Genomic DNA, 144,179 nt, shown 5'->3' on the forward strand with positions numbered 1-144,179 from the left:
GCATCTGTAGAAATGATGAATGACTACTGCAGAGGTGGTGAATTTTACCACAGCTTTTCTGTGCCACACTGGGCTCCAGCACAGGCAAAATGCCTGTTCAACTCAGAACACTCGCAGAAAGAACAGTGATAAAATCAAGGGTGGATTTGCCACCTCCATGACTGCAAAAGTACAGGCCACCTCCACGCAGAGATCTCAGGTTCAATTCCTGACATCTCCATTAAAAAACACCTGATATGTTAGATGTTGTAGTACACAGCCTGCAAAACTATATACTCTCACTTAGAAATAAACCTGACTAAATTCAGTGGATTTATGTGAGCAAGCATGCATCTAAGTGGGCTGTTGTCTAATATAAAATAAGAAAAAAACTTCTGTAAAATATTCTCCTTTTCTATTCCACACCATATGAATGTAAAGAAGAAGAAAAAAGATTCTTTAAAGCCTTCCTGGAATATATTTTCCACCTCTCTTTGCTGAAAAGCAGTATCAATATCCTTTTGCTTGATGGTCCCTCTCCCCCATTTGAAGCTTTGAACAGTACTTTTCTTCTACTCCTCTGAATGTCCTGTAAGAGCTTGGTTACTCTGCAGTAGGTTTGCAATCACCTTGTCAGAGAACATTTTATACCCCCAAGTGGCTGCCAGTTTTTGCCCTATACTATACATCAACTCCTTGATTTTGGCTGGCAATTGCTGATGCTGCTTTGCAATTGCCAGTTATTTATTCAGCTTTAACCCTATTGTAAACAGCCTTACTATGAATGCACAGTAATTCCACTGGGGCAAGCCATTTTGCTGAAATAACCTGCAAGTGGAGGGATGTTGGCAGTAGTTAATAGAGAAAAGACTCCATGTTGCATTCAGCCCCTTCTCTTTATTATGGAAGCTTCACCTTTCATATTTGCTCATTCTTGGTTGTGCATATTTTTAGTATTTTCTTTCAGGATTTTAACATCACAGCCGTAGTTTATTATTTCCTGCCTTTGGATTCAGGACATAACTCAGACATAATGCACATATCCCCATCTACCTAGGATTTTTGGTATATAGTAAATTAAAGAACTTGCTTTAGAAAAGTTGTGCTCAGAAAAAAAAAATGTTCCAGTCTTTCACAAGTTGCTCCCTGCATTAAGTTGTATGTTTGACATAATGAGTTTCTTCACTGGATATAAATAAACCAAGTAAGTTTCATAGTGAATTAAAGAAAATACACCAGAACTACTCTGTTTTAGCTACTTGTGGAATTCAAAGTGATTGCCAGAATTGTTGTGGTTAGAGTTTTGAAATAGAAATAAGAATACAAGGATGAAAATTTCCTTTCAACCGTGAGTGTTTATTGGTCTTGGGTTAGCACACCATAGTTAACAAAGCTACTGACAGTGAGACTCTTTATACAAAGGATTTTTTTTACACTTGCCAGTCCCCACTTTTCCTCCCCATTCTCTGTCCATTGGGAAGCTGTTTAGTAGCACTGGCACTGGGGAGATGGTGGGAAGGGATGAAGCAATACAGACTTTTGGTAGCAGTTTGTGGATACACAACTGCAGGAAACAATGCAATAAACAAAACTTGAGTTGAGCAAGAGTGGGACCTATCTGTTCCTACCACAGTCATGTGTGCTTGATAACTACAGTCAAGGTAAACAGCAGCTTCAGCATGTCTTCCTGAACATGTGTAACAGCAAACCAGAGAAAAGAGAGCAGATAAACGTGTCTCACCAGCTACTTCTAACATATTAAAGAAGCAGAAGCTGCAGCTGCAGAACAGATCTGTAACTTTAGACAATAAAATGAAATAACAAGAGAAGTGGATGCTGGTGAAATAAAACAAACAAACATGTCTGGATGCATTTTGGGAGAAGCCTTCAAGTGTTCTCCACAAGCTTTAAAATATTTTTGTTTACTTATGCAAGAATTGGAGATTTATTATTTTCATTTCTTTAATTTATATCCCACCTTTCCTCCAACATAGGGCCTGAGACAACTACAAACATGTTAAAAGCATGATACAATTTAAAATATTGTTCATGCAAAATTTAAAATTCAATTAAACTTTTATTTAAAATATAAAAGTAAAAACAGTTAAAACCAGTATTAAAGCATACTTAAAAACATAATAAAATAAAAACTCCACACCCCTCATTACACTAAAACAAACAAACAAACCCTAGTTTCCTTAAATAAAAAGGCCTTTACTTGCTGGCAGAAAGACAGCAGTGAGGGACCAACCAGACCTCCTGGGGAATGGAGTTCCACAACTTTGGAGCAGCTGCTCTATCTTGTGTCCTCACCAGACATGCCTGGGATGGTAGTGATACTTAAGAGAAAGCCTTTCCCTGCAGATCTTAGAGTATGAGCATATAAGAGTTAGAGTTCATATAAAGAGATTTCGTTTTTCAAATAGTCTGGACCTAAGCTGTGTAGAGCTTTAAAGGTCATAGTCAGCATTTTGAATTCTGCCTGGAAATGGATCCGCAGTCACTGGAGTTGTTTCAGCAAGGGAGCTATATGATCCTTATAACTGCCTGTTCTGGCTATAGTCAGACATGTCTTACTTAAATCTTTCTGGATCACTGTAATTTGTAACATTCTGTACGTGGGGCTGCCTTTGAAAGTCATATCTTCAGTTGGCCTCAGAGGATTCTGACCACACTATTGAGAGTTTCCAGTTACAAGGAGCACATAACTCACTTGTTACAACTAGTCTGGCTACCAGTCCAGGCTATCTGAAGGGATGTGTTTCCCCATAGAAGTCTGCCTGAGATCTACGAGAGAGACCCTTAGGAGTATATCAGAGGGGACACAAGAAAGGGACTTCTCAGTGGCCTTTCTTGTAGGTAAATGTGAGATATACAGTATTAATGGATCTATCTGCTAGAGTAATCAAATTAGCTAGACAAGCTGAACAACAAGTAGTTGTATGCTCAACTTCACAGTGTCTATATGGTCAGTCTTCTTTGTAAACAACGTACAGCCACTTTATTAATACTTTTGCATAATCAAATACTTGCTGAAATGGAGGGAGAGGGAGAAGAAGAAACTGGCTGCAGGTTAAAATGATGCAGACAGAGAGTGAATGGGGAAAAGCGAATGAACAGGAAGTCGGCAAACATGCAGACTAGGAATTGGTATAGCCTTGCCAACTCTAACAACTCCAAGGCTGAGGATATCCCTTTTAACAGACACTAAATTGCCCTTCCCAGTGGTTCTTCTGCCAGTATGCATTGAGATGGGCTTTCGTTTCATTCAAGTGGGCTTCAGGCAAACTGACTGGCTGATGAGGAAGGACTTTTAATTAATTAATGCTATACTATTTTTTTGCTGTTTTTTAAAAATGTGGATTTTAAAATATAAATTGTTTAAATAGGTTGTGATGTAATTGCTTTTTGTCTGGTTTCAGCTGTACCTGTTTTATTCTTGCTGTAAGATGCCTTGAGTGTTAATAATAGGAGAAAGGTACAAATAAATAAGATAGGTTGGCAAGTACCTCTGTTTATACCTTACTCGCATGATTCTTTACTATTCCAGCCAGAAAAATTAAGGGGGAAGTTGAATTGTTTAAAAGCTATTTTTTTTTTTAAAAAAAGATCAATCATGGGAGCATTAGGTGACTGCAAGCTCCATCTGTTGAAATTCTCCTTCTCGAAATGTATCATTATGACAAAGCAAAGTTTTCAGAAAGTTAGTTTGTTGAGCCATGCTACTACTTGTCATGACCAATGATGTATTTTTGTTATAAGTAATCCTTCAGGGAAAGTCAAGCAAAACCGCACCGCACAGTGTGTTTTAGACTGCTTAAGATGCCATCGTGCCAGTTTTCATTATTATTGATGCTAAACACTTCAAGAATATTTCTTGCTTATACAAAGGTCTTGAAGAGCTTCAATGATTTATGAAGCAAAGAGATTTCCTGGATGTCTGTGAAACACCACTGATGGATTTGGCAAATGCAGCAGCGAGCACCCATTACAGCACCTAGAACACAGTATCTAACCTGTTTTTTTGTTCCATTAACAAGTTGTGAAAAAGTCATGATGGTGCTTTTAGCTGTAAAACACTTTAGAGTGTAATCTGTTTTTAGAAGATTAATTCAATCCAAAATACCATGGCAAATGATAAACAACTTAAAGGAGACAGAGAATCTATCAGCATTCCCCTTTAAAGGAGACTGGCAGCAAAGAGTACGTTACATCTCATAACAAGAAGATTGTCTTGCGTGTGAAGAAAAAAAATGAGAGAGAGAGAAAAGGAGGGAGACTCCCCCAGTTAAACATCAGCCTTGCCAGAATTTCTTCAGCTGTAATGTGTCTGTTTTAACCTATCTGGTCTGATTTGATGTCATTTCAGGAACTGAAGATAATCTTCTCTGGTTTTTTGTTGTTGTTATAACTGGATAATATTGAGAGCAATACATCCAACATAGACGAGAGTTGATGGACTGGAGAAATCTAGAATATAGTCCAACCCCAGCTTGGTCACTACAGCTTGAGAACACACAACCAATATTCGGGGGTGCTGAAACTGTGCTCTCTTTTCTGAAACCTTTACTATCTTGCCCTGCACAATAATTAGATCTGTATTTCTTAGATTGTGACAATAAAGGCTTCCGTGCCTAGCAAAGTTTCACCAGCTGTCAAAGGAGAGCTGAGAATCAGTATCAGTAGCAGCACTCTTCTTCTTCCTTCTTCTTTCTTGGCTTTACTTCACAAACGAAGATTCAGGAAGGATTCATCCATGCTTTCTACAAGCGCGTTGATGACGTTGGATGTATCCTTTGAGCCTGTGCAATGGATTTTTCTGTTGGAGCGCAGCGTGCACAGAACTGGCCTCACTCTTTAAGCCAGAGGTTCGACTGCTGAGGCCTTGACAAGCATGGACGGTGGCAGCGAGGTCCTCGGGTCGTAGGTTTGATTAGAGTTTCCTTCTCTTAGATGGTTGACCTTACAGGGTTAGACAAGCACCATCTGCCCAGGTTTGGGATTAGAGTTTTCCTTCTCCTAGGATGGTTGCCATAAGGCTAGAGAGCCCATCCTGCCCTTTGGCACTCTTGGTCAGACCCTTCGGTTGTGACCTGTCTGGCATGAGAGGCCATACCGGTGGCTATTATACCACTGCCAGAATAGCTCACAACTTCGCAAGCCTCTCCCCACACAGAGCATAGCTGGAGGGGAATAGGAGGCTGGAAGATGACAGTTAAGGAGGGAGGAGCCTCTTCCTTCAGTAGCAGCACTAAGACCTATGAAAACTGGGAAAAAGTTGTTCAGGCAAGATTACAGCTCAGACATATATAGTTCTTTTCCTCTTTAACAAGGCCTCTGTCCAGCCTGGATGAGCAAGGCTGCTCCAGAGTCTGAAAAAGCTTTATTTACTGTGGAACATATCTAAAGCTGCAATTCTGGTAGCTAAACATATGAGGCAGCTGTACATAGAACTGAAGGTGCATAGTTTTAGCTCCAACTGATTTCTGCTGATTAAAGATCAAACTTGCCTTTAAGAAGAATGCATATTCCCTACAAAAATTCTAATTCCATCCCATAATGGAATTTTTTCAGACATTCATGATTCAGCAATTAGATTTAGAAATTAAACCCATTTTTTTTCTTCCAGTGATCAACCATAAAACAAAACACGCTCAGTGCAAGATATGTAGGTACGGCAAGCTATGTGCAAGGACAATCAAATTTCTTTCACGAATTGGGGAGCCACCTCAGCTAAAAAAGAAAAAAAAAAAAGATAAATCTATTATCTAGTTTGATCCAAACGGCTGTTAAATGCACAAGAGTGGTGCAGACCATTGTTCCTATGGCCAGTTGACAACTTAGCAGCAAAAGTGCAGGCAGGTGGCTGGAAAAGAGCCTTTTCCCCCCTTGTGTGACAACCTGAAGATCCATATATAGAAACTAGTTTCTGACAGTAGATGTTTGTCACTACATCTCAGTCTAAATGAAATCTCTCACTTCAATCTCATCCAGTATATCCAGTTATCACAAGGTGTGCATGGATCTAACCTGCATTTTGATTCTACTTCCCAATACTCATCACTCATCTTCTGAAACAAAGAGTGCAAATGCACAAAAAGGGAGGTTGGAGGGAAAGAAAACAACAGAAGCCATATATTCCCTTAATCGTGTGAGGAAATAAGGTGACAACAACACGGCTTGAAGCTTCTTTGTTCTGTGGAAAATATTTTCAGTGATCTATGCAGGACTTAATACCTTTCATGTATATTTAATATTCCATCATGAGGCACAGTACTTCATGGATATAGCATCTTACATGATTTTCAAAGTACAGCATGCATGCATAAGTCGCCATTTTTGAATTAACACATGAAATTAAGTCACTATATAAAATCTTTTTTTCCTGAACGCCATGTTTTTGTATCTTTTTTTTTAATCACATGGGCCCTACCATGAGTATGTAAAGTAATTATGCAGTTGGCTGCTGATTGTTCAGCCTTTAAGATCACTGAGGTAAAACTGCAGAAATGCATCTTCCCCAATAGAGGAAGATACATTTCAGCAGTTTTACATCAGTGATCTTAATGGCTGAACAATCACAGCACCCAACTGCTCATGGCTTTCCGATATTTATTGGGAAGTTATGATCCAATCCCTTTGGGAGATAATTCTAGGGATACTTAACTTAAGAAATTTAGCTTTAGAATGGTGGAAAGTATTTGTTCAAGTATTAGTTACACAGATATTTGGTCATTTCTCCAGTGAGTCAATGGTGACATACATGGCTCTCCTCCTGTTTACTTTACCCACATATGTGGCAGATTAGGTATGCTAGAGTGACAGATCCAAAGTCAAATAATCAGTTTCATAGCTATGTGAGGATTTGAATACGGATATCCTAGAGAACCAGTAAAGACTGTCAAGTGTTTGATATAAGTGCAAAGCAACAGTGGAATTGTGGGGATGTCCAGATGCAAGTAAGTTAGTTTAATGTTGCAATCCCAAATCATAACATTAGTCATTAGAGGCACATGCTTGTTAAAATGACATCAAATACATTTTAAAATATGACATACAAAGCACAAAAAGAGGGTATACCACATTATAAAAATCGTATTAAAACTGGAAATGCCAACAGTAACTTGGCCAAAGATATAACAGGTACAGCTCTCTTTCTAATTTTAAGAGATAAAAAAAGAAAAAAATAGTCACTCGAATAATATCATACAGGAACAAATCTGCCAATGAGGGATAAACCTATCTCTATACCCTGAGAATCTTATAATAAGCTGGCCCAGAAATCTCTCTCTTATGGGCCCAAATGGACAGGTCAAAATAAAACTGCTTTGGGTCACGTTGGAGGTATGCTGTTGAAATGACACACACATCTTAAGAGGCCAGAAACTGCGCCAAAGCTGCACTCTAGTTCTTAGGATTGCAAGCGTGGCTTTGACACAATTTCCATCCTCTTAGGATGCATGCATCATTTAAATAGCACACCTCCAAAGTGACCCAAAGCAGCTTTATTTTGGCCTGTCTGTTTGAGCCCTTATGTTACTATGAAAGACTATAGCTCTCAAGATCCCTCAACATTGACAATGCAGGCTAGAGCTGCTGAGAGTTGCAGTTCAGCTACAACTGAAGGGACAACTGTTTCCATCATGTAAATGTTTTGTGATTAGTACACAATTAGTATCACACAAATTTGCCTTGTCTTGCTGTTGCAGCAGCTTGATATCTAAAAATAATATAATGAACATAACAATTTGAAATTGAACCCAAGAAATATGCTTGTCTATTGTTATTTATTAGCAATGTTTCTGTTTACCAAAAAGCACAGTGGTGCACAATAAGTTTAAAACAAAATTATAAAAATAAAACATCATTCACAAAACCATTAAAATCAGAAGAGAGTAAAAAAATAATGTACAGTGGAGCTTTGACATCTGACTGACCTTGATATCTGCTGTGGCTTGCTTCCTGGACCTCTGGATACACAAATCCATGGATGCTCAAGTATGATGTATATTAAAATAATGTCCCATATACAAGATGACAAAATCAAAGTTTGCTTTTGAATCTTTTTATTTTGCAGTATTTTCAAGCCATGGATGGTTCAATCTGTGGATACAGAATTTGTGGATATGAAGGGCTTACTACAAAAGGCTATGTTAAAGAGGTACAATATCTGTGAAATCAAATGAAAGAAGGACCAGTCATAATTTTGGAGGGAATGAAACCTCTAAATTAATGGGTTTAGTATGAAAACAGTAATCTTTGTGGAGGAACAATGAAAAGAAAACAAACAGGGAACTAACCAGTGCTTACTTTTGCAGGGGACAGGGGCACTGTGGTACTTCAGGCTGCCATAATTTTATTATGAAATTTTATTTAGTAAAATGTATTTGCTGTTAAAATATCTGACGTTTCAAAGCCTCTTCAATTTCTCCTTTTGCTTTCTTACCTTAAGCACATGCTTTCATGAACAGTGTGTACATGTACAAGCACACACATGGTTAACAATGAAAAAAAGCCATAATCAACACTATGCATTATCTTCTCCTATCCTACAGTTTATTATTATTTTTTTACCTTTTAGAACTAATGGTTTAGAACTAATGCTTTTTGGAAAATTACAGGAAGATTTGCAAAATGAATTCTTCAAAAACACAATGTTATGCTTCAAATGAGCCATAGATCTCAAAAATAAGTAACACGTTTACGAAAATAAGTACCAAATACATACTGAGCTTATTTCGCTAAAAGACAGACAAAAATATGTTTCAATTGGCATTATTTTTTTACATTTTAGTAAATCATTAATGTTCTCATTTTCCAGGGAGGGGCATGAAGGCAAGACACAGAAAGTATTATTATTATTATTATTATTATTAACCTTTATTTATGAAGCGCTGTAAATTTACACAGCGCTGTACATGCAATCTTTTTAGTTAGACGGTTCCCTGCCCTCAGGCTTACAAAATATTGTTCCCCCTTGAAGTTTTCCCAAATCCACATAGTTTAGAAACTGTTATTAAACCATTTTATTTGAATACAACTAAAGAGTCAGAGGGGTATTTGTGGTTGTACATTTGGCTGTAGCATGTTGGCAGCAATCCAGAAAATCCACACTGTGGGCAGGCACATAAGTTATTCCAATTACACATGACAAACAAGAAAACATTTCCATAGTTCTAACAAGAGTTTCATCTGCCAGAAGCCACAATGACACAACATTATGTATCAAAAGAGCAACAGTTTGCAGTTAAGGAGTATCTATCATCTAACTGTATGCCTCTGTACCACTATGTCCACAACTGGAGCACCACCACCAAAAATTTGTCAAAAACCATCTGAGGAAGTAGACTGAAATCTATGAAAGCTCATGCTGGCAACTTCTTTCTTTCAATTAGTCTCAAAGTTGCTACAAGATCTCTCTACATACCAAAAATGTGTGTACTCATTCAAGTTTTCTGTCGGCTTATGATGATTCCATGAATTTCATAGATGTTTATCACACTATACTCTTAAAGTGCTACAATTCCACTTTCACTGCTCTAGCTGTCTCCTGTTGCATTCTGGGATTTGCAGTTTTAAGGAGGAGTATTTAGAATTCTCAGGTATTCTAAATACCCCTTCTTAAAACTGCCAATACCAGAATGCAACAGGAGGCAGCTAGAGGAGTCAAAGTGGAATTGTAGCACTTTAAGAGTATAGTGTGATAAACATCATAGTGTTCTCTTAGGCAGGGAATACTCAGAGGTGGTTTTGCCTCTTCCTTCCTCTGAAATAAAGCCTACAGCACCTGGTATTTGTTTGCAGTCTCCCATCCAAGTAAAAATGTTCTTTGAATATTTTCCATGTGTCTCACCTCAGACAGTAGGGGCACTAGTAGCAGAGACTGAAACGAAGATCTCAAAGAATGGCTAAGTTTATAAAAGAAGTCCAAGCATTTTGGGCTACAGGAATCTGTAGCATCACTATTTTTTGTATAATGTGGTGAAAATTTTTGCACAGCTTTGTAACATCAGTAGATCTCCATGCCATCAACTATAACCACTGTACTGGCTATATGAAAATATGTAATGGAAGTGAGGAGGATTTGAGTAAACAGGATTTTATGGTTTTATAGAGACATGCTATATAACTGGGGTGGGGTATATCTAGTCCATAGTCTAGTCTGAACACACTTCTGTTCTGGCCCATAGAGTTCATGAAGACTTTTTATAACTTTCAGTATAAAAGGCATTCTGCCTCTAAATACTGGTTGCTCAGGAATAGGGGAGAGAGTGTATTACTGCATGAATGTCCTGCTTGTCAACTTTCCATAGATATCTAGTTGGCTTCTTTGTGAACTGAATTCTGGACTAGGCAGGCCTTGGGTCAGATCCAGCAAGGCTGCTTTTATGTTCTTCCCTTAGAATCAAGGGATTCTAGAAATACAGGCTGACGAGAGGGACATGAAGCTTTCTGCTCAGTTTATTTAACCTGACTTATACAATTTAATGTCTACCTGTGTAGCAAAAACAAGCTCTCAGATTGGCTCACATTAAAAACAATGAAACGACAAAATTAAAACCCTAAAAAACAATAAGAGACAATAAGTAACCTGAAAGGAGAAAAATCACCCAAACAGGTTGTGTGGGGATGATATAGGGACAGAATGAATCAATGACATCTGGTGGCAAATGCCGCAGGGCACCTGTGGTAACCCTGAGAAGTGCAACGGATCTTAGTAAATTTTTTTCCAAACTTGTCATGAAACAGTTCTCAACAAGGCTTCCTTCTGAAAAATGTCACCTATCTGGATTATTTTTGCCCAATGGTTTTCTTCCATCTGCAGCCACAACAGGAAAACAGTATTTTCTGCAAAAAAAAGTAGTTTGCACCAAAAACATATTTTGCCTGAAAGATATATTTTACAGAAAAGCATTTGGGTGTGTACAAGAAAACCTTCACTTTTGTTTTTGCAAAAAGCTCCTGAAATATAAATACGTGTGTGTGTGTGTGTGTGTGTGTGTGTGTGTGTGTGTGTGTGAAAGAGAGAGAGGCCTTGTTATATGTTCTTTCTTTTTATAACAGTGGTCATAGACAGCAATAAAGAGTGATTACTATTTTAAAGTTATACAAAATCTTTTGTAATATTGCCTAGTGGAGAGACAATGTTGAGAATGTTCACGCTCGCACATCAGAATGAAATAAATAAAGAACTACACTGCTAACAGCATCCCATCTCTTCCTTATTAATTCTCTGGCTAGTCTCCTCTACTAAAGAAAAGAGCTGTATATGCTGCACAAGCTAAACATTCCCAGTTGGATAGTATGCACTTGATCTTACTTCCATTTCTTTTATCCCAGGGAGGGATTATATAGGTTCCAGGTCTCAAAAACTAAGCTGCTGTTCCCTTACTGAAGTAAGATTCCACTGCCACATCAACCTCTGTATGTGAATTTGAAACAAAACATGACTTTGTCTTTTACTTCAGCTAGCAAACTGTCTTGTGGCAGACCTTTGTAGGGAAATCACCACTGGTTGACCTCCCCAACAATTCTTCTTGGTTAAGAGGATTAAGGAGCCATGGTGGTGCAGTGGTTAAATGCCAGTACTTCTGACAAAACATTGTGAATTCAGTCCTGCAGGGTTCCAGGTTGTCTCAGGTCAGATTCCAGGATGGGGTTCTTGCAAGTCAGTGCACAGGATTCAACTGTTAGACTAGTCTTGTGAGGATTTTATACCCACCTAGAGCCTGAACAAGACATGATCCTAAAGAGTAAAGATATACAAATGGGCACTAAAGTTAGAATCAGCCAAACTATTGTATTCCCCATCACCATGTATGGATGTGCAACTTGGACAGCGAAGAAAATGGACAAGAGGAAAATCAACTCTTTTGAGGTGTGATACTGAAGAAGAGTGCTGAGGATACTGTGGGTGGCCAAAAAGACAAGCAAATGAGTCTTTGAACAGATCAGGCCTGAAATTTTGGAAGCCAAGTTGATGAAGTTGAGGTTACTGTACTTTGGCCACATCATGACGAAGCATGACACAGTAGAAAAGACAATAATGCTAGGAAAGATAGAGGGATGTAGAAATAGAGGAAGACCACATGCCAGATGGATAGACTCAATCAGAGAGGTCACAGGTATGGATTTGCAGGAACTAAGCAGAGCAGTGGAGGATGGGTTTTTTTGGAGCTGTTTCATCCGCAGGGTCGCCATGAGTTGGAGTCAACTTGAGGGTAGTTAACAACAACAAAAGAGCCTGTTATGGAATGGAGAACAGAAGAGCTGTCACATTGTCTGAAGTGCTCTGGGCTTTCCTGGTAACTGCCCTCATCCTGTTATGTTTGTTGGCTCTTTTAGTCCCAAGAGCCACAACTACCAGAAGGATTGATACGCTCAACACCAACCTTTGCAGGTTCTCCAAGATGATACAGCCTTTCATGAAGAATATCAGAGGCTTTACAGTGTATAGTATTTATTACAGTCATAAATCAGTCAACAAAATAGAACTGACAAATAAAAACAGGATATATAGTGGTACAAAGAAAAGGCGAGGATGAAAACAATGGAAAAACATCACAGAGACTGGAGTATGAAAAATTATATAATAAATTGGTGAAATAAGAAAAAAATAATACAAAACTCTCTTTCCATAGTATATTTCAAAAAATAAATACTTTACCCAAATAAGGCTGTGAGATATGACTAGAGTATTGCAATGTAATGCCTAGAAGAAAAGAAGAACATTTTAGAACCACTTGTAAAAATAACTATGGAAAATCAGTAAAATATTGATTGCTTACCACAACAGTTGTTTTCACTTGTTTTCTATAATGAAATAACAAATCTATCACCTGGTTTTATTTGGGTGCTTTCATGCATTACAAAGTCCAACCAATAGGATTTATTTTGTGAGCTGTGCAGGCTGTTAAGAAGACACGCCTATAGTGTTGAGTAGATGCAGGACAGACAGACATTCAGTGCTTGCTCTGGAAGTGTTAGGATTAGAAGCATCCGTCAGCATATTACCAGAATACACCACTGGGACCTGATGATTGATTTTGCACATTGTAAAAATAGTCAAGGCTGTTGCTTTTGTGGTTGAATCTTAATGTGTGAGGGAAAGCCTATTATGCCTACAGTCTCATGGCAAAAACGTGAAATATGACCATCCTTTCATCTGCTGCCCAGCAGTTAGTGCCTATCGGGATTTTTGGGGGGTGGACAAGTGGGTGGTGAACAGTCTATAACTTGGAAACATAATGAAACCATGCAAACTTTGTAGAATGGCTTCTACATGGGCTATTTTAAGTAAACAGAAATAATGTAAGTGTGTGAATTTTAAAATAAATTATATTAACTTCACCAATTAATGCTGCAAAGATCAGACAGACTGTATGAGGGATCATTCTCTCTAATACAGGGAAAGTCAATCACAAAGGGTCCAGTATCCTCTCCCACTCCATTTTACACCGCTCAGATCCCCACAGTCTGTACTTGTCTGTTTTTCCAGTCACTTCTCATTTTTCAGAATTGCTATTTAGGGTGAAAATAAGGTGTGTTGGGTAGGTTGGGACAACAATTGGCCTGGAGACCAATGGCTGTATGATTCCCAATTTCTGGCTGAATTTTCTGCCTTGGCAATGTAGATGAGCTCTGAACAAGCTCCCATGTGCACCAGAATTCCCATTCTGCTGTAGCACATTAATTGTACATTATGAGGGGTTGTTAGAGCATGCCAGCTAGCCTCACTAGCCTTTGCAGTGGTGGCCCTGCACACATGCAGATAATGAGAGAGAATCTTGTTTGAACTAGAATTCCTCTTCACACAGAGACAACTGGAGACCTGTGTACATACATTTTTATGCCCCAATGTTTTTTCACACCATTACCAAATATAAGGTCTGGGAGTGGGGCAGCTCCTATGTGTGTGCTTTCAATCCATGAAGGGTATGTATGCCCCCCCCCCCGCCCCAAGCCTTACAGATCAGGTCTATGAATGCTTGACATATAGAAGGTGCCTTAACACCTTCTATAAAGAACATCAGAAGAAAAGAAATAATGGAGCACAGAAAATGAGAGGGAGCTGACCTCTAATTTTTCACAAAGTATACTGGAGTGTTAGTGTTGGAGGGATGTCTTTCCCATCTCCAGAACTGCCCATCATTATACATCTATAATATGATAAGCATGTGTGAGGCTAACAGTCATCTTCTATCTAGTACACAAGCAGGAAGCACCAACATGGGAGGGCAAGTGAGTGGAGACAGAAGTTATCATAGGTAAAAGCAGTTAGAGCTAATTTAATTGAGTCCAGGTCATTGTCCTGTTTTATCAATCAGCCAGGGTAAGGAATGCAGTGGGATCATAAAACTGCCTTACCAAAGCTTTCAGCTCAGCATTTAGCATTCTCAGAGTCAAGCCAGTCCAGGTCAGCAGGGGAAGGCCATCAATGAAGGTCTCAAATCCAAAGGTGTATTGGTAGCAAGGTCAGTCCACCAAACAGAGTTCAAAGGTTTTCGAATCATATGAGCTGAGAGTAAAGAGCAAAGAGAGTTGCAACTTCCAGAAAAGGTTAGTTGTCAGCAACAAACTTCAGGAGGTGAGGCTAGGATAGTTATGTTCTAGTAGACTCCCACAGCTGTTGCCAGATTTAGTGTACTTTCTATAAATACACTCCCTTTTTTGTCTGTGTCCAATGGTGATAGGTATTGTCTGGGTTGTATCTGTGTCTTGTGGCTGCTGGGGGTTACCCCGTTTGTCTCCTGCATGGGCATATCCTTCTGCTTTGTCATTGGGTCCTGAGAGTTAGGTCTGCCACCCTCTTGGTCTGCTTCACTGCCTGTGTCATACTTTAGAGGGGTCTGAGAAAAGTGCATTACATTCAGGCACAGGAAGTTCACAGAAGATGAAAGGGTATGTGTCCCCTCCCAGCTTTATTTTGAGGCTGCAAGTCAGATCTATGGCTGATTGAGATATAGGAGATCATCGCACTGGCTTTTATTTCCACGCTAGGTGCAAGATGTAAATGCACAGGGATGGATTCTATCACACAGCTCCTTACCCAGGCAGTACTCATCCCATACCCAATCCTGGCTCCTCCTGGACCTTTTAAAGAACGAGAAAATCCCATTCTTTAAAAGGTCTGAGAGAAGCCCAGATCGAGTATGGGATGAGCACTGATCGGGGACAAGGCTATGCAATAGAAGCTGTCCCTTTACATTTACATGCCATGCCTAGCACGGGAATAAAAGCCAGTGTGATAATCGCCATAGAAAAATGTCTTAACAGTTGAAGGAAGGAACAATAGAGGATACGAAATGAGAAAGAACCTGCTTGAATTCTTGACACCTTATCTTGTCCTGTGGGTAGGGGAGATGTACAGCCAGCAAAAGGAGGGAGGTAAGGATACTCAGGGAGCAGCCATTAAAGTTATACATGGGATGGGGAGATATGGAAATGGGAGACAGTTGCACCATCATAGGGGTAGAATGTATGAAAGGGTATTAGTCACTACCAAACTGTCTCCCATGCCAAATAATCTGGATAGCCGAGGCAGCTGTCCCCCCAGGTTGAAGATGCTGCTGCTGAATGCCAGGTCAGTGAATGGTAAAACAGCTGCCATTCAGGACTTGATCCTGGAAGAACAAGCTGACCTGGCCTGTTTTTAATTGTTTGAACTGTTTAATTGTTTTTTAAACTTGCATTTTGCATGGTTAATAGTGTTTTAACTCATACTGTTTTAGATTTGTACACTGCCTTGAGTCCCTGTGCTGGGAAGGAGATGGGATATAAATAAACATACTGCTACTACTACTACTTCTAAAAATATTAAGAGTATAGGCTTACAGGCTCATATCAAGCATAAAGCCATTTGGAAAAAAAAAGTCATAAGGGGAAAATAGATTGAGAGAAAGTAAGCAAATGGGCAGGATATAATGAGCTGAAGAAAATGTGCTACATTGGTATGAAAGGCTTACAGTATCTGATGGCTCATGCAATCTTCTAGTTGATATAGTCTAAAGGCAGGCAGCTAGAAAACATGTGGCCTCACATGTGATTTGTCACTAAAGGCCCACCTCCAAACAGATAAAGATTAGCTGACAATAGCCAAAGAACCATCAATCTGAAGAGATAGGCAAGCCATTCCTGTTTCAAGAAAAAGGCTTATCTCAGAGGTAGTCTCAGCTAGTCCATAATTCATAATATGAAGCCAGTAGTTCAAATAACCAAGGCCAAAAAGGAAAAAAAAAGAGACATAAAATATAGCCAGTCTAGAGGTCAAGAATCCGAAGAAATACATGAACACAGGAAACACTGCCAGTTGGGGAGACTGAATGAGTGTAAGAAACAAGGACTACCAGCAGCTACAATGAGATTTATACATGGCTGACTGAGGATGCCAGGTGATTGATTAATCAACATTTTCTATTCAACAGACACGGACTCCTACAAAGCTGCTCCTTCTCTCTTCTGTTGACTGTAAATGACAGGGAACTCTTCAGCATCCTTCACATTAAGCTCTTTCAGCGTCTGTTGAGGAGAGAGCCACTCAGCTGCTGCCACCACTAGGTTCTCAGACTTGGGGAAGGAGTCATTTTATCAAGCCAGAACTTGTTTGCAATCCATTTCCTCTGCATCAGATTTCTAGGATTCCAGATAGTGCGTTATTACTCAGATTCCAGATAGAGGCCAGGAGCTTTCTTCTTAGGGCAGGGCTGCAGAGTGTGTGACCCTTTAGATATTCTTGTGTTTGCAGCTCCCATAACCACTAGTCACCCTAGGTGAGAAATCATGTGAGATGTAGTGCAGCAATATCTGGAGGGTCACTGTCTTAGCGGTATGCAGACACTGAAACATTTCATAGCAGTTTCCACTTATTTAGTACTAATTCATTTTTACATTTAAATTCTTATTTCACATTTAGTATTGGAGACATTTTGTTGTTAATGTCTGTGAGTGCCACAGTAATCAAAACATTCAATTTGACCATCTCACCCCAATTTTTGCTCATATAGAAATAGAGAGTTAAGCAGTACTAGCATTTCTGACAGCTAGTGACTAATAGTCTGACCTCCTAAACTGCATTTACTGTTCACCAATGATTATGCCATTAGGGATGAATTAGATAGTCAATGAGGGGAATCTCCAAATCTAGTCTGCCACAATAAAAATCTCAATTATCTGACTGACTGGTAGGAATACTTCAGTTAAAAACAAAACAGTACTGCTTTATTGCTGCAGTTTTGGTTTGCTAACATGGATATAGTTCTAATAGTTACTGCATTTTGTTAAAAGTAATACATCTTTTCAGATTCAGGCTTACCATTAAGAGTAATATCCAGTTTCTATCTCTCTCTGTTTGTCTCGCATTTCTATCCCATAAAGGATCCCAAAGCAACATACATGTGATCAACAAACACAGGACAGTCCCTATCCAGTGGTTTGTAAGGCATGACAGAGAAGGGAAAACAGGGATAGGGTGGTTGTCTGCATGGCTCAATAAAAAGTTTGGTTAGTTTAACACTGAACCAGAGATATAACACTTCTAATTTATAATTATAATTATTATTTTTTTTAAATCACATTTTGGTCTGTATCTTCTCAGAAGATCTGGAGCCCTCTGTTGTGATACCAGGTGGCTGCTTTTAATGAGTGCCACTGTGCTGCCTGATGCTGACACATGTTGCTCACTCTTAAGTCAGAATGTGGTGCCCAACCATGTGATCAATTCTAGATGCTTTTTCTGACCTCATAGTGAGCGTCTCATACCAGGAACAACGAATCCAGGTGGCATAGCAGGATACACGTGTGAACAGCTGCCCTGCATTGCAATGAAATATCAGGTGATAGGAGACATCAGTGCAGTGCAGCTCTGGGGCCAGAATATTGTGGGCTGCTCCTGAAGTATTCTGGCCCATGCAGACCCAGCCAAGAAAGAAGAGGAAAACAAAACAAAACAAAAAAAGACACAAAAAAACTAATACAGTTAAATTGTTCTGTTTGTTATCCACGTGTGTGTGCATTCCTTGTGAACATTAACAAAAATGAATATAAAGGTTAATAAATAATAATAATAATAATAATAATAATAATAATGTATTGCATTTCCCTGAACTTTCTTATTCTCCCTCACTCATGTCTCCTGAGAGCCTTTTGTACAATGCAGAACAATTTGCAGGATGATTATTCCAAATATCGGGCACTATCCCACTAAATTTAGCTACTAGTTAGACCATCTGAAAGCATTTGAATTACTTAGTCATAATGAAAGTTAGCCCAAGGTATTTTGCTACTGAGTACAGCAAAACCACCTCTAAGTATTCCTTGCCTAACAAAACTCTCTGGAATTTTTGGGGTCACCATAAAAAAAGGGTGACTTGAAGGCATGTGTGTGCACACACACACACACACCAGACTAATTGTACATCTTCTCCTTTTGATCAAAGTACATAGTGACCAGGAGACTGTCCTCACACAGAGGAGAAAATCCCATAAGCACCTCTACCTTTCTCCTCTCTAGTACTAAAATATAATAAAAAATTAAACAATGAGCAGCTTTCTTTTCTTTCAGAATACACAACCTGATTTGCCTAAAAGTTAGGTTGACCATATGCCAGCAGTCCTTCACCTGGTTAACAACGTGTGATTTGTAGACATTTCTGAGTGAAAGGGGATTAGGTACTTCTGATTAGAAATCTGTAACAGAAACCAGCATGGCATATTGGTTTGAGTGTTGGACTACAACTGTGGAGATGAGAATTTAATTCACAGCTCGGCCATGACCCCCTGGGTCACCTTGGGCAAGTCAATGCTTTCAGCCTCAGGGGAAGGCAACAGCAAACCTCCTATGAACAAATAGTGCCGAGAAAACATCATGAGAGGTTCACCATAGGGTTGCCATAAGTTGGAAATGACTTGAGGGCACACAACAACAACAATAAGCATTGCACAGTGCACTGTAAGTCCTCATTCTATTTTTTTCAGTTAGTCATTATTAACGTTATTTGGATTATCTTTGCTAGAGCAACATGGTATTTTTGTTAACTGTAGGAACACAGGACAAAGAATGAAGATAATGTTGAGCTAGAACAGATACCAATGGTCAGAAACTTGGTATAAGCAGACAGGAGATAGAAGGAGTCATTTGTTTGATTCAATATTTTTTACATGCTCCCTTCTGCCTCTAGTGGTATGAAATTTGAGGGACCATGCTACAGGAATGCAGGCTATTTATGGTGTCTTTGTAATACTTATGTTTAAATATGCTTTATGTTAAAATATAAAACAGAACATGATGAAAGCAAGTTTAATTTTATAAAGTAACACCTTAGTACAGCTTCCCTAAGATTATCAGACAGAATTTTGTGGCGTCCCCCTCTTTCCAAATCAGTATCTTTCTTTTGAGCAACTCCAGTTGAAATACTAAACTATCCCATTGGTCAACCTGTCTGTCTCTCTTCAGGCGAAAAGTAATCCCCCATGTCCTCTTTCTGTTTTTTTTCTCCTTAACTATAACTGAGAAGGGTAGACATCAGGCTTCTGGGATCTGTTTTAAAAAACAACAACACACAAAATCTAGAACCTCAAAGATTACTGTCTGAAACAAAACAGAAAATGGTAGTTTATGGGATGGAGTCATTGATGTACTGCACACTAAGAGACAGTGGAATTATTTGTGCAAACAAATCTACATCTGAGTTATAACAGATCATATATATTCTAACAGCCTTAGGCTGCTGCCACATTGCAGAATTAATGCAGTTTGACATCACTTTAAATGTCATGATTCCAGCCTATAGAAGCCTGGGATTTGTAGTTTGTTGTGGCACCAGAGCGCTCTGACAGATAAAGTTAAATATCTCACAAAACTTCAAATCCCGGATTACACAGCCTTGAGACATGACAGTTAAAATGGTATCAAACTCAATTAATTCTGCAATGTAGATGCTGTTCCATTTAGAGTGAAAAATGACTGTTCTTAAATAATATAAAGTTGATGGTTCTGAACAAATCACTGTAAGAGTGACCAGTTGACTCTAATCCTTTTCATCAAGCCCTTCAGCTTGAGGGTGCCATATGTTCAAGTGGTGATGGCAGAAGAGCAATTTCAAAAAGCTGGAGAGCAATTTCTAATGATTGGGAGATCATTTAATGTTCACCTAATGATCAGAAGATTGTTTCCTGAAGCATTAACTGACCATCCATGGCTATTAAACCACCTTAGGTCCTTTGGTAGGAGAAAGGTGGGATTTAAATTGAATGAATGAGTGAATATATTAACAAACAACCATTTTACAGAAGGTGGTCTGTAGTAATATATTCAGCTAAAGGTTCTAAATGTTTCTACAAAACACCTAAAATCTGATTATGATAGTTCAGTATGCATCTGACAAATAGTTTGCTTGTTAGAACCTTAAAAGTTGATTCAAATGTGTTGGGGCTCATAATTTACCTTGTATAGTATTCTCACTGACATGTAAGTTTTCATTACAGAAAATAATTTTGACAGGTGGCACATTTAAACAACCAATTTGTCTCCCCACCCTAACATTATAAGGTAGTACTATTTTATGTGTGGACTGTGCTGTCTTGAATGTACAAGCCTCCTCTTCAGTAGGGCTTATTTGAAGTAATTAGGATAAAATAATACAAAGATTTCTGGGGGTTTTTTTTCAGGCCACATCTATTTTGCAGCCATTCGTGGAAGTGTTAACATAATAATGCTTTGTGTCATGCTGTAGTTATTAGGTTCATAATGACTATAATACTGTCTTTGTAATATTTGCTAATACAGTAGAAAAATACAGTATGTTAATTGAGTGTTCTTTGAAGATTAGCTATTGCAAGCTAAGCTACGATTTGGTGTTAATATGGTAAAAATCTATTAAAGCTACAACCTTTGTGCATGAAAAGGAATTATTTTAACAGATTTATACCATTAATAGTTCTTGTTTGAAAGAGCTCCTCAAAGACGATATGTATAACATACAGAGAAATGGTTTTCTCCCATGAGCACATTTGACCCTTTGGAGAAGCTTGTAGGTAACATATTGAAAGTGAGAGCCGGTGTGGTGTAGTGGTTTGGGCATTGGACCAGGGTTCAAATCCTCATTCTGCCATGGAAACCCACTAGGTGACCTTGAGCAAATCAAACTCTCTTAGCTTCAGAAAAAAGACAAAGGCAACCCACTTCTGAACAAATCTTGCCAAGAAAACCCTGTGATAGGCTTGCTTTAGTTTCACCATAAGTCGAAAATGCCCTAAAGGCACACAAAAACAACAACCTATTAAAAATGAACATCATCATTGTTACTAATTCCTTTTTTATGTAATGAGGGGCAGCAGCCCTACCTTTTAACAATAATCTCCCAATAATGTAATAGCCTTCCCAAACTAATGAGCAATGTTCAATAAGTATTATTTGTTACTCCTTAGAGTCCTTAAGTAAGATAGCGGAGTATGGTAATTAAGATATTGTTAAATGTGAAAAGATCCTCTCTGTTCCTGTAATGAGAATCATTTTAACAATAGACCAGAAAATGTGGAAGGTGTCCACACTTCCTGTAATGCAGTGGTCCACAAACTCTGCCCCTCCCCATGCATATTTCTCGATATTAGGTCTACTGTTTGACTGCAAATTCAAAACAACCAATCCTGACCACTGCTCTATTTACACTTGGCCACCTTGGGAGCAGCAACCAAGCAAGTTGGCTGAACAACAACCAAGAAGCCTCTTTCCCATGCCACCCATCCAGCAAAGGCTAGTGTGGATAAGAGGTCTCTTGATCGCTGCTCAGCCAGCTGTTTGGTTGCTGCTCCCAAGGTGACCTGTACAAAAGGGGAACCTTCTCCTTGGCAAAGAAGGACTCGCAATCCTTCTTCATGGAGGCAGAGATGGCATACTTGGTGTGTGTGGTGGGGGTTTACAGAGGCCACATGCCCTGGACTGGAGACTAGAACAAATGGGGAAACAGAGAAATTTGAACTACAGGAGACACTCCAAGATGAAAGGCTCTTTCCAAGAATCAACCCCAGATACTTCTCCCTCTCCTTTATACAGTTTCAAGTGTTCCTCTCTCTCACACAAACATTACTTCTTCTGTTATCTCTTCTTTCCTGTCAGATGAAAGAAAAAAAGGAGCAGCAGAGCAGCTCCAACCTGCCAGCCATGTCCCAATAAAGCTCACAAAGCTTAAGCAGGGTCCCAAATTTGAAAGCTCCTTTTTGCCACCACTTCTCCCCCACTGCCACTTGATCTAACTCTATGCTCCTGTCAATCAGTCTGTCTGTCCCAAAATGGTGCCACTCCAAGCCATAAAAGTGATGTCCTGCACCCAAGCCTTGCAAGTTTCCTAGCCACCACCACCAGTGAAAGATGCAGCTAAGGGAGTGAGTTCATGAGGGCAGGCAAAGAGCAGATGCTACCACAAGAAATGATCAGTGATGCTGCATTGTGGTTTTAAGGGATTCTGAAAAGAAATTCCATGCCCACCATGGTCCTAAAGGCTTCTGGTTCCCCTTCTCTTTCTTGCACACCAATACCTTGACTGAAGACTCCTCTACCACCCTATTTTGCCTCACCCCCTGCTTCCCGCTTTCCTTCTCACCACCCCCCAGGGGGGTTGTATTGCCCATTTTGGGACTCACTGCTGTAATATATGGACCATCATGATAGGATCAACAGGAAGTGTGGGAGGCTGCTTCCCATACTTTCCAGACTGTGGCAGAAACAAGGAGTCCCCATCTATTCTGAGTGGCATCAGATCTTTCTTTAGGTCTGATTGCTTTTGGTTATTCTCAGCTAAAGTAAACCACTGAACTAATTGTTGTGTGGTGAGTCACGTGCCATTGCTCCTTCGGGCGTGTGGCGCCACTTCTTCCGAATGACGTGGGTGCACTGTAATATTCCAGAGTCTGAGCTTCGATGTGTTGTCTGAACTTTGTCCTATTCAGAACAGACAAGTTTTTCAATGCAATGTTTTGCCAAATGTTGCTTATTCATCTATCTGAATGCGATTCAGATGTAACATACTTCTGAACAGTTATGTTCTACAGTCATGAACTGGAGCTGTATTCATTATGTTTTCTAAGGCTTTTCATGAACTGAGATAAGGAACAACATGTTTTGCATATAACTGCCATGGAAACCAGATAAGCCCAACATACTACATGTTGTAAAATATATCATTCTGCTCAATAACAACACATAGATTATATATTCAGGAGTAGCCATGTTGGCTGTGTAGAAAAGTACAATAACACACCAAATCCACAAAATAGTGATGCCTTTATTCGATCAACCAAAATGCACAAAATACAAAATGCAAGCTTTTGAAACTTCACTGGTTTTTTCAGCAAGTAAAAAGTTTTAAAATTCATACAAGAGAATATATATATATATATATATATATATATATATATATATATATATATATATATATATATATTAGTCACAGCCTGCATTTTGTCAAGATGTTTTTGTTGTGGTTGTGTTGTGGAGGGATATCTAGAAGTTTCTCTCTCAGAGAAAACCCAATATCCCATAGTTGTTCTTTTAAAATATATCTTATAATGGATCTAATTGATTGAAGAATATATATTGTAGTCAACTGTGGTTCAGCAATGACCACAGTCTTACAACTGTGTGGGGAAGGGAAGAATGGCAACCTTCAGGCAACCATGATCTCCAAGAAACACAGGATTTTTTAAATGTAGCAATTACACAGTGAGCAGTCCAAAACATGGGAAGGCAAGAATTTCTTCTATTTCACCCATATATGTATATAAATATGCTTTGAGTCACACTACCTCTCTACAATCCCAAATATGGTTTCTACTGATGAGAGCTTTAGGAATTTCTGTCTGGTATATTTGCAAAGGCTTTAGCTATTTGGCCATTATACAATGTTCATCTTGAGAAATCCACACATTTTCCTGGGCTAAATATTCAAACACATTCTTTTGAAAAGATTGATTCCTGCTCCGTTGCAGCATAGTTCATCATCTTCTTAGTGCAGAAATGAATGGATGGTAGTCCCTTTTTCAGCTCAACAATTGTAAGCCTGTATTTGGCTAGCAGTGGGGCTTGCTGGATGAAGCATGACTGCTTCACATTCAGTTCCTTTGTTAATGCCAGCAAACGATATAGTGATGTTAAGTAGAGTTTTTTCTTTCAATGTAGAAGAATGAACATCAGTAGCATCTGTCCAAAATATGTGTATTGTGGCCACTCTCACACAAAGAGGTGCATAATAGCTTTACACACTGGACAAAGAATGAGAACTGGCCCGTGTCAATGCTTTTATGTGTAAGACTTTTCAAAATTTATATATCTATCTTGCCTAGTGCACTGACACAACTTTATACAATTCTAATATTAATCCCTGAAGATTCTGTGCAACATTGTGAAAAAGTGCATGCCAGACTTTTTGATGTGCCATATTCTTCCTTCTTTATTGTTGCCAATTTATCATGAGAAATTTAGATTTCTTTTGTTATGTTTGAGATGGCTGGGACATGTACAAAGTACAACCCAACTAAAAAGAGGCCTATGTTAAACAGTGCTAAAAGAGTCAATATTAATGGAGACTTAGAATGACTTTGGTTTTGATATTGTCCCCATTAGCAGCTTGAAAATGTATACAGGGATGAAAACATTTTTGAAAAAGAAGTCGGGTTTCATATCTTCATGACCTCAAATAAATTAAATGCTCTTCTGAAATGTGTGCTTTAAAAAGGTCCCTTGTTTCTACAGTCAGCCCTCGGTATCTGTGGGGGATCCGTTCCAGACCCTCCCCATGAATACCAAAACCTATGGATGCTCTAGTCTGTAATGTTCCCAATGGTGGCATGTGCATGTGGCTACGCCACCATTGGGGACAATGGAATTTAATGGTGGCGTGACTGTGTGCATGTGTCACCATTGGGAACAATGTGGACTTGCCATCCATGGATGATTGGATCCGCGGATGGCAAACCCATGGATACTGAGGGCTGACTGTACTCGCAAATCAGTTTTGGTGATTTTGTAGCAGCTTCTTTTTATATGGGTGCATACAAAACAGCTGTTGGGGAGCTCCTTCCTGTGGAGGAAACCATCTTTGTTCCAGTCTTCAAATCATATAATCATTGTCAGTTTGTACACCGCAGCTGAAAAATTCTTTGTGCAGGGGGAATTCTAGCCCCAGCAGCAAATGCTGAGGTAACTGTGTGGCTATTGTTGGTATGTGCTTACCTCCTTCCACATTGGCTTTCTGCATAATACTACACTGCATCTGTCTCAGTAAGGAGTCACTTACTTCTGAAGTTCTATATGTCTGTTTTGTTTTTAGAAATAAATTGTATGGGAAACTTGAATTGATTTGGTTCTGTTTCTTAATCTGATGCTTAGCCTGACCAATATTCTCTTTTCTAGTCTGATGTTTACACCATCGGAACTGAAATTCTGAATTGTGAAGTGCTGCTCTCCAAATGTTGTGAGTAGGTATGTAAATCCCCAACACAATTGGGGGATGAATAATTACAATAGGTTTCTCCCTACTGCAGGACAAAACAAGCATTCTTCCACAGAGCTCTTCCTGTATTTGAATGTCCTGAAGTATTGCAAGGGGACTATTTTGCATAGAAGAACACGTAGTTCTTCTTCATAGTCTCTTGAAAATCACACAAATGGATCTTGTTGTCTCTACAAAAGCCCTCTCCAGAGCTTTCTATAGCTGAGCAATCTTTGGCAGGAACCCTGCACCCAGTTCCTCACGGTGCATGCCTCAACTTTTCTTCTATGTCTGCTGCCAATAGCAGATGTGAGAAAAAGGGGAGGTGGGTAGGTTGTGTGAATTCCTAGACAACTCTTCAAGAAATGTCAGTTAAAGTTAAGCAACCTGTTCTTCCTCTTTGTGGTCTGTGAGAAATTGCACAAATATGTGGCTAGCTTTTTTACCAGGATTTGGGGTCCATGTTAGCAAAAAAAAAAAAAAAAAAAAAAAAAAAAGAAAAAAAAGAAATGGCAGCCTATCTAAAATAGAGTCTGTTCAGACAGCAGTTTCTTGAGCAAAGAACCAAGTGTTTTTCTACACAAAATAATTCATCTGCTATACTTAAGATGTTCAAATACAGTGGGACTTTGTTATCCACTGGGGTTTGGTTCCAGGATCTCCCGTGGAAAACAAAATCTATGGATGCTCAAATCCCATTAAATATAATGGTAGAGCAAAATGGTGTTCCTTATATAAAATGGAAAACCAAGGTTTGCTATTTGGAATTTATACTTTTTGAGAATAATTTCAAGCCATGGATGCTTGAATTCATAGATAAGGAGAGCCGACTGTATGGGATTCTTGTTGGTCTATAATTCTTCCTGATGGGATATCCCAACTGCTAGGAGCTTCATTTTTCAATCTGGTAGTGAATAATAACGTTTATTCTCCTCTTTCTAGTTGCCAGTGCAGCTCCCATCAGCCCTACCAGGCATAGCCCACATTGAAGAATGCTGGGAATTGTGATCTAACAGTATTTGGAACACTACACCTTACCTATCCCAGCTTATCAGAATCATGCAACCTGAATGTAGATCATGCAACCTGAATGTAGATCAGTAAGCGGCATCTCTAAATAAAATGCCTCCCCCAGCATATAAAATTATGCATACCTGCATGTACAAGCTGACATAATTTTAAATACATATAAGTGGTGGTGACATTATAGATGAAGTACACAGACAAAGAGTATCTTGTGGTTTGTCCTACCTCATAGGACTGGAAGTGCAGGTATACTGGCTTTTTTCACATAAGCTTTCAACAAGATGTCTTCAGAGGACACTCACCATCATTGCTTCTTCTTTTCCTTCATTCAGACTAGTATATTTTCAAACTGTGGCTCTACAGATATTATCAGACTACAGGTCTGAGAATTCTTCATCAATGCATTTGTTGGCTAAGGCTTCTGAAAGTGTCCAACAACATCTGGGGATCCAAGGTTCAAAATCAAGTTTGGGAACCACTAATCTAGGCCAAGAACCCATTGCTACTAAGAGAGAGGGATCATATTTGTAAGGAGGTAGAAGCTTTTCCTATTGCCTTGTGACTCCATAAACTTAAACAGGGCATGTAAGCATTCAGTAATAACAATGAGAAAGCATAACAGGAGGTACTGTATATCCATATTGCAGAAATAAAGCAGTTTGATACCACTTTAACTATAATGACTGTATTTTAATAAAATCCTGGGCTTTGTAGTTTGGTGAGGCACCAGAGCTCGCTGACAGCCAGGCTGAATACCTCACCAAACTACAAATCACAAGATTCCACAGGTTGGACCCATGACAAAGTAGTGTCAAACTGCTTTATTTCTGCAGTGTGGCAGCTCTCAGGGCTAATGGGTTCTGATGGTCAGCAGTGATCTCTGAGCTGAATCGTGAGCACCTCCATGTGCCTGACAGTGCCAACCCCCAATGCTGAACCCTGCCTCAGACGGGGCTGAGTCTGCTTCTATTTCACAGGATGTAAGAAGACTGTGGCTACTACAGTATATGCATTAAAGAAAAATGAACATTTGAAATACTGTATGCACATTTGAAAACAGAAGCTCATTATCTAATATTTATTCTGAGTGGCTGGAATAACATGCCAACTGGAAAAGTCCCAGTCAGGTGTGTGTGAAATGGAAGCCCTCAAAAAGTTGAGCTTTAAAATCCGCTAGATAGCAATGTTCCTTTCCATGGAACAATAACTGTATGCTATGCATGAAGGAGTTAATATTTACCAAGGTGTAGCAGACAGAGGGAAAATAAAACATTACAGCTTGAAGTATCTAATGTGCCTGTTTCATAGACGAGTAATTTAAATATGTTTGGAATTGCCAGCGTTTCCAAGAAGACTGGAAAATTCCTTCTGTCAAGCACATGAACTTATAAGTTACTGCTGCCTTCACCTCTCTCCACATTTCCTTCCACTGCTTTTATGCAGTTGTTAAACTGGTTCCAAATTTATATTTTATTCTGAGTAAAGGAATATGCATGTATTAGAAAGGTAGAATTGAACTTTGATTATTCAGTATTGATGTGCTATAAATGGCACTCTACACAAACAATAGAAATGTCATGTATGGCTAGTGGGCATCCCCAGTTGTTGGTTGTTGGAGAGGGGGGAATAAAAGATGAGATAATATATTTTTTTGCATATTCAATTCATAAACATTTCTTTAAGTATGACAGGAAGAGTACATCTGTGTGGCTTCTACTATGGATGATTTCAGCTAAAGCATTTATCTGACTCTTAGATTCCCATATAAACTTCAGTTTGTATCCATCTAGTTTCTCCACTACCTAAGGGAATATAATGTATGTACCACTGCCTCTAAATAAAAAAAAAATCTGTGCTTGAAAGGCTCCTCATATACAGATCCCAGTAATAAACTCATTGAGACATTATGAAAATCAAATCTTGTTTATTTGCAATTCCCCAATCTTCCCCACCAACAAAACAAAGCAATACATGTGAATATTTTTTTAAAAACCCATCTTCAGTTAGTTTTATTCTCTCTATGTATTTTTTTTCCAAGAAGCAGAAAATTACATAAGTGACAATGCCAGAAAAGTCTAGATTTATTACTTTTTTTAATTTTCTGTTTATGCTGGCAATGAGTAAAAAAATAAAATTTTGTAATTTTGAGGAGAGAATAATGTACTTTTTTATTAAAACAGAAATGACACACTGCTGCATATCTAACGTGATTTAGTGTTTTTATTAGTTATAAGTGTTTTAATACCTCGCTAACTATTGTATCCTCCCTTAAGGCTTTCATTGTTCTCATACGCTAGAAACAAATTGATAATTCAGAAAAAATTAAGTATTTCTTGGTTGTTTGCTAACAGCAGAATAGCAATCAGTCACCACAGGGTTACCACAATGGGCATCATTATATCTGGAGCCTTATCAATTTCACTATATGGGTAAGTATTATTGCTGCATACCAGAACTCCTTTGGTGTTATTGCTTAATTTTAATTGTGATTGTAAAATGTGAAAAATGTGGATATTTAAACAACAATTAAACACCTGCTATACTTGTTGTGCATTGGCATTTAAAGATATATTGAGTGTTTAAAAATCTGCTGATTCAGATATGATACTGAACAAAATAAGGGGGAGGGGAATCTTTTCACACCCAGTATTTGCATAAGGTAGCGGCTGCAGGGAAGTTTAATTGAGTCAGATATCTGCCACAAGTTTTACAATAGACATTTTTAAAGGCACGTTTTTACTTCATGCTGCTCTTCGGTGCAGCTTCCAATATGGTGCCAGTTCCCTATAGTTCCCAATAATCCTTCTCTCATCTGTGTTTGTCCCACTGACATTGTGTTAATGGGAAGCCTTGCACTGGGAAACACCTGCCCAGCATTAACAAGATGTTAATGTGTGGGGAAACATTGGAAAGTCAAGTTGCTGAAAAGCAAAAAAATGTATAAAACTAAGGAGGAAGAGTAAATTTCATTTGATTCCCTGTCAAAGCTTATTTCAATTTGCAGGCCAAATCGAATGTTAAAGGCACAAGAGCATCGTAATATGTCTACCATATAATTTTATTAGTACATATTGGAGCATGGGGGTGGGGGAAGAGAGGAACAGAAGTATCAGGAGTGCTCTGACAGAAAAAGAAAACAGATTTTTTTAGTTCAGTACCTAAAGCTGTAACAGTAATGCATGGGGTACTGGTCTAGTCTGTATAATAGGAGTGTTCAGATTGTGCCCCTGCCTGTTTGGAAATTGTGCACCTGCAATTCCCTATGGGAACTCTGATGGCACCTATTCCAGATTTCACACCTATCACTATTTTTTGATGGTTACCCACAGCAACAACAGATTGATCTGTATTTGGATAATTGTGGAAGAGCATATAGAAGAATCTCTGCTCCCAGCAAGGGGGAAAAAAAAAGATTTCTAAAGTGTATGTGTCCATGTGTGCATACGGCTATGCAAGGAAGCTTGGAAAAATTACTTTTTGGAAACACACCTCCAAAATCTGCTGGTTTGCATAACCAGTTAACAAATAAAGTTTCCAAACTTTAAGGTGTGCATGTGTGCATGCATAAGTGCGCGTGTGTGCGCATGAGAGTGTGTAAGTACCTGCACATCCTACAACTGCTTATCCTACAACTCTTGGGCCAGCATCACACTCAGTCCTTGGGGCCAAAAAGATTGTGCACTAGAGTTGCCAAGTTTCAGGGTACCGACTGATGTCTCAACAAATTTCTATGCTTACCAAGGTCTCCAAGCAAGGAGACAAATCTCAGAGCAAGCAGTACAAGAGCAGGATAATTTTTTTATAGCTTTAAAACCTGAAGACCCACCTCCACCATTTCTCAGCTGGTGCCACACCCACAGTGAATAAAGGGGTTTACCTGGGGGTTGTGAGTGGGCAACACTGGTACATCATAAAACCAGAAGCAAGGCGAGAGGGTTATGGAGAAAAACCATGTATGTATTCACTTGGATGCATCATGCTGTTTGGATTAAGGTAAGACATGGGTGCCCAGCATTGTGAAATTGTTGAATAAAGGCACAAAGTAGCAGCTGTCTTCTCTATGGTCTATCAAGTGTGCCTTCCACAAGCTCCAGTAGCAGCACAAGACCTTGAAAATCTTCCCATCTATCATGTGTGATATGGATAAGGCCACACAGGATTGGTGACAACTACTGCTAATACTGCTTGAATTTTGCCATCCTATTGGCTCTGGGCTGCTCTATTACCAGGTTAGTTAGGTTTACCCAGATTCTTATCACAATCTGTTGGCCTATAGGCCTAGATAGTAGGAGTATGGGGAAAAAAACTTGCCCGATAGCACCTTGCATTGGTTCTCAGAGCTGCTAAAATCAGAAGTAAGTGGCACTAGCTGATGTTGAGTTCCTTTATTTAGACCACTATCCCAGGCAAATTGTGGAACTCTTGTCCCCAGGAGATCTGATTGTGGTCTTTCCACTGGCAGATAAATAACATTTTATTAAAGGAGGCATATGATTTCAATATGTTGTGGCGGTTAGAGCTTTTCATGAAGGGTGTAATGTTTTTCTTTTATTATAAGTTTCTTTTTAATGCTGTTTCTAAGTTAAGCTAAAACACAAATTAAATTTCTATTTCTTTGATTTTTTAAAAAAAACTGTATTGTGTTTTTAAAATCTTGTATGCCACTTTGGCTCCCATGCAGGAGAAAGGCAGGATATAAACAAACAAACAAACAAACAAACTTATACTATAAAAGCTGCTTTTAATGAAGATATGTTTTGATCCTGCTTGAGATGGGTGAGCATGCATCCCCCAAGAGAACCAGTTTTGCCCCAGTGTAGTCTGAGTGGAATTTACTTAGGGACATGGTCCACCAATTGCTGAAAGTTGATACTGGCTTGATTCAGCTAAAAGACACGTTGATACTTCTTTCTGCTATTAAAAATGTGCTATCTATTACTCACCAATAAAGTATGCAAAATGATCTTGCAGCACCTTTGAGAGTGACTGAAAGACAGAAGTTGGTAGCATGAGCTTTCGTAGACTATGCTTCTGAAGAAGTAAGGTCTAGTCTACAAAAGTTAATGCTAACAACTTCTATCTTTGAGTTAGTCTCAGAGGTTCTGCAAGAACCCTTTGCATACTGATTTCCAAATGCTATGACTTTGAATTTCACCAATAAAGTCAGTTTATACCAATGGCTGTGTTTCATATTCATCATCCAGAAATCTGTTTTGGTATGATGATCAAGCCCTCAATTTATACTAAAGTCCTTGTAGGGAATATTTGGAGAACACATTCCAGTATATAACAACAAATGGACTGCACAGAAGTCACAATTACTAGGGAGATACACCAGAAAAACTTGTGCCACTGTAGGCTGCCACGGGCACGGACCCCATTAAAGATACTTACGCTTATGCAGAATTTCCCTTACGTGGGGGGGAGGGTGTGGAACGCGTAAGGGAAGGGACCACTGTATTTATGGGGCAGTATTGTAATGTGAGGAAGATGCAGTGGATCAAGTGGTTAAGACACTGACTCTGTTTATTGGAAGGTCGGCAGGTTGGCAGTTCAAGGCCCGGGTGCCGCCTGATGGGGTGAACTCCCATCACTAATCCCAGCTTCTGCCAATCTTTCAAACTGCCAAGTTTGAAAGTATGCAAATGCAAGTAGATAAATAGGTACCACTTCAGTAAACAGTAATGCTGGCCAGATGATCACAGAGTAGTCTTTGACAACGCTGGCTCTTTGGCTTAGTAACGGAGACCCCCCCCCCCTATGGTCAGACATGACTTGACAACATTGTCAATAGGAATATCTTTACCTGTACCTTTATGGTAATGTGATAGCAGCTTTTTCAGATTTCCCCATGTGGCCGGTCGGTTGGGAGAACAGTTTATTTCTCTCTTGAGCCAAGCAGAAAGAGTCCTGGGTGATTAATTGCTGTTAAACAGAGTCACTCCCCTGCCCATGCTGGCCACCTGAAGACTAAAACGAAAGCTGAAACACTGAAGCAAACAGCCTCAGTTAGAGTCCCTCTTACCACATGCACACATACACACACTGAAGGAACCTCCAGGTTTTACCATTGATGTATCCACGAGGTCATGGCAAAATCATAATATTGGCCCCAAAACCTGCCCTCGACTTATACATGAGGTCGACTTATAATCAAATATATATGGTAGTATTAAAAAGGATTAGACTGCTTCATGAGGATGAGTACATCAATGGCTATCAACTCTGAGAGCTAAATGCAAGTTTCAGGTACAAAAGTAATAAACGTATGAACATTAGTTCCTCAGGAGGGAGGCAAACAATAAGAGAACTGTGGCCTTTATACACTGTGTATTGCAGGAGAGAGAGAGCCTACTTTATGTTGCTGTACTACAGTCCTCACTATCCCTTACAATTGGCTGTATTGGGTGGGGCTCATGAAAGTTGGAATCCAGGAATACTTAGAGTGCTTCAGATTTCTCATGCTTGGTTTATCAGATTTCTAGAAACTTCTGGCTATCCATCACGAGAAACAAGATGTGGAATTAGGTCAGACTTTGATCTGATCCTGAATGGCTCATCTTATTTTCCTGAATAATTTCAATTAAGTATATTTTATATTATTTATTTATATTATTTATTTATATATATATTATAATTTCAATTAAGTATATTCCCATCTTTTCCCCATAGAACATATGGTGGTATGCATAGGGCTCCCAAGCCACCCAGAGAGCACTAGTTAATGGTTGGCATGTGCTCTTAAATACATACATACCTACAAGTCAGGAGTTCACAGAATAGATTCAGTTGTGTTTAGCTTCTTCAGTAAGCCTATTGAATTGTTTGCTACTAGATAATGCTGTAGAATTGTAGTTTTTAAATAGTGCAACTCTATAAAGTCAAATCAAAATAGGTTCCATCACATCCTTCAATCCCCCCATCCCAACAATGGTGTCTGGCAGCATATGTACTTGCGTATAAAGTTGAGAAATTTAGGTCAAAAATTGACCCCAAAAACCTAGGTCGACATATGGTACTTCATCCCAAGCCTCTCCCCAGCTAGGCTGCCTCTGTAAGGGAAGGTGGCTGATCACTCTGCAGCCTCTCCCCAGCTAAGGTCCCTCTGTGACTTATCCATGGGTCATATAAAAATCCACAATTATTGCCCCCAAAATTGACCTTGACTTATAAACAAGGTCGACTTATAGTCAAGTATATATGGTAACTGATTCCTGATAAGTACAATACCATTAGCTTTTGGTTTTGAAGTGGGAATCTGTGCATGCCCTTCACCTCACCATGCCCACCCCATTCAGACCACAGGCCACTATAGTATATAGCTTCCATTCTCTTTTTGCAAGCTGGACTTCTGAAAGACTTCTGCATTACTCATTACATAAGGCTTTTGCATGGAATGTTGATCCTGATTAAATATGACCTACTGTCAAACCTTTAATGCATAAGGTAACTGAGTAATTTTCTTTCTCTGTCCTATGTGATTAAATACACATCAAACCTCTCCTTTCCCCCTGATAATCAGAAGCATCTCTGATCATTAGGGACTTTTTTTCAAGCCTACTCCAAGCATTGATGAAATGGAAAGAACTGGAAATCCTTTGTACGTTTGCATTTCCCCAGGTAAGATCCAATTTTGGAGACTCCAGAATTTGTTACTGATTGCTTCTCACACTCTTACTCAAAGAAATCCTTTAAATATAATATGCCTGTCTTATAGAACATCTTGGCTAGCAGAAAGGATTCTGTCAATCTTCAGTAATGGCTTGTGTCATATTGGAACCACCTGGGAAAGAAAGGGGTTTATCTTTCAAAGTTTAAGAGCATCTCCTGTATCTCCAGTGTGTATCACAGAAAGAGATTATTAAATATAGAATAAATAAGAGGCAAGTGAATTAGGTCCTATCATTCCTCTGAGGAACTACCATTTTTTCTTTCTTTTTTCCCCTTAAAAAAAGCAAATTTAGTACCCATGAAAGCTGCCAGACTGACAGCTTTGGAAATGGAGGTGTTCATTTAATTCACACAAAGGGCTTTAGTGCTGCTGGCAGAAATGGTGTAGGTTCTCCTCTTTTCTTCTACTTCTTTTTCGGTAGTATAAAACAGGGGGACAATAGTCAGGAGAGAAGCAGTTGCATACTCTGATCATCCACAACAGTTAGCAATATAATAGATGATTTAATTAACCATCTGATGGATTTTATATTGTTAATATTCCTTGTTGTCATTGTGCAGCCTTTTAAATGTGATATTTGCACGACACCATTCCAATGAAGCCAATTCTGGAATGCTGCAAAGTGTTATAAATAATGTCTATGCAGTTGTAAATACTGTAACACCTCCCACTAAACAGAATACTAAGACTATAGTTCATGGACCAGTAAGTACTAAGACCATTGATTAATTAATGATTAATTGATTAATGATGAATACCAGAGGTTTGCAGTTAGTTCCTTTTTCTAATAACTAAGGTATAAATAACCACATCACATTACAGTTCTGAGAAGCAATAACTGTGTTAGTTATACTCAGGTTCCACCTTTGATGATGTGAGTTAAAAGTGGTATAAATTAGGGCTGTGGCAAAATTTAGTCCAATTTAGAATAGTTCCATAAAAGATTTTGTGGAGCCAAAGGAATTCCCTCTCTGCATCAAGGCACTAGATTCCATCTGATCTTGGAAGCTAAGAGAGTCAGCACTGGTTAGTACTGGGATGGAGACCACCAACAGATACCAATTGCCACAGGCTATATTTCAGAGGAAGGAACTGGCAAAACCACCTCTGAATATTCCTTGCCTGAGAAAACCCTATGAAATTTGACAGGCACTGAGGAAGTAGACAGGTCTACAAAAGCTCAGTTGGTCTCAAAGGTGCTACATGATCTCTCTACATACTGATTCTACAGACAAACACAGATATATCTTTGAAGGCAACTGTAAGTCACATACACACACAAAGGAGTTCCAGAGTTGTTTTGTGCCACCTTGGACCAGTTCAAGCTTCCAATCCATGGCAAATATTTCATTAGTATTTTCTAATAGTTATTTTGGCAGCATTTCTGTGCGTGTGTGTCAGTGTGTGTGATGTTTTATTGTTATACACCCCTGTTTTCTGCTTTTTCCTGTTATTTATTTTGGGGTCTGCTTGGGGATAGGATGACAGAAAGATGTTAGAGAAATGGATTTGAGAAGACTGCTGAGACCTGTGCGTGGTCATGTGTGTGTTGCTTTTTTAAAAAGAAAGCACACTGTCCCCACTCTTTTCTTTGGGGTCTGCTTCTTTAGGATCTCATTTTTAAAACACTTAATTTAATTTAACCATGCCTGTATTTGTAAGATAGGAAAGGAGTTTTCTTCCTTATTTCTTTTAGGTTTAAATGTTTCAACTATTTTGGTGAGATCAAATAAACACCTGGTTTTAACTGGGAGGATATGCAATACAGGGAGTGAAGGAAAGAGGTGTGTGAGTGTGTTGAAAGAGCTACATAATTTTTCCCTTTACTTTTTCACTTTCACCACTGCTTATTTTCCTGGGGCCTAGGCAGACCCTTCTAGATAAAACTGTGCTACCTCTCCCCACATCCATTACTGAAGGGCCCTTTTATTTATTGAAAAATTAATATCACTAAATAAAAATAATTTAGAAACATGTGGAGAGAGCGAGAGCAATAGCCTTGTTTGTTTGCTAATGCAAAATACAAACAACATGTAGACACTCCCAAACTGCCCCCAATAATGTTAATTGACAAGGAGACTTAAAACAGAACTTTAACATGCCAACACAAAACCTTTCAAGTTACTTGTTTGCTGTTTGACATAGTTAACTAACACAGGTTTCACCTAAATGTGTGAATAAAGTTATAGCTGTTTAGATTTCCTCATAAAGTGAATGTTAAGAGCAGTGATCTCAATTCCCAATTTGTGATCTGGATCTAGACCTAGATTGGGTTAGGTTCTGACTAATCTGGAAAGTGTTGTCAAGTGAAATAAGAGACAAGACTAAGGGATGGGATTAAGGGACTGAAATAAAAGATTTTCAGCAGGTGTTGCTTGTCACACAAGTAGCATGTGTTGCAATTACCCCTTCTGTCTAGGCATTAGAGGGAGAGGAGCCCTATCCCTTATTTCATCTGGCAACCCTAGATCCAGAGTTGATTGGGACTGGTATTAAATCATATTGGGGACCAGTCAGGTACACTTAGAACCCCCAGTCCAACATTGAATTGCTAAACTACACTGGCTCAGTTCCTTTGCAATGCAACCATACCTTTAAAAGATACCTTTATAATTATGGGGACTTGGAAGTGAAGGAATATTCCCATGTACGGTTGATGTTATTTCCTTATTGTGCCTCACGCTTTCTGCTCTGTTGTGGGTTTTGAGGTGACACTGAGTTGGAGGGGGAGATTTTTGGACTATGGACCATCTACTTGTAACATTCAGATGGCTTTAAAAAGCAAGTGAAGTACCTATATCGGTTACTTTTGAAAATACATAGTTATATTAAAAATATTTTTATAATAATAATTCTTTTTGGTGGCATTAGAACTATTACTGTAGTTAATTACATTTCAAAAGTAACATTCAAAGCTTGTAGCTAACTATTAACAAGTGCCCAAAGATTATAAATGGTTTGTGCTTATTTTTGTGTTTTTTCCGACTTGTCCTCTATGGGTCTGCATATTTTCTCCATAACTTACTGTGGGTGACACTTGACTTATGGAGAACAATGAATTTCATAGGGTTTTTGAAGTTGAAGGCTTTCACAGCCGATATCCATATTTTTTTGTGGGTTTCTCGGACTATGTGGTTGTGTTTTGGAAGAGTTTATTCCTGATGTTTCACCAACAGCTGTGGCTGGCATCTGTCAGGAATAAACTCTTCCAGAACACGGCCACATAGCCTGAAAACTCCACAAAAATCCATATGGTTTTCTTAGGCAATGAATACTAAGAGGTGGTCCTCTGAACTATAATTTATAACACCTTGTACTTTTATTTATAACTCCCTGGCAGTCCCACATCATACAAGTACTAACCAGGCCTGATCCTGAATAAACTTGATATATTTTAATTAATATTTTAATTAAAATCTAGCCCAATACATTTTGCAACCTGAATCAAGTCTAAACAGCACTTGCTCCCTGATAGTGCCAATGCTCCAAATGGTGCATAGTGCATATAACAGTTCTGGTCTCTGTTTATCACTCATTTACTTCATAGTACATCATAAAATAGGTTTATGTCATTCTTCTAAATGTCAGGAACAGCCCTGCTTTCATATTTTTTATCTTTAAAAAGGATACTTCCCTCCCACACTTAGGTGTCTAACCGAGGCAGCTTTATATTTCCTTTTGAGGCTTAAACGTTTAGAATAAATAAACACAATCCTTCAACCTTTACAGTGATACCTGCCTCATTTTATTTATTCACCTGATTCTGGGTCATTGTTGGCCATAGTGTGAGCTAGTGAAAAGAGGAAAGATCAAAAGCACAGTTGTTTGCTCAATAATACATCAAGAGATAAAAGCCATCAAGGTATGTGTGTGTGTGAGGGGGGGGCAGCACATTTGTGAGATCTGACAGACAGTTTAAAATATTCAATTATGAATATTTGCATAAAAATAGCTCTTTTCAAGATACACACATTTGGTATTTATGCAGTTTGCTTTATGAAGTATACATCTATACTGTAACCTGAGATCTAGAGCCATGTATTTGCCATTTATACATGATGCTTCTTTACTGACAGGTTGCTGTGTATGTGTCTGCACCTGTTTTCTGATATGGGAAGTGAAGTGGCCCTTAAAACAAACAGGTGTGCACAGGGAAGGTGTAGCATCCTAGACTTGATGTGTAATCCACATGACCTCTCTGTTTCTAAATCCATTGTAGCATTCAATACAGTTGGCCCTCCACATTTGCGGCTTGGACTTTTGTAGTTATTTGCGGATTTGATTAATAGGCACTTTCTAGGAATCTCTAGGTCCTCCGGAGTGACTTTGCTGGAAGTTGACCATGGAATCATGGTGGAGGACCTAGAGATTCCTAGAGAAAACACTTCTCTAGGCATTTGTAGGTCCTCTAGCACAATTCTATGATCAATGTACAGCTGATGTTGACCACAGAATTACATGGGAGGACCTAGAAATTCAGAGAGAGGTATTCTCTCAAGTTGAGAGTGTTTTTTTATTTACTGTTTTCCTACTTTCATGGGCGTCCAGTGTCCTTAACCCCAGCAAATGTGGAGGGTCCACTGTAATCCTAAATCAGAAGGAATTTCAGTTTCCCTGCTGTGCTGATAGTAGTGCAGAAGAAGTACTTTGATCTCAGTCATGGTTGAGTCAGTGGAATCTGGTGAATTCCATGAGAGTTGGGTAATGGCCCCCCAAATAGAATCAGCACCTTGGACAGTTTCTTTGAAGTCTGAACTTATAAAAGGCTGAGTGGATTCTTTGGATCACTGATATGGGAGATGTCATGGATCACTGGGAGAAGAAGGCTTTAGCCCCATCTTCTTCAAAAACTTCAAAGCAACCAGGATTACTGTTTTTGTGTTCCTAGTGGTAGTGGGAGACAGGATGGGGATGGGAGCAAAGCAGATCGCTCTCCTGTACTTATTCTGTCCTTATTGCATGAAAGAATATCATACACGTTACGCTTATCCAGTGATTACCCTGTCAGCAAAGTGTAATTGCCCTTTTACTAGTGTTAACGGGTTATTTCATTAATGAAAAATGAAGGGAAATAATGGAACAGTTCCACCTCAGTGACGGGACAATGATGGGATCAGTGCGACATCATCAGAAAGTCTTTTGCACAATCGCGGTCAACTGCACTTCAATGTCAGGATAATGACTGAATAAGCGTGATGTCATATGAAAGTCCTTTGCATGAAAAGGACAGGGTAAGGACATCCTTTTCCCTGTGTGATAATCTCCTGTGTCTTCAAGTCTCTTGTGGTACACTGCTGGAACCTAATGAATTCCTTGACAAAAATCCTCAGTGGTTAAACACTAAATAAAAGTTTTATTTTTAAGGTATCTATTTAAGTATATAAACAATGTGGGGTTGGCTTACTCTGTTAATATTGTACCCTTACTATCTTTTCTCTCAACTCCCCCACAGTCCCTCACTTACCTTCTTTCTCGTTGTTGTTATTGCTGTGTGCCTTCAAGTCATTCCTAACTTATGGTCCTAAGACAAACCTATTACTGAGTTTTCTTGACAAAATTTGTTCAGATGGGGGTTGCCTTTACCTTCCTCTGAGGCTGAGAGAATGTGACTTGCCTAGGTCATCTGGTGGATTTCCATGGCTGAATGAATATTTGAATCCTGATCTCCAGAGTTGTAGTCCAATGCTCAAACCATTATACCATGCTGTCTCTTTCTTGACTAGAAGTTACACCACCAACTGCTTGTTAAACAAGTAACTGGTTTTCTATTTGTGGGTAAGATAGTGAGAGAAACTGAATTCATCCACCCCCCCCCCTTTATTATCTGAAACTACAATTGAAAGCAGAACTTCTTTTCTCCTACTAGAGATAGAAAAAAGTCTCTTCACTATTTTCTCCCTCTTCTCCCAGTTTTAGGCAACTGGAGTCAATCCCACTTTCACATGTCTCTAGCTACCTGGCATCTTATCCGTTGGGTGACTAATTTTATTCAGGTGCACAGGGGACTAGCACTATCATGCCTAGTTGAGGAGAACTATATCAATATCTAGATATGTCTGTATCTATATATCTTATAGGGCCTAATACACTAAAGGAACCAGATCTTGTCTAATCTTGAAAGCTAAGCAGGGTCAACCCTGGTTAGTACTTGTTTGGGAGACCATCAATGGATACCAGATGCAGTAAGCTATGTTTCAGATGAAAACTGGCAAGCTACTTCTGGAATTCTTTACCTAAGAAAACCCTATGCAATTCATGGAGTTGCCATAATTCAACAGGTGCACTCATACACACACATCCTATACTTGTCTGTCTATCTATCTATCTATCTATCTATCTATCTATCTATCTATCTATCTATCTATCTATCTATCTATCTATCATCCAGCGATCTTTTCTTTTGCAGGCGAATCTTAACTGCAGAAACGAAAAATATGAGTATGTCTCACTCTACATTTCTGCCCTCATTACATATACCATGGGCACTTGGTATCTGCTGGGTTTTGGTTTCAGGACCCCCAGTGGATACCAAGATTTTTGGATGCGCAAGTCCCATTATATATAGTGTTGTAGTAAAATGGTGTCCCTTATTTAAAAAATGGCAACATCAGGGGTTGTTATTTGGAAAAAAATGTTTTTTAGAATGTTTTCAAGCCATGAATGGTGGAATCTGTAGATGCAGAATCTGTGGATGAGGAGGGCCAACTGTACATCTGAAGTTCTGCTTCTGGGTGGCCTCTTGTTTCCTATGTGGATGGCTAATTGTTAATAAGTGGTACCAGTCAGTCTTTCCTCTCCTTCACAATATGTACGTACATACATATATATTCAGATTCCATTCATTTCAAAATATTATTACCATTGCAAACAAGGAAAATGTGTTTATCAGAAATTGCAAACTCCTTTAGGGCCTCATAGGATTAATCACGGTTATAAAGTTTTATTAAACACAATTTTTGTTTAATGACAAGCTCCACCAGTCCTTCCCATTCCAAACCAATCCTGTCCTAAGGGTGTATCTAGCATAGCAGATTGTTTTCAACAGACTCTCAAGACAATCCCTATTACTTTGTCATGCACAGAGATATTTTTCTTCCTGGATAATTTGAACTTCCTTAAAAATCACATCTGTTTCATACTTTATTTATTTGTAATTTAAATCCTTAAATTGAATCTTTCATTACTAACATCTGGGCTTGAAAGGCAGCCCACTTGAAAAAAAATACAAATTTTATTTTATTTGTAGTCAGACCCCTCCCTTTCATTCGGTAGCATTGGTACAAACATTCCCTGGCCAGAGGCAAAACAGCCGGGTATCTTAATGCTATGATGTCGTATCACGTGTATTATGGCTCACTTGAACGTCCCTGAAGTGACTGGCAATTTGCCCAGAATTAGACTGAATGCAAGTAATAAGCTGTAGAAATTCCACAATATTGACAATTAGATATCTCTATACAGCAGCAGCTGTGTATTGTTCTCATGGTATATTCCTCTCAAAGCACCTCCTGAAAAGAAGGGGGTGGTGGTGGAAAATCCTGGCAGAAGGTTGTAGGCAGCAGAAAGGTAATGTACATTGTAGGAAATATCTCAGATTCAGATTAATAGGGATGTTTCTATTAGTGCAGCTTTCCTACAGTGGAAATGATGGCTACAAGAGAATGCCGGCAAAGCTTGTGTTTATAGCAGCACATCTGTACAGGATAATTACTACATTTTTTACCATTTTTAAAGGAAGATACCTACTCTGATTTCCATTAATTGGGAAGTCAGGAAATTTTAATCAGGAGTGCCTTCAGATGCTCATCTGGAAAAGATGACTCCCCAGGCCTTTTGAAATTTGCTTGAAAATGTGAAAGAAAGAAAGAAAGAAAGAAAGAAAGAAAAGAGAGAAGATTCTTAGTATTCTTTTACACAGATATGTCTAAGTATTATGAAGATAACTCACTCAGTGAGTTTCAATTTTTCACCTGTTACTAGATTATCACAGTTTGTGCAGGAATCATTAAAGTAAATTTTAAATGCTGCCATTTATGTGGTCTCCTTGGCTCAAAGTCTGTTTGCCAATTTCCTCCACAGAAAAGGAATTAATTGAGCATATATTTTACTTGCAAGGCACAGCAACCCACAATGAAAACATTCCAATATTATTTTTTAAACAACACCATTGAAGTTTGTATTATGAACTACTAATCTTTGATATTTTGCCCAGAGAATATAAATGGAGCTTGTTTTCCCTCTAATATCCAGCATGTCAAACTTTCTTTTTTCTATCTATTTATATTATATGAGAAATGATAATTTTATTATCAAGTAGACTGCAATTTTTTTTGCAGAGTTACCATAAAGCGGAGACAACAATGAGATGTCAAGTTTTATATTGCAGATGCTAATTTATCAAGCTAATTACTAACAAAATGCAGCTAAATTGCTGATAATCGTGAGACTGATTAATTCAGCAACACAGATATTGGTGAGTATTTAAAGGTTATGAATAGCCATATGGATTCCTTGTCTCTTTCTGTTCTTGCTATGCCATTAATACACAGTGTATTGTGCAGTCTGTGCAAAATTTTTACAAATGGTATAATGGTGAGCCATGTGTTTTAGAAATAATTGGAGCCAAAAGGGTTGGTACTATACATCAGTGGAAAGAATGCTACTTTTATATACAGTCACTATCCCAAATATTTAAAGAAATGTTTGGAAATGCTCTGAATATTATCCGACTGATGTTTACTTCTTGATTCAGCAGGAGACATTTTCCATTTTATTCATTTCAATTTCCCCTTTCCGAGATATTGGGCTCAGCTCAAGACATCTTTATGCATCCTTCTCTTGAGGTGAAAGAGAAAGTTATTATTGTGTACCTTCAAATTATTTGACTTATGGTGACCCTATGGCAAACCTATCACAGGGTTTTCTGAGGCTGAGAGTATGTGACTTGTTCAAGTTCACCCAGTTTCCATGGCTGAGCAGAGAATAGATCCTTGTCTCCAGAGTCCTAGTCCTATACTCAAACCATTACAGTATTCTGGCACCTTTTCTCCCATTTCATAAATAGAAGCTGACTGGATTGTTTGCTGTACTTCTCTTTAATGCTGATAATGGAATTGCATCCTGAAGCATACTTGAAACAGCATGCCAATTTAGACCTCCTTTTGAGGGCAATGGCCAGGGGGTTCAGGATGGAACAGTTAGGTGGTTGTCTAAGGGCTAGTTTACAAGTAACAATGGCCTGTTACAGACAGGCCAATATTGTGCAAATTGCTGCAGATTTTTACACATTCAAATCAACACTTAATTACCTTCACTTTCTTGTTCAAATTTGCATCTATTCATTTCTTTTGCCAAAAATGCGCAGTCATGCGAATCCATGTGAAGTGCACAGCAACCGGTTCGATATTATGCATCATCATGGATACTTGCAGATACTCTGATAAAAACTGCAAATTCTTTTTCTGTGGAGCTTATAGAATTTTTCAACCCACCCTGGGCAACGTCTGAATTCCTCTGATTTGCATGTGGCTGGATCACAGTCTATTCAGTTTGAATGAGAAGTGTTTTAATTCTGTAAACAAGCCTTGTTTTTTCTCCAGCATCTGCTATCTGAGGTGGTCACTTCATTTTGCTTAAAGGCCAAAGTGCCACTGCCAGCTATCATGAAACTCAGAACACTTATGACCAGGGAGTTCCAGACATGGAATCTATTCACAGGACACAATTATAGCACTATTATTCCACTTTAACTGTCATGGTTCCATCTGATGGAATCCTGAGGTTTGGCAGTATCATATTGTGGTTTGAGTGTTGGACTATGATTCTGGAGACCAGGGTTTGAATCTTCACTCAGCCTTGGAAACCCATTGCTTTGGGCAAGTCACACTCTCTCAGCCTCAGAGGATGGCAAGATCTTTTGGGGAAAAAACTGCCAAGAAATCCCTGTGATAAGCTTGCCTTGGCATCATCATAAGTCAGAAACTCTCTGAAGGTGCACAACAACAGCAGCAGCAGCAACAACAACAGACAAGGCACTGGAATGTTCTGGCTGACAATTCTAAGTGGCCCTCCCTAAACTGCCAATCCAAGGATTTGATTGGATGAAATCATGGCAGTTAAAGTGGAATAACAGTGCTATGATTGTGTTGTGTGACCTGGAGCTTTTGTCATGCAATTGCCCTCTCTTCTTAATGGACATTTCATGGAATGTCTAGAGGTTATTGTCTTTCATTTGTAACTCTCATTTCTCTTCCTATCACTTCTATCTTTTTTTCTTTCTACAATATTATGTCTAAGGAGAAAAGGAACAACACTTTTTGACTGGTAATACTATGACTTTGGCATATAGATACATCCATAGCGAGTTTTTTTAAAGCCATCCCTAATTATTTTTTCTTACATGACAAATAATGAGATACATAATTTTTCAGTTGATCATCAGTTTGACAAATCTTGCACTGTTTAGATTTTCTTTAAAATGAAAAGATATGATATTTCCATTTCACTGAGAAAAATATGAATCAATATACCGGAAGGGTAGTGGAAGCAGTCCTCACGCTCCCTACAACCATAAATATGTACAACTACAGTCTCTTTCAAAGTGCACAGTTGTACCACTTTGATATTGCTTTCATTGCAATGGCTGCACCCTATGGAATTCTGGGATTTGTAGTTCTGAGAGGCACTAGAGCTCTTAGGCTGAGGATTCTAAGTATACCTCCGTCAATTCCAAATCCAACAATTTCATAGAATGCGATCATGCAAGTTAAAGCAGAATCACAGAGCTCTAATTGTGTAATGTGAAAAAGCCCTAAAATACAATCTGGATTGAAGTATAAGAAATGAGCAAGTGGGATATGTCACACGTGCAACCATCAAAGAAAACACAGGGGAGAGGATACATGAAATAATTCACACACACACACACACACACACACACACACCCCTTTACACAACATTATAGTTCTATGGAAGTGATGCTGCTGAGTCAGTGCCTAATGAGACCAGATCATGGCGTGTTATTTCTGTGCACCAAAGACACGGCTGAGGCTGCATGAAATTGCATCACTTGGGTCCTTGTACTGCCAGCAACATAACAGTTAGGTCCCCATGGTGTCGAATGTACGCCAGTAAAAGAGGTTAAAGAGCCAGTACATTAATTGATTCTGGTGCCAAGTCCCTTTTGTAACCTGTGTTATCAGCAGAAGTACAAGTGTGGCATGGTAAAGAATATCATTATGAAACAGATTTCCTGGGAGAGGAATTAGCCAGCTCAGGTAGTGATCCTGGTTGTAATGAACACACTGCCCTGTTTATGAACCCAGCTATAGACTTTCTTTCTTTCTTTCTTTCTTTCTTTCTTTCTTTCTTTCTTTCTGTCTTTCTTATTTCTCTGGGCTGTCAGAGAGAGAGAGACTGATTGAGGGAGACTGACTGAGCTCTTTGTGGGGAGTTTTGTGGATACTTTCATGCAGGATCTCAAAGGGTTAATGTGCAGTTTACTATTGAATAACACAAAATGAGCTGTAAATAATGTAATGATATGTATTGTTAAGCTACATATACTGTACCAGGTGCAAGTACTCCCACTCCTCACTTAGATATAATCTGGGGCAGTCAACAAACACAGATGTATTTTAACAAAGAAAAAAGAGAGAGGGAGAGAAGGAGAAAGAGTGAGAGGGAGAATATGATAAAGAAAGAACAAGAAGGGGGGAAATAAGAAAAATGTGTAATGTAATTTAATCAAGATAAGAACCCAGGTAAAACTTGGCCTATTTTCTAAAATGCCTTTAACTATGCTTTGACTTGTTTTTGGAACACGCATGTGCCAAACACGTGTGAAACACCTTGACAGGCCTTTTGTATAACTACAAGAAAACTGATAATCCTAAATCAATTACATGCAGAAAAATATGAATCTTTGAATACTGGTAATTATAATGGTTATCGTTCACCATTGTAGCACCTGCAAATGATGCATCGTATATATAACAATGATTCAAAAAGCCCCTAATTAACTGTTTAATTTTTTTCTTGTTTTCTGGCTGTAAGCACTGTGCATTAATTGACAATTTATACATACATTTCCCCCCACAAAATATTTTTCATTACCTTACGAGTGCCTGAAAAATCACATACGATTGAATCTCTCTCTCTCTCTCTCTCTCCCTCCCTCCCTCTCTCTTTCTCCTATGCTTCATTCTAAAAATCTTCTCATGATATTTTTTTTTAAAAAAACCCATGAAATTCAATGGATGGCAAATCTGAAAAGTAGGAAATTCTGGGCTGATCCTACCTTTAAAGACAACTGCAGCCCTTTCTTTCAGCACACTGACATGAATCCTGCCTAATAGTGCCAGTCAGAATTCCTAACTGTCCCTACCAAATGTGAAAGAGCAATTCTGGAACACCTCCAGTCATGGCTTCATACTGCTGACAGATTACTCTAGGCTATTCATGGAGCAAGATTAGCCTGACCACCATGAAGAAAATTCTTTTGTTCTGTATCGTTAGCTAGGATGGGCTTGAACCAAATCGAAGGAAAGCTGTGCTGGTGAGCTAAATGCACACAGAAATGGGATTGGTGATTATAAAGTGTTACTGATTCACAAGGAAGAAGGAAAGATAGATTTGTTAGGGTTCTAGATAAAGAATGTGTAAAATAAAGCTTATTTTTTTGTTGTAGAGACAGTGGGTGGTTTGTAGCAGGCATTATTAGGATTTTGAACATGGCTACAAACAACCAAGCCTTTTTTTTTTACAATCAACAAACCATAAGGTGAAAAAAAGTTATATACATCTTACACACCTGTAAACAAAAATCTGAACAAAGGATATTGGGAACTAAGAAACTATAAATAAGGAATGGCTCTGATTATCCACAAGGGTTATTTATTGACACTCAGCCCAATGGATGAGGGATTCTGAACTCTGGTGGCTCAGTGTCTTTTTCAGTACAGTTGTACTGCAGCAATTCCAAAGGCAGTGAGACAGAACCGGCAGCATTCCTGTGTTTGGAGTGAAGGCACAACAGTGCCACATACAACAACACAAATGCAAGATGGCCGAGGCAACCATCTGCAGGACATCAAAGTCTGCTGTCTGATGGCAAGTGGGCTGCCAAAGCTTCTAAAGGCTTTGGCGCTGGACTGTCAATCGGATGCAAACTGTCCATCTGCTGCATGGCACAAGTGACAGCTGATTCTTTTGCAGTCCGTGAGATGAACTAGACCCTAAGCCAATCCATCCCTGTTCCTAATCACACAAGGTTTGTTCTACTAGTATCATTAGCCAGACACACGAGATACAGTATGTGGTTTTTCATTTTGTGCAGTACGTGACATGGTAAAAACTAACACTGGGGATGGGCTGTGAAATCAAAGGGGACACACTGCTGCTACTGCTGAGAAAGCATATTGGCAATGTTCAAAGCATATTGGGGGCATAACAGTCGCCTAAAACCCCCAATATGGATTAGGACAGCTGACCAGATGTCTTGAGTGACATTTTTTAAATGAGATTCAAGCGTGTCCCTGCAGTACATAAATACAAACTATACAGCTGTATACTTTTCACCCACTGAAAACAGGCTACATCAATGCTCTGACTATAGTGGATCATTCAAACATACAGAGAACTGTGCAATGTTGGCTTTGTGGCCATCTCCCAAAATAATATCAGTTTCTCTGTGCGAGATCTGCATCTGTGTGAAAGCAGACAAGTCAGATCCTGCAGCAGAAAAAGGGTTTATATCTCCTTCCCATATTAAAATGAAGTTACAGATACCTTCTAGGGGGCTTTTGTGAGAATCCAAAATGAGACCTGGATGATGCTATTTTAGGAAACCTTATATGCTGAACTGAGCAGAACTATAGAATTGAATGTGTTAATACTGTTTCTTTATTCACATTTTTTTGGACAGACCAATTTGCCATCAGTGATGAAATTACTAGAAAATCATCAGGAAAAACTCTCTGTGTGTGTTTGTGGTTAAAATACTGCAGGCACACACTTCATTTTTAAACAAATTTACTACATTTTAAATTTTTACATCAAACAAGAACAACAACTCCTTCCCCTATTTTCCCCCTCTCAGAAACTAATCATCCAAAACACACACTTCATTTTCCTATTGACAAAGAGATAATCTCTGTACTTGTATCAGTTCCTGATTTTTTAAAGTTTAGTCTTCATTTTCATTTAAAATAGACTCAGGTGGAACAGGAATGGAAAAAGAGACATGTGCTAGGAAAAAAAAAATACAAGGACTAACTGCAACCTGTCATTCAAAGGTGGTTCAAGAAACATTTGTACATGACTGTTATGCATCTCCCATTCTTCATGTGGTGAGAACTTCCATGACTGGTGCTATTAGTTTCCTTTGCTCTGTGAGAGAGAACTGTAGTTGGTGTATAGCATTTGCCTTATTTATAAATACGCAAAGCAACATGTGAACAAATGCATTTCTATATGCTGATAACATAACTGAAAATCTTGCATTGTCCTCCACCACTGAAAAGCAACTGGTATAGCAACTCTGAGGCCTGTACCTCAGTTTCAGCCAGCCTTCCCTCTCAGCTCAAATTTCAAGTTGTCTCCAAACTGTTTCTCTGCCTTCTACTAAACCCTTGGGACTTAAAGTCATGACTGATACATCCCACTGTTTTTGATGGAACCTAAATTGAACTAGTTGTAGAGCTGTACAATCCTACATGTGCCTGCTAGATGTAAGCCTCAATTACTTCACTGGGATGTATTTTTTTTGGTAAATGGATATAGGACTGCAGCCTTAGGCCCCATTGAACTCAGTGAGAATTAGTCCTGAGTAGGCACACATAAGTTTGCACAACTACTTTAGTTGGATTTAGGTTCTTCTGAAATAACAATAGTCCATAGCTTTTGGTGAGAACTGAACTATTCACCTTGGCTTGACATTTCTCTTGATTTGATGTCTTTTAAAAAACAACATCAGAACTTCTTCACCTAAATGTAAAAAAGAACAATTAGTAACCCAAGTGACTAGCCTTTTTCATTGCATGTTCCTTTGTTTCTTGGAAAATGTTACTTGGAAAATGTAAACCTGTGTCTAAAAATGTATATGGGTTTGCTTTGAGGGACACATTCTCTCCATAAACCTTTCCTTTTTTCACCATAACTTGCTTTGAAATACACACAGAAATAAAATTCTACTAAATAAAGAAGAAAACATCCCTGCTGTTGTAACAGTGATGTTGTCGCAGATACAATGACCACAATGATGGCTTTATCCAGCACCTGAATGTGTGTTTTCATATGACTGCAATGATAACTTTATCTGGCAACTGAATGTGTATTTTCATTGGTGTCTTGACTGTACATTCTATGAAGACTTCTGGAAAGAAAAATCATATTTAGTAAGTTGATAGTATAAAGTTCAAGCTGAATCCATGATTTAAAAAAATTCAGCCCGAGCCCAGGTTAAACAGCCATTACCCCAGTTTTCTGGAAAGTGTACTGCAGCCCCTGGCTGTTTATATACCTGCCATGCTCCTTACCTTGCCGCCCCATCACTGGTATGAGAAGCTCCCCATGGCTGTGTCTGATGCAAACACAAGGTGGCTGGCTATGTGGGTGTGGCCAGGTGCCCATTTCTGCATCAAATGGAGCAATGGGGGGCTTCTCATTGGGAGTGATGGCACAGAAAGGTAAGGAGCACATGCCAATAGTGGTTCTGGGTTGGTACAGGGATGAGTTTGTAAACATATGCCCATCCCTGCACTAACACAAGGACTTACTTGGGTGAGCACTGGGGCCAAAATAGCAGAAGCTCACCCAGTGCTATCCTGGCCTATCTTTTTTTTAAAGCATGCAGGAAAACAGAAGGCCCATGCACCCTTTTCAGGGTATTAGGTCAGTATCAGGTTCAGCTTTAAAACAGAGGGGGCTCTTTTTGAGGCACTGCTGTTAAGATTCCTAAGGCAGAAAAAAGGACAAACAGGAGTTGGCTAAGGCACAAGAGGTTAAGATATCTGAGATTAAAAGAAGTGTGTGTGTGTGTGTAAAATAAACAGGAAAACCCGTGGGTTCCTTTTTGGATATTAGATAAGGAGCCAAGTGGCATGGGGTACACTTTAATCAGTTTCTTATAAAGCAGTGCTTGTGTGGGCAGTATATAGAGTGCTCCCCCTCCCTTGTGAGATAGAAAGGTAGAGAGAAATGCTGGACTATGCTTACAGGTTTGGTTTAATGAAGTACAGTAAAATGAAGTAAGGAATCTATGAGTTCCTAACAAATCTTGCTGTAATTCTGGCTAGTAGCCAGTGTAACCTTAGATTTGGCTCCATAATTCAGGTTTTCTATAAATGTCTTAATTTTTTTTAAAAAAGATATGAATCATAAAAACAGGCTGTTGTTTATAGCAGAGGTTTTCAAGCACTGACCCTCCAGAACTTTTGGGTTTCAACTCTCTGAATCTCTGACCATTGGCCATGCCGTTTGGGGCTTCTGGGAGCTGAGATCCAAAGCACATTGAGGGCAACATGTTGAGTACCACTGCACTAGATCACTGGAATCTCTGCATACTGCCTCTCTAGCTGACTTGCAAATCCTTTCCTTCAAGGATAATGTTGCATATTGGGTTTAACAGGTTCACATTTCAAAGTTATAAACATACTCATAAACATATACCAACAAACCTGTCAAGGGTGCTAATTTGAGCAGTGGCAAACAAAATGTTGCCAGGTCTTAGGATACCATCTCAGGGAATTACAGTATTATAGTTTCCCCTTTCTCTAGAAACCAAGTGTCCAGGTGGATGTATCTCCAGTCCAAAAGAACAAACAATGGGGAAAAAAAACCCATGCCAGTCTAGGGTCATAGAGAGGATCTGTATGAGCAGAAGCATGACTGAAACAGGCTGGAGTCTAAGCACAAAAAGCAGTCGAAAGAGGGTCAAATGCCAATCTGGGAGTTACCAAAGAGAAGAGTACAAAGAGAAAGCAGGAGTCCTGGAAACAAAAGAGCAGGGAAAGCCACCCTTTGCCAAATGAAGATTTTGGTGCAGTTGTACAGCACATAAACAACCCTAATTTATAGCTAGCTGTAACTCAGCACAGCTGCCCTAATAACCACAGCAATTCCCTCTTAAGACAAGCCATGGTCTTCCCAACCTTGCTTATGCTTTTGTTTCTGCTGTTCCAGTCCAGGATAGTCCAAAAGTATGGATTGGCTTAATTTTAACCCCCCTCTTTTCAAAGTCTACATGTGACATCTAGGCTCTGCTTCTAAGATACCATCTAAGATGCTAACATAATCCTGAAGTATGTGTTGAACTGGTGGCCTAAAATATCAGGTAGGATTCATAATATTTACCATCATCCAGTTCTGGCCAACGGAGGGATTACAGAAAGATGGGCAACAGCAGTCCATCATCCAGATGTTGAACTGCAGCTTTCTGTAGCCCAGACTAGCATAGCCAATGTTGAAGGACGTACAGTCCAACAACATCTGAAGAGCCATACTTGCCCACCCTAGGATGACATGGAGATAAGCCACAGTCAAGGAAGTCTTATCTGATCAAAAAACAGAGCAACGGAGGCATTTCTTAACTTCTGTGAACATTTTCTAGATCAGCTCTGTTTACTGCTCTGAATGACTAGAACATCAATCCTTGTAGCCACAAATTAATATCTCCTCTTGTAGGAGAGAACATCACACAGATCCAGCATTATCATATACAATGCAAATGTGTGCCACTAGGAAGTTTCTTCACTGCAATGCCATTATTAGATACCACATTTCAACATATATTAACATTCTGGTACAATAGATTACATTAGGGACATAGTATGATAAGTACTGATGACATACATATTTACTTCTGAATTTTTTATAGGATCTATTTCGATTTATAGGATCTATTTATAGGATCTATTTCAATTTACAGCACCAAAAACAAGTGAAATAGCTATAGCTTAAAACTTATAAAATGATGTAGGGTTCTGCATCAAAATGAATGGGCACAATGGGACTTTCTCCTTGGGGAAAATTAATTTAAATTCAGTTTTCTTTCATTTACTCATAAATATTTCTAGATCCATAGTACTGTCCACTGGCCAACTTTTTCAAAGTACTTTGGTTAATTTTAAAGATTGACTTCAAAACAGCTTAAATTCTAATATTTGGGTTTCAGAATTATAAACTTAGCTGTAAGGTTTTTGTTTTTCTAAATTCGGTTTCATCTTCTTATTTTCTGCATGGTTATTTTGGTGTCTTGTGAACTTCTCCTTCTTCACAGTACATCCCAATTAGACATCATCTGTGAATTTACTTCCTCTTTTTTTATTAATAAACTTTAGATTTCAAAGAGGCCTTTAGAATATGTGATAACAGTAATACTGTGTGTTGTGCTTCTTCAAAGCTAAATTTAATGAGCTCTACTGCCTACCTGTAAAAACTGCACCTGGAATGAGTTGAAAAGGGATCAACACTCTTTTTCCCACCAAAATATTTATTAGGAAAGCTGGAAGAAAGAGAAACATGTCCAATATTTCTTAAATCTATCATTTGGCCTGCCTTTTAAGCATTAATTTGTTTCATTTAAAATGTTTTCATTCCGTTTTACTTGCAAAGCTAATACAGGAATTGTATTTAGGTATAAAGGAATCCATATTTTTTTACTATTACCTGGTTGGTTTTCCATTTATTAAAAATATAGAATCATGTTGAATCTTATAAATAACCATTTATTTGAAAGGTTGGAAGTCTAATAACATAGAAACTCTTTTCCCCAAAAGGAAGAATTATATCTTTGGGCTTACCTATGTTGACTCATAGATTCACAGAAGTTATATCTTGCTTCACATAGTTAGCAGGCAAAAGTATGTGATCCATATAATGAATGGCCTATGGATTTTTGTGAGATGTATTTTCTCCTGACATCCCTCATATTTGTTCTCTATTGTTGTTTTGGCAGTAATCCAGTTAACACATTATAGTCCTGGAATTTTATACATGGATGTTGCTTTTATTATTCCAGTGGCAAAACCAATCACGTAAGCAGGATTAGTGTCAGCACCTGGTATTCTTGGGCAGCAGCCAAAAGATCCAGCTCTACCATTAGGCAGAATGAGGCAGCCACTACAGGCTGCAAGTGCTGTGGGCTTAGAGTAGAAGCAAGGTGTTGGAAGACAGAGATGTATGTGCCACTAAACCCGACCTGCATGCATTACACAAATCTGCTATCCTCAGGTGCAGTGGAAGACACTGGTTCACCTTAAACACTATAGTACTTAAGTAATATAAGTTTTCTATCTTTTTAGCTAATCTAAGACAGCAAAATTCCTTAGATTCTCTCTGGTTGTCCACTTTCCAGCATTTTGGCAGAGCCTACCACTAACAATTGTCTCAGTTCCTTCATTAATTTTATGTCGAAGCTTAGTGATCAAAGCATGATGGCATAGCTGGCTCTAGTTGCCATTTTAATTTCCCACAGTGTTGTGAAGCAACAGTAAGCTTGGAGCATTGTAAGAAATTAAAAGAGCAGATAGACCAAACCACTTGGTGCCATTAGGAGTGGAACTACTGCCTGCCCAAAGAGCCTATTAATGGAAGAAGACATCGGTTGACAAAGGAGGGCAGAGCAAGTTCTGTCAGTGCTGTACTAAAGGTTGCTGTTGTTTACCTTCAAGGTGCGTCTGACTTATGATGATCCTAAGGTGACTATTATTATTATTATTATTATTATTATTATTATTAACCTTTATTTATGAAGCGCTGTAAATTTACACAGCGCTGTACATGCAATCTTTTTAGTTAGACGGTTCCCTGCCCTCAGGCTTACAATCTAAAAAGACATGACACAGAAGGAGAAGGGAGTGGTGGAGGGAAAGGGTAAGAGGTCCAGCAGTTCCTCTCAACCTCCGAGGTCTGGACCAAGGCAGATGGACTGGAGGGAGGGCAAGGCTTCATAATGGATGGTTAATCATTATCCAGAGAAAATACATAATCACAAGTAGGATAATACATATACAGTACATAGGAATACAGGAAATGGATCGATAAACAGCCAACAACAGAACATCAGATAGTAAGCGACAATTATGCGATGCCTGGGAAAGCTTCTCTGAATAGGATGGTTTTCAGCTCCGTTTTGAAGCTGGTTAAAGAAGTGATGGCTCTTGCTTGTGGAGGAAGAAGGTTCCAGGAATGAGGGGCAGCAAGTGAAAAGGGGCGAATCCGGGATGGGGCAGAGGAAATCCTGGGCTGAGACAGGAACCCTTGACTACCAGAACGGAGGGCCCTGGGGGGAAGGTGAAGAGAAAGAAGGTCTGATAAGTAAGGAGGGGCCAGTCCTTATCACAGAGTTTTCTTGGCAACATTTTTCAGATAGGATTTTCCCTTTCCTTCCTCTGAGGCTGAGAGAATGTGATTTGCCCATGGTCACCCAGCATGTTTCCATGGCTGAGCAGGGACTCAAACCATGGTCTCCAGAGTTGCAGTCCAGTGCTGAAGCCACTACCTCACACTGGCTGCCATGCTATACTCAATATTCATTTATCTGACTGATTCATGTGTATGAATAAGTCAGCACAGTAGATTTGACATGTCAAAACTTGGCTAAACCAGGCCATGGGAATAAATTTTGGATTCTGGGAAAGTGTATATGAAAATCTAAGGATGACGGCTTGGAAGCTGTGAGTAGGGCGAATTTTGGAAGCTCCTCATATCCCTTAAAACATTGGGAGATATGGAATCATCTCAGGTTTTCTTGGAGGATGAACTCCCCCTTCCATGCTGTGATTCTTCTGACTCTATGGACTCATCCTGCAAGTTTGGTGTATTCATAACCAAGATGTCCTGGTGGCCCAAGGAGGCAAACAAGAGATGGGGTAAGGCTAGATAAATCTATTCAGCAGGTTCTGTGAGGGATGAATATTCAGGCTGAGAGACCAAGCCTTAAGCTAAACAGTTCTCAAGGCACATTGTTACATGGGTTGTACATGTAACACTATATACCCATTATAGGTGTAGTACAGCAAATCAGTAGAGATTTAGCACCTTAACTGTTTATTACAGCTGTCCTGGTGGTGCAGATCAAGGAGTCTCCTGCTAAAGTCCTCAGTTTAAGATCCCTCCACCCCTTATACAAGAAAGCTTTCTTACACTAGCTAATACATTACTTCTCATGCTATCTTTGTTGAGTAATAGATGGTTCCATATGGCTTTTCCCTGTACTAAGGAAGCAATGACTTGGTGACTGTTTTGGAAGATCAGAAACATCAGTGGAGCCAAGAGCAAGGGTAACAGCTTCAGTCAGGTCAGAATATGCCTTGTGATTGGCCCTGTTCAAGGGTTGGCATCTTTGGACAGTTGGTAGAGAGTCCTAATAAGTCCAAAATCTACACTCACAGGTGCAGCCTTAACATGGTTTTTCTGCCTTGGGCCCATGGTGTCTGGAGGCTTGGAACCTCTATTTTAATTCAGTAATATGCCATGGGGGCATTGTGATAAAATGAATGGTGGCATCTCAAGGCATTGTGTCCTGGAGTCTGTCTGCCCTGTCTACCTCATTAAGGAATTTCTAACATTATTACTATAATATAGGAAGAACTCTCAAAGTAGCAGCTGCTACTCTGCTGTGATAACATATGAAGGCCCTCAATGGAGCTGCTTAATAGATTCTGTGGTGATTAACCAATTGCTAATGAACAACTATCACAGAGCTTGGAAGTTGCCTGTAACATGTTACTTTTCAATAATGAGCATAACATCTTTTGCAAAATACTGCAAGTACTGGTGATGTTACTTTTTTGTGTAACAAGTAAAGTTTGTGCTCTGCTTTTTCTAATCCTTTTTTGATGTATTGTGATGTCCACTCATGTTGCATTTTAGGCATTTTTTCACTGTTTTGTATGGATTTTTGATATGGATTTATACGCCCCCCCTCCCATAAGAAGCTAACAAGTAATGAAAAAGTGATAAGCAGCACAATGAGCAAGATGAGTTAGGAGCTGTTCAGACCGGTAGTTTCAGCCGGCTTGCGGGTGGAGTTGGGGTGTAGCATCTCCACGACACATGCCCCAACTCTGCCCCCAGGGTGGCATGATACCACACACCGCACCGCACATGGCATCATGGTGCTCCTCTGGCAGTGTGTACAGACCTCATAGTGCTGAAGGAGAGCTGTCAAGCCACAGCAATGCAGCTATTGCTCCCTGCAAAGGCCAGATTGGGGCCACAGCGTGCAGTTGCCGTGGCCCTGATCTGGCTGAAACGGGCAGCTGCATGCCGCTGTCTCTACAGCCCCATAGTAGAAAGAAAAATGTATAACAGCATGGGCTACCTACCTACCTTCTGTCAGTCTGTAACAAATTATACAATGAGCTACTTCTAAAAAGTAAATATCCAAGCTCTAAACTAGTGTACATGTATGCACAAGCCAGGCTGTAGTTGTGGACTTACCATATAACCATGTATCTCCTTCTCCTGCTGAAATTTGATGGAATGGGTGCTGCAAAGGACAAGTGTGTGCATGTATATGAGTCTATTTCAGGATATGTTTTCATTTTGCTTATGGGACCAATTATGAAAAATGATCCTACCATGAATTGATTTGAATCTGCTTTTCCATTCTGTCCAACATTTCACAGATGGTATATTGCCAAGCAACAGTAGAGTGTGATCAAGATTGCAAAAGTAAAAAATGAGAACACACAAGCTTGAAGAGGCTGCAGCTCTTTGCTTTTGACTGAGCCTACAGGGAAGGGCAAGACTCCACACCCTCCTCTCCCCTCTGTTGAGTTAATTGAGTGCCAACTATTTTTGCACATTCAACTCATTTTGCAGCAACTGAAGTAAGCTTAGGGCAAAGTGGGGAAATGGGAGTAGGAGAAAGAAACTAGGACAAATTAAAATCAGCTGAAAAAGTGTGACAACAGAGGATTAATTGAAACTGTTCCTGCCAAATCAGAAGAGTTGGAAGGTAGATTCTTCCCACTGATGGTCTACTTGATAGTGTGTGTGTGTGTGTGTGTGTGTATATATATATATATATATATATATATATATGGCAACTAGTTTGTTAGTATACCAGTATGAATTACTTTAAACATGTCAGAATGACATCCTCGTTCCCACTTATTTTATCTATGCATGATAATTGATTGTGCCTTTCTTGGTATTGTCTCTGACTTATTGGAACGGATCATCAGGTTTTCTTGGCAAGTTTGTATAGAGGGAGTCTGCCGTCACCTTCCTCTGTGTGTGGCTTGTCCAATGTCACCCAGTGGGTTTCCTTCACCCAGTGGAGATTTGATCCTTGGTCTACTACTCAACACTGCCTGTTTCTCATAAATGTCCGGTATGTAGCCCCTTGTTTCACTATTACTCTAAACCAGCAATATATGGCATTTTTATTCCAAAGTTGTTATGTTAATTTCAGACAATTATGTACACATCCTATTAAAAATAAAATAAAGACCTAGTTGAGATACAGGTCTCTACAGCATAAAATTCAGAATCTTTTCTGTTATTCCATCTATTCACATATTTTATCCAACATTAGATTCTTACACACTATAATTCCTGAAAATAGTGCTAATGACATGCTTCTTCAGGAAATGGTATATACACAAACCATTAAAAAGCTCAACCTATGGTGCTGTATGTGGGTGTAAAATCCTTTATTGCCATTAACAATGTACAGCTAATATAAATGGAACTAATACAGGATGTCATTATAGCAATCTTGAAGTAAAATCTATTATTAACATGAGGGACTAGGCCAAAAAAATATAGATTAAAAACAAACAAACAAACCATTTTAAACTATAAGTAGTCTAAACCATTTCCACCTGCACCAAGACTGTGATTACAAGTGAGAAATAATAATTATTAATTGTTCATGTAGCATTTTTCAGCATGTGAAGTGCTTGTTGTCATTTTGCTCAAACTCCACAGGCAATCCACTCTAGCATGCTATGGAATTAAAGGAGTCTGTTGACCCATGGACAATGTTGTGGCAGTCCACAGAACACTTTGCGGAAGGTGGGCTTTTTTTTTTGAGTTGGAATTTAAGGTGAAAAGAGATTTGGCTAGATATGTTAAGGCATATAAGTTTCCTCTGCATTTTATTATTGTTGCTGTGTACTTTCAAGTCGTTTCTGACTTATAGCGACCCTAAGGTGAAGCTATCATTATTAATTTTTTTGGGGAGGCAAATTTCTTTAAATAGAGTTTGCCATTGCCATCCTTGGGGGCTGGGAGAATGTGACTTGCACAAGGTCAACCAGTGGGTTTCATGGCCAATTGGGAATTGAAACCCTGGTCTCCAGAGTCATGGTCCAACACTCAAAGCACTTTCCTCATACATTTTTTTATGGAGCTTCCTTCTCTGCACATATGTATTTCCTGGTAGAAGATGTGGAGCCTATTTAATAAAGTATTTACAACTATACCACTCTGAATACACAAATGAATCAATTTGCAGAAGCTATGCAGGGTGAAGTCTGGTTAGTGTCTGGATGGAAGACTGCCAGGGAAAGCTGGTACAGCTAGGAAAGAATCCTGCCTTCTAACAGTACAGGCAGTAAAACATATACTTATCTGCCCAGATATATAGGATTACCTTGTTAACAAGTAACCACAATACAATACAGTGAGAATCTGAGGTTCAGTATGATTTGCAATGGTGGATAGATGGCATACACCAGCCTGCATGGTGTCTGCTGCATTTTGAAGACAATAGGGAAAGAAATATCTCTTGTGAGGAGTTTTATGGAGAGCCCAAGGATTATGGAGAGCCCAAGATGATTGCTTCACTACCAGTTTCCCCAACAGCTTGGAGAGCTCGGTTCTTGCAGACTCCACAGCAACTCACACCACAACATCCTAAGTCTTGTCAAAGAAAGCCAGCTCATTTGTAAACGCATGCAGCATGGATCCATCTCATTGTTCCCCAATATTTCAAGCATGATGGGCACAAAAGGGAGAATTCTACTGATAGGGAAATGTTCCATAAAGTGAGCACTTTACACAAAGGTCAAATGATCAAGGCAAACATTTGAACAGCACTTATTTATTTATTTATTTATTTATTCTATTTAAAATATTTTTATCGCCTTGTCACCCGGAAGGCATGATGGCAGCTTGGGGGGTAGAGTCGGGGCCCATGGCGTGCAGTCGCCATGGCCCACTCCACCCCTGGCAGTGTCAGTCTGTTCAGCCCCTTACTTGGGTAAGAAGTTCCACACCTGAGGTGCTGCAACAGAGAAATCCTTGTTGCATGTACCTACCAACCTAACTTTAAAAGATGTTGACACATGCAACAGGACCCCCCTGAAGATCTCAAATTTCTGGCAAGCTCATATGGGAGGAGGTGGTCTTTCAGATATCATTTAGGGCTTGGTAGGTCAATGCCAGCACCTTGAATTGATCTTAGAAGCAAATTAGAAGCCAGTGCAGTTGTTGCAAGACCATTATTTTATGGCCTCTAAAATGCACGCCTGACACCAGTCTGACTGCTGCACTTTGAACTTGAACACTTTTCAAGGGAAGTCCCATGTAGAGAATATTAAAGTATTTTAATTGGAAGTGACTAATGTATGAACTACTGTGGCCACATTTGCCTTCCTCAAGAAAGGGATCACCTGGCACAACAGCCAAAGCTGGGCAAAGGTCCACCTGGCCACCACAGCAACCTGACTTTCCAGGTGCAGTGCTGGATGCAAGAGCACCCCCAAGCTACAAACCTGATCTTGTAAAGGGAAAACAGAACAGGGTGTGATTCCAATCTCAGGCTGATTTTCCTACTTGACAGCAGCATTTCTGTCTTGTCTGTATTAAGCCAAAGCCAGTTCCAAACATCCAGTCCTTTACTGCATCCAGACAATGATTCAGTGTTACCGGGGGTTATTCTATATAAGAAATACCTTTTCTCTCAGAATTATTAGAAGTACTTTGCTGTAGGACCACAGGGACAAATGGACTACATCAGTTTCACAATGTGAATCAAAAGGAAGGCAAGAACAGGTAATTGCCTAATCTCATTCCTCTCTCCTTCTGAGCACAGCAAGTTATGTAGAGCATTTCTTATATCTGTGGCTATGGTGCAGAGCTGGAGAACAAGAGATCTGGTGGCACTCCAAAGGTTTGTGAACTACCGTAGATATCACAACTCAGCATTGGCTGATTTGGAAACTGGAGCTCAACAACATTTGGATATAGTCCTCCAGCCCTTCAGTGTCTGTGGATATGCTACTCTTTGAAGTACGTGTAAATTATGTGTAACATAACTCCTTCAAAATTTGTACTGAGAGGGCCATGCTGAGGAAGCCTTCTCTAGAAGTGTTATCAGTTATGGGAGACAGGTGGTGGAAGAGTAGTCTAGGAGGGAGTGTCAGTGTTGTTATATTGATGTTTGTTTCCACTGGTATTGTTTTGCTTTCTCTCCTCCTGGGAGTTCATAGGACTGTGACTATACACGCTGGCACAATGCCAGCATAACTGTGGTGTAGAAGACACTGGTTTACTGGGATCATAGGATAAGCTTGCTGGTTTGTGTGTGTGTGTGTCTTTAGAGGTTCACAGACCTCTATTTATTTTCAGTATTACCTGAGATATCAATTATTCCATGTGTTACGAAGGTTAGGATTGTGCAATGTAGCTGGTATCTCAGCAAATATATACTATAGTTCTGCCTGTGCATACTCTTTTGTTAATGGCAGGTAATAGACTATCATTTCAGCTCCCTTTGCTGCTGTCGCCTTTCTGAGTCTTCGTTCTTTATTGTCATTATCATACTTATTTCAGCATTCTTCTATCAGCAGCATTTAGTGACACTGCAAAAACATGGTTCAAAAAAGGATGAACTTTTAATTGTGACAAGAAATAAGTTAAGCTTAATTATTCTGTGTAAGTAGAAAAGCTGTGGTTTGTTCTTCTTCCTAAGTCCTTCCTTCCTAATCGCAATTCAACACCCTTTTTAAGCATCGCTATGTATGAACTTCATGCTGCTAGACAAATAAATTCTTTGGAAAAATGCACATTTTTATTTGGAAATAATGCCATCTCTTTGTTAGATTTGCAGCAATCCTATTTTGCCTCTACTGTTTTTAAGTCGAAAATGAAAAATTATATAGAAGATGTTTGTGCATCATATTGTGCTGAATGGTATGTAGGTCAGCATGCTGCACCATAGCAGATAAGGCACAGTGAACAAGTGTTCTATGTACTTACAAGCAAATATCAGTCATAATAGAAGTAGACAGATCTACAAGAGCGTTTTGGCTTCGGAAATGTTTCTTGTCATTAGCATTTTAAAAAAGCTATGAGATTCAGGCCTATCAGCACCGATTCACTGCAAAGCCTGGCTTGCACAGGTTGTTATCTGTTCAGTACAGAGGTGCAGCTGGTTAGCAAATGGATTTGTGGATTTTTTTCCCAGTTTTTTTTTTATTTTAGCAGGGATGAGTAAAAAGGCAAAGAATCAGGTACTTACAACCCATTCAGAATGTAACAATTTTGTTTGTGTTATAAACCAAACCTTATGTTTGCTGGGTGGCATTTTTTTATTTTTTTTATTTTATTTTGCAAAACTGCATTATTTTTAGAAACAGAACAAGAATATCTGATTGTTTTTCCCCCTCAAATGTATCTTTTTATTCATATTCCAGTATCCCTAAGGGTTCCCATATTGAAAAAGCAATACGAGCCAGGGAAGCTATGCATTTTCCATGGTGCACTTTATGCAGCTACTCTGTTGTCTCATATAAGTCAAAAGGCAACTGCTGATTTTTTTTGGGGGGGGGTACATTTCTCTTCATCATAGGTGTTTTAAGCACCTTCCTGGCTGGATCAGAAAAAAACCTGACTCTATCTTCAGTGCTGATAGCTTAGAGCTGTCTGTATCTCATGCATCTGCTCAGTAGAAATAATGCCATTTGACACTACTATAACCGCCATGGCTCCATTCTAGAGAATCCTGGGATTTGTAGTTTTGTGAGGCACCAGTGCTCTTTGGCAGAGAAGGCTAAAGACCTTGTAAAAGTACAAATCCCAAGAATGCATCGGATGGAGCTACAGCACTTAAGATGGTGTCAAACTGCATTATGTCTGTCCCATCAGAGCCCCACTGCTCAAATTAGGGATTTTGTGGTTGAGACAAAGGGGCTGCAAGTGATGTAAATTGTTCCATGGAGCAGGGAAGTGTATGTGGGGTGGGGCTTTGCAATCATTCTTTCTCTGCTCAGCTTCTTCTTTGTTTCTCTAAAAAGAAGGGTTGTGCTTTGCCTTTTGGGGGGGAGGGAGGAAGGCAATGAACGACTGTAGACAATGGGCTCAATTCAAATTGCTAGTCCCAACTGGAACAGAGTCATGGAAACAATGAGTTTTATGTTACCATTCACCAGTTGATGCAATGGGTCTACTCTGTGTAATGAGAAGGAAATTAGATTTAGCGTCATATCTTCAGTAGCAACATTGAAACCACAGAATTTAGGGATCCTTCTCCCCTCTAGCTTTGTTACAAGGATCACACCCTGACACTGAAACTGTCATTAGACATTTACCTCTTCTCTTCTGTCTCACACATGTAAAGGCATGTGGGTAGTTGTGGATGGTACTAATTGAAACTGGGCAACATCTGTCTTAATGGCAGTACATGTGAAAGGGATCTAGGAGTCTTAGTGGACCACAGATTGAATATGAATCAGCAATGTGATGCGGTAGCTAAGACAGCCAATTCAATTCTTTCTGCTCCAGGAGTTTCTGGATGAAACGGATTTTCTAGATTCATTTCAATCTGGCTTCAGATGGCTATGGGACAGAGACAGCTTTGGTCGCTTTGGTTGATGACCTAGGCAGGGAACTAGACAGGGGGAGTGTGTTCCTGTTGGTCCTGCTAGACCTCTTAGCAGCTTTTGATACCATCAACCATGGTATCCTTCTGAGGCACTTTTCTGGAATGGCACTTGGGGGCACTGTTATGCAGTGGTTCCAGTCTTTCTTGGAGGAATGGACTCAGAAGGTGGGTTGGGGGACTCCTGTTTGACCCCCTGGCCATTGACCTGTGGGGTTCCTTGGGGTTCTGTTTTGTCCCCCATGTTATTTAACATCTACAGTATATGAAACCACTGGGAGAGGTCATCCAGAGTTTTTGGGTTACGCATCACCACCAGTATGCTGATGACATGCAACTCTATGAAGTTTATCACATGCACTTTTCAGCCTGATCCAAGCATGGGACGGGATCAGACTGGAATGGGGGAAAACAAGTTTTATTGCACACAAAATTGCTGCTGCGCTGCCGCCTGACCATCACCCATCCTCCAGCCACATCTCTCATAGAGATTTTGCCACCATGGTAGTTTTCCGTACCACCAAAATCGGCTGGCAGAGCATGGCTGACGGACAAGTGAAGGTCAGGTGGCAACGCAGGAGCAATTTTGTGTGCAATAAAACCCATTTCCACCCATTCCAGCCTGATCCCGTCCTGTGTCCGGATCGGGCTGAAAAGCACATGTGATAAACTCCTATCTCTCAATCCCATCTGAATCCAAGGAGGCTGTCTCCATACTGAACCAGTTTCTGCTGTCAGTAATGGACTGGATGAGGGCAACAAATTGAAACTTAATCCAGACAAGACAGAGGTGCTCCTGGTCAGTTGCAAAGCAGAGCAGGGAATAGGGACTATGCCTGTGCTGGATGAGGTTACACTCCCCCTGAAATCTTAGGCTTGCAGTTTGGCTGTGCTCCTGGACTCAACTGTAAGCCTGGATGCTCAGGTTTCAGGAGCAGATTCACACAGTTAAAACTAGTGTGCTAGCTATGCCCATTTCTTGAGATGCCAGATCTGACTACGGTGACAAATGTCTTGATTACATCCCATTTGGACTATTGTAATGCACTCTATATGGGGCTGCCTTTGGAAAATGTTCGGAAACTTCAGCAGTTTTAAAATTCCACAACTAGAATGCTGACCAGGTCCAATTACAGGCAGCATGTAATGTCAGGGATGATGGGAGTTGTGGCTCTTCACCTGGCCTGGAACTCACCACCTAGTTGTGCACCACGCTGACCAGTTTTGGCCAGTTGTTATATCTTTGCAAGAGTTGCAGAGAACAGGCTGAAGACCCCGACAAACTCTCCAAGCCTTCTCACTCTTGCTTCCACAGAAGTCTTCACCCTTCTTCACCAGGGTCCTGCTGGTTCTTGTAGCTTCACCCAAGACACCAGACAACTCAGTAGTCTTATATAAAAGATCTACTTTATTCTACTATATACACAGCTCCAAACAATACTCAACTCCTCACTCTCCAATCCACTACTACTACCCACACAATACAATGGGATCCATAGTCATTATTATAGCCAAAGCATGGTACCACCAACTGTGGTCTGTTTCCACCCAGTAGGCGTGTACATCATTCCCATTGGTTCTCTTTGTTCATCCTACAATTAATGATTTCATCATCTCAGCCTTGACCACTTAACAATTGTCAGGTGTGTCCAATTATTCACTATGCATTTCTTGTCCTTGGCACTCAGTACTTGTTAATTGTATTACCATTCACACCTGTGTGGTTCTCCATTGGCTTCTGCTGAGTTACTCTGACTCTCACATACATCTTTTATTTCTCTTACTGTATAACCCATGTGGCTTTTTCCTTAACATGTAACTCCTTTGTTGAAACAGCTTCACTAGCTGCCGGTTCATTTCTGGCCACAATTCAAAGTGCTGGTAATGACCTATAAAGTCCTCATAGCTTAGGTCGGGGATGCTTTGATTGAGAGTTCCTGCATGGCAAGAGGTTGGGCTGGATGGCCCTTGTGGTCTCTTCCAACTCTACAATTCTGTGGTTCAATTATTCTATTTGAGAAAACATATCTCCTCATATGAACCTAGCAGAACCCTAAGATCTTCAGGGGAAGGCTTTCTCATGGTCCCACCACCATCATAGGGTCGCCTGATATGGACATGAGAGAGAGAGAGAGAGAGAGAGAGAGAGAGAGCCTTCTCAGTGGCTGCTCCCATCCTCTGGAATGGCCTTCCACGGATGGCCCTTTCCCTGCTTGCCTTCCATCAGCAAGCAAAAATAGTTTTATTCAGACAGGCCTTTAATGTGTAATCATGGGATGACTTTTTATATGTGGTATTTGTTATATGGGGTGGGTATCATGGTTTTATTGTAGTTTTAATGTTTGTAATTTTATATTGTTTTTAATGTGATGCTTTGATTGTAATACATTTTTAAAGTGTTTTTATTTGGGTCCCTTTCTGGAAGAAAGGTGGCATAGAAGTTAAACAAACAAACAAACAAACAAACAAAATCTAGCCTGCATCAACAGGAGTTAGAGTGCCTAGACTGAGGGAAGTAATAGTGTCAGTCTATTCCGGTTTGGAATATTGTGTCCAGTTTTGGGCATCACAAGAAGGACGTGGACAAGATGGACCATGTCTAGACGCAGGCAACAAAAATGATGAAAGCTCTGGAAATCATGCCCAGTGAGGTGCAGCTTAGGGAGCTGGGTTTGTTTAGCCTGCAGAAGAGAAGGTTAAGGGCTGACATATCAGCCATGTTTAAATTTTTGAATGGATGTCATACTGAGGATGGAGCAAGCTTTTTTCCCAGCTGCTGCAAAGACTAGGACCTAGAATAGTGGATTCAAGCTACAGGAAAAGAGATTCCACATAAACACTATACTGCCTACTATAGAGGTTACTCTTCTACAGTGCATCTAAGCTGTAGAAATAATGAGGGTCTCATTCCCACTTACCTCTTGATTTGCTTCCTGCATGGATTCCTGAAAGTGGTTCAGCAAACAGCGTGGTTCCCACTATGTTTGTGACGGATTCAAGAATCAGTGCAGGCAGCGACAGCTGTGGCTTCCCCAACATGTCTCCCTCCATCCTCTTTGCCATACCAGGGGTGGAGGAGAGGCCGGGGTGGAAGGAGAGAGGCAGCCCAGTAGGACTGAGGACGGAGAATAGAGGTATGGCTGGGAAAGCCTCTGCCAGTGGGAACAACGGTGGATTTGAATCCGATTCGATTCCGCTTGGTTCCCACTTGGGCTAAATCGATTTATTTCCAAATAAATCGGTTCAGTCCAAAAAACACTCCATTTAACCCGCATCTTTTTGATGCGGGTTAAATAGGTAAAAACCATGCCCCCCTTTACGAATCGCTTCAGGGATTCAAATTAAGTGGGAACCATGGTGGTTTAAACCAGATAGAGATCCGGTTTAAACCGTAGTGGGAAAAACCCCACAGTTTGACTCCACTTTAATTGCTACAGCTCCATCCTACAGAATCCTAGAATTTGTAGTTTTGTGTGGCACCAGCACTCTTTGACAGAGAAGACTAATTATTGTGTGAAACTACAAATCTAAGGATTCCATAGGATGCTGCTACAGCAATTAAATTGTTGTCAAATTGCATTATTTCTTATAGTGTAGATGCACCCTATGTCTGTGAAAGTCATTTAAGCAAAACTTTGTCAAATAACTTTTTGGGGCTATCACTCCTAGAAACCCAGCTAGCCTGGCCCCTGAAATCAGGAGTTTATAGTCCTAAAAATAACATTGCAAAGTTGTCCAACAACTTGTGGAAAAGAATGCATTAAGAAATTCACTTATGTCCTTCCCCTCATGTGATTCAGGTACCAACTGATGATAAAAACAATAATGTAGCACTTTGTGTCTCGGTTGAACAGCAATTATTAGACAAACACATACCCTCCTACAGGGACAGACCTGAATAATCTTCCATTGCTCCATTGTTTCCACTTTTTTTTTAAAATGTTACAGTTTCTTTCTTCTCCCATTTTCCCTCTCTGCCATCAGCTTTCTTCAGTAGCTGCAAATTGAGTACACAATACAAAAAGAGTTCTTTTTCACTTAATTCCCTATGTGAGAGAGGAGAGGAGAGGAGAGGGTGGAATCTTGCCCTTCCCAGTAGATTCAGGCAAAAGCAAACTGCTACAGCCTCTCCTAGCTTGTTGGTTTTTCTTCATTAATAACTTGTGCCATCTTGATTGTATTGAGTGTCTGTTTTCATCAGTGAATTGTTGGATGCTATGGAGTAATTGAAGATCTGAGCGGTATTGCTCCGTTTACAAAAGTGTTATTTGCACAGTGATCAACTAAGAGTATTTTTTTAAAAAAAATAATCAGCTAACAGTTGTTGTTTTTTAATTCAGGGGTCACCATGTTGGAAATACAGCAAAATCCAACAAAATTCAAAATGTAAATTGTAGTGATGGCATTATTAGGTCAACTAAGATGTGCACAATATATTATGCCAGCTTTTAAAGCTAAATGGCTTTTTCATCAGGCAAAGATGTTAAAAACCATACAGGAGGAGAAAAGTGAGGGTGCTGCATTAACAGGCCAGAGGCTTGTTCGAGGCGGTGGCTCAAGATGGTGTTGAAGTTGATGCCTTTATCTGTGTCAGCCTTACCTCAAGACCACCTTAAACACTGTCTTAAACACCTCAGACAACATGCAGGCTTGTGACTTCAACACTGTCACTTTTCTTTTCCTGTGTGAATTTTTAACATCTTTGCTTGCTGAAGCAGCCAGTGAGCATCAAAAGCTAGTGTAATGCATTTTGCATCTAGGAATAGGATGATGACAGAGTGAACCAATGTTTCTCTAGCCCTCTAATTGAAGACTGCACTTCAAAAGAACATGGCTGAGTGCTTCAACCTCACCACTGTTAGAGGAACAACACCTGCGATTCTGTTAAAGCAAGGCTTATATATTTGAGCAGACCTTTCACTGGCTAGGGATTCAGTGCTACTTAATTTTACACAGTCACTTCTGACTGTTCCTGGTCAGTGTGTTAGCTCTTCATGGCAATACACAGGTAATGTTGATGGACTCTGCTTTGGTGCTGCATGTATGATTCTCCTGGTTTGTAAGTAATGATGAGCTGTGGCATGATATGAAAGAAGCTATGGGGCACAGGAGTTTTTGGGGGAACATTTTTCCTATGAATTTGTGGAGAGAGAGAAAATGTGTGCCAAAGCTGACCTCTCTCTGTGTGTGTGAGTGGTTTCATGGGAGTTTGCCATGACTGAGAATGGAATGACCTTCCTTTTTCTTTAGCTTGGAATGATTATTGACGAAAGTCAAGGAATACTTGACTTACTTGAATAATAAGAAAACAAAAAATAACCACAGTTGATTACATAATTTTAAAGAAGAAAATTAAGACATTGAAATAGTTCAGAATTTCCCATATTTCGATTCAATCATTAATCAGAGTGGAGAATTCAGTCAAGAACTAATAAGAAGACTAGGACACAGAAGGGCAAATATGAAGGAACTAGACAAGATTATGAAGTGTAAAGAGATACTGAATACTAAAGTTAGGATAGTCCTTGCCATTGTATTTCCCATTCCTATGGATGACTGTGAAGGCTGGACAGTGAAGAGACCTAATTGGAAGAAAATAAACTCATTTGATATATGGTGCTAGAGAAGAGTTCTGAGGATATCATGGACAGCTAAAAACACAAATAAATGGGTCCAAAAGCAAATCAGTCCTGAACTATTTCTAGAAGCCAAGATGATTAATCTGAGGCTGTTGTATTTTGGCCATATAAGGAGAAGACATGACTTGCTAGAAAATATGATGTTAGGTAAGGTGGAAGGCAATAGAAAAAGAGGAAAACAGCATTTCAGATGAATAGATTCAATTAAAGCAGGCACGGCCCTGAGTCTGCAAGGCCTGAGCAAGGCAACTTGGAGGTCTCTTATTCATAAGGCTGCCATAAACTGAAGCTGACTTGAAGGCAGTTACCAAGAACAACAAATGTTATGAATGGCACTCTGATGTACCACCCTTCCACCATCCATAGCACCTGATGATATTTCATCAAAGTTTTGAATTATTTCACAGGGGAAAAAAACACATGGAATAAACAAACAAACAAACAAACTGGAGAAAAAAAACCACAACAAAAATATGGAAAAATTGAAAAAAGGAAGAAAATCAATTATGGAATGTTTTATTTTAGCATGATTCGGGGGGAGTGGGAAGAAAAAAAAGTTATTTTTCCAAAAGATTTTCTGGGCCTTCACATCTCTAAGAGGGACAGTGAGAGGGAAAGAAAGACAGAAGGAAGGACAAAGAAAATCTGTGAAGAAAGAAAGAAAGAAAGAGAAAGAAAGAAAGAAAGAGGCAACTACATGTGAGTCTATTTCATTTTCTTCTGTATTCAAATAAAATCTTGTCACTTCTTGTCTTCCTGAATATATAATTTGCAAAATTTGATAAATTTTAATTCCATTCTAAAACAAAACAAAATTCTCTTCCATTTGTACCAGTCAAATTAGGTAAGAACAGCTATTCATATCATGGAGAAACCCACATTGTCTGCTATGCAACTCTTAAAGATGGGGAGCTTCTAAATAAAGAGATAAAGGTGGCAATCAGACCAAGATAATCCAACATTGTTTTTTTATGTGCCTTCAAGTAGACACAGATTTATGGGGACCTAAGGAGAACCTATCATAGGGTTTTCTTGGAAAGATTTGTCAGAGGAGCCTCCTTGGAGCTCTTCAGCTATGTGGGTATGTAGTACCCCTGGTCCTAGTCTAACACCCAAGACACTACACTAAGATGACACATTCAAATATACAGGAATCCCAATCCAGACTGTTTAGGAGGTAAGCACGGAAAAGTCCTGAGTCTGGATGATTCAGTCAACTTCAGAGTCTTCTCCCACATCCAGATTTTTAAAATCTCAATTTCTTTCTACCCAGGATATGAAGAAAAGTATGATTTTTTTTGGTAAAGTCTAATCCAAAATGAACTGAAACAATTTTTAAAACCCATTGTTAATGTTTGTCTTCACTGACCATGTTTTGGTGTTATATTTAAATGAGTGTGCATGTTTAGTATATAATCGGAATTAGCGTAGTGTGTACATAAGTATATAACATAGGTATATAGCATAAGAAGCATTTTTTCAGTTGTATAGTGTTGTTCCCTCACGTCTCTTGGAAAGGCACCATGAGGCTTCCAGTATTATTCTCCATATTCAGTATCATTATCTCCATATAGCACATGGGAGTCAGAGACAAAAATATTAGTGGCTTGCCTAGAAAGAATTGGGGAGTTCATAGCTGAGTTGATTTTCTGATCACAGCTCTAATTCTTAGCCACACTGCTACACCAGCTCTTTGTGCTGCTGGATGAAGAAACATACGTTGAAGTTCACAATACACACAGTTCACAATTCCCTTTCAACACTATGTGTCTTCTGGCCAATTTTTGCAAATCACACAGTAAAAGTTAAGGCTTCTCCAGAATTCTGCCTCTCGGATGAACAAACAACAAATTGTAGAAAAAACGAACAATGAAGGCAAAATAGCATACAAAATTGCTCAAGGAGCATTTATGAAGTGATCAAAATGCCTTGAATTTTTAGGAATGTCTTGCAAGTAAAGTATTCAGATATTTACATTAAACAGATTCCAGTTTCATGAGGTATCCAAATGGGGAGCTGATAGAAACCCATCCAGTAAAACAGAACTCCTTGAATACATTGCCAAATTCTGACAAGCAGAGATCAAAGCTTTAAATAAAAGGAATAAATACTTGTGAGCAAGTGTGAATGAGAGAATTGGACTGAATATTTGGGGGCTAGGCAAACACTGAAACTCTGAACTGAAGAACACACAAAACATTATTTGATTTTATTACAAAAAGGAAAGAAAGCAGAGAAGTGGGGAAGAACTAACCCTCCCAGCAAAACTTTACTTGAAAGTTTGGTGGCAAAGGTGGCTGTTGAAATTCTCCAATCCCAAACTGTAAGAGTCCAATTTCTTTCCCTATCTCTTTTTGGTCCTGGGGAAAAAAAGTTAATGGTAGAACCCATGTATATGATGTCAAGTTCTGTTCCCAGCATTGCTAGTTGAAGAATCTTTAGCTAATCATATTAATTTCAGCAGTATAGCAAAGTGGTGAGGACCTGCTCCATATGCTTTGTGGAGAACACCATGCTCCTAAAGTGAACACAAGCCATTTGATGGGCTAAATCAGGGTAGGAATCATTTGGCTCTCTTGATGTTATTGCACTGTCATTACCAGTATGCCTCATAAAACTGGTTATGCTGGCTAGAGCTCTGGGGGATTCCATGATTCCCACCCTTAGGTTAAATCTAGCCTTAGTTCTACCTAAGTAAGTCCACTGAAACCAATAGGACTTAAGTTAGTTGTTACAAGCAAGTATGATTCATTTTAATGATTGTGCAGTTTGAGTATCCCTTACTTGGAATTCTGAAATCCAAAATACTCCAGAATCGAAAATTGCCCTTATGGGTGTCTGAGATGGTGACACTTGTGCTTTCTGATGGTTCTGTGTACACAAACTTTACTTTATTAAGATATTATGTATAAAATTACATTCAGACTATGTTTATAAGGTGTATGCAAAACCTAAATGAATGTCATGTTTAGACTTGGGTCCAGTCTCCAAGATATTTCATTATGTATCAGCAAATATTTAAAAATCCAAACAAATCCAAACTCCAAATCCAGTCCCAAGCATTTTGAATAAGGGGACTCAACCTGTACTTTTAACAGAGCCAACAATAGCTTTAGTATGATATGCTTATACAGTCAGCTCTCAATATCCATAGATTCTGCACTCACAGATTCAACCATCCACATCTATCTATCTATCTATCTATCTATCTATCTATCTATCTATCTATCATCTATTACAACAAACAAATATTTGATTCTGTCATTTTATATAAGGGACCTTATTTTCCCATGTTATTGTATATAATGGGAGTTGAGCATCCATGAATTGTGGTATCCATGAGGGCTCCTAAAACCAAGCCCCAGTGGATACCAAGGGTTCAATGTATATGTTCTACATTGGTGCTACTCAAAATACTGGTCTGTAGACCAGTACTGGAGTACTGGTCTGTGAGGTATTGGCTGTAGACCAGCATTGGTCTGTGAGGTACTGGTTGCCAGTCCATAGCGAGTTTCCAGAAAATAAAGAAACAATTGTAGTTACTAGACACAAATAGGATACTGCTCCCTCGAGCATTGCAGGGATGAGGGGGCTGCTGATTCCTCACACCAAATAGCTTTATAAATCTAGGTAGTGTTTTGTATCACTACCTAGAACCTAGATCATGGCATCAGTGTTCTGTTTCAAACTGAACATATACTGTGGCTATACTATGCAGAAAAAGGAATGAAACTTTTAGGGGATATCTGTTAATTATTTCCAGTGCAGTCCTATATATATCTACTCAGAAGTAAGCCTTAGCAATTCAACAGGGTTTGTTAATGAGTATAGAATTGCAGCCTAAATCTGTATTCTCTATCACATAATATAAATGTGCAGTACTACCAAAATTTTCTCTCGAATTAGGAAAGTTAAAAATAAAAAGGGGTGGAGAGGAAACCATTCCCAGGGATTTAAGCTTGCCTTGCCTTATGCAGGAATTCTGTGACTTTTGAAAATGTAAAAATGGTTCCAAAGCACATTGGCACATGGACGAAACTGCAATGTTGACTTGGCACTGCCTGCTCCCATTGCTGGCAATGTGGCACATGGACATCTTTAGGCTCTTTCTCTGCTGTTTTTTGCATAACAGCCAATCATTGTGGCCGCTCATGAGGCAAGATTGGCAGCTGAAGAACCCAGATGCCAAGCTCTGGATTGTATGTCTGTTAGGTTTGTGGCTGATCCCTTCCCTGGCATCTACCTCGGCACTGCAGCAGGCTGTATAGCTGTCTTTTGAGCTGGTTTAGGATAGGTCTTCTCTTGGATAGCATACTGTCCTTTTCCCATTTAGCTTGTCAAATTACCCTTTATTCTAAGGAATGAGCCCATCTCAGGTATGGATTGCAGCACTGAGCATAAGGAGAGTTTATGGCCTAAACCAGGGTTTTAAGTCCTTTTAAATCAGTGAATATAACTAGATTGGCCCCATAGACAATGATACCACAATGAGATTTATAAGTTAGACATGAAAGCCTTCAAAAAATTAATTGCATTTTATAGGAATGTTGGTGTTCCAAATCCAAAAAATAGCCTTCAGTTTGCTCCATCAGTTTTTAGATACTAGGTTTCGTTTGTTTCCCCACCACCACAACTTGTTTTGATGTTTTTTTCCCCACCACAACTTGTTTTGATGTTTCTATTGTAATATATGGCTGAATAAAATCATTCTTCAAAAAGTAAGAAAGGGGTTAAAGTCTTCTAACGGACCTTCAAAAACTTTAATGTGCTGATATGAAATGCAAAAATCTGTTCCAAAGCAGTAAAAGAAATCAAACTGGAACATCAGCTTCTGCATTTAATCAATGCTGAGTAATAACTGAATTGATAAAAATATCAAATTTCTGAAAGAACTCTGTGTGGTATGCCATTTTTATTGTGTTTTTCGAATTCAGCATCCAAAATACATTAAGAACAGTTATGATATAGAAAAATGTTTTTTTCACTGCAAGCCTGTGTTATGCAGATAGAGAGGGAGTCCTCTGGAAGTCAGCAAGGACTTGATTGATTACTCACCAAAATGTGCTGGGATAACCACAGAAATCAAAAAGGTATTGCATTTGTATATGTGTGTATGTGTGCACATGCATGTATCTGTCTGTTTAGCTAGCTAACAAGCTATATGAAGTACTAAGGTTTTTTGTTTTTGTTTTTTTTGTTTAGAATGTATCTTGATCTGCCAATAATGATAGTTCCAGTTTGATACAGAAAATAATTGGAAACAACACTTACAGGCTGTTGTTTGCTGTTCTGTGCTTTAAAGTTGTTTCCAATGGATGGCCATCCTAAAGTGAACCTACATGGGGTTTTCTTGGCAAGATTTGTTCCAAAGGAGTTTGCCTTTGTCTTCCTCTGAGGCTGAGAGACTGTGAATTGACTAACCCACCAATCCAGTGGGTTGACACGCTGTTATAATCTTAGAATTCGGATTGCGACCCTTTGTAGTACCTTTTATTACCTGGCCTATAATTTAAACACTGTTAGTTGTCACCAACTCTCTTCCTGGTTATAAGGATGTGGCTTCACTGAAAAGCTGAGAGTACAGTGACCCAATATCTTGTAATGCCAAGACTGCAAAAATGAGTGGAAATCAGTATGTAAACATGTGGCTTGAACATCCCAGAGGTCTGCTTGAAGACTTATTCTTGTTATTCTAAGACTTGCCTCAGCTTCTAAATGTCCACATCAGTTGTTTCAAAGAGTTACATGCACACTGCATAGACTAGCACCATTGGTAGGCAGGAAAAGTGACAGTAGTGAAGCAAGGGAGTGACTCTGTGTTGATAGCTTCAGGAATTCCAGTAGGTGAGTAAGATGACACTTTTAACATAGCTGAGCCATTTTCAGAAATACTCAAAATTCTCCTGGAAAACCAAGAACACTCAGTCAGTCAGGAGTCTATAACAAATGAAACCTAGTATCTAAACAATTATGTTACAGTTAGTGGTATATGGAACTAAAAGTCTTGCAGACTAGTCTGAAGGGTGCTTATTTGGAAGAGAGGGTCAGCAGGGTGTAGTGCAGTGGTTCTTAACCTGTGATCTGTAGACTTCAGGGGACTGTGATGTCTTCATTGGAGGTCCATGAAGGCTTGAAGGCTGCTCAGCTCACCTCCTGCACACAGCAAGCATCCACATGACGGGAGCCTCTTCCAGTGCATGGCTTCAGCATAAGCTGAAAGCTGCATATGGCATGGGTACACTGTGCTCTAGAAAGAAAGGTAAAGTTAAGATAGTCTCTTGATATGAATGTCTAGTCAAACAGACTGTAGGGGGTGGTGCTCATTTCCATTACTAGGCTGAAGAGTGAGCGTTGTCTGAAGACAATGCTGGTGATCATGTGGCCAGCATGATTGCACAAATGCTATTAGCTTCCCACTGAAGTGGTACCTATTTATCTACTTGCATTTTCATGCTTTCAGACTGCTAGGTTGGCAGAAGCTGGGACTAATGACATGAGCTCACCCCATCATGTGGCACCCGGGCCTCAAACTGCCAATCTTCTGACTTTATGATAGTCAGAAATGGTGTCTTAACCATTACAAGACCAGATGCATATCCACTGGTGACCTGGGGTAAACCACACTTTCTCTTTCCTCCGTCAGAAGGAGGTAATCCTTTTGAACAAATCTTGCCAAGAAAATCCCATCTTAGCATCACCATAAGTCAGAAGAAACTTGATTGTAAATAGCAACAAATAAATAACAGCTTATTAGGGCTCGACCAAGAAATTTTGCTGTCCAAAGAAAGGACATGTTGGTGCTCTCCTGCTTGTTACAAATGCTGACAGAACTGGCAATTTTATTTCAGCAGCATGCCTGAGGAAGCCAGTTAGTTTAGAGGACACAAGATAGGTTTTGTGCGGCCTCTAAAAGAGGTGAATAACAGGGGAGTTCAGGAAGAACAATGGGAAGGCTGCCACTGCTGGTCTTGTGATGGTAGAGCCAGTCTTGCATTTCCTCCCTATATATGCTCAGGGCTGCAGCCTTACACTACAATCTAGTGCATAGCTATAACATTTTTATGCTGTGTGAAATTAATGGATCTTAAGTGTGCTTACATCTGAGCTAGATCACAACCTTGTTTTTAAAGCATAGCTAGTACTACATCCATTTTATAACTCTTTCAGAATGTAACATAAATCGGCAAAGGCAAAGATAATCAGATTTTACATTAATGGCCCAACAACAGCCTATGAGCTAACCATAGGAGTGAATAAGTTTCTTTAGAACTCAGTAGTTATAATGCTATGCTGTTCATTTGATTTCCCTTCAGAAATGAAATAAGTTGGGAGAAAACTTTATTAGAAAGTTGTTTAGAAAGAATTATGACTACTCATTATGGGAGTGAATTCCTTTTCACCAAATTAAGCAGAAAGAAAAAGAAAAGGAGGAGGACCGTTTTAAAATTATATCAGTGAAGTGAAAAAGACACACAAGCAGCCGATCAGTTTTTGATGCTTTTAGTACTTGATAACTCTTATATAGCTTCTATTTAATATGAAATTTGGCAAATGATTAGACCATAAAATATCTAAAATGCTTCTTAATTTTGGGGGGATAAGAGTATTTTTAGAGAATCCAGCATAATAAAAATCAAGAAGTTTTATTTGCTGCAGATATACTGTACACATTTTGGAAAGAAGTTTTATAAGATGTTTTAATTAAGTGGCTAACGCTATATATGATAGACTGGAACAGCTTGGTCTGTGGGGTAAATAATGTGCATTTTAAAATCATTTCAAAATCCACATCCCCCCAATTGCCAGAGCTGTTCCAGTCCATTGAGTAAATAATGCACATGTTAAAAAATTTATAAACTCATATGATATGTAAAAAAGCTGCCTCAATTCTGTATGTTTTGGACTTAACTGTTATGAATGGCTCTGAAGCAACTAGAGTCCCAAATGATAATGCTATATTCTCTTTAACCTCTAAAGAAGATTTTCTTGAGATAAATAGATAAAGCAAGTTAATTCTATGGACAACATTCAGTTGCGTGAACATAAGCACTGTGGCATAACATGGAGTTCTGGGAACTCAAAGTTGTGTTTTTATTCTAATCAGATTAGGCTGCTGGCCTTTTTATTTTTCTCATGATAAAAAATATATTTTATTTTGATTTATTTCTTTAAATGAAAGCCTGCCTTGTTTTTTAATTCTTTCATTCTCAGAAGTTTGTGCTGGGAGTATCAAATGTTTAACTTTATACCCAAAGAATTGATGAAGAAGTGTATGAAGAACAAGTTTTCTAATTTATGTTAAACTCAAGTGTACTTATCCACCAAAGTTATAGGGCATAGGGGCATTCTGCCACAAAATGACAGCGTAGTGTTTGTGATAAGTTTCATGTCTTGATCCAAACCGATATTCCAGAATGTCCTGAATTAACTGCATGCTAGAGCCAGCATAGTGTAGTGGTTTGAACACTGGACTGCAATTCTGGAAATCAGGGTTCAGTTCCACACTTGGCCATGGGCGACCTTGGGCGAGTCACACAACCTCAGCCCCAGAAAACCCTATGACAGGTTTGACTTATCTATCCTATAAGTAGAAAACAACTTGAAGGCATACAGCAATAACAATAGTTCATCTCATGGTTTACAAACTCTGGTGGGTGCATGTGTGGAATCTGAAATGCCAAAATCTCTTTGCTTTCATGAGCATCAAGCAGTGATAAATGATGAATCCCATATCAGTGTAGCAGTGAATCTCCTGTGGGTTGTAGTACAAGCATTAAAGGAGCGTTCCAAGAAGCTGAATCTGTCATCAAAACAGGTTGAGAACCTTGGATATCTCCTTTAAACTTATTCATAAACTATAGTAACTCTAAGACTAATGCTCTGCGTATAATTTCAGAAATATTTTACTTCCACAACCTGTTTCCATTCCTTCATCCATGTTTTGATTTTGATTCAAGACAGAATGTTCTTAGTTAATTACAGAATGGTTCATACCAGAATTTTTGCTAGACTGGAAAGAGCAAGGGAACATTGCAAGGGAGAACTACAGTTGTGTGCTGCATTCATGGATGGAACTGGATATATTAATATCTATAGCTATTTAGTTTTCTAAGCATCAAGCCTCTTTTTAAGGCACTTGGGTATTCAGGACACACCAGGGGCTACCTACTACTGCAGTCATTGAAATCACTGGCATGATTCAAAGGAATTGGCAAGCATTTTTTATCCCTGGTTTTATCCCTTCATTGCTCTTCTAATAGATTCCTGTGTTTGATTCAAGGTAGCTACAAAGCTCATGTCTATTCAATGGGTAGAGATAATTAACTAGGTCAGTGATAAAACCCAAATGATTTAGATGGCAATATTTCCCACTGAGCAGATGCCCATTGATTGCATCCATAATTTTTCATCAGAACTATCAATTACGCATACATTTGATAAATATGGGAGCCCACTAGGCTCTAGGGTAGCCTTCTCCAATCTCTAGATTTTTTGTAACTACATGTCCCATAATCCCTGATTTACTGGCTTTGTGGATTGGAGCTGACAGAACTTGTCATCTAAAACAACTGGGTGATACCAGGAAAGAGAAGGCTGCCTTACTGAATAGTAATTGTACCCTACAGAGGGGAGCCATGAAATCCACCTTTGAAAGGACAGACCTTTATTTGAAGGCATTCTCTGTACAATGGATTGTTTAGTCAAGACTGGTAAAGATAAAGAACCATATATAGGGAAAGTAGTGTCCCCGAGTTACCTACTTCCAGATATCACTAAAAGAGCAAACCGCAGATACACAAGTCATTCCTCACTATGGTTAGATACATTACTTTTCTATTTAGATTCTCATTATTATTTCTAAAATTTACATTTATACATATAATTCTGCTCTTATCCATGTCCCTTTTTGCACTTTTATTTTGATCATGTACTTCCTGTTTTTGCAGTGTTTAAGTGACCACCATAAAATTACCTCTAGAACAAAGACGAGGGGCTTCCAACCCACATGCTGGCCCACAGAGTTTTCCCATCTGGTCCATCTGGCCCAGTCATGATGGAGTATTGGTGATAATGCACTTTAAAAAAAAGCCTTGAAAGGTTATGCATGGAAATAATCACCAGTTAGCAGACCAATCTGCATGGAACAGGAATTCTGCCCTGTGGACTAGGAAGATTTTCTGCATGAAACAGAAGTTCTCCTTTGCAGCCTAGAAAGCTCTTGCGTGGGACGTAGCTACAGCTGCAAACTGGAAAACTGGCTCTTATTCCTGAGAAGACAAACCACAAATGGAGGTGTGTTGTACAAGTCTGGAAGCTGTTTCATTATTGCTTATTCTTTAATAGACCTACCTGGAAATAAGTTATGTTTACATATTTAAAAGAGCTGTCACTCTGGGTTTACTCCTAAACAGAAAATTGGGCTGTGCTTTGTACATTTGGTTTAAAAATATGCAAATTGGTAATAATTATGATCTGGCCCATCCTCTTTGCTGTATCCTTAGTCCCATCCACAGCTGGAATATGGCCTTCAAAACTCTTCCTAAATGGAAATCCATTCCTCAGGCTTAATACGATTGCCCACTGCTGAAAGAGGAGTAATATAACTAGCCTGTAGGATAAACAACAGTTACTAATTCTGAGAGGCAAAGCGACTTGTTTTGTTTTGGGCAACATTTATTGATTCATGCCAACTAAAAATGAATTCATATATTTAAAAATCGATCCATAAGGACAGATGTTGGGAACTTTGCTTCCTAGAGGTATATGACAAACATAGTAGAAACCAAACTGCTGTTAATTCCTGTACAATATTCAATCCTATGCACAAACAAATGTGAATGCATCCCACTGAATGCTATTTATTTATTTACTGGGCATAATATTTCAAGGTGGCTTAGAGAATGGAAAAAGAAAATAAGAAAATTTTTTTGGGGGGGGGAGTTGAAAATAGCAAGAATAAAAAGTAATGCAGTAAGAGCGAGGAATAAAACATAAGGAGCAAAAGCTAATTTAAGAGGTAGAGCAATATTTTAAAGTCTCCAGAGAACAAAAAAGTCTCCTCTGGTGCCATGGAATGTTAAAACAGATGCCACTGTCTCCCGGAAGAGGACATTCTGAACCTGATGTGCCACTGCCTAAAAGGTTTGTTTAATGTACTTACACTCCATTGACTTCTGATTCATGGAGATCGCTGAAGAAGGGCCACTGTTAAAGATCTCAGGGTCCTTCTCAGTGCAAGAATGAAGAAGCCATCCTTCATGCAGTGTTCTCTCATGCCACCCAACATTTCATAGATGAAAACCCGCAAATGTCTGGCCAAGTACTCTCAGAATGTGGTCAAGATGGCATAAGTGATTAAGAAGAACAAGCTAAGAGAATCTGTAGCCTTTTCCTGAATCTACTGGAAAGGCAAGATTCCCCCCTTTCTTCTCATCTTTCCACTGCTGAATTAATTGAGTGCAAACTACATTTGCATTTTGAATTGTTTGCATTTGCAGTAATCTGAAGACAAAGGGGGAAATGGGAAGCAGAGAGAGAGAGAAACAAGGGACTTTATCACGGGGGGGGGGGGGGATGCTGGGCTTTCACCTGGGATTAAAAAGGCATTTGCCCATGAATGGCTTGTTGCTGGAGCATTCCTGTTTCTTCCTGGGATAAATCCTCTCTGATCATGATGATGTCTGAAAATCTTTGCTGTGATCTTGCATCCTAAAAATGCCTTTGTAATATTGGCTTTTCTTGGCTTTCCCTCCATGTGATAAAGCCCTAGGACATTTAAAAAGCAGCTGAAAAAGTAGAATTACAGAGGTTTAATTCTGACTGTCCCTGCCGAACTGGGACAATTGGAAGGTATGGAGTCTGAAGCCAGTACCCAATTGAATGTGCCATGAAAGCACAAAGGACTGTTGTACAATCTAGCAAATCATCAGTAATATTAGGTAAGCATAAATCAGCAGTGATAACTGAAAGTCCCTCTGTAATCTTCACCTTGGTGCTGATCTTTCTTATTTGTGCAACTCATGCTTTCCAGCATGCATCTTTTATATGTTTTCTTAGTTCCTAAGTATTACATTTCTGTGCGTTTTGTATCTGCTAGCCCCAGCATTTACTGCCTATGAAAACCTCATAAATCTACTTCATTTTTCTAATAAGACATGAAAGTCCTTAATTGGCCTTAATGAAATGCACTTAAAGGGCAATAAACGTGTTTAAGCCCCTCTTTCAGGGTGAGCTACAGTACTCTCACTCTGCTCTGTTTTAGCCTTTGTGGTAATTAATCACTTATTCATATGTGGCACATCAGTAACAAGATCAAGCAACTACTGCACAATTGCATGATAATAAGCCGCTCATATATGTGTCAAGATTTAGCAATCCTTTTAAAAGCCTAATTTAAACTCATTTTACAACTAAGCGGACTGCTTCTCTGAAGCATTTTTATCCCGTATCTTTTTACATATTTGTGTTGAAATGCTTTCTCTCCCCCATCCCCATTTTGTTTATAGAGCTCAGTTTGCCCTAAATCCATTTATGGCACCAGAGTGAATTTCAGCAATGCAAACATTTCACATAGTTTTTCAGTCAACTGGAAAGGCTCTAGGCTTGAATCACAGCCTTGTTTAAAAAAGAATATGGCAGAATTAAGGGCATATATTTCAGACAGCAATCAGCGGCAACAGTGTCCCAGACTCTTAGCTATCTCTTCTAAGGCTCCTTTATCAATATCTCTATTCCTGGATCATGAATAAACACAGGGAACACCTTCTTATGACCACATGTCTCTTGTTTTCTTCGAAACATGACATATGTTCCCTTGAATACTCCTTTTGGTTCAGTCCTCAGAATACTCTTTTAGTCTACTTCTAATCGTGTTTCCTTGAAGGTCCTATTTATCACTTTTAAGTCAGACCTTTTGTACCAAGAAACTAGAAAGCTTTAACTGCAAGGGAAATCAGAAAATAGATTTTCAGGAAACACAACTGCAACAAAGTGACGGAAGGACCTGACAAAACCAGGGACCCTTTCACACTACACAGATATAATAATAAGATTCCACTGGCTGGATCCTGTGGAATCTTGGGGTTTGTAGTTTGGGGAGGCACTAGACTTTTCTGGCTGAGAATTATAAACATTCCCAAACTGCAAACCCTAGGATTCCATAGGATGTTGCTTTGGCAGTTACAGTGATATTATAACAATATAGAGTAAAAGAGCTTTTAGCCAAAGGACTCCTAGCCTTTGGTAATATGATTTTGTATGATGGAACACAAATGCTTAAGGTGCTCTCTAGTATATAGGACTGTGGCAGAGTCAGCCTTACCAGCAGTTTAGGGAGACAGGTTCCATTTTCTTGTCTCCAACTGTTGCTCACATTTATTTTTAACATCCTTTAATTTGGAAAGTGGCTTGCACATTGTGAGATTTTGCTTTGAATGTGGAAATCAATAGTCATTAGATGTAATGTAGATCATACCTACTCTTCAATGGAGCTTATAGTGGAGCGAATGGTGTCTGTTCATTCCATTTTGCAAGGGGGAAATGTCAATGGGAGATATGCATCCAGCAATGCATTGAGAGAGAGATTATTTCTCTTTATCTTAGTTTATAGGGGCCTATAGAGAACTTACTGAGAAATGATGAATCTGGAGCTCTTGATTATCTTTTTAGAAGAAAGAGGAAAGCCTAAAGAAAGTTAGTAAAGCTCTAGAAATTAATGAGCTCACACTGCATCATTGCCTTATTTCTCACTTGCTATCTTCCATACTCCTCCCATGTTTGGTAGGACATTATGTATGGCATGGCAGGGGTGAAACAGAGGGTGTAATGGGGAGAATGAGCAGCAAGCATAGTCCTGTTCTCCACTTCTGAGCAACTGTAATCACATGACAAAGAACATCTCAATAGTACTCCTTTAGTACTGCAAGGGTCATCCAATAAAGCCAAATGATGGGGCATTTAGGAAAGATCAAATAACACATTTCTACATACAGTACTCTGTTAAACTATAGAGTTTTCTACTAGAAGATGTAGCAGTGGTCATCAAATCAGATGGTTTCATCAGAGACCTATAGGACTGATGGATGATAAGCATATCCCTGACTATTATCCATGATGGCTATATCCAGTGTCCAGATGCATCATATCTCTGGTTACTGGATGCTGGGTCACTCCAGCAGGAAAAGGATATTATTCTTGTCCCATTTGTGAACTTTTTGTAGGTATCTCTCTGGCCACTGTGGGAAGAAGGATGCTGTACTAGGTAAGTCTTCAATGTGATCCAGCCAGGCTTCTCTTACAGTACTATGCCTCTGATGGTCATGCAGTTTAGCATTTCAACAGCATTTTGGGCTAAAAGCTGGTGGGAGACAGAAATAAGACTATATAACCTGCTTTCAAAGCAAGTGTGATATTGAGGTTTACAACTCTAGGCAGAATCTGATGTTCCAGAGGTCGTGAAAAATGTTGCTTCCCTTTGCCATCATATTGAAAGCTGTTGCATTCAATCTGACTATGCCTCAGGATTTTTAAAAGGCTGAACTCAAAGGTTTTCCATATCTGAAGATATTTTGTTACAACAGAGATTTTGTTACAATAGTTACAACAGAGCTGCACCATATCCACCAAGTCTAGTTTGGAATTCTCTCTTTGTAAAAATAGGCTGTAAATTGTTAATTGCATGTCACTAAAAGATGTAAATTAGTGCCGAGGGCTGTCCTGGAAATGTCTTGTGATCCACAGCACTGTAGTTAAACAGGTTGCCCATCCCCTTGTCTAGTGGGACAATCTGGAGCCATCGAGAATATGGCTGAGGAGGACATGGGTTATGCCAACTGAGCTTGCTTGAGCACCTGCTCTGTAATATCATCACATGCTATAATCACCATTTAAGTGCTGCTTAGTCCTGTGAATGATTAATTCCTTAATTTGGAATTGCTAAAAATAACGAAAAGACCAAAAGAACCAACTTGAACAAATTGAAAACAAACCTACATCTTGAATATTTATGCTTAATATATAAGAGAAGTAGAAAGAGCTTTTTGGTCAGTAAACACAAGCGAAATTACATGGTCCTTCATACAGACTCCTCCTAGCCTTTTCAAAGTGATCAAAAGATTATAAAATTAACCCAAACAAGTAGACCCTGTTGTATTTCTAACCCTCAAAGGGGAAAACAAAGGAAACAGAGGGGGAAATCACACCATAACAGAGCAAAAGGGAGCAAGGAATCAACAAAACCCAGATTGACCTTAATCAGTCACTGCTTTATTGGCTATTCTGATTTGTTGTTCATTTACGCTGGGCAGCTGGACAATAGGATTTTCCATGGGCCACAAACAGTGAAATAAAACAGCAAGATGTACTGTATTTTACTGAAACATAATATAAAGGGCAGCAGGGGACTAGTCAAAGCTCAATATTCTGAGACTATTTTTTTAAATCACTCGGTTAATTTTCTAAACTAAAACATTTGAGGGAGGGGGTTATAAATAAGGCACCCTACATTTGTTGCCACAGAAACAGAGCCTAAACCTTCTCTTTATTAGAATTAAATTAATATTGTGTAAGTAGTTTTATCATCTTAACATTTTATTATTATTTATGTTCTTGGCCCTCTGCGTAAATTGAACTGTGCCTTGCTCTCCCCCCTCCTTTTTAAAAAACACACAACTACTACTAATAAAAAGTAATAGACATGATAATTCAGGGACTGTTTGTATTCCCAGGCACCTTTGGTTTACCTATTCAAGGAGGCCAATGCCAGACAGAAACTCTTTTGCAAAATGTAGAGACCCATCTCAGCACAGAAAATGTACAAAAGAGGGGAAATAGCTAACCATACTCATACAATTGAAATTATTAATAGAAAGCCATGCTGATTAAAAGAAAAGAAAAAAAATCCAAACATGTCAGAATGTGCAGAAATCTGCAAGGGTTGCCCTTCACTTTCATTCATATGCATTACAGTAATTACAGTATATTAATATATTAATAAGCATCTTCTCTTAATTACCCACTGATTTCCCACAACGCTCAGAAATGAAAGGGGAAATAGTTTTATTAATGATGGACAAGAATGATAATTTTTAACCAAGACAATTAGAAAAAAAACCATGAGATTAAAATTCATTCTTTTATTTTTAAAATTGGTCTTTTCTGAAATGAGATGTGATCAGATGCTTATTTATGTGTTTCAGAATTTTTTAAAACTACACGAGGAAACACTGTGTAAAGTTAAAATGTTAAATTTTCCTTCATTTTTGTTTATATTTATTTAGAAATGACATCCGTATAACACTCTGGAAACAGAACACTGGGCAATACCTTCTGCCTTATTGTCTGATTAATACATTTCTGAGATGTGACTCTACATTTAATCCTTGTACTTGGCTTGCATCATTATGAATGATTTGGTGGGTGTCAATATTGACTCAGTGCCTTCCACTCCACTGACTGTCTTACTTCAGTGCGTGTTCTTTATCTGATCACTCTGTCAATGCTATACCACATTTGGTGTGTGCCAAGGTTTCAAATGCCACATTTGTGGAAGTGATTAATTTATTTCAACCTTACAATTTGCTATTGTAAATGAAAAAGCATTGGAAATAGCTGGTGGCCAGTTTGATGTCATACTTTATCTGGGGCAACATAGCTTCAGATTATTGTTCTGCCATGAAATTCACTTTATATGTGACCTTGGACTTATCATTGTCCCTGTCTAACCTACCACACAGTTAGTTAAGAAAAAGGCAGGGTATGTAGACTGGATTGTTTCTTCAAAGTGGACTAAATCTAGGAGCAAATTCACTATCCCTCTGGCATGAGAGACATGAACAGCCACTGAATAAAGATGACTTATGTCTTCATTCTTTGGAGTAATACTCCATATTGTGATTCTTGTCAACTCTATGTAGTGTTTGGTTTCCACCTGCCTTTTAAAGAGATAGGCCCAGCAGGCTTCAGTGTATTAGAAATATATCCTAATAGTGAAGAAAATTCTCAAAAGAGAAATGAAGGATATCTTTGCTCATATTTAGCATACTAATCCTACTGAAAACCACTTTGCTGTACCATTGTAAATAGGGCACATGTACAGAACACTGCTATTTTACTAGCTGAAACAAACCATGGACCCTGCTATTAAAAGCTGAAGGTCCCTGTGCCTATGGTCAGCAATACTAGCAATATGGCCACAGGTCACTGGTATAAGGCACCGAGTTATAATCTCTTACAGTTGTGACATTGCTACTATAGACCATAAAACATAGAAATTATTTGGACACAGGGATGGAATGCCTTGCTTGGGTCAGTTTAAATGAAAGGTGTTAACATGTGGGAAGGAAGGAGGATATATAGAATAAGACTCTTTTGCTGGATCCCCCTCCCTGCCTCTACTTTGTTTGAAGGTTTTATCTTCAGCAAATAGATATATAGTTCTAGTTTAATTTTAAAAAAAAAATCTGTACTGTAATTGTAGACATTATCCCAGGACTGCTGTCAAAGGGCAGAATTATGCCGTTTGACACCATTTTAAATATCATGCCACCATACTATAGAATCCTGGGATTTGCAGTTTGTTGTGGCACTAGAGCTCTCTACAGAGAAGGTTAAATAGCTCAAAGAATGACAGTTCCTAGGTTTCCATAGCATTGAGCGATTGCCTGTAAAGCAGTGTCAAAATGCATTAATTATGCAGTGTAGATGCAGCCCCAGAATACAACAGGTTTAACCTTTTGTTGTCTTGATTTTTTCCCATTTCCTTATTGTTCTATGTTTTTTATGTTTCATTTTATTTTTATGTGCAAAAATATATATAAAATTAAAAAATTAAAGAAATACTGCAGGTCAGTGTAAGTGACGAAAAATCATAACAATGGAAAGAAAAACACCAGGCCCAGTAATGAGCTATACGCCGAATCTAGGCAGTGGGACTCCACTCAAGCAGTTTCTGTCCAGTTGATTTTCAGGAATTCTACTCTCCATTCACCCCATTTACTGATGACCCCCATCCCTCTTTGTAGCATTTTTAGCTAGTTGGATACACTGTTACAGGGGAAATGGTAGATTGGAGGAAGTAATCTTTTCCTAGAGTGACTCAGTGTGGTATGGTGGTTTGAGTTATTGAACTATAACTCTAGGGACCAGGGTTTGAATCTCCATTTAGCCATGGAAACACTCTTAGTCTCAGATGGAGGCAAGGGCCAACCTCATCTGAGCACATTCTGCCATGAAAACAATATGATAGGATCATCTTAGGGTCACCATGGGTCTGAAACAACTTGAAGGCACACAACAATAAGCTCAGTGGCGGTGGAACCTGGTGGTTGCTTTCTTGTCTGTAGGGTAATAAGACTGTTCCTGTTTTTAGTTTTAACTATCCAGTGCCCTGAATCCATACCCCCCCCCCAAAAGGATCAGTACCTTGAATAATGCATTTAAAGGTTAGATGAAAACATGAAACAGATACATCACTCCATAGTCATGGAGGTTAACAGCTGCCACAGCCTAGTTGCATGCGTTTAAATCTGGATTGAGTTCTACAAGTGTAACTGGTGATTGCTGCTAGAGTCATCACAAAAGCAGAAAGGAACAGGGATTATTATCATCACATACAGGTGTTTGCTGGCAGACTTTTAAAAAAAAAGAACAGGTTCTTTCATTTTTGTATTACTAAAAAGAAAAAAGATGATAAAGCAGAGAAAGAATATTCAAGACAACACTTCCATTTTTGTATCAAGCCAGTCTTGTTAATGCTGACTTCTTAAGGAGATAAGACAGCCCCCACTTCTCTTCCTCACCACCATCATCCCCAATAAAATATAACCTTTGTAGCAAGAGATTAAAGCACAGAATGAAGCTCTGAAAATGTTTGGCTTTGTAATGTATGTCTCTTTTCATGCTCTCAGGAAGCAGGTCGCGTGTATCAGAAAACGTTATGATAAACTTTGGATCCATATTATCAGCTTCCAAGCTCTTCATTGTTATACTTGGCTGGATTCTGACTGTGCGGCAAGATATTTGTTGTTTTGCATTTTTAAAACAAACAAACAAACAAACAAACAAACAACAAAAAATCATCCCAGTTCTGCACATGTGGATTTGCTGCACATCATGCACCGAAGATCACAATCTGCCTAATAGATGTGTTTCCAACAAATAAAATGACCAAGGTCCAACTTTATGTTATTCCTGGATGAAGCAGCATCATGATTTAGGAAGAAATAAAACAAATTTGATTTTTTCTTTTTTTAAAAAAATAGTGCATTTAATACAACCCTAAAACACATTGAAGAGTTTAATAGAGTGATATGCATTGTATGGTTAGGCTAGTTTTCTCTGGTTGCAATTATTAAAAACTCCTAAGCTACACCTTAGCACTTGCTGCTAAAACAAAAATAATAAAAAGATCAGTATATTTTAAAGTATCCCTGATGACTAACATCAAATAAAATAGAGATGTTTCCAGTTTATCCATTTTCACAAGTCCAGCCTGAAACCCTTCCCAACCCTGTCTATTTTTCAGCAAGTGAAGCATAAGAGAAGCTGCTTTCCTTCTTTTTACAGAGGTAGCTGAGAAAGGCGGGCATCCACAGCAAATTAAAGAGGTAATTGTGCTAGGAAGCTTGAACAGCATTAGTTATGCCTGCATTAGCAGGGGTGTTTCTTTTCGCTTTCCACAGTTGTTTGTAAATTGTAACCTAAATTCACTTAGTTCCTAGAACTGCAGTTGTTTTAGACAATAAAAATCAAACCCTTGACCTCACATATCCCTGTCCAAAAACATTAGAAGTTCATAAAGAAGAACTAACTTTGTCCTTATGAATTTGTGAACTGCGGGCAAAAGAAACAAAGAAATCCTAAGCCTTAAGACTCAATGAAAGATAAGGCCTCAAAGCACATGTAAGAGTTAACTGTTCCATCCTTATTTCTTTAGTGTGTATAGAAAAAGAATTACGACCATCACCTAATGGTGATCAGGATTTCTTTATGTCTTAGAGCAGTCATTTCAGGTATTTTTAGCCCTTCAGATGTTCTGGAGTTCAGTTCTCATGTGTCCCAGCCAGCATGGTCAGTGGCAAGGATTTATTGGACTGACAGTCCAAAATATTGAGAGGGCCAGAGATTCTTCACCTCTGTGTTATCCATTGTTAGGCTTTTATCACGGACCTATATCCAACATACTTTGGATGTGAAAGTTGGGGAGTTGAACTTTAGGCTTGCATCCTATTGGTGATGTCTGTATATCTAAGATTTTTGGCCACAACAGATGACCATCCACTGGGACCATATGTCCCAAACCACATATCTTTTTTTCTGCCTGGGCACTCCATGCAGTGGCCAGGGCAGGATGTGCAGGACGACGGAGAACAGACAGGCAGGCAGCCCTCTCTCATCAGGGATGTAGCCAGGATTTTGGGAAGGGGGGGGGGAGTCCAGACTAAGGAGATTATCGCACTGGGTTCTGAGAACGTTCTGATCACGTGATGAGAACGGAACGCATTTGAGTATACCGCACGTATGTGTTCCAATCGGGTTCTCAGAACGCTTAAATGTGTTCCAAATGTGTTCCAGGAGGGAACGGATTTGAATGTGTTCTGAATGTGTTCCCAGAGAGCTGAAACGTGATGAAAACGTTCCAAGAGAAGTGTGTGCGGTATTCTTATCCGTTCTCAAATCCGTTCCCTCATGCCTCCGTCTTCTGATTGGCTGAAAGAATGACAGGCAGGGAGGGAGGCAGGCAGGCGAGCGACTGCAGTGAGGGAAGGTGTGTGTGTGTGAGGGGGGAAAGAAGGAGGGAGGGAAGGGAGGAAAAAGGGAGGAAAGGTGGGACAAGGAAGAGAAGAGGAAAGCAGGGAAAGAGAGGGAAAGAAGAGACCAGAGCAGAGAGCAAGAGGGAGAGGGTCTGGCTGCTTCTCCGGGGGTCTCTAGTGTCATGTCCAGTGGGGCTCCTGTGCTGTCACAATGCAGGAGGCAGGGATGCCCAGGACCTTCTCCTCCTTCTCTCCAGGAGGGAACCCACAAAAGCTCCTCTGTTTGGAGCACCACAGAAAAGCAAGCAAAAAACTCCCAGAATTCCATAGCAAAGAGCCAGACAAGAGTTAAAGCGGGGAGGGAATCTCACAACCTGAAGGCACACATTACATGCACACACACAGGAGCAAAAGGGTGTCAAGCTGCCAAAAAGGGGAAATGGGATGACAGCAGAGGACTCTTCTTTTCTAACCGGTTTAAAGAGCTGCAATGGCTGCCGGGGCTCTGCCCTTGGCCCAGTCCCCTCCCTGGCAACTTGCTTTCCTTCGGCTTGAAGGGACCTCCATGGAGCTCCTCCTTCCCTCAAGGAAGAGGGGACCAGGGCAGAGAGCAAGAGGGAGAGGGTCTGGCTGCTTCTGCGGGGGGCCTCTGGTGTCATGTCCAGCGGGGCTCCTGTGCTTGCAGCCTGCAGGAGGCAGGGATGGCAGGGATGCCCAGGACCTTCTCCTCCTTCTCTCCAGGAGGGAACCCACAAAAGCTCCTCTGTTTGGAGCACCACAGAAAAGCAAGCAAAAAACTCCCAGAATTCCATAGCAAAGAGCCAGACAAGAGTTAAAGTGGGGAGGGAAGCTCACAACCTGAAGGCACACATTACATGCACACACACAGGAGCAAAAGGGTGTCAATCTGCCAAAAAGGGGAAATGGGATGACAGAAGAGGACTCTTCTTTTCTAACCGGTTTAAAGAGCTGCTATGGCTGCTGGGGCTCTGCCCTTGGCCCAGTCCCCTCCCTTTCCCTCCGCTTGAAGGGACCTCCGTGGAGCTCCCTTAATGCCCAGGCTGCCAAGGAGGGGACTCTGCCCTTGGCCCATCAAGTTACATAGGTTTTATCCTATTTTCTTCAAACATATGCCAGCATATGAAGCCCCAGCGTTTTATAGGGGCTTGCCTTCTTTCCCTCCCAAGAGAATCTTCGGAGGGAAGACTTCGCAGTGAGGCTGAGAAGCACTTTCCCGGCCAGAGTCCCTAGGCTTAATGAAATCCCCCACCTCCCTTCCCCATAGAAATCAATCCAAAAACTGAGTTTAAAAGGAGCAGAGGAGAGCCCTTTGGGTCTGCATCTGAGAGAGATTTTAAACTCCGTTTTTGGATTCTTTCCTATGGGGAAAGAGGGGAGAGAGAGAGATGGCAGGACATCCCCATAGCCAAGCATCCTCTGCTCCCCCCCAGATGAAGACCCATAGGGCTCACTGCTCTTTAAGCTCCGTTTTTGGATTCTTTCCTATGGGGAAAGAGGAGAGAGGGAGAGATGGCAGGACAACCCCATAGCCAAGCATCCTCTGCTCCCCCCAGATGAAGACCCATAGGGCTCACTGCTCTTTTAAAACTCCGTTTTTGGGTTGATTCCTATGGGGAAGGGAGGTGAGGGATTTCAGTAAGCCGAGGGACTCAGGAGAGGCGAGCTCCATGGCCCAAGCCTCCCTTTTCCCTCTTTCCTGGGGGCAGCGCCTCTCCCGAGCCGTCCAACCACTGAGTGGCGACGTCATCAGAAGACAGCCCACAAAACTTAATACAGCAAACCGTTCTGAGAACGGTTTCAAGAAAAAGGAATCGCAGTGCGGTAAACTGCCGTTCTGATCCCGTTCTGATCACGTTTTGATTTCTAATGCGGTAATATCCGTTCCAGGAACGTTTTCATCACGTGATGATATGGAACGTTCTCAGAACGCAGTGCGATAATCTCCTAAGTGCCACCATTATAATGGGGCTTGGGTGCAGCGGCGCAGCAGCACACATCATTCATTTTATCTAACGGAAGGGGGGGGTCCCCGGGACCCAAGAACCCCCCCTTTGGCTACGTCCTGCTCCCATCCATCCACCCATCCTTAAAAAAAAAATACCACACCTTTCCCCCAGACTGGGACTCAAGCTGGCTTACCAAGTGCAACCCCACTTCGACAGAAGGACCTAAATCTTGTTTGTTCCAACAAGAACCTCGAACCTTTTTAGAAATGAAAACCAGGACACCTGTAGTCATGCAATATCAGTGTGTGATCAAGAATATACAAGCAAGGAGAGGCCTCAGCAGTTTGCATTTGCCTCAGCCCACAAGGAAGGGCAAAATTCCACCTCTCCTTTCCTCTCCCCATTGCTGAATTGAATGCAAACTGCTTTTACACTTTGAACTCAGTTTGAAGCAGCTGAAGTAAGCTGAAAACAAAGGGGGGAAGTCAGGAGAGGAGGAGAGAGAAAGTGGGGTGATGATGGATTAAACAAGACTGTGTCAAACTGGGACAGCTGGAGGGTATGATCCCAACTATACCCACTGAATCAATGGAATTTACTTTAAGTCTTGACTTCCCAAATTCACTTTGATTTCATATCTATTCCATTTGGAACTAAGAATTGGATTTAGGATAAATTTAATTTTTTCTACTATAGAGGAATGACAGAGGGCCCCTGAAGCCCCAGTTAATCATACAAATATGCAGGCCTCTGGATCTACACCTAATCTGTACCTTGAGCTTTTGGGCTACCTAGCACTATATTATAATGGATTTTAGTGAACTGCAAGAAGCTTATCTTTCAGAAATATATTGGGAAGTATCTGCATATTGGGGGAAAAAATTTCCTACAACGCACATCGTAAACAAGCAATGATGCTCACACTGGTACCAGAGGAAAAAATATATTTCACTCTCACGGGCTTTCATTGAATAAAGAGATTCCAAACTGAGCTCCTTAAAACATCAATGCTCTATATTACTCCCCTGATATACATATAAATCTTTATAATGGGGCACTTTACAAGCAAAACTCCTGAGTCTTTTTTGATTGGTAATCACAGAGTTTCCTTATTAATACAGGAAAAAATGTAAAAAGCATAAACATTTTGCCATCTATCTTTTCTTTCTGTGTGGATATACATCAGCAACAGCTTTAAGCATTCTTTATGTTTCACCCATCTTACTTTTTATGGGCGTATATGGGAAGAAAAAAGTATCAGAAAACTAAATCCAATGACTGCCATTTGATGAATAAATTCTGTTATTATGGATACTTTGGGTGTACGCAAGTAACATTTTTCCATCATCAGAAACTTATGTCTATAAGGGGACAAATATGCATCCATCTATTTACCCATCTTCTGGTCCCAAAGTTGCATGATATTAGGTTAGGTTTTCAAGACCAAACTCAAGACATAGGATATTTCATCTTGGAAATGTCATCATGGAACATAGAAAGAGGTAAGGAGTGTTACTGTAACAGCAGAAATTGTTTGTGGATGGTTCTTAGGGCCATCACTTATCTCTGCTAAGACCGAGGCAACTTTAGTTCCTAAAGGTCATCTGACAACATGATATCCAAGAGAGGAGAAATGTGTGGATTAATTGCATGCATGGGAGGGCTGCCACTGTTAGGAGTTATCAAAGCTTAGCACCTAGATCAATCCAACTGTTTGGTGAAGTGAGGTTATCACATCAGCTAGCAGATGTGGGAAGGGAGTGGAAAGCAACTTCAGTCCCTTGCTTGTTCCCAGTCATTCTTCTTCATTGGATAACAGAGCTATATATGACATAAGGCTTACCCTTTATAATGGTCTGTTGCCTCAAGTGCAGAGAAGTATGCTGTCCCATCATTCGTACTGAAGTAGGACTCAAATGGCAGCCCACTCAGCTGCTGTATGTAGAACTTTGAAGGAGGTGCCTACTTGTTTTTTTGCCTTAAATGCAAAAATGTCTTGGGCGGGCCCTTGCGAGAACCAAAAATCTTCAGTTTGGCATGGATCAGGAGATTCACTACAAGCATAGACCGAATCACTCTCCAGGAGTAAAATATCTCTAGGACTTGGACAAGGATTTTAGGGACCACTGGAATTCCAGATTCTGGTACTCTGGTTCTTAGTTTTTCTCATGGTCCCTCACACAGAACTTTGAAAGATTGGGCTCTTTTTCTTTACTATTATTCCCAGAATCCCTCAGTCAAGCATGACCACATACAAATATTAATCTCTAAAGCTCCGCAAACCTTGGGGCCACTGTACTTGGAGAGTTGTTTTCTTTCTGTTGTGGACCTGCCCATATGTTAATTTTACATTCTTCTCAGGACGCAGCAAGTTTTAGAGATGAGACTGTTTGTGAACAGAGAAGGTATTCTTGGTGAATGGTTGTGGTTGTGGTATGCAATAGTCTCCTAAGAGACACCTCCCAGGTACCCCCATTTTTAGACTAAGAACTAGAGGAAAATCTGGTGTTTTTTTTTTTAACTGGCCCAGGCTTTCCCTGACTATTAGATTTGCTTTATTTTGTATCTATTCTTTTTCACTTTCTTTAACTACCATGTAATTTCTTCTTGTATTAATTTATGTAGCTTTTCCTTATGTGCCTAAATCTAATTTCCAATCCAACAAAAGTAGAACAGCTGAAGCAAGGAGATTCATCTACCATAAGTGTTAGCTTGACATTCAGCAGTTGAGTCAATGCGTTTACTAGATCTATACTTGTTTCTCTCTCTCTTCTTTATCCTCTCTTCCTTATGTATAGTAGCTTTTCAATTGTCTACTTGTTTTGTTCATTCTTGATTCTACTGTATGTAATGTTCTCAGAAAGACGTTTCTACTAAAGATCAGAGTAAAAAATGCTTTTAACAAACTCTAGGACTTTTCTAGACTGTTTTAAATATATTTAGAGTTTGCACAATATAGCTTCTTAGGTTTTGCCGGTTTCTACTCATTTCAATCTTCTTTGGGGCTGTTAGTAGCAATATCTTGAGGTCTTCCAAAGGGTTTTTTTTTTTTTTTTTTAAAAAGAGGGAGTGTGTTTTTCTGAAGTGGCCTTATGTTCTGAAGAACACTAACTCCTGAATTTTAAAAAAAAGCCCTTTGAATTATAGTTCTATAGCGCAAAAATGCTATTTCACTGATGCACTATAACTCTAAAAAATTAAAAAGAGAAAGGAGGAAAATAGTTTTTTGTTCTCAGAATTAAAAAGAAACTCACTTGTGGTTCAGACTAAAACATTGCAAATAGCCAATAGAAATGTCAACCTTCTGACAGATTTGCTACATGTGAAAGAGCTCAAAGAACATTTTATGTTGTCATCAGCCCTTTTATCATTCCATGCCTTTTTGTGCTATGTAGTTATTATATTATTGCCATTTCAATGTTTTATTATATTGTGAGCCACTTTAAAATGAACTGACCACCAAGCTTGTTATAAATGTTGGACACAAAATATAAATATATATCTACTATGGATTGCAACATTCAAACTTTCTAAAAGGTGTGGGGAATAGTATGTACTCTTGAGCTTGGCACAGTTAAGGAAGATCTCTTAAAATATCAACATAAAAAAGATGCCAAAAAAAAGCACCATTAAAGATTAGCATTCAAGTGAAAATACTAGACAAATTACTAGACGATTGTTTTGCCCCAACTAAGCTGATGCCAATGAAAATCCTTTCTACATACCCAGGAAACCTCAAGACACAAAGAACTAGCCTGGCTTCCCCAAATATGAACCAGTGCATATCAATTAAACACACCATCTCTGCAGTCAAAATATGTCCACACTTTCAAGATAGGTAACCAATCGGTTTCAAGAGCTTATTGTTTATGTGTTGTTTTTTTAATGCATGACAGAATTTCAGTTCCTGAAGATCTAATGGAAGCTTTCAGTTTTCCTTAGTGCACATGTTTGGTTTTGAATGCTAGGTTCCAGAAAATATAATGCCTTTTGTCAGTATAGGACTATCACAAAAAACTACTGAGAGCCAAAGGCTTTGCTTGTTGTGCCCCCAGCTCCAGAGAATGGTGCCAGCAGAGATTCAGGATGTTAATTCCATAAATGCCTCCAAGTGAAGACTAAAGGCATGTTTGTTTAATCTGGCTTTTCCCAAACAATACCACCATCAAGAGAGATTCCCTCTTATATGCTCTGAGGTTTGTTTTTTTTTAAAAAGAACCCATAAGTAGTTCCACCCGAAACAAATATACATTTTATTCCCATTGGAAAGTTTGCATAAAACACATTTTCCCTTCACCACCATCATCTACAAAAAGCTAGCCATAATTTATTTGAATGTGCATGAGACAATAAAAATTAGCGATACTATCAAGATCCTTGGATATGGCATTCTAAGACTATTTTTCAAAGAAGAAGAAGAAAAAAATATTCCTGCTTTACTACCATTTGACCAAAATTGTTCCAACCATTTTCATTAATCAGTCCATAGATTTTTGTTCATTTGTTTGATACTGTAAGGCTTTCTTTTAAATTTTTATTTACTGATTTACTTACTGGGTTATTATCCCCTTTTTGTACCAATGTCCTCATGGCAACTCACAATATTAATGAAGTGCAGTGAATACAATAAGCTGAATACAGTCAAAATGAGCAAGCACAGGAACAGCAATTATAAGGACATAGTGACTTGTTTTTCCCTGAAATCTTTCCCACAATGCAACTGATGGTAGAAAAAAGGCTGTGGGAAAGGATGGAACAGTCCTGTTGAAATTAGGTATAGGTGAGAAATGTGAGTCTTATTTTCATGTGATCTTATTTGTTGTGCACTGTCCAAATCAACATGTGAACCTGAGCACAGATATATTTGGATTTTGCAATGCAGTCGTCAAATCTGAAAAGTGTACACATATATGTATAATTGTCAAAGTGTAACCACAAAATGCACATCTGTCTGTCTATCCACCCTTTTTATATATTCTGTTAGCAATAGCATTAGCAATAATTTACATTTTTATACCACTTAATAGTAGTAGTCTCGCCTTCATTGGGAATGGGGTGGGTATGCAGGGAAACACCTTTAAATCCTCTTTTTCCTGCCCCAGACAAAATGGTTGCCTCCTCAGCAGTAGGAAGCCTTGCTTTCATTGGGAGTGGGAGGGGGTGCAGTGAAACTGTCTTAAATCCCCTTCTTTCTGAATTACCCCTGAATGACGAATGTACAAACTTCAGTAAGGGTTAACTGTGCGATTGACAGTTATGAATGGGATTTTCCAGTTCATTAAAAGCAATGGTAGAAGCACAGAGTGACTACAGGATACGTACTGCCTAGTCATGAGGTCATGCAATAAGATATCACAATTACAGTTTCAATCCTGCTTCTATCCCATTAAGAACCATGTGATAAGCTCCTTAGTTTTAAGGGAAGAGGCCATTTTTTTTCTTGGCCCCTCCACATCACTAATTTTAGAAGACTGTTGTATCTGGAATAATGTATGATTCCCCTAAAATTAGGAGGAATCAGTTGGTGGACCTTTGGATTTTATTAAGTCTGCTCCCATAATAATTTGAAGTTTGCTCTTAGAGAATCTGCATGAAATCTGTACAGAAGATACACAGCTTAGAAAGCTATAAAGAACTATATAGAGGAATTTCAAATAGGAAGCTACTTATTTATGGCTGCTGCCACACTGCAGAATTAATGCAGTTTGACACCACCTTAACTGTCATGGTGTCATCCTGTGGAATCCTGGGATTTTTAATTTGTTGTATCACCAGAGCTCTCTGACAGAGAACGCTAATTATCTCACAAAACTACAAATCCCAAAATTCCATAGCATTTAGTTATGGCAATTAATGTGGTGCCAAAGTGCATTAATTCTGTAGTGTGGTGGCAGGCTTTGAGAATGTGCTTGCAATCTAAGAAAGATGGAACTTCATTTTCTATATGTACCTCATGTCAGCATCCTTTCTGGGAGTGGATGTTCCCACATATCTTAGAAAATAGCAAAATACAAACAGAGAGAGAAAGGGGGGGGGGACACAGCAGAATCTAAGCATTATCTAGTAATGTTCATATATGGCCCAGACAGATGTTTAATACCAACTATTTAGCTACTGAACAGAGTGATGGTAAACATGCTTCCTAGGAGCTGGAGATCAGTTAACCCAAGTTTCCAAGGCAAGCTTCAAAATGGCATGGAGAAAGATTAATGGCACTTTGATACATCTAACTGTCTAGCAAATACCTCTGAAAAGCCTTGATCCTACAAGGTGATGTGTATCAGGCCCAACCCAATAAGGTGCTTTAGCATATGTTTAATTTGAAACACATGAGTGATCCCATTAAATCAAAATATACCCTCGGAGTCTTAAAGCCGGGTTATGTACTTTGTTGGATCAAGCACCTCGCAACTAAATTAACAAACAGAACATTTGTCTCAGAAATGTCTACAGACATTGAAAGGCAGCTGCTCAGTGTGAGCAAACAAAGGCCATGAGTGTTGTGGCAGTTGCAAAATACTGGCGGTGGCAGTGATGGTGAGGAAGAAGAGATAGTGTTTTTAATCGTATCTTGTAACTTGATTATAAAATGACAGATGATTTGGTTGAAGGAAAATATATCTGCTCCCCTTTCTTGCCTACTATTTAATCCCTGGTTAGCAACTTCAAAAGAAGGGAAAGAAGCAGTGTTTAACTTATTCCTCTGTACCTAGACTAGTAAATCATAGCTAATTATTTATAACTTAGAAAGAAAATTCACAAAGCTTAGCAAACAGTCAATTGTTTTTAATAGGCAGCAAGACTAGACAGGAGTCTTTTCCCCAATGCTTTTTCTATTTGCCAAAGTAAACTCTGAAAATGTAAAGCCTCTGCAGACTTGTTTTTTCTTCTATTAGAGAAGCTATTGTTCTGTCATTCCCTGTAAATTTCTCCTTTATTCTCTCTTCTTTTATTAGACTTCTACTCCACAAGGTAAAATTTGAGTGAGAAATTTGTAATGATCACACAAACATTTGCACTGTAGTTGCAATCAGCTGCAAAGGGATGAAATTTCTTCTGGGCATGTCAGCTTTATAGCAGGCTGCTGCTTTTCCTGTTAAAGATATGTTTCAAGTGCCCATCCATTTGGATAGATCTATAGGTCTTGCCTCTTTCTAATGGTAGTGGGTACAAATGCCTATAAAAGAAATGCTACTAGAAGATATTAGATCTAGTTACAGTTTGCAAAGTTGATTGGAGAGCCCTATACCTGACAACCTCCCTTAAATGGAGAATGAAACTGTTTGAGTCTGGTCAAACTACAATAGACATGCATCACACATGGATTCCAGCAAGAGGGACAGTAAGAGGAAAGGGACAGGGAGATAGCAGAAACATAGCAGCAACATCCCACCTAGAGAGTGATTTTTTTTTTTTAAAATTAGTATTCCTCCCAGATTGTTCTTCAGGCTTGCATAAAGGCAAAAAATAAAATAAAATAAAATAAAAAATAAAAAAAATCCAAGAGCAGCGGATTGTCCAGCTATTTGGATGAGAAAACACCCATCTGGTGTCTGGTAGGCAACACAGATAAGGTGGGCAGCTTTCTCTTATAACAGGACAGACCATTGTTAAAGTTAGCAACCTTAACATGCTTATCATCAGTAGATGCTGGTTTGCATATGTCTCCAACAGTTAGGCATAGCATATATTCATAACATTTTCTACTTGTTGGTCTTAGCTGCACCCTGTCTCTCCCTACTCATTCTGAGTTCCTTCTCCATTGTGTAGTCTGCAGTTCTTTCTCCTACATGTTGGAAGAGCTCATAATACAGAGCTTTTCACCATGAGATGTTATGAAACGTTTGCTATTAGCCAGTAAGGTTTCTTAAAATGTTTTTACAAGGAAGACTAAGGCCCTGTACAGACTAGCACTTTGGGCTGGCTAGGGGGCGGAATCAGGGTATAGCATCTCCATGATGCATGCCCCAGCTCTGCCCCAGGGCACCATCACACTGTGCGCTGTTCCACATCACAGCGCTCCTCCAGCAGTGTGTTCATATAATGCAGCACTGAAGGAGCACCGTATAATTGCGGCACTGTGGCTATGGCACCCTTTTGAGAGCGTAAAAAGGAGCTGCTTCTTGCAGCTCCTTTTCACAACTTGGAAAGGCCAGATTGGGACCATAGTATGCCGTTGCTGCGGCCCCAATCCGGCTGAAGAAGGGGCAGCTGGATGCTGTTTGTACAGCTCCTAAGTTTGCTTCATTTCTCTTAGATTCTTTCTCTCTCTCTCTCTTTCTCTGGGATTGTATGGTGTGTTGTAGTATTGTGGGATGGGTTGTTGCTCACTTTTTGCTTTTGAATATTAATTACTCAGCTGCTGAGATACACTCTCTGACATTCTGAAGAAACACTACTAGAGGCCTGGGAACCATAGCTACTCTGTGATCTTAGCAGGCCACATCTATCTCTCTGACTCTTCTGCACTCTCAGTTCTCTCCCAATCATATCTTCTAGGGGGTATGGTTCACCAGTGCAGAACAATAATTTTTTTAGTATATGCTGTAGCGTCCTTGGTTGTAGGGCAAGAAGGCTGCACTTTGTCCAACCCAGCCCTATGCCCACCATGGACTCTTTAGAGGTCCGCAATCAAAATTGTTACTTAAGAAGCAGCACCTGAGGCTCAATTATTTAGTGTGATGACCTTTCTGGAAAATAAACATGTGGAATACTATTGTGGGTCAGGACCATTTCATATGTGTGTGAAAGAGATTGTGGTGGAAGGTTCAAATCCACCTCCCTCATGCAAATTTTTCTTCTTCTTCTTGACACTCATGTGGGATGTGTACTCCTTTGGCACAGTGTGTTTAAACAATACACCAATGGAGTGCCATGACCCCCCCCCCCCCACACACACAGTGCAGTTGGGAGAGGGGTGTGATGCTGGCATGGGCACCGTTGCTGTGTGTACGCCATGTCCCCATGCTGCCCCACGCTGGAATATAATACCAGAAACAGCAATGATTCATTTCACATTACCACAGCTGCAAATTGATAACAGGTTGCTGATGCATCTTATTGCACTACCATTCCATTTACTCATCAGCTATCTGAGATTAAGTAAGTAAAGCAGTCTTGCCTTCATTGGGAATGGGGTAGGTATGCAGGGAAACCCCTTTAAATCCTCTTTCTCCTGCCCCAGACAAAATGGTTGCCTCCTCAGCAGTAAGAAGCCTTGCTTTCATTGGGAATGGGAGGGGGTGCAGTGAAACTGTCTTAAATCCCCTTCTTTCTGAATTATCCCTGAATGAGGAATGCACATACTTCAGTAAGGGTTAACTGTGCGATTCATGGGATTTTCCAGTTCCTTAAAAGCAATGGTAGAAGTACAGAGTGACTACAGGATACGTACTGCCTAGTCATGAGGTCATGCAATAAGATACCACAATTACAGTTTCAATCCTGCTTCTATCCCATTAAGAACCATGTGATAAGCTTCTTAGTTTTCAGGGAAGAGGCCATTTTTTTTTTTTGGCCCCTCCATATCACTAATTTTAGAAGACTATTGTATCTTTAATAATAATAATAATAATAATAATAATAATAATAATAATAAATTTTATTTTTACCCCGCCTTTCCAAAATATGATCAAGGCGGCTTACAAAATTTAAAAACATTACAATACAGGATAAAAATTCAATATAAAAGTTAAAAACACTACTACAAAAAACAAAAAATAATGTATGATTCCCCTAAAATTAGGAGGAATCAGTTGGTGGACTTTTGGATTTTATTAAGTCTGCTCCCATAATAATTTGAAGTTTGCTCTCAGAGAAGCAGCATGAAATCTGTACAAAAGATACACAGCTTAGAAAGCTATAAAGAACTATATAGAGGAATTTCAAATATATATAATGGAATATAATGCCGGTCTGTTTAGCTCATAATAATAATAATAATAATAATAATAATAATAATAATAATAATAATATTTTATTTGTAGCCCGCCTTTCCAACGATCAAGGCGGGTAACAGCATATAAAAATTCTACAATATACAATCAATAAAACACACCATAAACATCAATCAATAAAACATCAGCAACTGCTATATACACTAACATCTCCAGCTAGCACAATAGTGCAATACAGAGGGGAGGGAGGAAGTATTTTAGGGTATTAGGGGTATGCCTGCTGGAACAGGTGTGTTTTAAGCCCCTTTTTAAATTGGTCCAGAGAGGTGGCCGAGCGGAGCTCACCGGGGATCGAGTTCCAGAGCTTAGGGGCCGAGATGGAGAAGGCCCTGTGAGTGGTGGTGGAATATCTCGCTTCCGGAACTCTTAACAACTGTTTCCCGGCTGACCTGAGTGTGCAGGGCGGATTGTATGGAGAGAGGTGGTCCTCCAAGTACCCTGGGCCCAAGCCATTTAGGGCTTTATAGGTAATAACCAACACCTTGTATTGCACCCGGAAGCGAATCGGCAGCCAATGAAGGTCTTTAAGAACCTAAGAGTTGTTTATGTAGATATATGTCTCTTTTTGGACTGATAGCCCTTTGCCCAACATCTAAATTGTTATCACATACACATCATGTAGTTAAATTGAAAAATATGTTGTTTTTCTTTTTCTGCTGTACCTGGAACTAAGTGAAAAATAGAATTAAAATTTATATTAAAGATTTTCTTTTCAGAAGTTCTAGTGTTCTTCTGGGTGGTTTAACAAATCTACTCAGTATCTGTATTCCTGTTTCTACCAATCTAAAAGGAGAACTAATGTTACTTTTAGTGAAAGGTGGAACAAGTGAAACTCACCATTAGGATTCAGGGTGCATCTACATTGTAGAAATGATGTAGTTTGACACCACTTTAAGTGATGTAGCTCATAAATGGAATCCAGGGATTTATCATTTAAAAATATCTTTAGCCTCCTTTGCCAAAGGGTGCTGGTGCTTCATAAAACTACAAATTCCAGGATTCTGTAGGACAGAGCCTTGACAGTTAAAGTGGTGTCAAAGTGCATTATTTCTACAGTGTAGCTACACCCTTGGTCTGAGTGCACTTTTTTCTCCTTCCTTTCGAAGCTGTACTGAAATGTTTGATTTTCCATTTGTCTCTCCATATTATTCTGTTTTTCTCTTCTACTGTGCTTGTTCTTACAGTATCATTTACAGAGCAGAGATTGGCTTTTCTATCGTTCACATGCAGTTTCAGAGGAAATATCTACCTTTATGAATAAATGGATGAATGAAACTGAATGGATGTAAAAAAAAAATGCATAGTGCATTTGCAGTTTGTGAAAGATGGGGAATGGATAAGAGTGGCTCCAGCCAGGAATATGCTGGGCAGGGAATGCAGAAGCGTCAAGCACTGCTTTGCCAATGCAATTTGATCTCAACTGTCAACCCTGCTGCTGTTCATTCTTAGGTCGTTCCTAAAGACAGATTTGCCAGCACTGTTTGGTTCTGTAATGTGGACAAATGGCAATGAAAATGACTCTGCTGACATGAATTTTCCCTGAAGGGTTCTGAACCCACTCTCCCGAGGCAAGACACTAGGCAATAACCTGTTGTAATGGAGTATTCAAATGCAGTCATTCCCATTTGAAACCTGGTAGCAGTCCATGTGCTTTCTATATTCCCAATGTCAAAGTCATCAATAAACAGGTCCTGAAGGCATGCTTTGGCTAGTGGGGACTGACTTGATGAAGTATGGCTCTGTTATTAACTTTTCAACGCACAATGCAGCTGCATCATTTGTTCACCCATTTGCTTAACTTAAATAAAGGTTGGTGGTTAGGCTTCTGTTCCATTGTGCTCTCCCACTAATTATCAGTGTATTTGTTTGAGAGACAATTAGCCACCTGGTTCATTCTCCCATTGAAGTCGGGTCATCATGAGTTACATCTGCTTTTAGGTCTCTTCAAGTCCGAGACATCATAAAAAAGATGATAGCTATGATGATAAAAATCATGCTGGGTTGGACATAAGTTATGCAGTGCACTGAGTTGCCAGGGATGGTTTTTGCTGTGAAGTCCCAATAGTTGTGAGTCACAGTAAGATAGATGGGAAAGAAAAATGGTTGTGTGATGCCAAAACTCCTTTAGCCCAGAAATGGCAAGCAAGCATATTTTGAAAAGGTAGAGTGATAATAGCAAGGTGAAATGAGACATCATTTCCCCCCCAGGGTACCCTGGTGCTATGATAGGAAAAAAGTGACAAGTAAGCATTGTGCTGTATTCTCCATCTACATAAAATAAAGTTGTTCAGACCTGTGGGTGTTTTGTTTTTTGTTTTTAAAGTGTTTTATAATGCGGCATAAGATTATGTGAGACGCAAATTTACTTTTATAATCCCATATGTTTGAGTGAGACTCTGTATTTTAAAGTGAGATTTTATTACAGTAGAACCTCATTAATTCTCACTAATGACTGGGAGACCCTTTGCAAATTACTGAATTTTGTATGCAATCGGTTGCCATTAAATGCAGTGTGGTGCTAGAAGATGTTCTGCTACATCCTGAGGGGGATGATAATCCTCACATTTTTACTTCAGCTATATTAGCAGGAAATAGAGCAGGAGCCATTGAAGTGAGTTTGCTCCAGGTGTCTGTGAAATGATTCAGGATGCAATCCTGGGCCTCCCTTCTGTAGCAAAAGCTAGCATGTGGGATTTCACAATGACTGTCAGGAAACAGCCTTTGAGGAATTAAAATTCAGGATTAATTGTTGGGGGGATTTAGGGTGATCTCTCTTTCTTCTATGGAAAGGAGTTACAACATGAATATACAGCCCACACAGCCCATGGGATGCATGCATTTCCACCTCCTGATTTAGTTTGGCCCCGTACTGTATCATATCTTGGAATTATCTATACAGCTAATTTATTTTGATTTTTAAAAAGATTATCCTAGTGATTTCTCATAATTTAGTAGATTTCCCTATTAACAATAATGTTAAAAACATGCTTTAGTGAATTGCTTCATGAGAATATGTTACTGTTCATTAGGGTAAGTACCTATCCCTCCATGATATTCAGTAAAACAGGAAGGCTATTGCACCAGGAGAAGATATTAGAATGAGAGGAAACTTGGTCCTGTTATTGAGCAGGCTAATCTGTGTGATTTCTTTGGAAAGACAGCCGAGGAGAGGGCAAGTAGAGAGGACTTTCAGGAGCCTAGGTCAGAGAAGAAGAACAGGTTTTGTGGAGCAGAAGAACTGAATTTGGGAAAGAAGAAAAATGGAAAAGAAATGTGAATTTTGGAATTGGATGGGGACAATTGATTTATTTGTCTAGCATGAGGCAACTAGTGCCCTTTCAAAGTGCCCTTAGGCTTGAAAGGCACATGCCTCACACCCCTGTGGACATATATGGAAGGGAACTGTTTATGGGAGTGTGTACATTTAGTCTCTTTGGCAACTTCTCCTTCTCAATAGATTATATTCTGCATTGATTTGTGCTGTATATTATGGTGTGATGTACAATCTTCTATAATATTATTTGAAGTGAACAGAAATGAATCCCTTTGTAATCTTGACCACACAGCACTCTGTACTTGTAGAAATGAAAAGTTTTCCTTAGTCACATCCTCCATTTCTTTTTTCTCTTGGCTTCTCTTTCTCTCTCTCTCTCTTTTTCCCATTCTGCTTTTTAACCATTCAGTTAAGATGGGTGTGGAGAAGGCTTGTTAGATATTTAATGATTAAAAACAAAGATGCCACAGATGGAATTTGGGATTACTGGGTCCTGCATACAAAACACATGCTCTACCACTGAACTTTGCCGACTACAGTTCTTGACTGGAAGTGAGGAGACCCAAAGAATGTAGTTATTCAGTTGTGCAGGAAAATATACTTGGAGGCTCTCAGAAATTGCAGATTAAAAATAATCTAGTCTTGATTCACTGACTGATCTTTGTAAGTATCTACTTATTGCTGTACTTGTGGATCAATGTCCTCTAATTGAAATAAATCACAAACAAGGCACTTGAAGACATGCAGGGGTAGCTGTGTTGGCCATTTAGTAAATTCAAACAAAATTCCACCAAACAGTGATACTTTTATTGGCCAATCGAAAGGCACAATATACTTGTTGTAAGCTTTCGGAGCTCCACTGGTTTCTTCATCAGGCAAGATGATACATACTGAACAGGAGAAAAATGAGAGATGCCTGCATTTTGATGGAATCTTGTTTGAAGACCCTTGAAGAATTAGTGAAATGGACATGTTGGTCAGGGCAGAAACAAAAGGGAGGTGCAGATGAATGATAAACTGAATCAAAGAGGTTGTAAGATGAGATCCCATGTTTTAGGAGTCTTTATCAACTTGACAATTCCCAGGTGCATTGGACTTCCACCATTCTCAGACAACAACCATGTTATCGGCTTCATAGTCCAATGGAAAAAGATTCTAGGTTGGTAAGAGGCAACTTTAAAAGGACAAAAACAGTCCTTTTGAAGAACTCAATATTTTTTTTGCTCCCCTAATGTCAAGTGTGACTAACTGGTTAACATTATCAAATTGATTTTCAAATTCAGTATACCACGCTCTGTGCTGGACCCCTTCCAGTTTTTCAGTGGGTGGATTATCCTCTAGATTTGCCATAGGTTTTGCTTTTTGCAGATTATTCTGGTCTTTGGACTGTAATAAATTTTATATTACAGTACATTTCTGATGTAATGTAATGTAATTTACCACCAATTTCTTCTGCACTGAGACCTCTGCCACCAGGAATTTATCATACAGTAAGTCCTACTAACAATTTGACTTTCTCTTGTGCACACCCATCTGCTGCTACGGCTTTTCTTCTGTGATGCCACATGTTACTGTTTCTACTTCCATTAGAACTCTCTAAGTGTTGGTGTCGGTGGGCCTGCTTTCTGAATGGTAGAATCCAAACCCAGAGCATCTTCAGGCATATTTTTTGTCAGCTACTATCACTAACAAGAATACAGTATAGTATAGTATTGTATTGTATTGTTATTTATCAAATTTATTTGTTTATTGTTTACTGCCTTTGAGTAGACTTCGACCCATGGTGACCTATGAATAAGTGACCCCCAAGTCATCTTGGGGGTCCAGCTCCTGCAGATTCATGGCTGTGGTTTTTTTGATTGAGTCTATCCATCTGAAATGTGGTCTTCCCCTTGTCCTATTGCCCTCCACTTTACCAAGCATTATAGTTTTTTCTGGTAAGTTATTTCCTCTCATGATATGACCACAATATGACAATCTCAGTTTAGTCACCTTTGCTTCCAGGGAGAATATGGTCCTGATATGCTTTAGGACCCATTCATTGGCCTTTTTAGCAGTACATGTTATTCTCAGAATTCTTCTCCAACACCACTTTCAGATGCATTGATTTTCTTCCTATCATCTTTCTTCACCATCCAGGTCTTCCAACCATACATAGAAATGGGAAATATGATGTCACAGTCAGTCCTAACTTTAGTATTTAATGATATATCCTTACACTTCAAATTTATAGTATTTATTAATTGTTTTCTACTCTTCAGGGCCCCCAAATTGCTGGACAATAAAATATTTTATGTATGTATCTAGAAGACCTTGTCTTTTAGCTTAAAAAGGCTTCAAAAACAGCTTACAAAGTGTTAATTTTACAGTTCCCTGTCCTCAGGTTTACAATCTAAAAGGACGTGAAACACAAGGAAAAGAGGATAGCAATGAGGAGGAGATTAGGTCCAGCAAACGTGGACTGCTGTTGTCTCTCTCAGAGACCACAGTAGTGGCAGTTGCTATGGAGGGAGAGACTCTCACGAACTGCCAGGACCAAAGCATGATAGATTATTTTTATTTACATATCACAATATTATTATTATTATTTAATTATTACAATTTCATTTACTACTATACTTAAATTTTTGAAGAAAAATAGCTTGGGCCCAGGGTTTCTGAAAGCCCAATCCTTCCTGTATTCACTTGTTTACCAGAAGCTGTGCTGCACACCACATATCCAAGGAATGCACACTTAAAATATGGCTGCATCCATGCTGACATCTCAGAGGGCAGTCAAAACTGTATTATTCTATCTGGCTGTTGTGTTTTAAAGCATTTAAAAAATGCTTTTATTTTTTATTTTTTTAAAAAAGTGTTTTTAAATGCAATCCATATTGAGACAATTTGTGTTCATGAGCATAGTTTGAGTGTGCATTCTTTGAACATGTGATATGCAGCACAGCTTCTGGTAGACAAATGAATATAGGAAGGGGTGAGGTTCACATTTCAAAAATCCTGGACACAAGCTCTTTTTCTTCAAAAAGTTAAGTATAGTAATAAGTCAAATTGTAATAATTAAATAATAATAATAATAATAATAATAATAATAATAATAATAATAATGACAATAATAATATTGCAATATGTAAATAAAAATAAACTGTAAAACCAGTACTAAATTAAACTGAAATACATTTAATGAACTGACTTCTTTAAATTAAATTGAAAAATTGGGGGCAGAGTGTTAAAGCAATGTCAAAATAAATTTAATACAATAAACTGGAATGAATTTTAGTAAAATTAGTAAATTAGTAAATCTGGAGTGAGCGCCCCACACGGGAGCACGCATGCATGGGAATGCACACACATATAAGTGTATGTGCGCATGGCCCTGCAGTGGTCTGGATGGGGGTGCTGAAGGCCTTCCCCGGGAAGGCCCTGTGGGAGGCGGGGGAAGGACTGGGTGTCATCCCCCTTCTGGGGTGTCACCTGGTGAGCTCTGGTGCCACAACAAACTCCAAATCCAGGCTTCCATAACTCTGAGCCATGGCAATTAAAGAATTGTCAAACTGCATTATTTCTGCAGTGCAGATGCAGCCTTTGAATGGCAATAAAATCTCTCTTCATCCTACTGTGTGGATATATGCATGTAGGTACGTATGTGTATGCTGTGCCACATCAGCATGAGGCACCTTTCAGAGTTATGTACTGTACAGTGATGATGGAGGGATGGAAGAGAAGACCATTTCTGTTGCCAGAGAAAGTTGTATGATTGGCTGCTAATCGGTTCAGGTGCCAGCAGGGCATATTCCTCTCTTGATAGAGATAATCCCCCCCCCCCGCCGCCCATTGTTTGGGGGCCTTCTGCTGGTTGCCTCTCCTCCAGTGCTGGCACCTACACAGACCAAGAAAATGTTGCAAACATTGGGGATAATAGGAACTCAGTTGTACCACATCTACAGAACACCAAAGCCAAGAAGGCTGAATTAAAGGGTTGGCTATAAAACATGCAATAAAACAGCATTCTTTACAAGTCTGGGAAAAGTGTGGCCTTAAAAATGTTGGAGTCCAGCTCCCATTATCTCTAGCTAACATAGTGTGGAATGCTAGGGGGTTGCAGTCCAAAAACATACAATGGACCACACGTTGCCCAGCCCCGTGCTAGTCTGTGCCACTACAACTCTCTTAGACAAGACAAGAGCTATAATATCTGTTTGCATTTTGGCTGCTTCTTTGCTGTTTGGATGAAACAGATTTGCTCATAGCAATGCTTCCTTTAGCAACTGTCTATGGAACTAAAATCTGGGGAGACAACATCTATTCCTTTAGTTGCATGAATGAATAGTGAATTTGAAAAGCTTAATTGGCTAAATTTCTCTTTGAGAACAGTTGTTAAGAGGCACAACAGTGACTGGATTCCATCTCACAATGAACTGCTCTCACTCTCATTTTTGGTCCTACCTGTATACAGTTTCCCAAAAGTGAACCAATATTCCTTATTCCAAATGCTGGCATACAACAAAGAATTCTACTTGTCCAAAGCCTATGTGTGTGATCATACTGAAAGTATGCACAACCAAAGTAACAAGGTTTGGCTGCCCTAATTTAACCAATGTGAGAGAAGCTAATTCATTTGGAAGGCTCCTCACCCTTGGAGGCACATGGTTCCTACAGCTTGCAAACATTTGCCATTTAGGAAAGAAAGCAATGCTATGAAAAACATGAATAATTTGCACAGAGTGAAAATGAAGGACCACTAAGGTTATGGTTTGCTTGCACTGATTTGTACTGCTGGCATTTGAGAGGAAAGGGGAAGTCTGAAGTAAAAGCTACAATCAAATATATTTCTGATATTGGCATTTTCTTTCAGATCACTATGAAGCTATTGTAAACTTAATCCTGTTTAGCAATTATGATTTACTTCAATTGGCTTCATTCCTTCTATTGTCTAAACTCAGATTTAAAGAATAATATTCACCTTGTTACTGAACCTAAGCCCTATTAAAAATAACACATATTTAAAATGCCATACTTGGCACAAAAGAACAGTCAAAGTTTCAGTCAAAAGCTTACTGTACCTCTGATATATATACTTTCCCACCTCAAACAAAAGATCTTTTAATGAAGACATCAAAGAACACATCTTTCATAGCTGAAGAGGAATGTCTCTCGACAAAAGCCAATTAGAGAGTGAATACATTTTGTTGATTTAGACTTGAAAAAAATGTATATTCTTGTAAAATGGATTTTTTTTTACAAAAATAACAACACCCCCAACAACAATAATTCAGTGTTTTTATAGCTGCAAGGAACCATGGAAACAAAAAGATTTTGCACTCACTGATGCTTGATAGCACATGAAAGAAAAGTGAAGATTTCCCCATCATTCTATGTACGTTACTGTATTGCTCAAAGAAAGTTGGTGTTCAGCTTAAGTAAATGATAGTGTGCCTCTCCCAAAACTGTGCTACGGTATACAATATGACTCAGATGGATTTTAAAAAGATCCCTTGGTTCTAGTGTAGCTTTCAATGTCTAATGATTTTACCTAATTTCATTTTCATGTCTTCCATATTTGCATCTTCTGTGTAAAATACCTGTTGTTATCCACTGTGTTTCTTCATGATTTAATATCAGCTTTTTGTAATATTTCTTGAAAGCTCTGTTCATTGAGGAATGCCTTTCCATTAAAGTTTCCTACAGAAACAGAATATGAGCCAAAGCTGTGTGGGCTCTTTTCTACTGGGAGTTGTCTGTTGATGAAATGTTGCTGGCCAGGCCGCTCACAGGGGACAAGTCAAGTAATGATAGGACCTTGCTATGTATCAAATGTGGACATCTTTCTTCCACAGTGCCATTTCTGCTTTGGTTAACTTTTCCTGTGCAATCTTTATTATGTCCACAATTCCCAATGGTGCTATCCAAAGTGTCCCAGATGTATTCCGGCCTTGCACAACTACTACTTGCCTCATTCCACATCCTCAGAGAAATAGTTCATGGCGCATAACATGTCTCCCCCCCCCCCCCTCACAATAACTCTTTAGTACCAACTTGGTTTGTGTGTGTTGTTCATTAGCACCAACACTGGCCTAAATCTTTTTTCTCTACTTTAAACACCAGGAAAAATAATGAACAGAGGAAGTATACAAGCACAACAAAAGAGAAAGATGCTCTGTCACTAAATGTAGGAACTCTGTGTTACAGGGAAATCTGGAACTACCTGGTGGTTCCATTAATTAATGTAAGATTTATGACATAATGAAATTGCAGGAAAAAGTATACATTCTTGTTTGGGAGAAAGGTGGGCTATAAAATCATCATCATCCACTTATCTCAAAATGTGGTAAACCAGCTTTACTCTGTTTTGCATCTCTTTTGCTCATTCTATGGTGTGGGGCCCTGAATATGTACTTTAAAGTCCTTCCTGAACTGCATTACTACTACTGTATTACATTCATCTGAGGAAGTAGACCAAAGACCTTATCACACGAGTCTCAGTCCCACTTCAGTCTTGCTGCAGTTGAGTTATAAATACCCCCCCCCCCCAAACATACCAGTTTTGGAATGTTGACTACTACATCTCTCTTCAATAGCACAATGAGGCTTTTTGCACCATTGAGGGTCCCCCCCCACTCTTTTCCTCATTCCCTCTTAATCCTGCCTCCCTGTCCTCCTTGCTTCTTCTCCCCTCTTCCTGCCAAAAAAGAAAAGACTGCCTCCTTGTGAGTAAGCAATTATTCTTTCTTTGCCAGGCTTGAGTGCATGTTTAGAAGTCTGCTGTGGAATAGGAAGGGGGAGAAGGAGGGAGAGAGAGGCATGGACACTAACCCACATGACTCCCCAATACTGGAACAACCACAGCAGGAAACGACTGCGCTTGAGGAGAAATGCTATAGCAACATGTTTGAGACCTTATTGATGGGTGTTTCTCATCAATGAAAAGGGACACACTAAGAGCGAAGTAGTGATGAAATCGCGATGATGTTGTGTGATGAGTATTGCCAAAAGTGCTATTCTCTAGATTCAATAGCAGATTTATAGGCTTGTGTGATAGTCCCAAGCCTACAAAAGCTTATGTTACAACTTCTTTTGCTCATTTTGTCTCAAAGGTGCTACAAGATCCCTTTGCATCTTGATGGCTATGTCTCTGGACTATTAATGGAACCATTGGACTGAGCTTGGGGATGTGGTGTTTCAGACTACAACTCTCAGTATCCCACAGCCAGCTACCGGGCAATGCTGCTCTGAGAACTGTAGTCCAAAAATAACACTACTGATTTCTGTCACTGGAGGAACACATGCGGGTTTATTTGTGCACATAAATATTGCCTCCATCAGAGATGCAAGCATGGGCTCCTAGTCTTGCTAAGAGATGGCAGCATGGTACACTTAAGCTGTAACAATCAACTTCAAGCAAAACCACAAGTATTTTTTTGTAGATTGCTGAAATAATGTATACCTATGGTACAATTTCAGCCCATCAATTGACCAATATCTGTTGATTCATCCCTATTCCTTTTGCTCTATAAAAGTTGTAAAAACTCCTTTATATGTGTATCTTTAGGGCTGAGTTTAAAAAACAGATGTCAATCCAGAGTAATAGGAAGCAAATAAATCTTTATACAGTGGGGCATTACATTACTCTGTTCTTTTATTATTATTAGTCATGTTGGAAAATAGTTGACAAACTCATCAAAATCAAGATCTTATTGGCTTAAAAATAAAACAGTGATTAAACTAGCATAGGCCCTTAGCATGCCTTTGTACTGTGTACATTCCTTTGAAGCAGGTGTGGCTAGCTGTGTTAGTCAGCAAGACAAACTAAATAATAAAGTGGCTGATATGTTTTTCTGGGCAAAATGAAACAAAATACCTGTACTTTCAGAATCTCTGAGGCACTCTCTCCATAATGAAGTCATCTGCAGAAGCCAGAACAGTTCCAAAAGGTGGGTTAGAAAAAAATGTATTGTTATAATAGCAATTGAGCAGGAGTCCCATTGTGCAGTGTGAGATGCAAGGGAAACACCCATCCATTAAATATGCATTTGCAAAGAAAAACATATTTGCAAGGGAAAATAGAGTACAGTCTCTCTTCTTCCAAACTGAAAAAAGAAAAAGAATAGCTGTTTACTACACAAGCAAGCAAAAGACAGAAATCTCATCCATCTTTGCAACAATTTAAACTATCACAACCTTTATTTATCTATATCTATATTTCTCTTTCTGTCTCACATGCATGTATGTTCATATATGTGTATGCATGCACATTTATATACACATCTACACACACAAGGTGCGTTTGTGTACCCTGTGACAAAGGTTTTACTCCCATATGTGGTCCTTATTGCCATCTGTGCCATCTTTAAACCACCATGAGTCCAATCTGGTTGAAAGAAACACTCAACACCCTCCATGGCCCAGTACAGAAAAGCAGCCATGGGGCCACATTTTTTAATGTTATTTATCCATGGGGTGCATTTTTGTATATTCTAGGACACTTTTTCGTGTTGTAAATCTTATTCTGCTGCAGGGTCAGTATCAACAAGTGGCATTTTATTAAAATATTTATATCTTGCCCTGTATCATGGAACCTCAGGATAGCATAGAACAACATAAATCTGACCAATGGAAAACAATTCAAAGGACAGACTAAGGGCATATTAAACCATGCAACAATTGAATGCAAGACAGTTTAAAACTAGTTAAAAGGAGTTTCAGGTAATTTAAAGCTATGCATATGTGATAATTGGGGTGAAATTAGTTAGGCTCTGAAGATTTTAGTAAAGTACACTAGATGATTATTAGTGACAATTGAGCCTTTAAGGGGAGGGTTACCCACAATTAGGGTGCCACATCTGTGAAGGCCCCACATCCTCCCACAGGGTATTCGCCTGGAATTTTGGGATAGAACTCCAGAACTGACCAATGCATGAACTACTGTGGCTAGGTTAGCCTGTCCAGGATGGACTGTAGCTTGTGGACTGTGCACAGATGGCACCAAACACTCCAAGTCAATCTGTACATCCAGTGACAGAGCAAAATGTAAGAATACTCCTGCAGGATTCACCTGCCTTTTTAGGGGGAATGTAACTCCAGCCAGGAAAGGTAATTTACCCTATTCCCAAACCTGAGGACTACCAATCCACAGATCCCCCATCTTATCAATATTCAGCTTCAGTTTATTCACCTTCATCCAGTACATTACAGCATCAAGGCACTAGTCTAGTACCTGCACAGCACCATCTGATTCTGATGACAGGGCACTGAACCTGCAATTTCCTAATTACTTTACTCAATGGCTGCATATAGTTTCTGGAACAGCAGAAAACAAGCAAGCTCCATCCTAAACCTGACATCCCTTCAAATATTTAAACATGACTATCAACTTTCCGGTTGAAAAATACTCTGCTCCCTAAGTCAGTTCTCACAGGGCATGGCTTCCAGACCTTTCACCATTTTAGTTGCCCTCCTCTGGACACACTCCAGCTTAGCAACCTCTTCTTGAATTGTGGTGCCCAGAACTGGAAACAATGAAATTTATTGCAATGGATTTTACTGTTGTTTGCAAGGTGCAGGAGAAGTCTGGGTTGGGTACGGGATGCCATGATTGGGTATGGGATGCCTCCTGCCTGAGCATGGAGGGGTGTGATACAATGTTTAAAAGTTTTCATCCCACACCTAGCTTGAGAGCAAAATATGGGAGAGGGCAGTGCAATAAGCTCCAATATTGCAGGTTGGCATCCCAGTTGTCTGAAAATAAGAATGCTTAGCACTCATAGTCTGGGCAAGAGGGCTGTAACCACAGTCACCTGAATCTAGTTAAAAATCTTCTTTCAGACCTTTGAGACCTTACAGTTCCAAATGGAAGGGACACAAATGGTGAGGTTGGGGAAATAACTCATTGCCCCATGAGCCTTCCATAAATAACATTCAGAATGTCTGAAGAGAACTCAAATCTACAATGGAACTCATCACATGTGCCACATCCAAACAGTTCTGTTATCTGTTGTTTCCATAAGAATAAAATGGGTTAGTTTTACATGAGAACTTGGAATGTGTTGTTGTTAAGCCAATTTAATCAGTTTTAATAGGAATTATGGCTCAGATCACAGGCTTCAAGCCAGCCATCATCATGCCTCTTTAATTCTTGTAACCTATACATTTTTACTGCATGGATAAAGATGCTTTGAACAAATGCAATTTCAATGAGCCCAATATGTCCCCAGTGAAAAACTATCCATGCATACTCAAGACTATATACTGTTATGGTAATGAGTAGATTCATTTTCAAGGCAGTAGATTTTCACTAACTCCACTGGCTTTCTGTTGAAACCAATGGATTATCTTGAGAAACCAATGCATTTCAGTTCAGACAGTATATAGAACTGATGAATTTATTTATTTTTGTTTTCTCATAATTAAACTCACTGACCTGAGCCATAGAACTGGATGTTAAATGAAACCAGACCATTCTCATAAGTGCTACTGAAAGATGGTTTAAGCCACTGAATACATTTCATACTTCAACAGTTCAGAGACTGCATAATTCAGTAAGAGTTCACTATAGAAGACATGTTTTAGACTTTGCCCTACCATGCTTTCTCATGTATTTGAGTATTAAGTGCAGTTGGTGGCCTTGAATTTCTGCTCTTCTGAAAGATTTGATCACTTTATCAGCAGACATCTTTTGAAAAATCTAGTTACTGTACAAAACAATAAACAAGCAGCTGATCTTTGCTGAACTTGAATTACAGCAATACTGACCAAAAACACTATGGTGGTCACAAAAGGCACCAGATATTAACCCAGGGATTTAACCATAATTGGATCTAAAGTACAAGACAAACTTCTTCTTCCTTTGTTTTGTACTATGGTATCATTCCAATGTTAATATAAGGCAGGGGTAGGCAACCTGCGGCCCGTGGGACGGATGCGGCCCGGCGAGGCCTTGGGACCGGCCCCAGCCCGGTCCTGCCGCCGATTGCTGCCGGGGCCTTTGGCCTCTCATGCGCAGGGGCAATTGTCTATAGAAGCCTCAGAAACATGCATTTATATTAACATTTTTTAAAAAAATCAGCAAATTTTTTCGTGTGTCCTCCACTTTTTAAAAAAAGTGTCCATCATTTTAAAATTTTGTCCTACATTTTTCCCGGTTTATTTATTTATTTAATTTTTTTAAAAAAATATTTAATTATTTATTTTTTGGCTTCGGCCCCCCAGTTGTCTGAGGGACAGCAACCCGGCCCCCGGCTCAAAACGGTTGCCTACCCCTGATATAAGGATATTCAGAACAGATTGACAGATTGTTGTTGCTTTTAAATTACCTGTTGAAGTAAGTGGATTTTCATGTACGGAAATAGCCTCTTGAATAGGTAAATTAGGAAGGGTAGCAAATATTGCAGAGGACAGGATCAGAATTCAAAATGACTTTAACAGATTAGAAAGCTGGGTCCAAACTGACAAAATGAATTTCAACAAAGAGAAATGTAAAGTACTACACATAGGCTGTAAAAATGAAATGCACAAATATAGGCTGGGTGACACCTGGCTTGATAACAGTAAATGCAAAAGAGATCTAGGAGTCTTAGGAGACCACAAGCTGAATATGTGTCAGCAGTGTGATGTGGCAGCTAAAAAATCAATATATTGCTAGGCTGTATCACTATATATCTAGGCTGAGGGAAGTAATACTGCTGTGTGCCTTCAAGCCACTTCTGATTTATGGAGACCCTAATATGAACCTATCATGGGTTTTTCTTGGCATGTTTCTTCAGAGATGGTTTGCTATTACCATTCTCTGAGGATGAGAGAGTGTGATTTGGCCAAGGTTACCCAGTGGTTTTACATGGCTGAACCAGGATTTGAACCCTCATCTCCAGAATCATAATCCAATGCTCAAACCATTACACACCACAGTATTAAACTTTGGTCAGATCTCACCTGCACAGGTGGTTGCAACTCACAGCAGAGCTTCAAGGTGGGGTGACATATTGGGCTGGCATGTCATATTCTGCCCACTCTTGCTTTAAACGCTGATGTGCATGGGCCAGAATTTATGTTTCCATATTGGTTGGTGGCTTCCTTGTAAGTGGTGAATCTCCTTTGACCTATTGTCTGAGTTATAAAGGAATAACTATACAATACATACAAGGGCTGCTGCCTCAATGCAGAATTAATGCAGTTTGACACCACTTTAACTGTCATGGCTCCATCCTATGGAATCCTGGGGCTTGTAGTTTATTGTGGCACCAGAGCTCACTGACAGAGAAGGCTAAATATCTCACAGAACTACAAATCCCAAAATTCTATCGTAATGAGCAATGGCAGTTAAAGCAGTGCCAAAGTGCATTAATACTGCATTGTAGATGCAGCCAAGGTGTTGAACCCTTGGCTGCATCTACAATTTACCATTTAAAAAAAATCAAACTATCTCCCAATGCCCCATTTAGCCTGTGTCAGGATCCATATGATGGTGAACCTATGGCATGCATGCCAGAAGTGGCACACAATGCCATTTCACCTGGCACCTGGTGGAGAGAAGGAAGAACAGGCATGCATGTGCCCATTGCTCCACTTCCTGGACTTTTCCCAGCCTTCATCTGTCTCTCAGGGACAGCTGGAGGCTGGAAAAGGCATGGGAAGAGAAATCCCACCCCCAGAGGGCGGAAGTCCCTTCGCCGGCACTGGGTAACACACAGTGCCCAAAATATTCTTAGATGGGGCGTGCAGCCCCCAAAAGTTTTGCCATCACTGCCCTAAATCATTTAGCATCATGGAGAGCTTTAGAGTTCAAGATTCAACACATAATGGATTCATTGTCCCCACTGAGACAGATAGCACCAGTTGCTACGCTCTTTATTCAGGTTACTTTTCAGATGTCAGGATGTTGTGACTAGGCTTCTTGTGAAGGATAGCTTCTTTACATGTTCATATGGAACACAGGAAGAAAATTTGCATGAACAAATCAATTTAGTCCTTAGCTGAGACCAGTTGAGGCAGAGAATGTTACAGTGTTAGCAGAATTCAAAATACAAAGCAAGAAGAGATGGCATAGACCTCCTCAAGCCTGTAATATATTAGTATCTGGGAAGGTAGCTTAGGGTTGAGAGTGATGCTTGCTATCAGGCTAATAAGCAAGAACAAATGTTTCTATTGGCTGCCACTTCCTTTCAATAGTGTAATGGTATATTTAGAAGTGTTGGAGCGCATCAGGATCACATTCATAGACATGTCTCCAAGGAGAATCCATGTATACAAAAGAGCTATTAGTTTGATTGAAACTTTACTATAAAATGTAGACATCCATAACAAAGAAATAAGCAACTTATTAAAATTCGGTTCTTAAATTTATGGGGATAACTGGAATCTTATGTAGTTTTACTGGGGACAAAGCTTCATTGAACTCACTGGTTCATGAGTCTGAGAGAGACTTAACTTCTTAAGCATATCATCAACAACCTTAAATTTTTAATGAACATGGAAACAATTTGTCAAAGAAATGTGAAATCAGCCAGTGTAAAGAAGGAGCCTCATCAAAGAAGAGGACTGTATGTAGCTTCTTGCTGTGTTGCACATTTTCTGACTTTCTCTTAGTTACTCTGTTTCAAACAACAGTACAGGTTGAAAGTCTTGTTATTCATTCACCTGTTAAAGTGTGAGACAATAAATCAGTACCACTTAGTGTGGAACATTTCTTGGGCCTTAAAAACTGACATGATTATAGCAACCTTCCCTGAATCAAATGTCTTTGAAATAGGCTTTGTCTAACCCTTTCTGTTTTCATCTTAATGGCTGAGATCCTGCATCATCATCACAGTTAAAAACTGATGAGGTTTTGGGGGTCATGTTTGGTGGTCCATAAACCTGAATCACCAGCAGTTACAAAATTGTAAATCCAGCTTGTGATACCATAACAGCTGAGAAGGATGCCAGTACTGTATTCAGCTGACACTAAATGTATGCTACTTTGCCTCTATCACATAAAATGGCCAATGCAATATGGTGCAATCAGACACTGAAAATCAGCATGGCCTTTCAAGTGTGAAGGCATCCTTAACAATAGAAGAAAAAGGTCTCACAGTTTTATACTCCCTCGGTCTTGTTGACAGTTAATCCCTCAATGCTACTTGAAGAATTTTGTAATCAAATGATCCCCCCACTTTTTGGCAAAAATTCTGAAGAAATATACAGAAAGTCATACAGGGACCCACCCTGTTATTGCTGTATGCCTTTAGGTTGTTCCTGACTTATGACAACTCTAAAGTGAACCTATTACAGTGTCTTCTTGGCAAGAAGCCCTGGTGGCACAGTAGTTAACTGCTTGTACTGCAGCCCCTCATTCACAAACCACAAGGTTGCAACTTCAATATCAGCCAGGGGCTCAGGCTCCACACTGCCTGGCATCCTTCCAAGGTCACTAAAATGAGTACCCAGCTTGTTGGGGGCAATTAGTTTACACTTTGTAAACTGCTTAGGGAGTGCTTAAGTGCACTGATAAGCAGTATAGAAATGTACTTGCTATTGCTGTTTGTTCAGAGGAGGTTTGCCATTGCCTTCCCCTGAGGCTGAGAGCATGTGACTTGTCCAAGGTCACCCAATGGGTTTAGTGGCCAAGCCGGGGATCGAACGTTTGTCTCCAGAATTGTAGGCCAGCAATCAAACCACCAAGCCATACTGACTCTCAGAATCCACCCTACGTTATAATTATTTTGGAGGTATTTTTCAAATGATAGCAAAAGTTTGTAAAGTCCTTGAAAAGGTTACTTTTGTGGGCCAGAGCTCCCAGAATCCCCCAGCCAAAATGACCATGGCCTTACTGCCTTGGTCCAATTCAGTCCATGCCAGTTTTGCATGCAATTAATCAAAAGTCTATGCCACCTGACTGCTGGGTGTTTTTTTTAAAGAATATACAAACATTATTTTCATATTTAATTTTACTGAACACGCAGATTTTGTATATATTACATGCATAGCTCTGTATGCAACTTTCCTTAGTGTACGTTTCTCGGCCTTTTGGCTAAGATCAAGTGTAGTGTATGGATTTGCATTCGTTTCTGTGTTCCCAAATTCAGAGACATACCCCATCTTAAGAATAATGGTGTTTTGCTCAGCATGTTAGTCTGGGAAATGTAAATTAAGCCAGTTTGCTTAAAAATGAGGACCAAGCAAAAGTCTATCCTGTCCCTTTTTGGGGCCTGACCAGCTCCGTGCAAAGCATATGCTGTGAAAAAAGAGAATAAAAAGCCACAGAGAGTTTAGCAGTCTTCCTTGATAGATCAAGAGAATTCATAAAATAGCTAGATAAAAATTTGTGGCAAAATTTTAAATTAGTTGTGACATGCACTGTTGGGGGAGATCTAACCTTTTCCCTCCTTTACCATTAAAAAAAAATCAAACTGTCTCCCAATGCCTCATTTAGCCTGTCAGGATCCATACAGGTCCACAGACAGCATCCAAGATACTGTTGAATTATGAGCAGCTTCAATAGAATAGCAAACTACAACTGTGATTTTTAAGCTTTTCTATGTGATGATCAGTGGCAAAGAAAATGAATGATACAGGAACAGCAGGAAGGTCTTGTAGAGATTTGTGTTGCTTTTGAGACAGTGAGCTGTTTATGTCTTTGAAGATAAGGCCTCTGATTCTCCAAGAAGCAACAACCCTGGCATTTGACGAAGAATAGAAGAGTAAGTGGCAGTTTGTTCTCAAACTGTATGGCACTTTTTAGTTGGGATTCTATGCAGTTTATATCAAAACAAGTCAGCGCAGAAATACAAATACAGCCTAATGCTCAAATTCTTTTGTTGTGCTGAACCAAAGCCAGGGAAAGTATTTATATATAAATCCACTTGTGAAATGCATAACCCTCTCAATGTGACTTATATGTCAGAAGCTTAAAGAGAATTCCTCTGATTGACAGAAAGCACTGCTCTTACAATGTCGGCATGTATTACTGTGCTTATACCAAAAATAATAAAAAAAAGAAATCATATATATATTTAAAAATCCCCCTTTCATTGATGTGATGGTTGTCATTATTTGTTGGTGTATTAGACACTCACGTCTTGAAAATACTTAAGTTGCCAGAATCGGTGGGGGCTATAAAATATTAGACAGGTAAATGGATACTGCAGCCTGTCAAATTTACACAGAAAGGAGGATTAAGTTTTCAATATTTGATGTTACTACCCAAAATAGTGTGGGGTCAGACCTGCCTTTGATTGAAAGGGTAAAAGCCCAGAGGAAATTAAAGACGGCTTCTGCTATGGAATCAGTCAGTCATCTTTTTTCCCGCCAACCCACCATACATCAAGCAACTGACAGTTAGCACATTCTCCAAATAGATCTGCAACAGATTACAAACGTCTTTAAGTCTCTGGCACACAGGTGTTATGTGCTTTTATAGAATAGCTAGGATTAGCGCAGGCAGTAGGGCTGTATAAGAGAAAGAAGAAGAAGTAAGAGAACTGTCTACTATACAGGCTTTGCCCAGCAATGTAATCTTCAGCATTAGTAACAGCAACGTTCACACTTTCTCTTCTGACTCTGTCATCATTATCACATTTACCACCCCTTCTGCAGATTGCCTGTGTTAGAATTACAAGGCGTTTGACCTCTTCTCTCAGATCATCAGATTTTTTTCCCGAGGGGAAACCAAAATAATTACACTTATGTAACAGAAGAAAGAGGAAAGGGGATGGAAAGGTTGTGGATTGCTGGCATATAACTGGGGTGCATGTCACCATATAAATAAAGGAGTGGGTGTGCAACTTGGACTCATGTGTCCCTTGTGTGTACAGTGTTTCCAGATGGCCAGCAATGTCACTCATCCTTGTGAATTGTAGGACTGCAACAAAAGCAGAGCATACAATGGAACCATATGTCCCCAACCTATTCCAACTCACTCTCCCCTATGTTATCATTACTTTCAATAAACCAAGGCCCAAGGATAGGCATTACCTTCTTGGAGAAAGAGATTGACCTCATGCCCTTCTTGGATTTTAAAAGTGCTAGCAATGGAGAGGGACATAGAACAGCATGGTGTGTTTGTATGCAAAATAAATACAATTAAAACATATGGTGCTAAAAATACACAATAAATTATTATTAAAATAGTATTAAACTATAGAATTAAAACCATTTAAAACACTGGTTTAAAAGCAAAGAATAAAAGTAGTACATTAACATAAGAAAGGAAAAGAGTCAGCATGCTATAGTGGTTTGAGCATTTGACAACTCTGAAGACCAGAGTTCAATTCCCAGCTTGGCTGTGGAAACCCGCTGGGTGACCATGGGCAAGTCACACACCTTCAGCATCAGAGGAAGGCAAGGACAAACCCCCTCTGAGCAAATTTTGCCAAGAACCCCCCCCCCCCCAGGTTCAGAGTCGCCATAAGTCAACAACTACAAGAAAGCTGCAATAACGATTTAACCTAAGAAAAGTCCTTTCCTTGTAAATCAATCAGATGCCACCCTTTTCCTAACCAGATCAGGGCCATGGTAATCTCATGCCATGGCCCTGATCTGGCTTTTTAAAGTTGTGAAAAGAAACTACAAAAAGTGACTCCTTTTTGTGCCCTCGAAAGGATGCTATAGCTGCATTGTCACAACTATATGGCGTTCCTTTGGTGCTGTGTCATATGGAGCACTATTGCGCCATGCGTCGTGTGGAGCAGCACACGACATCAGGGCGCCATGAGGGGTGGAGTTGGGCATGCATCATGAGGACACTACGCCCCAACTCCACCCCCATGCCGGCCTTCATGGCCAGTGTGTACAGGGCTTCAGTTCCCCAAACTATGCTGGAATAAAAAGGTCTTCACTGCTGGCGAAAGAAGAGAGCCAATCTAGCTGTTCTAGAAAGGGGTTCTATACTCTGGGAGGAGACCCAGAGAAGGCTGTTTCCTGTGACCTCCTTAAATGTATCTGTGAGAGGGGTGGGATCAGGAGAACCATCTCCTTCAAAAGATGTTAGAGCTCAGACAAGCTTATATGGGACAAGGACACTGAAGGTCATAATCATATATTGAAAAAAAGCAGGGTAAGAAGATAGTAGTAAAATAAAATAGACCTGATTCCCCAAATAAATTTATTTATATTATGAGGTAAAGATCAACATAACTATTGATAAGTTGAAAACTGATTAATAGGTACAATACCAATAATGTTTAATTAAAATCTCACAGATCACATTTATATTTCAAATGATATGGCATTTACTTTCCCTGGAATCAGACAGTATGTACACACATACACATGCATGCACGCACACACACTTAAATATTTTTATACAAAAGGATCTTATAGTACCTTTGAAGTAAAAGAAGTTGGTAGCATAAACTTATGCAGGCTTAGGTCTCCTTCATCAGATCCATAGAGTGAAGTGCCTGAGAACAGATTTTACAGCTATGAATGATCTGGTTGTAAGTGTGAATGGGAATAGAAAGGGAACATTTGGGGGCATGGTGATGATAAATTAAGGATAGTCACTGGGAGACAAATGCAGGAGGAAGATATTGCCTATAGCCAAGGTAAGTAGATAGCTGTATGAATGGTGGAGGAAGTTATTGGAAAGTAGTGTGATGCTGGTGGGGAACTAGAAAGGAGATGTGATAAAGTGGCAAAGAATGCCCTCATTAGTCTGGGTGTTAACTAGTATTATAATATGTGTAGTGTGTCAGGAAACCATTGTCTCAGTTCAGCCCATTGTTGATGGAATGGGGTTTGTGGATTTATGCCAATTCTGTTGTTTCTCTTCCCAATCTTTCTTTGAGGTGTTTTTGTTCAAGGACTGCTATTCTGAGGTTCGAGACTGAAGACTGGAGTGTTCTGCAACTGGTTTTTGTGTATTTCCATTCCTAGTGTTGTAATGATCCAGATGAACAAGGCTATGTCTTTAAATTTCTAAATATTTTTATTTCCAAAATTCATATCAGTTTTTCAGGTACACCAAAAGCTGCTCCAACTTTGAATTCATGAAAAAAACCAATTAAACATAAACTTTATGAACACATGATAATTTGGAACTGGTGGGTTTTCACAATACTTGTATCAGCTTATCTGTCTTTTTGTCTACCATTTATCAGACTATATTGGGTTGCCAGTTGCATAGCATGCACCTTATCTAATGAAATATGATGTGTTGGCTAGAAAATAAATGGTTATTTGATAAGGAAACGATGTTCTGGGAACCATTCAGTATGTTACCATCCAATTTATGACTGAAAAAGCAATGTGTGTAGGGATGCACATATTATGGATGTACACTGTATAAGAACACATTTGGAGAAATCCTTCCGAAATGTGCACACTAGAGCATGTATGTATTAAACACGTATAGGACAAAACTCTGCACAAAACGTTGCACTAATTTTTTGAACAAATTTTGCTGCATTTTGAAAGCGATGTGAACATGGGCTAAAGTGAACTTGCATTCAGGGAAATAAGAAACTAGATAAAACAGCAAATTGTGGGTTTCTGTTCATTTCCTAACATCTCTGCTTCTTGGCATTTGTTGACTGTTATTTCTTGGTCGCAGTAATGTTAATGTAATATTTGAAACAGAGTATATGGATACCTCTATATCTTTATGAGGTCAAAATATCAAGATGCCAAAATTCAAAGTACAGACAAGATATGTTGTCAGACAAGTACTTGTGCATGGCCCATATGTATCTATTGTGATTATTAGCATCGATTCATCCATTTTGGGGGCTATCAGAATTAAATAGTAATAATTTACTGTAGCATTTCACATAGTCTGCCATTGCTTTCTGATTTTTAGTACCCAAGAGAAACCTAAGCATATTTAATCCAGTTCCCCAATCGCTGCCTTAGTTGGGTTGTAGTTAACAGCACAGTTACTTTTCCCATGCTTGCAACATTGTTTTTAGGGGGGGGGAACCACACACACACGCACACGCACACACACACACACACACACAACCCGAAAAGCAAAGCTCCCTAGACACATGGATCCAGACTATGAACATGCAACTTATTCTAAAAGGCTGAATCAGTCATTACTACTCCAAGAACAAAGATACTTCACAGTTATACTACACAATCACAGGGACTCTAATAGTGAGGCCAGGTGAAGTATGTCCAGCTTTTGTTCTCTACTGGTATGCATGTCCTCTATTGTAACCCTTTCAGTTCTTGGTTTTCAAGATTCTTATAAACTTTTAACTGTGGTTGCTGATGGTTTATTCATTAGATTTGTATGTGACACACACAATTTTCTCCTCAACATTCACAGTAGTTCCTGGCTTGACATACTGAACACTTCCCATAGCATGAAATGTTCCAAAGCCATCTAAGGTGCAAACATTTGTGTCAGAATCAAACACGTAAATGTGCTTGGTTAGACAGTAACTGGGGCATTGAAGAGCATTAACAGCTCACACTTTCTCACTTCATCATATCCTGAGCGCATACCAAGGTTATGAAGCATGTCAATTAGCTGTCTTGAACCAAACCATCTGTGTAGCATCACTGAAAGCCCAATTTGCATTGGAGATAGGAACACATTTGGAGAAAGAGCTGATATTATTGCATGTTCAATGGTGTAACACTTGTGCTTTCACTAATCAGTGTCATCACGTTTTACCTTCCATCAGCACTCTCTAGATTACCAATTGTAGTGTGTCAGAAACTGTCATTGCCATCAATCCACATTCCTTCTTGTGATGGATATTTATCAGAAATACATATTTCTGGCCAGATAATATTTCACAGCAGTAGTCTTAACAATATACTGTGGTGGCCATCACTTGTTTTATAAAGCATGGATGAGGGTTTTGCTCCTTTCAGTAAGACACAGTGTCTCTCTTTGTATTTTAAGGTTGTGGTAATTACAGTATGTAATAATTTTCTTGCAGCTTGAATACCTGTATTTCTGTGTAACATGGAAGTCATCTTCTTCAAGAAATTGCCTTATTTTGCTAAAGGAGTATGACATGCATTAGTGCTTTCTGTGAAGTCACACAGCTGGGCAAATACATCTCAGCAACACTAAACTGACTTAGATTGGGTTAGAGCAACTAGACCAGTGTTGTCTCCTTAGATTATCAGCAGCTCTCTGGAATCTCAGGCTGAGGCTCCAAACATCATTTACTACCTGTCCCCTTTAAATGGAGTGCCAAGAATTGAACTGGGAATTTTCTGTGTGGAAAGCATGCTGCCTCACTGAAAAACTGAGTTTGGTGCTAATATAACAGTACTGAATCTAATGTTACACTCACAAACACATTTCTTTCTCCTGCATCTGAATAAAAAACCCCACAGACATCATACAACAGAAACTTGTTAACGTCGCACTTCTCAGATGCCGATCTTCATTGAGTCTTTCATCTGGATGGTTGCAACTTCAGGTATTCTTCTTCTTCACTGAACCAGTTTCTTCCTTTTAGCATAAACAAAGTTTTGCTTTTTGAAGTCACATGGTTACTTTGAGGTCCTTAAACATGATGTAGAAACTGGCACTTTTATACTTCTGACTGTTGATGTACATCCTGCCCTGGAAATAGCTACTACTTTCTTATGTGTGAATTACTTTCATAGTTGACATTCAAGGTGAAACTGCTGGTACCTTCCAAGTGTTGATGCATCCCAACATTATAAATGTTCACAGAAGAGTTTCTAAGCCCCTGTCCTTCCTCTTTTGCCAAGGCCGCAAACTTGTCATCACTTTGATGTTTTCTTAGAAGACAAGCATCATAGTCCAAAATGATGATTTGTTTGTGCTATTACATCCATTTGAATGACTGCTCACAATTATGTGGTATTGGAAAACAATTAAGAAGACGTAAATGTTGGAAAAAATTCTTTTTGCATTTATTAATTTTATAAAGCATCTAGATGTAACACTTACATATTTGTAGGAAATATTCCCACAGAAAATATGAGAAGGTGGACATATTTGTCAAAATGCTATTGCTAATTGGTGGGAGTTTTAACCAAATGATATTGATACTACTTGTACACAAACATTTAGCTCCATAACTATCACTTTGACCTTTGCCCACCTCCTCCCAAGTGATTATTCTAATGGACTAAATTACTCATGTGTTTTAACAGTTCCCTTGAGCAGGAGGAGATTTGCTGGGAATGTTTTGTTTAATGTTAAATTCATTCTCAAGTTATTGCAGGATTAGAGCATACTTATCACTGTCTAGCAAAGCAATAGTACTGTATGTGGTTTACTTTTTTAAAAAGCAAACTTGTAATGTCTAACTTTTTTTCATTTTTGCCATAACACCAGCTGGCTTATAATTAACTGCTGGCATCATCAATATCTCGTCAAAGTTAATGAGTTTTTTAACATAATTTTAACTGCTCTGAAGAGGTTACGGAATTAAAAAGAGAAAAATTATTTATTCACAGAAAACAGAAATATTAGACATCTGAACAGAAGTGATGAAAAAACAGAAACGTCAGAGTTAAGGTCAGAAAATTATTTATTTATTTATTTGCTTATCCACGTTAAAATGTGAGCGCTAGCTGATCTAAAATATTAAGTGTAACAGAATGGATGGCACGCTTAACTTATACTCAGAAACATTGCTATCATTCTAACCATTAAGTAATTTAGAATTGCTAATAATAGTAGCTGTTCAATGTCAGGATTTAGATTGGGAAATGCTAGCAGATTATAACTCTAGTCTAACAAATGAGTTATTTTAATGTCCCAGGAGAACCTTGCAGAAACTAGAAAATGAGACAAAACATAAAATTTATTTATTTTAGACATACAACACAGACACTGTGAACATAATTAAAGTATTTCTCAAAGAAGCTCCTTTGCCTTCTCTTGATAACAATGTATTCATAAGCAGTGTGTGCTCTATGTATATTAGATGCACAGTTGGCTTGGGGATATAAACTCTTTGATCAGTAGTCAAATGTGCTTAGGCTGTTTTGGACGCTTATGCCTATAGCAAATGGTTACAGTTTTAGTTTAAGTTACCATCCACACTTCATTTGGGTGGTTAAATGAAGTGAACTTTGTCAACACCTACCATTCTGCTGTTCTCATTGATAAGCATGGGTAGCACCCACCCACCTCCACGGATTCATGCTGGGTTAAAGGAGCTGTCCAAGGCACTAAGCAAATGTTATGAATAACAGACCTCCAAGTCACTCTTATCATCAACAGACCTGCTCAGGTCTTGCCAACTCAAGGCTGTGGCTTCCTTGATTAAATCTATCCATCTGGAATGTGGTCTTCCTCTTTTCCTACTTCCTTTTATCTTACCTAGCATTATCGTCTTTTCTAGTGGGTCATGTCTTTTCATGGTGTGTCCAAAGTGCGCCAGTCTAAGTTTAGTCATCATGGACTCTAGGGAGAGTTCAGGCTTGATTTGTTTGTCTGTTTAGCAGTCCACAGTATCTGCAGAACTCTCCTCCAGCATCACATCTCAATTGAGTTGATTTCTTCCTGTTCACTTTCACCACTGTGCAGCTTTAACAACCATACACAGAAATGGAAAATATGATGACATGGACTATCCTAACACAGTATTCAATGGTGTATCTTTATACTTAAGGAATCTTATCTAGTTGTTTCATAGCTGCTCCATAGCAGTCCTAGGGCTGGAACAGACAGGCAGGAAAAAGTGGCTCAAACTGCTTTTTCCAAAAAAGGTGAGCTGAACACTCATGGGCAGACTACACAGGGTGGCATCGAGCTGTGCTGCTGAATAATTTTTTTCTTGCGTCTCCACCATGCATGCACAATGCTGCACAAAAACACAGCCAGCAACCTCCAAGTACCTCCCATGTCTGCCTAGAAGCCATTTCATTGCATGGCTGCCCCTTTGATTAGCCACACAGTCACATATGTGATGTTCCACCTGTACATGGCATCAGTGTATTGGTGTGTGAATGATTCACTGGCAAAGCACAATCATGGAGGCCCCTCATAAATTCCCCCTTCACCCCCATTCATCCCCTCCCCCCAAATATGGTTTGTGTATGGCATGATTACATCCATTGGAGTTGTTGTACTTTTATTTTTTTGTTTTGCAGGAGCCCTGTGCCAGGCTGTTCATATGCAGGCACAAAGATGTGCATTACTTGGGCTATGTCATAGTATCCCAGCTTCTTTTTGCTCTGATTTCCAGCTGCCTTGGAGGTGTGCATTGTCTAAATGCCTTGCCTTCAAAGCGGCTGGAAGCCACTTTATTTTGCCCATCTGTTTCACCCCCCTAGTCTTCTGATTTTTTGAGTGCTGTCTTCATTATCATTAATGACTGAGGTGATCTTCAGACCAGCCACTAAGACTGGCCTGGGGGTGCAGTGGGGGTGTTGTGTCCACATGATGCACACCCCGACTCCATCCCCCAGGGCGCCATGATACCATGTGCCATTCCACAAGGCATGCGGTGTCACGGCACTCCGGTGCCGTGTCCGGATGATGCAGTGCTGAAGGAGCGCTGTATAGCCGTGGCACAATGGCTAGCGCACCCTGGATTTGGGCTGTGGCAAGTGGTTGCTGTAGCCCCCGTTTCGGGTGAAGAAGGGGGGGGGCTGGAGGCCGCCCCTTTGGGGCTGTATGTTCAGCCCCTAAGCCAAGGTATGGAAAATCTTGAACCATTTCAATGTCTTCATTGTCTACTTTAAAGGTATGTACATAGTTTGTGTTCATTATTTTTATTTTCTTCATGTTCCTCTGTAAATCTTAGCCATTTGCACTTTCTTCCTTTTTTCTGTAACCGTTCCAAGGCGGGATACAAACCGCCATTTAGTACGTATAGGATACGTACTAGGGTTAGGAAGGGGCGGTGCTTCTGCACCCCCCTAACCCTAGTACGTATCCTATACGTACAAGATGGCGGCGCACCTTCTACATGGGCGCTGCCATCTTTACGTACTGGACGCATAGCGTCCAGATGTGTCGCGGCGCCTATGACGTCGCGAGTCCGCGCCAGGCGCCTCGCGACATCATACAGGCGCCGCAAGAAGAAGCTCCAAAATGGAGCTTCTTTTTTGCTCCATGCGGGAGTTGCGCGGTTTGGCTGCTGCGGCTCCCTCATGGAGCAAATGGCGGCGGCGGGGGAGCGCCGCAAAGCGGCGGTTTGTACCCCGCCCAAGTCTTTTGTGTTTTCTGCTAATAATATGGTGTTATCCACATATAAGCACCATATTATTGGTGTTGATATTGGTTGTGTCAAACGGCACTATTTCTGCAATGCAGATGCAGCCCAAATTGGTCTGGACCAAAACCACTACTATTAAAATTAATTTATATCCTATGTGACATGGCTACCACTTTTCATAATCTGTAATGTAATTTGATTATTATTCTAATTATGTGCTACTCCCCATATAATCCAGATCTATGAGAATCTAATGGTACCTGTCCAGCCCCAAACTACATGGAGCTTTTGGCTCAGTTGGAATACACCCCCCACCCTGCATTCAAGAGCCATAATATAGCCATCAGACTATGAATCCTTTAAAAGATAAAATTCAGAATATTACATGATTACTTATTGCATTTCTCCTGTGCATGTCCTGTGCACAGCTCATTTTAGTATTGTCTAATCTAAACTGTTTTTGAACATAATGATGGTTATGTTGTTCAAATGGCAGGAAAGAATGTCAGGGATTAAATGTAAGATATATAGGTGAATAGGTTTGCATCTACTTAGAAAAAAATATTTCATCAGACCATTTTGGGGAACTGTGTCTTTTTCTACTTTTCTGTGAAAGCAGTGTAAAGTAAGTTTTCAGTTCATAGTTTTACTCTGAAGTTGCTTCTTCTTCAAATAGGGGAAAAAGTTAACTGACTGTACGGTAAGGAAAAATCCAACCAGCCCAAGAAATTTTGCTGCTTAAGGTGAACAGTGCAATGGATCCCACTTTCTATCTTATTCCACACACAGGATCTGACTAGGCTGCAGTTCAATGTTCCTTCAGTCACTGGGGACAGGATCATTAATGGGTTAGTTGGTCCTAACAAGATCCTAACAGGTAGAGCAGGCTACATGGCGCACACTTCTCTAAGAGCGGAGATGATGATGGGGAATGGATTGGAAGAACAGCCAGTGCTGGCCCCACAGCGACCTCGCATCCTCCACTTGAGATAACTATCCTCCTTTGACTGATTGACTGACTGACTGAAAAACCAATCCAGATATTATGTGAGGGATTGGCAAATGCAATGGGTAGTTCAGCAAGTCTGGCAGCCATGTTTCTGCCCCTAGGACCATCTGGGGATTTCATGGACCACCCAAAATGCCAAATTGCCCACTGAAAATCATTGGACATTGACTTCAAGTTTTGTTAAATATTAATATTAAATATTAAACAGTGCAGAGGTGGCCTGCTACCTATTTAAAAATGAATTGCCATTCCAGGTACCTTTCTCAATGCAGATTTATAGCACTGTGGTTCCACTTTAACTGTCATGACAACAGCACCCTATGGAATTCTGATACTTGCAATTTGGGGAGAAGTACTTAGAATTCTAAGCCAGAGTGCTCTAGAGCATCACCAGACTACAAATCCAGGGGTTCCATAGGATGCAGCCTTGGCAGTTAAAGTGGATTTATTGTGCTATGTTTCTGCAACATGAAATGCCCCCTGTAGGCTTCTTTTAGCCAGAAAAAGATAGATTTGGGGACTCTGGGGCCCCACAAAAAGAGAGGTACTTTGCCCACATCTGTATTCTAGTTTCTGGGCAAAATCATCCATTTTGCTCCATATCAAAATTCATGGATAAAAAGGCAAATGAAATGAATTCATAGAATTCCTCTTTTCTAGAGAGCAAATTTCTATTTTCTTCTTCTTTTGTGCAGCAGCTGTTTTTTTTTACCAAGCTGTCATTAGTGTTGTTGCTATGTATTTTTTGTTCCAATTGGTTGTTTCATGCATACAAACAATTGATATAAATGTGGTCTCAGAGAAACCACTTTCTTTTCTAATTGGTTGCTCTAGAAAGAGCATACAAACATAGGCCAGCTCACTGTAAACTGAGAGCAACAGAGGTAGTTACTTGGTGTAAGTGGTTATTATTGACAATGGGTATCTTGTATTTTGACATGCAAGACTTTCATTACCATCACAATATTGAACAAGAAGCTCGAAACTACTCTTTAAGGTTTCACTGTCAGAGTTTCATCATGATGTTTTATAAAATTCTGATGCACTGTTCTTTTAGACTTGACAAGAGCTGGAAAACACTGGCAATTGATTATGCCTACCCAATATTTTAATATTGTATAGTGCAAGTATCCTCCAAGTTAGAGATTTTCTTGTAGATGGAGTTGTGGAGCAGGTGAAGTGCATACAATGGTAAATTCAGATTGTCTAAAACCCATACAAGTTGTCAAATGTTTCTGAATATCAATCTGATACTCTACTGTCTAGAAAAAAAAGCTGGAAATTATGTAGTCCTTTGCACGTTGTTAGGTGGCAGCTCTCACCATTCATTACCATGAGCTCAAGTGCTAGGATTTGCAGTCCAAAATCTTTGGAGGACCTTGTAATTCCTGTACCTGGCCCTAGTAGTGTTACCCCAAAAGCTGGGGATCCCAATAGGGCACCCACAAATCAATATGTTTTTGGGAAATTTTAATAGCTCAAATAGAATACTTTGGTCGGGGCAACGTACAGCTTTGGGATTTAACCCCTTTTTATAATGGTTCCAAATCACACAGGATTGCAGAGGCAATTCCAAATAGGTTTGGTAGTTTGATTGAGGAAATTAGCAACACACACTCATACACACACATAAGAACTAATGAAGCAAAAGGTTGGAGAAGGGGGAAAGCTTTGATAATGGCAATCCTGAAGCATGGTTTCAATCAATGGGCACACGGAACAGAGACGTCTCAATAGCCACCACAGCAAGTGGGGTGACTGGCTTATTGAGGAGTCTAGCAAAATGAACAGAGTTTCTGCCCAGTTCCAAACTAGACTAAATTGCTATTGTCTAGGTGGTGGTATATATACAGTACTCAAAATCATAATCCAGAGTAGTAATCTCAGAATGAATGGATTAACTCACTGCTAAATGGGTTTCTAAGAGAGAAGAGTAGTCGGGAGATGTTTGGACCGTTGGCATGAATTGCTCAGACAAACTTCTACTTCTAGAGAAGTGTCTTTTGTGCATGCACAGCCATATTCTTTGGCCAGAATCCTATATTAGCCCTCCATAGACAAAAGAATTATGCTGATGTCTTTTGGGTGATCTCATTGTTGTGGGTGCCTTTGCTTCTTCCTTTGCTAGAGCCAACCAAGTTTTCAAATATGGTATGTCCCAGTTACCACCTTGGGGTACCTTTTGAGGTCATCCTCCCCAACATCTCTTTTAATATTAAATTGAGGGGTGTTTGGAGGCCTGAGCTTAGGATAACAGTAGTATAAAAATAATGCTGTGTTATATACTATCCTATCTTTTGTTAAATTCCTTCTTCTCTGCAAAAGAGGACTTGTCTTTTCTGCCTCTTTCAAAGGAAAGAGAGAATTGCTCATAGATATTTTGACATGCATGCAATACAACTGGTCTATTAAAACGGTGTGCAAAAATGTACACATTAGAGAAAATAACATACAAAAAAATTACATCTTGGAGAAAAACAGCATAAAAATACACACGTTGGGGGAAAATAATAGCATAAAATACATAGACTGCAGAAATATAAGCTTGCCAAATGTCTATTAGGGAAATTGCATCCAAAAACATGTACATATTTTTGTGTAGAATTAAATTGAAAACCGATGTGGAGATTAGATGGAATAGTCTTGTTTTTGGCAAAAGTATGGCTAATATAAGCAACGAAAGAGAAGTATTTGTCCATGCCTAGCCTAGCGCATGCACTTGCTCATGCACAGACATTTCTTCACAGATCTCTACATACAACACACAAGTTCTGGGGATGAAGTTGCTCATTCTAAAGTAGAGAGTGGGATGAAGAGTAACTCAGCTCCATTTTTTAATATTTGCACTTAGAACAGCTGGAGATGAGTGAATACGTCCATTTACTCATGTCACTTCTGCATGTATATTGCATTCCTCAACAAAAATTTGTGTCTTTTATAAAGAAACCTGCAAAAAAATTCAAATATAGATTTTTAAAAGCATTGCCTCTTAAAATATGATTTTAAAATATTTTTTATATTATTTTGATGCTTGATGATTCTTTCAGAACATTCAGGAAGTGCAAAAACAATTGGATATCCAAGTTCTGATTAGCACAATAGTTTGGATGATATGAAACAACTCAGTTTTTATCAGAATTCATAAGGAATTAATTCTTCAAGAATCCTGTACATGAATAAAAGTTGGTGACATGAAAATCTTCTTTTTAGCATGAACCTATGCATGCTTTCTCTAAAGTAAATCCTCTGTGTTCAGTTAGGGTTTGCTCTGAATTTAATGCATATTGGGTTTCAGTGCTCATTATTTAAACAGAATGTTTTTTAAAATGGCAATTTCCATAAGAATAGGCCAGGTCAATATATCAGTCAGCCAGACATGTATCAGATGAGCAATATGTACTGATCACAGTATAGAGACATGCAGGTGGGGGGGAGGACAGCATTTTCTGTAATGAATGGGGGCCATGCTTATACATCTGAAGACAGAATTTGAACAATTTCATTTTGAATGGATTGCATGTTTGTTTGGGATAACTGCATTACCATTTGTGTTCTTTATAAAATTAAACGAGGTCTGCTGATGTATTCCAAAAGTGCAAGCTATTTTTAAATGATGCAAATATTAATCAAGGGGTAAGCCACATCCACCTGGGAATCACTGACTAACTAGAAATCTTTACGGTAACCTCAAGTCATTGGTGCAATAATAATGACAGTATGTAGAGCTAGGCTGGAAAAAATAATCATGACTCCTTGCTCCATAAAGCCTTGTGCAGTATAGTTTTTCCTTTCTGCATTTTAGGATTAGCAACAGCATTGGCACACCGAATAAAAGAACAAATAAAGGAGTACAAACTAATAGCCATGCCACTACTAACAATCAAAACCATGGGTATGAGAGTCTCTCTGCTTGATTTTGCTTGTAATTCTCAGAATTTCATAGCGATTCTCTCCCCACGCCATCCCAATTCCACATTAAATTGCATGGCCCCTCCTTCCCAGAGATTAGTGTTATGATATTTGTTGTTGTGTGCCTTCAAGTCATGATGACCTCTAGGTGAACATGGGGTTTTCTTGGAAATATTTGTTCAGAGGAGATTTAACATTGCCTTCCCTTGAAGCCGAGAGTATGTGACTTGCCCAAAGTCACCCACAGGGTTTCATGGCCAAGCTGGGAATTGAACCCTGGCTTCCAGAGTTGTAGTCCAACACTCAAACCACTGTGCCACACTGCTATACAAGTAGATGCCCTTAATTGCAATCTTAATACATTTCCTTATTGAATTGTGCTTGTATACATTTTTTCAAATATTGTGAGGCACAATAGCTCTGTGACTGAGAATGTTAGATGTTTTCCCCAAACTATCAATCCTAAGATTCCATAGGCCATTGAAATGTAAAATAAGGTGGAATCATAGTGTTATGATTGTACAGTGTGAAAGGGGCCCAGGAAGTTCTTAGAGCAGAGGTGAGTAAAGTGTGGCCCAGGGCTGCACATGCCCCACTCTTTTCCTTCAGGTCTTTGGTTGCCTTGCTGGATGTCCTACACAGGTAACTAGACATGGGGAGTGTGTCTATGTTGGTTCTGCTGGACCTCTTAGCAGCTTTCAGTATCATCAACTATGGTATTCTTCTGGATTGCCTCTCTAGGAACTGTTCTACAGTGATTCCCATCCTTCTTGGAGGGTGGAATCAGAAGGTGGTGCTGAGAGATGTCTGCCTGAAAAACTAGCCATTGGCCTGTGATGTCCCTCAGGGCTTGGTTTTATTTCCCATGCTGTTTAATGTTCACATGTAAAATGTGGGAGAGGTAATCTGGAGCTCTGGGGTTTGGTGTCACCAGTACACTGATGACACCCAATTCTATATTGCCTTTCCATTTGATCTCAGGGAAGCTGTCTCTGTACTAAACCAGTGTCTGCGGTCAGTAAAGGAGCAGAAGAGCAGATGAACAAACTGAAACTTAATCCAGACAAGACAGAGGTGCTTCTGTTCAGTTGTAAGGCAGATCAGAGAACAGGGATTCTTGCCCTGGATGGGGTTATATTCCCCCTGAAAATCTCATGTTCTCAATCTGGGAATACCTCTAGACCTGAAAATGAGCCTGGATGCCCAGGTTTTGACAGAAGTATGTTTGCATAGTTAAAACTCATGCTCTAGCTGCTCCTGTTTCTTGAAAAGCCAGATATGGTCACAGTAACACGTGACTTCTTTATATTCGACTTGGGTTACTGTAATGTGTTGCATTACAGCATTCCTTAAACTACAGTACCCACCACATGAAGTTTAAAACACACACAAATAAACACAAGTCTTGTACCCAGGACTGTTCTATTACCGTCCAATTAAAAAGATTGTATGTACAGTGCTGTGTAAATTTACAGTGCTTTATAAATAAAGGTCAATAATAATAATAATAATAATAATAATAATAATGAAGAGACTGAAGAGAGAAAATGACAGAACTCACTAGTGCTAACATACAGCTCCCAAGTGGGACTACTCAGGCACATCATCAACAAACTACAACCCATTCTGGACAATAACACCACTCTTTCAAGGGCAGACCTTTACAGACAGCCTGCAAACCTCAAACAGGTACTCACCCACAGGAAGACACATGACACAGATGGGGACACAGATACTAAGCCTTGCCACAATGCCCAACTCTGCCCGCACATTCATCCAGGAAATGCCATCACAAGACCTAGGACTTTTTCACATGCAGACCTATGTGCTTCCATCCCAAAAAACGGTTAAAGTGGTGGCATGCCAGAATAGCAAGCCCATTTGCTATTGATTATCACACACAGAGCCCAACAAGGGTTTAAAGGCACATTACGTAGGGTCAGATTTGAATTTGGCTATCAAATGGATGATGACAAACCCCCATTGCTTGCTTAATACCTTTTTCAGTGCATGTTCCAAATGGTCATTTCCACAAGTGCCCCACCACATGCTGGGGGGGGGGACCTCTTTGCCCCAGAAGCCCCAGAAGCTGTGTCAGAAGAAGGCAGGATGAAGCTTCCATCTGCAAACTCTGTAAAACCACACACAAAGACACATACAAGAGGGAGAGAAAGAAGGGGGCTGGGTCCATAAGCCTGCCTGATTCCACAAAGGGCTGACACTCCCAGATGTCTACCTTTTCCAAGACATGTCCTCCATTTCTCCCTCCTCCTCAGGAGGAATTACAAAACTTCCTTTCCCTCTGCCTTCTCTCACCAGCTGTGCCCTTAACTAAAGGCTGCAGGAGGAAGGAGAAAGCAGCCTGGTGAGAGAAAGAGGGAAGTGTGTGTGTATCCCTACAGCAAGGTACCTTGGGAAATCTGGAAACTGGAGCTATCTGGATGCTTGTTTTCTACACGGCTGCCATTACACTAAAGGAGCAAATTTGCAAGCAAAACTGAAATGTAAATCTGGTAGTTTTGCAAATTTGCTCATTTTTTGATTCCCCATGTTCGCACATGTTTATGGTAACTTCTTGTTTTTTTGAACACACCCTCTCAATTCATTTGAGCACACCTTTCTTAGTCTCCAGATTCCATTTTGCATCTATGTAGTCAGTATGTTTTAAGAAGCTGACAAACTTTTCTTCTAAATGCCTTTTTCAAGTAGCATGTGCTTCTTTTATCTTTATTGTACAGCTGCGCTTGTGTATGAGCTATGCTCAACATCTGTGAGTAAAACTATTTTATGCTACTTTAGATGAAGACTGTGTCTCATCTTTCACTAGGATGATGCACATGTGTGAGGAAGGGTTGGGCTGCTCTCCTGTTTCTCACGCTTTGCTGCAAATGATCTGCTGTTGAAATTTACCAATACACTAACATGTGTTTCCATGGCTAAGCAGGGATTCAAACCTTTTCCCTCTGAGTCCTAATCTAACACTCAAACCACTACAACATGCTATCTCTTCTTATCACAGTTCCTGAAGATATCTTTCCATCTCTTATGTATATGAATTTTCTAATCATTCATATTTGATATGAATAAATGTTAATAATAAGACCACAAGTTAAGAGTGACATTCAGCATTGGGGGGGGGGAATCAACACATGAGATTGGTTTTTCCTTTTTGTGATAGAGTTTACAGTTTTGCCATATTTCAGTGGTGTTGAATGTGTCTGCTCCTGCTCAGTCTACTCAGAAACAGGATACAATAGCTTCTAACAATGTCTGTGGCAGCAAGCCACAAGATGCTTAGATAACTCAGCTGTTTAGTTCTCTCTTTGCTATCTGGAAAAAAGAGCCCTCCTAATTTTACCTGGCATTATTCTGTAGCAACACAATGTAATGCCAGCGAACTGAAAAGATCTCATGTTCACCATTAATTTGTACTGTGCTATTAGATATTCAACAGTGAGGGATGAAAAACAAACAAACCTATAACCTCTCTGCCTTTTAAGATAAAAAAGTTACTCTTTCTCTGAAGCATGTTTAAAGGAGTATAAAAAGAACATGAGATAAGCAGAGCTGCTCAAGTTAAAATACAGTGTAAGATGTTCTTGTGGGGGAGCCCCTTCATGCTCTTCAAGTATATCCTTAACCCAAAAGGTCCAACAAATGATACCCAATATAACCAAGGAAGTTTTGCTCATGCTGCAGAAGTTCATAGGGTATGCAATGTAACTTGAACTGCGACATGTGATTGTTGTACCCAAAGATTGACAGTGGTGGTCTTGGTGTTGTAAAGACTAGGAGAATCTACAAAGAGCTGGAGGAGGTGTTGTGCTGAAACTGTCAATCCCTTAGGGATGCCTTCTGCCAAGTGCCAGAGTCTGGTGCCCTTCAGTTCTCCAGTTGCTGCCAGTCCCTAGTCTATCTTTCATCTTCTCTGTGAGAAGGAGGAACCTTTACACCAGAGGGGATGAAAGGGTTTGCTCTAAATGTTGTCTCCTTTTCTTGTTGCTGTCATTATTAGCCACACTCTAAAGACTGTTTTCAGGGTGAAGGTATAGCTGCTGAAGGGAGGATCAGCTCTCTGTTGAATGTCACATGAAATGGAACCATCGCACAGACTGATGAACATCTCATTGTACCTGCTACACCTGAAAATATTACATTCAAAGGCAAATCCCAAGTCACAATTGTCACAACTGACTGTCTAGACTGAAGGAGCCAATAAAACGTTGCCTTTTCCATTTGATGGATTATCACTAGGCTCTGTTGATGTTCACTGAAGGCAAGGCAAAGAGGCTTGTTAATCTCTAATTTAGTCAGTAGATTATACTAACACATCTGCCCTCCAGATGTTTATGACTGCAACTCCTTTGACCCCTCACCATTGTGTTGGCTCGGATTAATGGGAGTTGCAGTAATATGTGAAGGGCTACATCTTCTCAATTCCTGTACTAACAGGGATATAGAAGAGAAAGAACTAGGTCTCAAATGCTTGTATTTATCCTTATTTAGGCATCCATCCCCTTGTAATTCCTATTGCACTAGCCCCCAGTTGCAAAGCAAGATGTGTATATAGTAACCTTATTCTTAGATAAAAGGAGGAAAGGAGGCTGAACATAATTCTTTCATGATTCTTTTCTTTCGGTGAGCTAACTCCCTTACTGTCATTCCAGCTGTTGCTCCTCTTCCTCACCGATTCTACTTGTGTAAGAGAGGTACTCCTCTCTTACACAAGATTTGAAAGGATGGAGGTGGGAAATCAATGTGGTAGCCCCTTTAAGACTAATTGGTTTGTATTTTAACACACACTTTTGTGGATATAAAACCACTTCTTCAGATGAAATACAGAGCAGTATTAATGTCTGAGATATAAAGTATATTTATACAATTGCTCATACTTTAAGCAACTACGCACTTACAACAGGATACATTACATGGATGGTAATAGAGGGACAAGATCCTGTCACAAACCCAGGTGCCAACTCTCTCCTCACAGCTTCTCTGGAAGTAATATTACAGGGACCGATAACATCATCCACAACATCAGAGATGAATTTATTACTCTTCCTCCAAAGTGATATATACCACCTTATGCCAGCAATGCCCCTCTGTGCTCTACATTGGACAAGCAAGACAGTCTCTATGCAAGAAGATTAATGGGAACAAATCTGACATTAGAAATGGTAACATGTGAAAACTAGCTGCAGAACATGTAATCCTTCCTGGTCATTTACTAAGGTCATAGTCCTTGAACAAGAAAATTACAAGGGAAGACTAGAAAGAGAAAAGGCTGAATTGAATTATATTTACAAATGCCAATCTGTTATCAGAGGTATGAAAGAAAGCAATGGGTTCATGGCACACTACATATATTAATACAAGAATCCTTTTTCCTGCACATGTAATAAAAGGAATTTTCTCAGAGTGAGTTTTAAACCCAGGGAAACTTTTGATGAGCAGATTTATTGCTGTCACACATCAACACTAACTGACCCCAGTCAAGATTTGAAAGATGTACATCACCTCACCCAGCCCTTTGAAAATTTAGGGTAGGGGATATGATTTGCATCTTTCTGAATTCTGTTATATTATACACTCCCACAACTGTATAGGTATGCTTTATATCTGAGGATTTACTACCACTCTGTATTGCATCCAAAAAGTGGGTTTATATTGATGAAAGCTCAAGCTAAAATAAAAACTAATTGGTGTTAAAGATGCTGTCACATTTCTCTTTTTTCTCCCTCTGAATTCCTCTTTTTAAGCTGCAAGAGACTAACACAGCTAATTCTTTAAAAACTACCACAAGACTTGAAGTGTATGAAGGGGGAATGCCTGAATAACACAACTGAGTTCTTTGCCTGGATGATCATGAAATCAAAGTCAAAAGTCTGGACACAGAGTACTTTGTGACATCCTGTTTTTCATTCTTCATATATATCTAAGCAATTCTGCTGTCTAGTTCAATGTAGGAAGGAAAAAAACCCTGTCTTTCTGTCAACACAGGCCAAAGATTAGCTGAAAATAAATGACAACATGATGATACGATATTTGGTGCACTTGCAAAGTCCCAGCACTTGAAATGCTGAGAGTCTCTGCTTTCATTTTAAAAAATCTCTAATATAGTGTGTGTGTGTGTGTGTGTGTGTATTCAGAACTGTTTTTATGGTAGGTGTGCAAATGCCAACTTTATTTTTCTGGCAGGGCTCCAATGCCTTCAGAACTGCAACATTACATATGACAATCAAATAACAGGCTAGTAGTTAGGCTTGTTCATTTTCTCTTTCTGTCTTGGTCACCATCCAATCACCATTTCATTATTTGTTTACTGATTATGTCACTGAATAGGATCTGGGCTGGAGAAGAGAAAACCGCATGCATGTTTATTTTTATTTCTTAAATGCAAGGCTAGCCTACCATTTAGGCATAGGGAGGAAGCAATATCATTAATTTAATCTGTCATCCTATTTTTAGTTCCTGCTGAACAAAAATCTATTTTTTTAAGTGGGGGGGGGGCATGGTTCTGTCTCAGGTAGAGTTGCCAGGTCTCACAACACCAGCAGATGTTTCAGAGAACTGTTATGCTTTTTCAGCAGCTCTTTCACAATTCAGAATTATAGCACTATGGTTCCACTTTAACGTTCACGGCAAGATCCTATGAAATCCTTGGGTTTGTATGATGAGGCACTAGAGCTCTCTGGATGAGAATTCTAAATGCCCATCCCTAAACCGCATATCCTAGGATTCCATATAATGTTGCCATGAAACTTGAAATGGAATCATAGCGTAGGCCTCAGGGTGGGAGGGTATACAAAAGAGGATTAGTGGCGCTTTACAGAGCATCCAAAAAGGGTGCTCTGCTGGCGCCCATGTTTGCTGTGCCAGGGAACTGCAGCGGACAAACTGTGCAATTCCCTGGTGCAGCAAAAAGAACCTGCAAAAAGCGGGTTCTTTTTGCGGCACAGTTATGACGCTGCAAGACACCAGTGGCACACTTGTGGCATCATAACTGTGCCACGACGTGCGGACACTAAGCGCCCGTGATGTCAAAATGGCAGCACCCATGTGTATAGGGTGCCGCCATTTTGACGTACCCAGTACATCCTAGGGGTGAGGCCTGATTGGATGCTGCATCCTCGGCCAACCCCTAGTATGTACTGGGGGCATGGCAAAGGCCCGTGTAGAACGGGCCAGTGTCTGCTTGATTCGTGCTCATTGTCTGCTGGGAAGCCCCTGACCCTGGGAGATTTTACCCTCGACGTATCCATGGTTCATACCAAAATTCCCAATTTTGGCCCCAAAATGTACCCTCGACTTATACATGATGTTGACTTGTACTTGAGTATATACGGTACATAATGAGATATGGGAAGATGGGACCCAAGTTTAAACATGAAATTCATTTATGTTTTGTATATATCTTATACACACAGCCTGAGGATAATTTTATATACAATATATTTTTTAATTTATGTATGAAACAAGATTTGTGTACATTGAACCATCAGAAAGCAAAGGTGTCAGATCCATGTGGACAATTTTGGATTTTGAAGTGCCAGAATTCTGGAAAAGGAAGACTCAACCTGTATTAAATACTTGAGGCAGGAAATGAGGAACATTGTTTTAGTTATTATTCAATGACAATTAGGTAACTGGTGCTAATATATATATATAAAGCTGAAAGTAAGGTTGTGCTATATAGTACAGGATACCACTAAATATCTTCTTAAAGGTTTGGACCAGTGGAGAAACAAAAGGGATTGTGTCACTGTGATCAGTCACTCACCTGGCTAATATGCTTTGAGCAGAAACATTCAGCCACAATCGTTTTAATTCCCTTCATCATATCTTTTCTGCAGTAGCTGCCTGTGTGACAATATGAGATAACTCAATTAGTACAAGGAGATAAGGGTATATTAGAATCCTGTAAGGAGTATGTTCCTAAACTAAGTCCCTAATGCATACAAGGATAATGGTAAGATAAAACCCTGGTTAATTATACTGAACAGGCAGGAAGAAAGTCACAACTAATCATGCTGTAGTTAAGGAGGGTGTTTTTTTAAAATGAAAACGAAGTCCTGGTTGTGTGGTTCCTCTTATTTCTCTCACAGTATCAGGACTACAGGGCCTAAAAATCCTTTGATATGCAGATCCTGTCCTCAAACAACCACCACTTGCAGGAATTTTCTTTGTGCCTTTGATATTAATGGTGTTGTGGAAAACCTGTCTATGTATCATTATTAGCATCATTCACTTGCATAGAAAACTGAATGGCTGAATGGTGCTTATCAGTTTGCAAGTGAAATCTGGCCACCCATAAAACAAACAATAGTTTCTGTACATACATTATATATATTATATATAGCATACATATACATTTATATAATATATCATATATCATATATATATATATATATATATATATATATATATATACATATATACACATACACACATACATATATACATAGCATTAGTTATGCTGAAGTAAATAATTTTGGAAATGTAAAGGGAAACACAAAAAAAGTGACAATTACCTGGAGTAGGGGAGAGCAGAGTATGGATCCATGTTAGCAGGCAGTCCCCAAAGGCTCTTTGTGCTAGAGATACAAAGAATATTTGAAAATATTTTTAAATGATTGGAAAATATATTTATTGAGTGCCAAGAAACCCTGACAAGAAGAGTTATGGCCTGCAGACAATCTGTGTAGTTTGGTACTTGTTCTGTACAAAATTTGCATTTCTCCCCCCTGCGTGAAACACCTTTTCAGCACAGAGAATAACATGTGTGGAAATACTATTTTCTGTGCCAATAATGCTGATTCTTGTAAAGAAAATGCAGTAGTTAGGGACTTTGCATAAAACCCACATGTATTTTTTGCACAGAAAACAGCATTTATTTCTGCACAGAAATATTATATTATGTGTAGAAAAGGCTCTTTCTTGTTCAGAAAATGCTATTTTCTGTGCAACCCCACACCCTGCCAATACATCTGATTTCTGCACAGATTAAAACCTAGGCTGTAAACAGACTTGAAAACTGTATAGTTTTCCCAGACTTTCTTTTAGAGGGGGGAAATTGCTAAAATTACTCATTGCTCCTATTGAGAACTAAGAGCCTGTACAGACAGGCCAAAATAAAGCTGCTTTGGGTCACTTTGGAGGTATGCTGTTTAAAAGATGCCTGCACCCTAAGAATCTGGAAGGTGCGCCAAAGCCATGCTCCAGCCCTTAGGACTGGAGAATGGCTTTGGCATGACTTCTGGACCCTTAGGACGCAGGCATCATTTAAACACCATACCTCCAAAGTGACCCGAAGCAGCTTTATTTTGGCCTGACTGTATGGGGCCAAATTTAGCAAAGAATTACATTCCTAGATTACACAGCCATCCTCTCTCTCTGTCTCTCCAATTTCCATGAAGTTGCAAAAAGGGGTCCATTGCCTTTCCTGTAAGCCTTAGGAAAAGCTATTCATCTTTAAAACTGCAAGTTATTTGCCATTCAATTATTAAAATCACCTGCAGGTTTCCCCTTCACTGGTTAATATAGCTCCACTGTTTGTTTGTTTTTCAAAACTAGAAATAGAATTTGGCTATCTCTGCCTCCC

Source organism: Sceloporus undulatus, chromosome 6, assembly GCF_019175285.1.
Source record: "Sceloporus undulatus isolate JIND9_A2432 ecotype Alabama chromosome 6, SceUnd_v1.1, whole genome shotgun sequence".
NCBI lineage: Eukaryota > Metazoa > Chordata > Lepidosauria > Squamata > Phrynosomatidae > Sceloporus > Sceloporus undulatus.